The 144,179-nt window shown below is 42.8% G+C and overlaps 1 protein-coding gene across 2 annotated transcripts; it reads left to right on the top strand.

Annotated features, from left to right (window-relative positions):
* Window positions 1–37,231: 37,231 nt before the first annotated feature.
* MID1 (midline 1) lies at window positions 37,232–136,858 on the top strand. Of its 2 annotated transcripts, none has more exons than XM_008156588.3 (9): window positions 37,232–37,831; window positions 74,604–74,699; window positions 97,905–98,012; window positions 104,123–104,271; window positions 112,794–112,921; window positions 118,476–118,619; window positions 128,449–128,610; window positions 129,714–129,921; window positions 135,530–136,858. In XM_008156588.3, exons 1-9 carry the CDS (start codon window positions 37,286–37,288, stop codon window positions 135,876–135,878), a joined length of 1,890 nt encoding a protein of 629 aa, XP_008154810.1. In that variant the 5' UTR covers window positions 37,232–37,285; the 3' UTR covers window positions 135,879–136,858. The 2 variants fall into 2 exon arrangements, with proteins under 2 accessions (XP_008154810.1, XP_027988575.1); XM_028132774.2 differs by having other exon boundaries at window positions 37,232–37,945.
* Window positions 136,859–144,179: the final 7,321 nt, after the last annotated feature.

The following is a 144,179-nucleotide window of genomic DNA, read 5'->3' as shown; positions in this document are numbered from 1 at the left end:
ACTCTATGAATATTAGTTGAGGAAATGATAGAATGAGCGTGTGGCGGTGAAGGCTGCCCTGGTGGCATTGCTCAGACTCACAGGCGTCCCTGTGGACTATAAGAGAAACGCCGTGGGCTGTGCTTACCATTTGGAAAAACTCAAAGGAAATTGTACAGTCAGTACTTTTAGCAGGGGTTTTATTTGATTTATTTTCTAAATCCTCACCCAATGATATTTTTCTATTGATTTTTAGAAAGAGTGAAAGGGAGGGGGAGAGAGAGAGAGAGAGAGAGAGAGAAATACATCAATTGATTGCCTCCCACACGTGCCAGGGCCAGGGAGAGGTACGTGCCCTTGACCGGAATCGAACCCAAGACCCTTCAGTCCACAGGCCGATGCTCTATCCACTGAGCCAAACCGGCTAGGGCCAGTCATTACTTTTAAATGATTATTTTCATCAGATATTTCTAAACCTGGGGATTTGTGAAGTTAAACATGGAGAGTTTTTTTAAAAAAAATATTATCTTAAGTGAGAGAAGCCAGACATAAAGGGCCACGTATTGGATGATCTATGTATAAGAAATATCCAGAAAAAGCACACTAATAGAAACAGAAAGACGAGTAGTTGCCAGGATCTGGGAGGAGGGGAGAATGAGGAGCGGCTGCTAATGGGTGTGGCGTTTCTTTGGGGGTGATGAAAATGTTCTGGAACTAACTAGTGGTGATGGATGCGTAGCTCTGTGACCAGAGTGAAAACCACTAACTGCGCACTTTAAACGGGTGAGTTTGTGATCTGTGATTTATTCTAGCAAAGCCGTTTTGTCAAATGACAAGCACACTCCCAGCCTTTAAGGGGGGGGGGAGGGGCGCTCAGTGGTTAAAAGGTCAGGAACCACTTGCTCCTTTTATTGCAGATTAAAACGCTCCAATCCCAACTCTGAAGGGAGCAGGCAGGATGTTCCTGTGGCCGCGGAGAATGGAGGTGGGCCCCGTTGTTGGCCGCTTCCTCAGGCCCGGTAATTAGGGGAAAAGCGTGGAAACGGGGGTGTAACAAGCGCAGTGCGGGGAGCTAGGTGGTGAGCCTCCCAGGGTCCCTGGACAGCTTCATGCTCCCAGGGGGCCCAGTTTCAGGCTGTTTGCAAACAAGTGGTGAGCGAGTGGCGGGGACTGCCCCCAAAAAGGCCCTCTTGATGGACGCTGAGATTTGAATTCCGTGGACATTTCACATGCTGCAAAATAGTGCCCTTTTGATTTCTTTTTTCAGGCCTTAAAAATATAAAAACCATTTGTAGCGCGCAGGCCACACAAAACAGGAAGGGGCCGGGGTGTGCAGAGCCAGCTGCGGGCTAATGACTTAGAAAAAGGTACTCGACTAATCAGCAGGTTGTGGGGAAGCACGGGGAAGCCTTTAAACCAGTGGGCCACGTGAAGCAATAAATAATGCTCAATTTCTGTTTGAAGGCCAAGCCAGCGAGAGACTAAATTGCAACCGGCCAACTTTTTTCAGCAAATTATGAACAATCCGCTAATAAGATCCTTTTCTGAGGAGTATTGAGAGTGTAATAATGCTACCTTGTGTGGCTTGGAGATTTTTATTTTCAAGCCGGGGAAGCTGTGGAGATCTTGAACACAGGCCATTAAGCCGTCTGCCAAGGCCGTGCATTTAAGGCGCTGGGAATTGGTCATTGCCCCCGGCTGCTGAGTTTAACAGCAAAGTTATTCATTAAGTTCACTTTTTTTTTTTTAACTCCCAAACAATGCTTCTTTATGCTTTATCTGCATTTGATACGCTTCCAGAAAGATGATCTTGAATTTGGCTAATGAGTGCACACATTGTCATTTTAATGACAAGTAATTTAGGGACAGAAAACTCGGCAGTCAGTGCAGCTCGGGAGGCCGGATGGACGGAAAGGTCCCCGGAGCTCCGGTCCATGGAGGGGCAGTGGGCGTTGGATGCGCCTACAGGACGCAGCCCGGCTGGGTAACGAGCTGGAAATGCAAAAGAGAGAAAACCGTTGGAAATACGTTGGCCATTTTATGTGACCCTTTTTGGGGTTATTTTCCAATGTGAGCCCCCGTCAGGAACACAGAGGTCTGGTCTGTGCCCTGGAACCCCCAAACATCCCCCTTCCCTTGGTCATAGACATCTTTAGCTCTGTTAATTTGCAGAAAAACAAAACCTGTATTCACTAGGATCCTAAGAGAATCCGGGGGCAGGGGGGACCAGATGTGGAGCTCACCGGAGTTTTCAGCATAAACTTCACTCTCTAACTTATTTTGTAAAAATATTTTTATTGACTTTTAGAGACAAGGGAAGGGAAAGGGAGAGGAAAAAAATATAGAGACATCGATGTGAGGGCAGAACATCTATGGGCTGCCTCCTGCACGCCCCATACCCGGGACCAAGCCCGCAACCCGGGCATGTGCCCTGATCGGGAACACAACCAGCAAGCTCTCTGCGCTGGGGGCGACTGAGCCACACTGGCCAGGGCTGTCACTCATTTTTTGATACATAAATAAGTCAAGTGCCCACTGAGGCCACCATTCTTGGCAGACCGAGTAGATAGCCAAGAACTCTTAAATGTGGCCTCTGTCCCCGGGGGCCTAGAGGTCACTCTGGTTGTTGGCGGAACTTGTTTTCTTGGGGTTTCAGGACTGAAGTCCCCATTTCCTTGCTAGCCGAGGGCCACACTTTTCCCCAGGGGCCACCTCCACCTGCAAAGCAGCAACAGCACATCGAGTCTTTCGCACACAGAGGCTCTCTCTAAATGTCTCTGCTTTGGGCTACTATTTCCGACATTCTGCCTCCCACAGAGGGTGATGATTTTCACCTGCTGCCTCGCTCCTTTGTGAGCTGTGCCGCCTAGGGCAGTGGTCGGCAAACTCATGAGTCACCCACCAGAGCCAAATATCAACAGGACAACGATGGAAATTTCTTTGGAGAGCCAATGTTTTTAAACTTCAACCATATAGGTAGGTCCATTGTTATTAACTTAACTAGAGCCCTGGTGCACGCAATTCGTGCACTTGGGGGGTTCCCTCAGCCCGGCCTGTGCCCTCTCGCAGTCCAGGAGCCCTTGGGGGATGTGTGACTGACGGCTTAGGCCTGCTCTCCTGCCACGGAGGCAGGAGAGGCTCCCGCCATTGCCACTGCATTTGCCAGCTGTGAGTCTGGCTTCTGGCTGAGCGGAGCTCCCCCTGTAGGAGCGCACTGACCACCAGGGGGCAGCTCCTGAATTGAGCGTCTGCCCTCTGGTGGTCAGTGCACGTCATAGCAACCCGTCGTTCTGCCATTCGGTCGATTTACATATTAGCCTTTTATTATATAGGATTAGGGTACTCCTAAGCTGGCCTTTGCTCAAAACTCAAGGGGCCAAAGAGCCGCATGTGGCTCGCGAGCCGCGGTTTGCCGACCACTGGCCTGTGGTAACAATAGCTTCGTGCACAGTTAGTCCACTCTCTCCCGGAGTTAAAGGGCAGATGAGAAACCCGACGGTTTTGCCTTCCTCCTGGTACATGCTTCTCCCTGCAAAGAAATCTGTATCTTTGGGCATTCTCTCCTGTCTGTGGTCACCTGCTGGGTGTTGGTGCCAATACTGGAGGGCCCGTGGCCCATCAGTTCAGGGCAATTCCAGGTTCTTGGGAAGAGGCATTCTGGAGGCCCAGACAGCACAAGAGGGCGGCACAGAGCAAGAGCTGGTAAGGGTTGAAATGCAGACTCACAGGCCCTAGGCCTCTCGGAGGTGACCTGTTCACCTGTCTTCAAAGCATCTTCTCACCCAGCATACCTATGCCTCCTCACCCGGCCCCACCGAGCCTTCCGTAAGAACCTGGCAGATACAAGGAGTGCTGACCGTGGGCGGATCACACACAAAACCAGCTCGCTAAATATCTGCTTCATAGAACCTCCCTTTCTCCATCTCATAAACGGGCTGGAATCCATGCAGAGGTGACACCTGGGAAAATGTACCTTTTGAAGTCCAGCAATGTCAGCACCACTGGTAAAAAGTCCGATGCTGTGTCCCAGCCAGGTTGGCTCAGCGGATAGAGCGTCGGCCTGCAGACTGACCCGGCCCTGGTTAGGACCTGTGCAGGCGGCGACCAATGGATTTCCTATCGATGTTCCTCTGTCTTTCCCTCTCTCTTCCACTCGCTCTAAAAATCCATGAAAAAATCTCCTCAGGTGAGGGTTAATAAAACGAAAAAGCACCTGCCCTGACTGGTTTGGCTCAGTGGATAGAGCGTCAGCCTGCGGACTGAAGGGTCCCAGGTTCGATTCCGGTCGAGGGCATGCACCTTGGTTGCGGGCACATCCCCAGTGGGGGGCGTGCAGGAGGTAGCTGATCGATGTTTCTCTCTCATCGATGTGAGGGCAGAACATCTATGGGCCGCCTCCTGCACGCCCCATACCCGGGACCGAGCCCACAACCCGGGCTCTCTATCCCTCTCCCTTCCTCTCTGTAAAAAAAAAAAAAAGAAAGAAAAATCACCCAACATATTATGTTTATCTTCATTTATTTTGTTTTATTTTTATTTTATTATTATTATTTTTATTTTTATTTATTTTACTTTATTATTTTATTTTATATATATTTTTAAAATACATTTTATTGATTTTTTACAGAGAGAAAGGGAGAGGGATAGAGAGTTAGAAACATCGATGAGAGAGATACATTGACCAGCTGCCTCCCGCACATCCCCCACTGGGGACGTGCCCGCAACCAAGGTACATGCCCTTGACTGGAATCGAACCTGGGACCTTTCAGTCCGCAGACAGACGCTCTATCCACTGAGCCAAACCGGTTTCGGCTATATTATATTATATTATATTATATTATATTATTTTTTTTATTTTATTTATTTATTTTATTTTATTTATTTTATTATTTATTTATTTTTTATTTTATTTTATTTTATTATTTTATTTTATATTTTATTTTATTTTACTTTATTTTTGCAAGCACTATGCAAAAATCGGAGTTTGCGACTGCGGAAGAGGAACCCCATTATTCTGTTCCCCCCTGCACAGCGCTGTCTTGCCAGCTGAAGTGTGTGTTTGCGAACATACCCCCGGGAGGAGGAGGAATGGAGCCGGGAGCTCCACTGGGCCAGGCTTTCCTCCCTCGCTGACGCTGAGGCCGAGGGCTGACTGTCCTGGGATCCCGTGGAGAGAAAACAAGGCCACAGTCTAGTGAGCATGCGCACGGGGCTGCCGAGTGAGGTTAATAACCACACAGCCGGAGGCGACTACTAGGTGCCCCGTTAGCACGGTAGGCAGTGCGTCAGTATTGGGACCTGAAGGTCGTGAGTTCAATTCTCACACGGGGCGCGATACTTTTGTTCGCTCGCGATCCCTACGCCCGCTGGAAAGGAGCACTTGGTTTGCTCGTCTGTGCGCTGGGAGGCCTCGGGCATCCTCACGTTTCCATTTTGGGGCCACCCTTGTGTCCGCTGACCCTCGGCTCAGCCTGACCTCTCTGGAGGACTCGAGCCTCGGAGGTGTCACTGCCTCCCATCTCCCTGCTCTGTCCGGCGGCCCCCCCAGCTTCAGCCCGAAGGCTGGTGCATGATGATCAGGGGGGACGGGGGGGCGGGCCGGGACCCCGTGGAGCCTCTTGGGATGAGGCCCATCTCACCACCCCCCTGCTGTGGCGGCGGGGGGACGTGCAAAGCCCGGGGTCAGCGAGAAGTTCATGTCATATAGCCACCCCTACACCCCAGCCCCCTAAGCCTCTGGGTGCCTTCGTTCGCATCATGCCAGGGAAATTCTGTCCTGTCAACCGGATTAAATAGAGGCCAAGCTGAGTCCCCACTTCTGTCCGGTCAACTGTTAGGGCTCCTTCCAGTCGCATGAGTGTGCCTGCTCTCCTCTGGCTGCCTGTCCGCGCCAATGCACTCTGCAGTACCCGCCCCACCGGCACATCACCCACTGGGCTCGGCCCGCGCTTCTCCTTGCCGTGCGCACCACGTCAAGCTGCCAGTAGGGGGCGCTGCACCACACGTAGCAGCAATGGGCGTCTCAGCTCCCACGTGCTGTTGCACTCATCCTTGTTCTGTTTCATGGTTCATGCGTGGTGCTCTGCCCCAGCCCAATGACCACTTCACTGCAGTCCTCTCAACATGGGCCTGGCATGTGCCAGGTCTGGTGCCGGCAGCAGCGCCCTGACACGCTCTGAGCACCTTGTGCCTTCCCATGTTGGTTTGCCTGGGGCCCTCCTCGCATGGCCAGTGCTGGCCAGCGTGCACACCACCCCAACGCTCAGGGTCCTGATGCCCTGACTCGATGTGCTTTTACCCAACAGCCTCGGATTGCCTGCACCCCAGACACTTCTCTCCTGAGGCCTGGGGGCTGCGGGCCAGCGCTGGCATGGGCAACCCAGCAACCCCTCAGCTATCCGGTGGTCGGCAACCACTTCTGGAACTAGGTCTGAACCTGAGCCTGGGGGAGGAATGCGCCTCCCTCCCAAGTTTTTCTTTTCTGTACTTTCCCTCAGGCCTACACACCCTTTAGAATTTCATTACATCTTTAGTTACTCCCCTATCATAGTTCAGTAACTCTTTTAAAAATATACTGTCTTTTTTATTGTTGCTAGTATTGCAGATATCTCCCATTCTCCCCTCCCCCCTCCTCCCAGTCCCTACCCACCCTTCTAGGACCTTAGTACCCATGTCCATGGGCTGTGACTATCTATACTAATAAAAGGGTAATATGCAAATTGGTCACAACACCCTCACAGTAACAATTGAACAGCAGGCTGCGTGGGGTGACCAGGCCGGCAGGGGGGTTAGGGAGGGACAACCAAACGACTGACCAGCAGGCTGTGTGGGGTGACCAGGTCAGCAGGGGGGGCAGTGAGGGGTGACCAGGTTGACAGAGGGGGGCAGTTGAGGGTGACCAGGCTGGTGGGGGGGCAGTTGGGGGCGATCAGGCAGGCAGGCAGGCAGGTGAGCAGTTAGGAGCCAGCGGTTCCGGATTGTGAGAGGGATTGGGATCGGGCTGAAACCAGCAGTCGGACATCCCCCAAGGGGTCCCAGATTGGAGAGGGTCCAGGCTGGGCTGAGGGGACCTCCCCCTGCACCAATTTCGTGCACCGGGCCTCTAGTAAATATATAAGTTCTTTGGTTTATCTCTTCTCGTCCCCCCAACCCACCTGAAGGTATGTCAGTCAGTCTGTTCCATGCCTCCTGCTTTGGGTCTTATTTTGTTGGTCAATTCATTTTGTTCATTAGATTCCACAAATAAGTGAGATCATGGCATATTTGTCTTTCTCAGCTTGGCTTATTTCACTGAGCATAATATTTTCTAGGTCCATCCAGGCTATCCCAAAGGGTAAGAGATCCCTCTTTTTTTACAGCTGCATAGTATTCCATAGTGTAAATGTCTCACAGCTTTTTTATCCACTCATTTACTGATGGGCACTTGGGCTGTTTCCAAATCTTAGCTATTATAAATAATGCTGCTATGAACATAGGGGTGCATATATTCTTTCTGATTGGTGTTTTGGTTTTGAGGATATAGTCCCAGAAGTGGGATCATTGGGCCAAACAGAAGTTCCATGTTTAATTTTTTTTTTTTCCCTTTTCTTTTTTTTTTTTTTTTATTGATTAAGGTGTCACATGTTTGTCCTCATCCCCCCATTCCCATCCCACCCCTCTCCCCACGCATGCCCCAATCCCCTGTTGAACTTAACCGTTGGATAGGCTTATATGCATGCATACAGGTCCTTTGGTTGAACTCTCCCCCTCCCCCCACCCTCCCCCTACCCTCCCCTATCCTCCCTCTGAGGCCTGATAGTCCGATCGATGCCTCCTTGCTTCTGGTTCTGTTCTTGTTCCTCAGTCTATGTTGTTCATCATTTCCCCTAGATGAGCGAGATCATATGTCACTAGATATATACTAATAAGAACTGAATGTGAGACGAGCAATAATAGTTATGCTGACAGGCAAATGAATCAATCTGTAGCGAGCTTCCCCCTGGACCAACAGTTCTTTTGAGACCCAATTTCAATGTCCAGTAGTTCCTTATGTGTACATGTCAGCACTGACCCCTCAGCTCTGGATGGTGGACAAATGGTGGTAATGGAGGTCCGACTCCCTCTGGTTTGGTCTCGGCCGAACCCAGGGGCACGGCATCACCCGTACTAAGGGGCACGTGGCCTCACCCATACCCAAGGGGCTCGTGGTCTCACCCGGGCCTGGGACCCAGCCTCACCCGGATGGATCCAGGGGCGCACGGCCTCTCCCGGACCCAGGATCTGGCTTCACCCGTACCCAGGGACGCTTGGCCTCTCCCAGACCCAGGGGCACGTGGCCTCACCCGGGCTTAGTTGCACAAGGCCTCACCTGGTTCCAGGGACACATGGTCTCTCCCGGACCCAGGGACGCTTGGCCTCTCCCAGACCCAGGGCCACTTGGGCTCACCCGGGCCTAGGTGCACGAGGCCTCATCCGGATCCAGGGACGCATGGTCTCACCCGGACCCAGGGACGCTTAGCCTCTCCCAGACCCAGGGGCACGTGGCCTCACCCGGGCCTAGGTGCACGAGGCCTCATCCGGATCCAGGGACACATGGTCGCACCCGGACCCAGGGACGCTTGGCCTCTCCCAGACCCAGGGCCACTTGGGCTCACCCGGGCCTAGGTGTACGAGGCCTCACCCGGATCCAGGGACACATGGTCTCACCCGGACCCAGGGACGCTTGGCCTCTCCCAGACCCAGGGCCACTTGGGCTCACCCGGGCCTAGGTGCACGAGGCCTCATCCGGATCCAGGGTCACATGGTCTCACCCGGACCCAGGGACGCTTGGCCTCTCCCAGACCCAGGGGCACGTGGCCTTACCCGGGCCTAGGTGCACGAGGCCTCACCCGGATCCAGGGACACATGGTCTCACCCGGACCCAGGGACGCTTGGCCTCTCCCAGACCCAGGGCCACGTGGGCTCACCCGGGCCTAGGTGCACGAGGCCTCACCCGGATCCAGGGACGCTTGGCTTCTCCCAGACCCAGGGCCACTTGGGCTCACCCGGGCCTAGGTGCACGAGGCCTCACCCGGATCCTGGGACACATGGTCTCACCCCGACCCAGGGACGCTTGGCCTCTCCCAGACCCAGGGCCACTTGGGCTCACCCGGGCCTAGGTGCACGAGGCCTCTCCCGGATCCAGGGACACATGGTCTCACCCGGATCCAGGGACGCTTGGCCTCTCCCAGACCCAGGGCCACTTGGGCTCACCCGGGCCTAGGTGCATGAGGCCTCACCCGGATCCAGGGACACATGGTCTCACCCGGACCCAGAGACGCTTGGCCTCTCCCAGACCCAGGGCCACTTGGGCTCACCCGGGCCTAGGTGCACGAGGCCTCACCCGGATCCTGGGACACATGGTCTCACCCGGACCCAGGGACGCTTGGCCTCTCCCAGACCCAGGGCCACTTGGGCTCACCCGGGCCTAGGTGCACGAGGCCTCACCCGGATCCTGGGACACACGGTCTCACCCGGACCCAGGGACGCTTGGCCTCTCCCAGACCCAGGGGCACGTGGCCTCACCAGGGCCTAGGTGCACGAGGCCTCACCCGGATCCAGGGACACATGGTCTCACCCGGACCCAGGGACGCTTGGCCTCTTCCAGACCCAGGGCCACTTGGGCTCACCCGGGCCTAGGTGCACGAGGCCTCACCCGGATCCGGGGACACATGATCTCACCCGGACCCAGGGACGCTTGGCCTCTCCCAGACCCAGGGGCACGTGGCCTCACCCGGGCCTAGGTGCACGAGGCCTCCTCCGGCTCCAGGGACACATGGTCTCACCCGGACCCAGGGACGCTTGGCCTCTCCCAGACCCAGGGGCACGTGGCCTCACCTGGACCTAGGTGCACGAGGCCTCACCTGGATCCAGGGACACATGGTCTCTCCCGGACCCAGGGACGCTTGGCCTCTCAGACCCCGGGGCACGTGACCTCACCCATGCCTAGGCGCACGAGGCCTCACCCGGATCCAGGGACACACGGTCTCACCCGGACCCAGTGACGCCTGGCCTCCCCCAGACCCAGGGGCACGTGGCCTCACCCGGGCCTAGGCGCACGAGGCCTCACCCGGATCCAGGGACACACGGTCTCACCCGGACCCAGTGACGCCTGGCCTCCCCCAGACCCAGGGGCACGTGGCCTCACCCTGGCCTAGGCGCACGAGGCCTCACCCGGATCCAGGGACACACGGTCTCACCCGGACCCAGGGACGCCTGGCCTCCCCCAGACCCAGGGGCACGCGGCCCCACCCGGGCCCAGGTGCACGAGGCCCCACCCGGATCCAGGGACACATGGTCTCGCCCGGACCTAGGGGTGCGTGGCCTCTCTCAGACCCAGGGGCACGTGGCCTCACCTGGACCTAGGTGCACGAAGCCACCCGGACCCAGGGGCGCGTTACCTCTCTCAGACCCCTGGTCGCGTGGTCTCACCCGGATCCAGGGGCTCACGGCCTCACCCGTACTCGGGACCCAGCCTTACCCGGATCCAGGGGCCCACGGCCTCACCCGGACCCAGGGTTCAGATTCGCCCGGACCCAGGGGCACATGGCCTCACCCGAACCCGGAATCCAGCTTCACCTGGACCCAGGGGCGCGTGGCCTCACCCAAACCCAGGGGCGTGAGGCCTCACCTAGACCCAGAGGCGTGTGACCACATCTGAGCCCAGAGGCTCGCAGGCTCGCCTGGACTCGGGTCTCAGCGGGGTTTCGTCTTCTTGATCCCAATTCCTGTTGGTCAATTCCCTCTCAGCAATTCCTTCGGTCATTTTCTCAGAGCTCCAGGGCGGCTGCCGCAGAACTCGTTGGGTGGCGGGCTCGGCAAGGCTCCGGTGTGCCCGGTGCCCGGCGGTGGGCTGGTCCGGTGTCGCTGCGTCGGCCCTTGGGTCTGCAACGGTGGCCAGTCGCTGAGCGTGCGCACCTGGCCACTTCGGGGCATTGAGATTCTTGAAGGACTCGGAGGTCAGCAAGCACGGAGTCTCCCTCCCCATGTCTCCCAGGGGCTCGTCTGTCCGTGCTCGGCAGCGAGTGGAGCCGTCCCCTCAGCCGGAGACCGCCGGGGGAACTGCGCCGAGCACGTTCCAGGCCACCATTGTGTCGCCTGAGCCATAGTTCTTAAAGTGTGGACTTTGGGTCACCGGCATCAGCATCATCCTGCGTACCCCTCTCTTTTATTCTAGTTGTAGAGCATCTGCTCAGCCAGCCCCCCGGTCTTTCTGGCTGGTGTCTGCTCTGCTCTCCCGTCGTAGTCTCAATATTGTTGTGGTAGGCAACGATCAGGCTGCCGCCCTATGTCTCCATCTTGGTCCTCCTTTGTTCAGTTAAGTCTTGATTGTTGTTGGTGTCACTGGGAGGAATTGTCCTCCAGGCCAATTGGCCGTGAGGACCCTCTTTGTCTATATAGGAAGAGTTGCTGTGCAGGAGACATGTTTGTGGGCCGGGTCTTGATGCAGCAATGCCTTGGCGCTCACTGAGTCTGCCTCTAGAATGCCTCCCTTATGCAAGTGATTGAAATCTGGTGTCATCTCCCACCTACCACTAGATGCCCTCGTTTCTGGGTCTCCAATGTAGTGTGGGTCAGCCACTACCTGAGGCACTCAGCAGGAAAAAGCTTCTGCTCAGCTTGGCTGGGGCGGAGCTACAGGGTGGAGCCTACAACCTTGGCTTCCTGTCAGCCCCGCCCTATGAGGCTCCTGTGTCTGTGTCCCTCTGTATTCCTTGCAAACACCTCTGAGAGAAACGCGCCCTGGAGTTTCGCCCACTGCCAAACAGTCCAGTCCCTCCCCTAATGAATCTGGACTCCCAGATTCTCGCCTGGAACTGGGTTTCAGTGTAGTTGGAACTGGGTCTCAGCGCAGTCTGGCGTCCCTGTCTCCTTCCCAGCAGGGCCACCCAGTGGCGCAGGCAAAAGTCCGTCCTCTGCGCACCTTCCAGTGCGCGCGTCTGGAGCCGCCGCTTCTCTGTGCCTCCGCCACCACAGCCCAAATTCATTCCCCCAGCGTGCGCCTGGCTTCCCAGGGTTTCGCCCGGAACTGGGGTTCAGTGCAGTCGGAACTGGGGTTCAGCACGGTCCTGAGCTTATGTCTCCTTCCCGCTAGGGCAGTTCAGTGGCGCAGGCAACAGTCCGTCCTTTGCGCCCCTTCCCGTGCGCGCCTCTGGAGCTCTGCCTTCCCCCGCTCCTCTGTGCCTGCGCCCCACAGCCCAGATTCATTCCCCCAGCCTGCGCCTGGCTTCCCAGGGTTTCGCCCGGAACTGGCGCTCAGTGCAGTCGGAGCCGGCGCTTAGCGCACTCCGGAGCCTTTATCTCCTTCCTGCCAGTGAACGCCGGCCAGGTCATCAGCCGCCCCCTCCTCTCCGGTTCCATCCTCCCCGCAGGCGCGCGCGCTCGTGTCTCCGCCAGTTTCTCCATACCTCAGGCTTTTACGGCTCCCCCGATTGTCCCCGTGGCCTTCTCCTTCCCCCCAGCTGTGGGCATTTCAGTCCGCCAGCTCTCCTGTGGTTCTGGACGATGTCCGTTCTGACCTCTAGTTGTGCCTTTGAAATTGTTGTGCCCGGCTGCAGGTTAGGTGTTTCACCTATGCTGCCATCTTGGTTTCTCCTCCCATGTTTAATTTTTTGAGGAGACTCCATACTGTTCTCCACAGTGGCTGCCCCAGTCTGCATTCCCACCAGCAGTGCACGAGGGTTCCCTTCTCTGCACATCCTCGCCAGCCCTGTTGCATGTTGATTTTTTTTATGACAGCCATCCTTACAGCTGTGAGGTGATATCTCATTGTGGTTTTAATTTGCATTTCTCTGATGATTAGTGACTTTGAGCATTTTTTCATATGTCTATTGGCCATTTGTATGTCCTCTTCAGAGAAATGTCTATTCAGGTCTTCTGCCCATTTTTTAATTGGATTGTCTTCTTTTTGTTGAGCTGTATGAGTACTTTACATATTTTGGATATTAACCCCTTATCAGATGTACCATTGGCAAATATGTCCTCCCATACAGTGGGTTTCCTTTTCATTTTGATGGTGGTCTCTTCTGCTGTGCAGGTGGTTTTTGTTTTGTAGCCTCATTTATTTATTTTCTCCTTCGCCCTAGCAGATGTATCCATAAACATATTGCTACATGAGATGTCTGAGATTGTACTGCCTACGTTCTCCTCTAAGATTTTTATGGTTTCATGCCTTACATTTAAGTCTTTTATCCACCTTGCAGCATATTATATTTAAAGCAACTTGCAAAACAAAATGTAAAGTATGGCCCCATTTTTGTGGCTATGATGGACAGAAAAAATGACCACTGGAAACGTAAACCTACTGAAAGCTGCTTCTTGGTGGTTAGCTTCTTCTCCAGCCCTTTCCTTTGGGGGAATGTTACAAATGTGTAAGTATTCCAATTGTGTCAAGAAAAACACTACTAGAAAAGTTAACCCTTCTCTCCGTTGCCTTTAACGTTTAGGATTAATGGGCAGTGTAAACTCAGCCATTCGCGTGTAGCAAAAGGAGAAATATTTTGCATGGCCCATTCATGACTCCTGTAGATCTCCAGAGGGCTTCCTGCCTCCAAGTTTATTGTCGCATTCTTCTTAATTCTGCTTGGATGCATGTACATTATTTTCTGCAAAAAGTATACCACCTATTAAAGAGTGTTTCTTCTCTTCTAGTAAGGTTTTGGTGTCCCCAGAGCCCCCTTAGTCCTGTTTACTTTGGATATTTCAGGAGTTACTGTAGGATTTAACTGTGGTGAGTCGTTAAGCCCTCTTTTTAAATTCACAAACTGCCTCTAATCTTAGAAAAACGTCAGGTTACACTTTTGAGAGGCTTGGGAACTTGACATTTTGTAGCCCAGTTGGGGTGTAGGCTGCTTCCATTCTGAGCACCTTGTTCCAATTTATGTCAGAGGGAATTATATACAGGTCAGAGCTGAGAGCGGGTTATAATTAATGGGGTGGACAAGTGGATTTTTAGTGTTTCATAAAATAAAATGGAAATCACATGTGCATGGAACTGTTGTGTGTTTTAAAATATTTACATTTGTTCTAGTAAACATTAATTATAACTGATATATTTCTCCTGTGAACTTACTAACTGGGAGGTCACAAGTCATTGTTCACTGAATAGAAAGATCGGATGACAAGCTATATATATATATATATATATATATATATATATATATATATGTAATTTTTTTAAAAGAGTACTTGGGGAGATATTGGTGAGTGAACTTGTGGAAGTAATCCAGTCTTAGGTTTTCCTCTTAATTTTCTCTCACGTTTAAAGCACCCACTTGCCAATATGATCCAGATGTCAGTTCTTCTAAGGGAGATTGGGGAGTGCTTGGCTTGTGAAATTCCTGAATGGATCCTGGTGAACACGCATGACCAATGCTGAACTATTAGTCATTTTTTAAATTTAAGTTTAGAAGTAGTTGAAACACAACCAGAATCTACAGCGTCCACATTTTCTTTACATTCATACATCAGAAATTTCCAATTCCTTGCAGATGTAACAGCAACATGTTGCTGAGGAAAGAGATCTTTAAGAGTCAGAAAAACCCATATTCTAAACTGGATGGACTCTGCCATGTGCTAGGTGTGTGGCCCTGGGCAAGATGCCTGTAACTCTGAGCCTCAGTTTCCTCATCTGCAGAATGGGGAAAATGATACCTCCTTATTAGGATTTGGGTAAGAATTAGAGACAACTTAAAGTGCCTGACAAATTATAGGTACTAAAAAAAAATATCAGCTATAGGTATATGAAGGAATGGTCAAACAAGGGGAAATTCAAAGGAAACTTTATGTAAATTGCATTACATGTCAATCATTTGGGTGTTAGGTATGTTAATGCATTCTTTGTTTTTGCCCAGAAGTCTTCAACTCCCCTAAGTAAATATTGTTTCTATTAAGTTAATGATTTCTTTTGTAGATATTCTTTGTTTCATGCAGTGAAGAATCAATATAAGCACACTATCAAGACAGAATAGTTAACTAAGTGATGCATCATGAGACCTTTTTGCTCTTTTCTAAGGAAGCTATTTAAGCATTTTTTAAAAATTATTTATTGTTTAAAGTATTACATATAGTGTTAACATTTGTCTCCTTCCCGCCCCCCCCCCCACCCGCTGACCTCTCCCCGAATTAGCAGGTAACAATCTACACTACTTCCTAATTCTGCTTCTACAGATGAGCCAGAAGAGTGTTTGATGGTTCTAAATGGGATGGGGCCACTTGTCCAGATGCTTGACCAAAAATGTCATATCCACTTAATCAACCTGGAAATCACTCTAAAGAATACACCACTTTAGAGTATCCCCGCTTAGAGAGTCTCTGCAGAATTCTCCAAGGTTTTAGATCTATAGTATTCTCTGGGGGGGTGTCCCTTAAAAATGCCTATATTTTGGGTGTCACTACCCTTCTTTGGGGCAATACTTGGTGAAAGGATACTGAGAAAAGATAATATGAATAGACAAAAAAAAAGAATAAGAAACCACCCCATTGATTATGGGCAAGGTCTACACTGAGTTGTAGATTGAGATAGAAAATATCTACTCAGTACATATGTTCTCAATGCATTTGTGCCCAAGACATAATAGTTGATAAAATTAATATATAAATGGGTATGTTTATGCCTTATAATAAAGTCTTATTTTTAGGGTATAATAACTTTGCCATTTTCAAATGGTCATTTCCAGAAACACAAAGACTGCTACTGAGTTTGGCATCATTGATCTAGAAGAAAATATTCTGTAAGTCCATAAGTGAGATATGCCTTATCCCTTCAGCTTCATCCAGTCCTTTTTGGAAATCTTGATGAAAATCCTATGTGCCCAGTAGCTAGCAGAGTTCCTAGCCAATAATAGCATCTCAATATACGTTAGATTTTGTCTAGTACTGCTTTGAGGATGAGTGTATGACAACTCTCCTCACTCCCCACAGAAAAGGTGTGTGTGTGTGTGTGTGTGATAATGAGAGAGAGAGAGAGAGAGAGAGAGAGAGAGAGAGAGAGAGCGAGAGCAGGAGTCCCGGTCTTATTTTTTCACATAGAGTGCAATGCATTTGAATTTGGAAGTGATCTTAGCTGACATTTTCCAATCTTCCATCCAATGCAGGAATCCTTTCTCCAATAATCTTCACTGAAGGGCAGGAGGCCTGGTGTACGAACAGAGGCCTCTCTCTGTTGGGCAGTGATTTGACTCAGTACAGTGTTATGATTTCGTAGCTCAAGGTGATGCAGCATAAAGTTCTATGGGAAAGTGGAACATGGAGCCCAAGTGAGGGCTGGGCTGATTGCGGCCACATTGGGAAAGGGAGGATATCTGGGAGACAGTTTTGACTCATCATTATGTTCCACCATGAAACCTAAATAAATCCTAGCGCTTTTTTTTTCACAACATGAATTTTATCCATGGCTTTAGTCTTTTCTTTTTCTTCTGCTTTTTAAAAATATATGTTATTGATTTCAGAGAGGAAGGGAGAGATAGAAACATCAATGATGAGAGAGAATCATTGATTGGCTGCCTCCTGCACACCCCCCACTTGGGGGGGAGGGGGAGGCCCTTGGACCCTTCAGTCTACAGGCTGACACTCTAGCCACTGAGCCAAACCAGCCAGGGCACTTTTCAGTGAGTTTAAGTATATACATCAAAGGAATTTGCAAGTTCTTTAATAATTTGTGTTAATAAAATTGATTGGCAGCACTGTATTAAAATTATTAATTTTTTACACTTACTGAACATCAGGTAGAGGAGGAATTTTTGTCATTTTCCTTTAGTATGCAAACGTAACAAAAACCTCAGTTTACCTGAATTTTGCCAAAATAAACCTCTTTCTATTAACCAGTTTCCTATATTACACTTTCCCAAGAGATTTCTGAAGTACAAGGAAGAAGGTGATGTTATGGATTAATGTAAACATTTATACTCGTGGATACAAACATACATTCAACTCAATCTTTTCAATCTCCTCTATTTATGGTTAAAGGAAAAAAAAGATCTTTGTAATGAAGATCCCAAGGAGCAGTGAAATTTGAATTACCTAAGAACCTTTAAATTACATTCAATATGCGGTTTGTAGTTATGCAAGTAAAGTGGACCCAAGCATTTTAGAAACATTTCGACAAGGATTAAAAAAAAAAGTTTTCTATTTGGGGTTCAGTTAACCAGAAAATTAAATTAATCAGAACTCTTCCATTTCCAGAGAATTTCAATTAATTGTGATTTGACTGCACTTTTGGTGTGATCTTCCCATGCAGAAATGAATTTCATCTTCTGACGTGTTTCTTGGAAAGTACCTAGCGCAGTGAACACCTTGAATGAATAGGGCAATGTGGCTTTTTTGGTTTGGGCTTTTAAATATGACTGTATATCTATGTCTCTACATAGGAATACATTATGTACACTTGATAGAGAGAGCGCTCACTCACTGGCAGAAGTGTCACTGTTTAAAGAAAGGCGAGTAGTTAATGCTGTCACTATGTTTTGACTTCCAACTCCCTGTTTCAAGTACATCTCCCCCCCTCCCATTAACCCTGCCTTTAGAATTAAGGGTTTTTCTAGAAACAGGACAATGCTTTCTACTCTGTTTCTTAAAGTAGTGCACAGAAGGAGATGCATCGTGGTAAAAATAACTTATAAGTGAAATTATAGTGTTTTGCTAAAGATAACAAGGAAGTGAGGAGCAGAATCCCTCAAGTAGCCGAGAGGCCAGATGGTCCGTCTCTTTGTGTTTTTTTTTTTTTTTTTTAGTGTGGCCATTAAATGGGAAATTTTGCTTGATTAAGAAGACACTGGTCTTGATTTTCATTCAGCAGTTTTGAGGGTCTTTTAATGGATATCTATCTATATATAAACACACAGCACACAGTTTTCATTTAGCCAATTGATCATTTGTGCCATTGTAAGCGAGCTTGTGCTGATGAGAATGTGAAGTTTTAATAATAAAGAAGTAAGTGGGTTCCCAAGTCTCAACTCTGAAAGAACTTGGAATCCGCACCCTACCCTACAAACCCCGGTCATTACCATCTCCATCTTATTGTTGTAGCGTCTGTGTTTTGTTTTGTTTCCTTTTGATAGCCCAGAATGGAAGAAAGGCTGGGGACCACAGTGGCTAACTAGGGTTTTGTGAGATGGAGGCTAGACTCACAGGAGAAAATAGAGGTTTTGGAGTTCAACACTCCAGGGGGCTAATGTGCATAAAGGACCTGAGTTTAATCCTTGGAGCTGCCAGTCAGGATCAGGAGGAAGAAGCGTCCATGCAAAAGAATTGCTTCTGGATGCTGGGGCGTGGGGCGGGAAGGGGGATCAGAGCACCCCATTTGGACTGTGATGTTTTGGCAGTTGATGTTCCTGGTAGGTTGCCTGGCAGTGGCTCGGGCACAACAAAGCTCCCTTCTGGGAAGTCACCCGGCCATTGTCTGGCACCCTTTGCCCAGCGCCCCAGGAGAGAGCAATTTCCCAACCTGAGTTCTAAGGAAGAAAATGAATAGAGTTGTGAAACAGAATATTTGCATCCGTTTACAAGAGTCACTTGGAGGAATGTGTAATGGAAAGAATAGATTTAGACAACTGGCAGGGCAGAACTGTTTGGAACCTTGCCCTGAATCAGGTGTCTGTTGGTTTAAAGAGGGACAAGCTGAAGAAGCTATGTAACAAGGGATAACCCACCAATCTTGATCATAAAGTGATAAATCAGACATTAAGCTGTTTTTTTCCATGCATTGCTTTCTTATATAATTGTGATCCTTCCTCCAATTAACATTCATATTCATTATCAAAATAAATATATCTCTACTTTAATAAGAACGTTTAACCACCTTGAAATCTCACTGTACTTAAAGCTAGGTATTTTCATAAGTCAAGTTTTAACCCTAAATTGCATCTCAAGTCCAAACTGTTCATTTTCATCTTTACTTACATTCCAGAAGCTAGCTTCTTATATAATTTGATTCAATGAAAGAATAAAATGTACAAGATGAAATTAACACTTATTAGCTTAAAATGAAACTTATTTTAAGGCTCAAATAATCCCAAACAAACAAATAAGACACAAATCAAAACAACAAAAATGCTGAGTCAAATCAGAGCTCTTAATATTAATTTTAAAGCAATGTCTTGAAATCAATATTGACATTTTAATGCTTCCTGTTTTATAAATCATTTATAATTTTTCTCAAAAGATACAACAAGCAAACATATTTGGATAATGCAAGAAAATTGTCTCAGAGTTTAGCCTGCCCTGAGTGTATTTTTAAAAAGATGTTAGAAGCTTTCATGGAGTTTATGGGATTTGTTTTCATATAGATTACAAATATATATTTCACATATTTTTGCAGATGATCAATTCTCCATAGAAACATTTTGAATCGTGGGTTTTAGGCCAAGAAGTCTTTGAGTCGGGGATAACTTACTCTCTGAGAATTACTTGCTTTATAACCCCCTCTATGCTTGCCATGCCATCCTGTCCTAAGCTTTGCTTCATTGGGGAGTAGCTGGCACCCAGCACCCAGACTTCCCAAGCTCTTCTCTTGGCCTCTGCTGCAGCTGCCACAGCAGCTCTTTCTTCTCCCACAATTCTCTCCATTTCCCCTCTATCAGCCCCTTCTTTAAAAAATGGCTCTAAAAATCATGATTCGTCTACGACTGCACTTTTACCTAGCTAGTGAATGTATCTCTGTGGAGATACCTTTTGTTATTGTTGTCATTGTCATTAAGTCAACAACAGCTCTCTCAGGCAATGGGATCTTTTCGTTTTAATTCATCTTTGATCCTCCAGGCATGAAGCTCTGGCGGTACCTGTTCATTTCCCTCCCACACTGTTACCCCATTTCTTTCCTTCCTGAAATTTCTTCTCCTAAAGAGGCAAAAGCAAAACCAATGACTCTTGAAATGTCTCTCTTAATTTCCTTCACACCCTCCCCTGTACCCTTAATTGCATGTCCATGGTTACTTTCAACTTTAGGTTAACATCCTGCCATCAAACACTCAGACATTCAGGGAATTCTAAGTACCACAGTTCCTGTTTTCTTTTGTTTTTGTCCACCATGGCTTTTCTTTATCAAATTTCATTGCTACAGTAAATAAAGAACTCACTGCTTTCCAACAATTCATCACTTTGTCTTTTCATGTAAGAAATAGTAAAAGTTGGATTTTAATGTCCTTAGAAAGAAATCATTCCTTAAGCAAATCTGGAACTAAACATTTAAGAACTTGAAAAATCAATTACAACTCTTTGCCCAAATGCTGGAAAGTTTTATCCTGAAATCAACATGTTCTTTGCTTTGGTGGGGGAAGCCAAGAATCAAGAAAGCCTGCACAGATATGGGTAGAAATATCTTCTTAGCTAAAGTAGAACTAGAGTCACCCCTCTACCTTCTATCATGTCATCCTTTTTATTTATTTCATTTTATGGGTGGTTCTTTGAAATTATCATGTTTTCTCACCCATGTGCTGGTTTATTTTATGTTTCCCTCATTAAAACCTAAGCTAGTTCATTTTATGTTTTCCTCATTAAAACCAAAAGACCGGCCTTTGTTCTCATACACATCAGGGCATTGCTAGTGTCCAGAGCAGTGCCCGGCACACAGCAGGAAGCTGCTGAATGAAAGAATATCCAGAGAAATGACCTTCTCTATGGTTTTACTCTGAATAGTTCTGAAATAAAAGTAACGCTTAGTTAAAGAAAGGCAAGTTAACATATATATAGGATTTCTGATGTCACAAAGGTAACAAACCTAGCTCACTCTTCCAAACTCTTAAAAAATGAGTTTAGGTTGAAGTTGTGGACCAGATACAAGCTGATTTGGAACTAATAAGGAAGTTATTAAGGGCTCTGTTATTTGGGCAAAATCTCTGTGTGGGGCCTACCTGCTCTCTGCTCCTTTTCCTGGTTCATCAGCTCATCGGCTGATGGTAGAGGATGGTGGGGATGAGGAGCATGGAGTACTTTCTTGGGGCTTCTTTTACCTTTGTCTTCCATGGCTCAAGGGTAACTCAATGTCAGTAAACTGCCTCTACTGTAACTGCTAGAAAGCCCAGTGGTGATATGGTTTCCAGTGACTTCTATTGGCCAGATCTCCAGGAGGAGACAGGAGCCATCTATTGAGAAAGAATGTTCTTGGATCTCTTAAGTGCTGTACCTCTTGTAAGCTGAGGTGCTAATGAATGGCCTTTGTTCCGGACTATCTTTTCAGGGATGTTTGTATAGCGAACATCCTTGGAAGATGGAGATAGAGTGTTTCCATCCTGGGTAGAAGGCAGGTTTGTTTGTTGTGCATTAGAATAAACAGCGTCTCTCTCCAGGGCCAATGTCGGCAGGTTTGCTTGCAGTCAGTCCATCACAAAAGAGTTGGGTGTCCTACGATTGAGGTTGCTCAGCTCTGATGCAAACCCCCTGCATGCGCAGCACGCACCTGAGATGCTCTGTGGGACTTGGAGGCACTGATGTGAACTTGAAACACATGATGCTTGCTGCACCCTAACTAAGAGCGTCCTTGGTCTCTGATGCACGGGACTCGTGTGTCCTGCCAGCATCCATAAAACTGGTAGGCTAGTGAATAATTTGCAAGTAGGAAAAATCTCAAACCCTTCACTGTTTTCGATGGTCTTGCTTGCCCCACCCCTGCCCGGGTCCCTTACTTCCTACAAAATAAAACATTCTGGTAAAGAATTCATATGGGACTGGGAACAGGGAACTGAAACGTCAAGCTCACGGTGGTATCCAATGGTAATGAATAAAGGTATGTTAAAGCCTAGGAAACATGCGATTGCCAATGCGAAGACATTCAATAAAGAGTAATTCATGTTAATTACAGGAATGCTAGTTTGTTAATCATTTACTGTTCCTTCACATAAGACACTCCATGAACATTATTGAATAAATAAATGGATTTATGGCCTTCCTGTTTCCAAAAGTGGTTTGAAGAAGTTCCAATAAAAATTAAAGATAATTACTGTATTCAAAGAAGAGTGGGAAGAGGTGGTTTGGGACTAGAAGGGAAGAAGGGTGTGAGATATCCACGTTTGCCAGGCACTTAGTGTCAAACTTTGCCTCACTTAACTCTCAAAGGACCCTTTGAAATTGCTCGCCTTGTCACATTTTACAGATAAGGGAACTGTGCAGAGTATCTGTGAGTATAAGATATGCTGAGTAGCTGGCTCCTATCTGCCTTCGCTAGGAAATGGCAGAGCCAGGATTTGAACTCGGGTTTATCTGGTTTCAAGGTACATGTTTCTTTGCACAGCACCACACGGATGGTCTCACCCCAAAACTAGACCAATGCCAGTTGGGGCAATTGAGCTCAAGGCTTCACTCCAAGTTTTCTGACAGCACATCAAAGAGAAAGCTGGGTGAAATGCACCATCCAGCCCCAGCTGGTTTGGCTCAGTGGATAGAGCGTCAGCCTGTGGACTGGAGGGTCCCGGGTTTGATTCCTGGTCAAGAGCACATGCCTGGGTTGCGGGTTGATCCCCAGTGGGGATAGCAGGAGGCAACCAATCAATGATTCTTTCTCATCATTGATGTTTCTATCTCTCTCTGCCTTTCCCTTCCTCTCTGAAAGCAATAAATATATACATATTTTTTAAAATAAAAAAAGTGCACCATCTAAAAGAAGAAAGCCTCTCAGTTCATCTCTCATCTCACAAAGAAGGAAAGGATGGGAAAGAGAGAAAAGAATAGCAGCAGGCCATAGAGAAGAGGAAAAACCCTGCAATTTCAGATGCAATGCAAGAGAGAATATATTATTTACTTTTCTGAACCCCATTAGCTAGAGACTGCAGTCATAATAATAATCGTAATTCTTATCATGTGATAAGTCCAATAAACTACAGGAGCTCTGACAACCTTATTAAATGCCTGGTCAGACTAACAGCTGGAGCAGGATTTGCAAAGGAAGAAAAGTAGACGATACAAACCTGACCGGACAAACCCAGTCTGTTGTATTAATTAATGTTAGCTAATTAGTTGTGGTGATTGTTTCTCAAATCAGAACCCATCACACAGCTTCTCTGCGAATCTGGAGAGGTCTATTTTAAGGTTTGATTGAAAGTGTAAGTGAGAGTATGGAGATTTTTTTTCCTTCTTGTAAAAAGTTCAGTATCCTTAGTCATAGATACTAAGTTAGCTCAGTTATTTAATTAAAAAAACACACACACACAACAACACCCAGTATCTAGTTTAGATGGGGCAAAACAGAGATCTGGAAATTTCAAGAAGTGGATCCTGGGTTCAAAAGCGAGTGCCTTAATGTGATTTGAAAGCAGTTCTAATTTTATGATGCTTTAAGTCATGTGTGTATTTTCATGATCATCTATCTTACTGCCCCACACAAAGGTTTCTTGCTGCCTGGCAGACAAGTTCATCCATCAGTGTTTAAATCGGTTCCAAGTATTTTTGCTCGAATTTCTTCCAAGAAGCTCCTGCTTTTGTTCTGTCGGAACACGCAGTTCTGACTCTGTTCTTAATATCCTGTTTGGGTTTGTCCGCATGGTTGCGCTTTTCATTGCCATGTTCCCATCGTCCCCCTTCTCTCATGTGGCGCTTTACAATAACAGTTCAGAACAAAAGAGTCACTCCTCTTTCTGGTGCCTTAAAGAAAAGGCTTAACCCCCCCCCTCGTCCCCCCGCCACTGCAGTGCCTCAGCGATCATGGGAAATGTTTAAAGCATGTTCTTCATAATAGTTCACCAGGAGTGGTGAATAGATTACTTTTCTTGGTTTTCCACGATCGCAACGTAGCTTCAAGGTATTGGGAGCATGAGGTGTGTGTGTGTGTGACTAACTTAGAAGCCGAGAGGAAAAGTGATTTCCTTTGAGAAAAGGGACTATCATGTTTGAGAGAATGTTCCAGTCGGTTCAGACAATAGGACTCAGTGACTCTGTCACATTGTCATTACCTCAGTGCGTCATGGGACCGCATTGATTGTTCCTGTCATTGAACTTCAGCTTTCCAGTGTTCAGAGAACAACTGTGAAAAGCCACATGGGCCCACATCAGCAGCTATTTATTTTATTTTTTTAAAATGTATTTTATTGATTTTTTACAGAGAGGAAGGGAGAGGGATAGAGAGTTGGAAACATCGATGAGAGAGAAACATTAATCAGCTGCCTCCTGCACACCCCCCACTGGGGATGTGCCCGCAACCAAGGTACATGCCTTTGACCAGAATCGAACCTGGGACCCTTCAGTCCGCAGGCCGACGCTCTATCCACTGAGCAAAACCAGTCAGAGCAGCAGCTATTTATTGATGCATTTTTCTCCTGCTGGATAAGTGGGAAGGGGAGAGTGTGCACTTTCTCTTGCCTTCTAGAAAAATCTTTTATAAAATAAGTAAGAAATTTCCCCCAAGTGGCCAGTGTTTGTTTGTTTGTTTTTCCCGGGTAGAATCTACTTGTGGCAAAAACCTGGCTTAACTGTTCTGTCCTTCAGAGACGTCTTATGTTATTTGGCTCATAGCCATGCACCCCTTTTCCGATGCGAGTGGTGGGTTTTTGCTTTTTATTACAGAAATTATTTACAGGTTTCTGGTTTCGCACAGAGGAAGAAAAATGAATCTAATGCGGGAGTTCCGTGAAGAGTGCACTCTATCAAGTCCCAAAGGTGCTTTTGTATATGAACATGTGGGGGGGTGTACATACATACATGTGCATATTTACACATGGCACAAAAACGGGTTCCATTGTAGACACATGTAGGATTTTATGCAGGCGGGGAAATAGTCCTATGAGTGTATATAGAGCTGCCTATCAGACTTGCAAGACACTTGGAAAAGCATTCAGGGAGCAGTGTGGAAGAGCTTTTCGTCTGGGGGTGGCGTCATCGGAACCAGTGGCTCCCATTTCTGCCCCCACCAGGCTGGGGAGCCGCTCTCCAGGAGGCTCGCTGTAGACTGGTGTCAGGAGACCAGGCGTGACAGGTTCCAATGCTCTTCCTTCTCCTTCAAGTCTGCTGTCACTGCCTGAGAACCCGAGGCTTGCCTGACCCCCGGTACCGCATAGACCGGGGAGACATCAGTCACTTTCAATAGAGTATAAAATAGCTTCCATTTGCCTTGAAAACTGGATGCTTGATTTCTTTTTATATATATTATTGATTTTTTTACAGAGAGGAAGGGAGAGGGATAGAGAGTTAGAAACATCGATGAGAGAGAAACATCGATCAGCTGCCTTCTGCACACCCCCCTACTGGGGATGTGCCCACAACCAAGGCACATGCCCTTGACCGGAATCGAACCTGGGACCTTTCAGTCCGAAGGCCGACGCTCTATCCACTGAGCCAAACCGGTTAGGGCTGGATGCTGGATTTCTTAACACAAGCTGTAAAAGATATGAACTGCCTGAGCCCCTCTGACAGTGGAAAATTTCCTGTAAAGGCCGTCAGATTATGCTCCTTAGAAGATTATACAATTGGTTGTTTAGCATTTTCTTTTGTTTTTGAGGGGTGGAGTCAATGTTTGTTTCCTGATGTTTCAACTTGAGATGTTCAGACTAATTTTCTACTACGATGCCACATGTCTGAGAAATGGTGACATTTTAATGTTGTTTTAACCAAAGTGATGCTTTTAAATCTGTTGATTTTTTTTCTCATTTTTTTTATTAAGGTACTAGAGGCCTGGTGCATGAAATTCGTGCACGGAGGGGGGTTGTCCCTCAGCCCAGCCTGTACCCTCTCCAATCTGGGACCCCTCAAGGGATGTCCGACTGCCAGGGATCGGGCCTAAACGGGCAGTCGGACATCCCTCTCACAATCCAGGACTGCTGGCTCCCAACTGCTTGCCTGCCTGCCTTCCTGATTGCCCCTAACCGCTTCTGCCTGCCAGCCTGATCACCCCCTAACCACTCTGCTGCCAGCCTGGTCACCCCCAACTTCCCTCCTCTGCCAGCCTGGTTACCCCTAACTGCCCTCCCTTGTAGGCCTGGTCCCTCACAACTGCCCTCCCTTGCAGGCCGGGTGCCTCTCAACTGCCCTCTCCTGCTGGCCATCTTGTGGTGGCCATCCTGTGTCCACATGGGGGCAGGATCGTTGACCACATGGGGGCAGCTATATTGTGTGTTGCAGTGATGATCAATCTGCATATTATGCTTTTATTAGATAGGATAGAGGCCTGGTACAGGGGTGGGGGCCAGCTGGTTTGCCCTGAAGGGTGTCCCGGATCAGGTGGGGGTTCCCTTGGGGTGTGGGGCGGCCTAAGCGAGGGGCCTGTGGTGGTTTGCAGGCCGGCCACGCCCCCTGGCAACACAAGCAGAGGCCCTGGTATCTGGAATTTATTTTCCTTCTACAATTGAAACTTTGTAGACTGGAGCAGAGCCAAGCCTGGGGCTCCCTCCAAGGCAGGCAGCCATTTGTGTTGGGGTTATATTTGAAACTTTGTTGCCTTAAGCGGATGGGCCCGGCCAGGGTGTGTGGAAAGCTTTGCTTCCCCTGTTGCCGGCAGCTACCCTGGCCTGCTCTCTCAAGCTCCATTCTGCCGCCATTTGTTTGAATTTGTTTACCTTCTATAATTGAAACTTTGTAGCTTGAGTGGAGGCTTAGGACTGCAATGGCTGGCAGAAAGCTTGGCTTCCTTTGTTACCTAGGAAACCTTGCACTCTGTGGCTGTAGCCATCTTGGTTTGGGTTAATTTGCATACTCGCTCTGATTGGATGGTGGGCGTGTCTTGTGGGCATGGCTTGTGGGTGTGTCGGAGGTGTGGTCAATTTGCATATTTGTCTATTATTAGATAAGATTATATGTGTACATATCTTACCATTGCCCCCCCCCCAACCCACTCCCATACATGCCCTCACCCCCCAGAGTTTTGTGTCCATTGGTTATGCTTATATTCATGCATACAAGTCCTTCGGTTGATCTCTTATCTCCCCCACCTCTCCCTAACCTTCCCCCTGTAATTTGACAGTCTGATGCTTTACGGTCTCTGTATCTATCTTTTTGTTCAAGTTTATAATGTTCTTTATTATCCATAAATGAGTGAGATCATGTGGTATTTTTCTTTCATTGACTGGCTTATTTCACTCAGCATAATGTTCTCCAATTCCATCCAGGTTGCTGCAAATGCTGAGAATTCCTTCTTTTTTATGGCAGCATAGTATTCCATTGTGTAGATGTACCACAGTTTTCCGATCCAGTCATCTGCTGATGGGCACGTAGGCTGTTTCCAGATCTTAGCTATTGTGAATTGTGCTGCTATGAACATAGGGGTGCGTATATCCTTTCTTATTGGTGCTCCCAGTTTCTTAGGATATGTTCCTAGGAGTGGGATTACTGGGTCAATTAAAAGTTCTTTCAAATTCTGTTTGATCATGTAAGTGTGTCTCTCCCGTGGACAGTAGGACTTCTTCGGGAAGTCATCTGGATGTGAAATTGAGCAATCCTTTTGTTTATTGTTAAAAGACAGATGCCCTTGTGACTTGTACAGACTTAAGCCAAGAAAACAGAGGTTCGCATTCTGATGTCTAAACACGGAAAGCTTGCTTGGGGTTTACCGTGAGGTGTTGCAACGGCGTGAAAAGTAGGCGTTGCGATTTGCAAACTGTGCAACACGAGGAAGTAGCTCTTGCCTCCCGTTTGCTCTTTATCGAGAATGTTCCTTAGACACCTTTGGTGGAGTCCAGATGTCTGGTGTGGAAGTGGATGCGGACGGGTTTGCAGTCAGCGTGTTTGGCTTGGTTTTTGTCACTTTCCTGATGATTCACTTTAGTTGCGGTCTCTTGTCTTGCGTCGTGATAAGCAACATCCTTGAAGAACTGCCGAGCAGGAATTTTTTATTTTTATTTTTTTTGCTTTTAGGAAGACTATTTCCTCTTCTTTCTTTAGACAACCAATTGTTACAAGGTTACTTTCCATTCTCAATTCACTCTTTCCTTTATTCTGGAGACCGATATTTGGGACACTCATCGTAGATTTGCTGTGTGTATGTGTTTTGCATATGTATCACATGCATATGTACACACACGACATGCATGTACGCTATATGCGTGCATTATATATACATATATGTATGCAGAGGCAAAACTGGTGTGTTGTACACATAGGTACATATTTCATACACACACATTTTCAATTGTGTATCAGGATGGGACATTGCAGTTTAGATCGCTGTTTTTGGAGGAAAAATGGACTGCTTTATCATGTGTGTACAAAGATCATGCTTCCTGATGCAACATTCTTTTTTTTTTTTCGGCCAGAGGCGATCTTTTATTTTTAATTTTTATTTTTTGACATTTTTTATTAAGGTATTATATGTGTACATATCTTACCATTGCCCCCCCCCACTCCCATACATGCCCTTACCCCCCAGAGTTTTGCGTCCATTGCTTATGCTTATATGCATGCATACAAGTCCTTCGTTTGATTTCTAATCTCCCCCACCTCTCCCTAACTTTCCCCCTGTAATTTGAAAGTCTGTTTGATGCTTTACTGTTTCTGTATCTATCTTTTTGTTCCTGATGCAACATTCTTAAAAACTTCTTTCAGATACTGTATTTTAATTCAGAAGCTAGAACATGATAAGTGTATTAGAAAAAAACACCAAACCAGCATCCAGACGTGATGTGATCCTGTGCTCAGCGGGGCGCCGAAAGTGCCCCAATGCAGGGGAGGCGTGCCCCCGTCGCTGACCCCGGGAGCTGGCAGCACGGACAGCTGGCCCCCCGGGCTCCGCTGTGGGGCACCGACCCGCTGCTGGTCCCTGTGAGCAGCGGAGGTGTACGGATCCCGGCGCCAAGCTGTCATTTTTTGGGGGGAGACAAGACCGTGCGTATTGCCCTGACCTGAGCGGTCTTTTCATTTGGTTTCAGTTGAGAACACTCAGGGGGCGAGGACGTAGGGAAGCCACAGCGGGCTCCGTGGAAAAGGCGCTTGGGAAGCAAGAGGGAGTTTTGATTCTTCAACTCAGCAGCCCTGGCCGGGTGGGTGAGGTGGAGCTGGCCTTCCTGGAATTGTCGCGTCGATTTTCCTGTTGTGTTTCGCTGTTGACGCTCTCACAGACACACCGGACTGCTCCAGCGCTGCCTGCCACCCACCGTCTGGTCTCGGTGGCCCGTCTGTCATCTCGTGGGTCCCCGTCCTCTCTGCCTACGGCGATGTTTCTTCCAAAAGAACTAGGGTGCAGTCCACTGGTGGGTATTCAAGGCGATCTGTTGGTGAGAATCTGGAGAGATGCTAAAAGAACTTACTAAGGACCAATGTGCTGCTTCCTGTTTTTAACCGGCTTATCAGACTCTCGGTAGAAGAAATTGCATTTCTGCGACTGTTCCGGGGATTTTCTTCACTATGAAGACAGGGGGATCGGTCAGTTGTTCTGGAGGAGTCAGGATTGCTTTATTGCATTGTCATGGGTGTCTTTGCTTGTGTGCGTGTGTAAATGAACTCCAGATGTGTTTCAGCATCTGTTCAGTAAACTTGGGAGACTAGGTTTCAATGTAAATAACCAGGCAGTGTGACCCAGCTCCCAGTTCGCCTTAATTTTTATCATTAAAGCCTTCATGTCCCTAAAGACATCTGCCATGCTTTCAAATGATTCTTTGCGGGAATGTTCATTCATTATTAATCAGGTTGCATGGTTAAGAGAGTAGGTGATTATTTTAAAGAATGTCCTAGAGATCCAATTACTAAGAAATGAGCGTGTTACAGACAGACGTGGAAGTACAAAACAGGGTTTGTGAACTGTTAATTCAATTTGCGTGAATTCCACCAGGTGGATGTTTAGTGAAATTAAAAGCCTTCCCTGGCTCTCACTTCAGGTATCAGGGACAACATTTTAACTTGAACACTCCTTAGAATAAAGAGGAAATGACAAGTATCAAAATGATCTGTTGTCCTAATTAATTATTTTAAAACGAGACTAGTGCCTCGGTGCTGATCTGCTTGTCACTTTCCTTTTCCATCAGTCCCTCGGGTGCCCTAAAATTTGGCTGGCAGAAATTCTTAGTCATTCGTCACTGAGGAAGTGAACGAGTTTGAGTGTGTTGACAGTTGGAGGTTAACCACAGTGATATTTCAGAGGCATTACCTATAGGATCACTCCTGTTTTTCACCTGTTCCTACTCAGTGTATATTATTTATACTGTTGCTTTAAGAACCTCTGCATTTTTACTGCTCTCTGCTGTAATCGGGGGTGGAATATAGCCTATGTTGTGACATCAATTTCCAGTCTTTTAGAATGCCATTAAATTCAATTGGAGCTCCCTCTTCCCTCTTTCCTCCTCTTCACGGCCCTGTTTTATTGTGATTTACTGACTCACCTGTGTCTCAAATCAGCCAGGGTACTAATCAGTAAAGGAGCATTTGGGTAGTGTGTTTATTCTGTGGTTTTTATAACTCAAAGTTAAATCCTAAGCCATGACGGAGTATGGAGACATTGAGTGCTTATGTTATTTAAAAGACTCTATTTGTGGTGAATTCATCGTGGATGTAGCATCCAGTTTTTACTGAGTTTCGGTTAGACCATACTTTGTGATGAGAGATTATGTTGATCTGAGATGAGATCAAGTCCCTTCTGAGTTTAATCCCCGTTGCACACCCTGCCTCACACACTGAAGTTAATTTCCAGTGTTTCACGGTTCCGAAGTTGTGAGTCTGAAATGATGTTTCTGCTGATCTAAGATAAAGACATCATTCCACAGTCCTTAAAAAAAAATACTCCACCTATGGTCCTATAATAGGCATAATCTCATAGTGAAAATCCAGATGGCAGTGAGTCAACTAAATCTTAATTACCCATGAGAAGGAAGGGGATAGGAAATTGACTTGATTGTGTTTCTGAAATTTGGGGCTCATAAAGACTAAACTTATTCGTAGCGTTTCTGGTACTGTCTCTTTTTCATGACACTTTTAGGAGTCTCCCTTTCCCAACCATTTCTCTGTGGCTAGGTGTAGCATTGTGCAGTTTGGACAGCGTGTTTTTCACCTCAGTTAGATTCTGGTAAATTTAACATCAAGCTTAGTTTCCATCCCCCAGAGGGTGTTTGGAAAAAAACAGGAGGAAGTGCATTGGGAATCTTCCGGGCAGTGGCTAAGAGGCTCCTGGTATTAGCAATTGATCACAGGCCACCCGGTGCTGGTATCCAAGTTTATTCCGTGGTCTAGTGACTAATTAACTTCCATTTCCGAACTGTACAACGTGGGGGACTGAAAGTAAGATTATTGGTGGCCAGAATGCATGCTTTTTTTCATATACTCCAATTTAGAAAAATAATTATTTTAATAGATTTTTATTGATTTCAAAGGGGAAAGGAGAGAGAGAGAGAAACATCAATGATGAGAATCATTGATCTGCTGCCTCCTGCACGCCCCACACTGGGGATCAAGCCTGCAACCCAGGCATGTGCCCTGACCTGGGAATCGAACCGTGACCTCCTGGTTTATAGGTTGACAGTCAACCACTGAAGCCACTATCAGCCAGACAGAAAAATTATTCTTTTTCATGAGCTATGCAGACGTGACATAGAATACATGTAGGGAAGCATTGAGAAATGGGTATGCCTTATGATTAAAATAACAGTGCCTCCATTAGGACAAATTTGGAATGAAAAAGCTCATGGACATGCTGACAGTCGAGTATCTCCTTATTTTAGTAGGCGATTGTACTCATAGAATGCTCTTGGTATGGAGACTCCTAATTCTTCATCACTCCTTGAATATAGGGGCGAAATTGCCATGCTACTGGCATTTTTTAAAAAAAATATATTTTTATTGATTTTTTTACAGAGAGGAAGGGAGAGAGATAGAGAGTTAGAAACATCGATGAGAGAAACATCGATCAGCTGCCTCCTGCACAACCCCCACTGGGGATGTGCCTGCAACCAAGGTACATGCCCTTGACCGGAATCGAACCTGGGACCCTTCAGTCCACAGGCCGATGCTCTATCCACTGAGCCAAACCGGTTAGGGCAACTCCTGGCATTTTTAACCGGAAAGCCTGCTCATTGACTTTGGCCATGGGCTAAACCTTGCAACGCATGCCCACTTCACAGGGGTCCCAGGTGTTTCTTCAGGGTGAAGGTTATCTTCACTGTTTCATAGCAGAGATCAGTAGAGACTCCAAATGAGCTAGCAAGCAGGGTAGTGGCGAGGGTTGGGACAGCATAGGAAGGAGTTTAAATGTTTTCTCTGCATGACTTGCCAGGCCAATAGTTTTACTTCTTTCAAAACAGGAGGCAAAACCAGGGGGCTTGTAGGACAGACAGGTTTGGGACAGACGCTGGTGAATCCCGTGAGATGCACACTCTGAACTGAAGCACTCACAGGAAATGAAGCAAAGAACTGTCAATACTGAAGTGGGCTTCTGGAAAGAAATGGCACTGCGAGATACATGCCCGGGAGTCATTCTCAGAGAGGCAGAACGTGAAATGAGCGAACCACCTGGTTTTTGAAGGAAAGCTGGAAAGCACCTAGACTTTGATTAGCTGAAAGGAGAAGTCAGAAGTGGTGAGAGAGAGGACAACCAAAAAAAGCACAATTTCCCTGATGCGCAGCGTGAGAGAGGGAGAGAAAGAAGGGAGGGAGAGGTGTGAAAACATGTACGTTGTTGTTTTCATCCATTTATTAATTTTGCCTTTTAAAGAAGCGCTTTCCTCAGAAGTGTTTAATCTGTAAGAGTTTTCTGGAAAAGGTGTCTGGCATTCGGTGTGTCCCAGGATGCAGGGCTTACCTTAGGGATGTGATGAGAGTGAGTGCTGGAAGGAACTGAAGGGAACCTCTGTGGACACTCACCCAGGACACACAAGCTAATAGCCGAGCTGCAGGTCATTCTAGATCGTCTGATCACCCCTTCAGCTCTCTCCTTTCACTCACTATTCTGTGCCCTGCTCTAGACTACAAACCTTGGACAAGCAGAAGTGGGAGCTGTGAATTGTTGCCATTTCCAGTTTGCTGCAAGGGGTTCCCACGATTACCCACATCCTCCTCTGAATGAGGACCAATCAGCTCATTGAGAAAAATGTTGGTCTATAGAATTTCCTGACAATGATATGCAAGTGTGATTTCCTTCCATTGTAGTGACAGTTAAGAAGTCCTCTCTCTCTCTCTCTCTCTCTCTCTCTCTCTCTCTCTCTCTCTCTCCTCTCTCTCCCCCTCTCTCTCCCTCTCCCTTCCTCTCTCTCCCTTCCCCCCCCTCCCCCCTCACTCATTCACTCTTGGCTTGGAAATTAAATTACAGTAGTTCAGAAAAGAAAATATAACATTTCCTACAAAATCTACCCACACCCACCTCTGTTTTCTTGGTGAACCCATGTTCATCTTCTAAAACCCACTTCACATGTTGCCTCCTTCAGGAATCTCCCATTTTCTTCTCCCCCAGTCTCTGGCCTGTGCCTTCTGTGATGTTACCTAACAATTTGTTCATATTTCCGCTCCCCTAAGGTCACTGAGGCAGGGGCCAGGGGTTACTGCTCCCTGTCCCAGGACCAAGCACCTAGAGCAGTGATGGGCAACCTTCGGAGCTTGGTGTGTCAAACTGCGCCAAAAAACTGAGCATCACTCGGGTAGTGTGTCCCTTTGAGGAAAAAAAACATTATTTCGCAAATGTTTCATCCTCAGGAGCAGCAAATGTGTCATCAGAAATGGCTACGCGTATCAGTGCTGACACGCATGTCATAGGTTCGCCATCACTGACCTAGAGGGACTTCCATATTTTGTGAAAGAATGAATGGTATTTTCATTTCTCAAAAAAAAAATATTTTAAAGGAAACTGGAAAACAAACCATGCTAATTTCTTAAGGTGGAGGGTGGGGGATGAAATGTATGCTTACTGGTAACATGTTGTTGCGTAATTTAACAAAAATGACATGTGTGCCATGGTAAAATCTGAATAAAAGTAGAAAAGGATGGTATCCACTCTGATGGCAAATGAAAAATCCCCTTCTGTTTGGCAGCATACAGGCAAAAGATTCAGAAAATTGGCTGAACCTCACTTCGCATCTAGATATTTTGTCATCACTTAATACCTTTAACCGGCATGTACAGTGTAGACACTTGCACAGAGCACCATGCCAAGTGCTGCAGCAATAAAAGAACAAGATCCAGTTCGGAGCAGCTGTTAGTAAATGCTTCTTACATGAATTGCCCCATAGCAATCAACTCACATCATTTCCACTGATGTCAGGGTGAGGTCCCATTGCATATCACTTCCTGATAGCACTTGAAACTTGTGCGTTCTTGTCCAAGTCTTACTTCACCATGCTTGCCATTGTTACCCTCACGGCATTTTAGTCGTACCTCTCTGAGACTGATTTCCATTTCCATTTTGGCTGGCTGTACATGCCTCTATCTTCTAACACCTGGGCCACATCCAGCTTGCTACCTGCTTTTAGAAACACGATTTTACTGGACAGCCACAGTCATTCATTCACGTATTGCAGGTGACTCCTTTTGCATGCTCCAAGGGTAGTTGAGCAGTTGTAACGGGGACTGTGTGGCCTGCGATGCCAACAATATGGACTATCTTGCCCTTTATAGGAAAAGTGTGCTGCCCTCTCTTCTAATATATTGAGAGAGCCTTAAAGGAGGTGGGTTATGTTTTATTCTTTGGGTTTTAACCCTAACTTCAGTACATTTGTTAATTCAATCAATGAATTTTGGAGTCCTACTGTGTGCAAGGCATTGCTCCGGGCACTGGTGGGACATCCCTCAATGAGCAACGCAAGGCCTCCGCTCTCGGAGAGTTTCCATTCTGGTGGCGCAGCCGTGGGGAGAGATGGTGCAGTGAGCAAACTAACGCATATGTTAGTGGTCAGTGTTCTGGAGAAAAGCAAACAGATGGGGGCAGGCTTGCCACAAGCGGTGGGTGGGTGGCTGTGGTGGCAGCAGGGGGACTGCCTTTATGTGGGGTCACAGAGAAGGTGACATTGGGGCCGAGAGTCCTGTGCATTCCAAGACCTTGCGAGGGGGAGACAGGACGTGCTTGGCATGTTTCGGGAATCACGGGAGGCCATGTGCCCAGAGCAGAACAAGGGATAGAGGGGGAGGAAATGAGGTCACTGTCTGAGTCTGTGTTTTCTAGGACTGGTTTTCTTCTGCTCCTTTTCTCTCTGAGTGAGATGGGAAGCCCCTGGGCGGGGGGGGGGGGGGGGGGGAGGGAGAGAGACATCCCTTGTCATGTTTGAACAGGATTGCTGGCTTCTGAGTACAGGATAGGCTACGGAGGGAAGGCAAGAGTGAGAGAAGCCAGGAGACGTTTAGAAAGGCATTGTGATAATCCAGGTAAGAGGTGATGTTGGCTTGGCATGTGATCACGGAGGTGGGAGGCCGACGATGCCAGATCTGGCTTCTGGAGCCAGCTCGGGGCCTGGCATTCGGCAAATGGCCATGGAATAAAATGGCAGCATTTCCATTGGGGCCAGCAGTGGCATCGCCTCTAGGAGTTCTGGTGGTGCCACTCCGGGATGAAGCCCGGACCTACCTAAACCCCTGTGGCCATAGCTCTCCAGGCGGAAGCGATGCTCAGCCCTCTGTTGAGATCCATCCAGCGGTAGGTGTTCTTGTTTCACCTGAGAACAAAGCTGGCTGAAGGGGCTACATTTTTACCTTAATTTACATGCGTGTGATGGGAAGAGAGAAGAAATTAGAGTTTAATTCTATTTCCCATGATGAACCAAAATAGTGATTAGTAGGTAAAACCTTTCAATCTCTTCCAAGCCACCTGTAGGAAGAGCTGGCTGGGGCCGAGCAGGAGCCCTGGCTTCCCATGGCAGAAAGACAAGTGAGCGTGACTATTTCAACCCCATTTGTTCTCTCCTATGTCGTTAATTCATATTAGCGAACGGCTAAAGGGTGTTTTTTTTGTGTTTTTTTTTAAAAGATCCCAGGCTTCTGTGAAGCCAGCAGCTCTTTCCTTTTTAACAAGCTCAGCACATACTCTGCACTTTTAATGAGCAGTTAGCATTCGGGTGGAAGCAAGATGAGCATTAGTTTAATCAACGCGCCACATGGCAGTGCGGAGGGATGCGATTTCGGAAAAGGGCCAGGGTTTGGGAGAAATGGAGAGTTTTGTAAATAAACGGAGGTGCGAATACAGAAAGGCCGACCGGCGGCATCGCTGAGCATAGCTCTGGATGGGAAGCCGTCCCATACATCAGCCCGAGAGAGCCCCCCCGAGGGTGATTTGAACCTCGAGTCCACGGGTGAACCGCACTGCTCCCCCCACAGCCGGCAGCGGGCTGCCTCTGTAGCCTTGAAAGGGAGGAGGTTCAAAGAGGCTTGGTTCCCAGGCCTGCTAATGAGCAGGAGGCCTCTTCCCCTTAATGAACCGGGCTTATGTGGGCTCCCCGCCCCCGCCCCTCTATGCAGGGAAGGCAGCCGAGAGTTCACAAAAGCACCTTGATGGGCGTTTGTAGGCCGGGGGGGGGGGGGGGGGGGGGGCTGTGCACAGCCTGGGAGCCTCTTCTTTCTAAACTGTGATCATTACCACTGTTGTCACCAAATGAATATCGTAGCCACTAGAATCCTTGTTCTAATGAATCACTTGGTTATTAGTCGCTGGTAGCCAAGCTCACCTAAGACGGCCCCTAGATATTTTTCTCTGCCCCCCCACGTCCCATCGCCGGGATGAAACGACACAATTCCTCAGAAGAGGAACAAACACATGCCCCAAACGTCCCTCTCTCGCAGTTATCTTTGAGGAAGTCAGTGTTTTTTTCCCCTCAGGAATACAGTTCGAAAACTGACGTCTCAGATGGAAGCATTATTTCTGCTGACATCGTGCATTTGATTTCATACACATTTCAGGCCCATTCCCACAGTAAGTGCCTTTCTACTCCCTGCAGCGTCGTGTGGTAGTACAGAGGTCTTAAAAACACAGATATGTGAGCATGTGAGTTCACAAATCCAAAGTTATGAAAGACTATAGTTCATTAATTAATGTTTCTACATTTTAATTTTCACCGGAAGGTAACACTTGGCTGGGACGCAGTGAGATTATTGTGATGAGATACAAATTATGAAAATTACAGTTTCAATCACTTGCCAATTTGGAGTAAGACCTTTTAAAGAACAAAATTGCCCATCACTCCCCCCCCCCCCCAAGAAAAAAGTATATTGCTACTTTCAATGACTGAAACTTTGAGAAATGTTAGCTGGTTTGCTGGCTTTGGGTTTATCCCCTTCCTATTTCCCCAGTGAACAGAAAGTTCTTTAGCATGTACACAGATTTACCCTCCCAGGAGCTGTTTGGAGTTATTATGAGATGCATTCAAAGCTGACGGCCCCCCCATGGCTGACCCCCTCGCGCCTAATCAGACCTTCCGTTCTGTTTCCAGAGAGCTGATCAGCTTCCTTGGAATTTGCTGATGACCCAGGAGAGCTGTGCCTGAAGATGGAAACACTGGAGTCGGAGCTGACCTGCCCTATTTGTCTGGAGCTCTTTGAGGACCCTCTCCTGCTACCCTGCGCCCACAGCCTCTGCTTCAACTGCGCCCACCGCATCCTGGTGTCCCACTGCGCCACCAACGAGTCCGTGGAGTCCATCACCGCCTTCCAGTGCCCCACCTGCCGGCATGTCATCACGCTCAGCCCGCGAGGTCTAGACGGGCTGAAGCGGAACGTCACCCTGCAGAATATCATCGACAGGTTCCAGAAAGCATCGGTGAGCGGGCCCAACTCCCCCAGTGAGACCCGCCGAGAGCGGGCCTTCGACGCCAATGCCATGACCTCCGCTGAGAAAGTCCTCTGTCAGTTCTGTGACCAGGACCCTGCCCAGGATGCCGTGAAGACCTGTGTCACTTGCGAAGTGTCCTACTGTGATGAGTGCCTGAAAGCCACTCACCCGAACAAGAAGCCCTTCACAGGCCATCGGCTGATTGAGCCCATTCCGGACTCGCACATCCGGGGGCTGATGTGCCTGGAGCACGAGGAGGAGAAGGTGAATATGTACTGTGTGACCGATGACCAGTTAATCTGTGCCTTGTGTAAACTGGTTGGGCGGCACCGAGATCATCAGGTGGCAGCTTTGAGTGAGCGCTATGACAAATTGAAGGTTAGTCCGACCCGCCTTAAAGCCAACCCCTTTCTGCAGGCAAATGTGATAGAAATGGGAAGTGTCTTCCCTGCTAGCTCCGCGGCAGGTGGAGGCTTTTCCTTCGCCTTTGTTATTGGGTGTGTTTGAGCATGCTTGTTGGCAGCCGTGATGTTCCACACTCAGGGTATCTTGTCCAAGTTGGCTGCTGCTGGTGATGTTAGCTGTTGTCAAGGTGAGGGCGAATTCGAAAAATCTGGATCGTTTTCCATCCCTGCAGTTGAGAGAGAGAGAGAGACAGACAGACAGACAGAGAGACCGAGGGGGAGGGAGACAGAGAAAGATTGGAGCGAGATCAAGAAGGAATGGCAGATAAAATCTGGCTCCGGGCACTTGGGGGGCATTTATTTTCCTCACTCATCGGGGAAAACTAATTTCACTCGCATTGTACCTGTATCTAGTTACCGCACAAACAAAAGCCTAGAAGGAGGAATGCCTGCAGCAAATGTGGGATTTTAGGGGACATGTGACCTTCTATTCCTGGTGGAAACTAGAGCGCTCTGACCATCTCGGGTTTCCCGAAAGAATCCCTTTCCGTGCAGGCTTTAGACTCGGGGAGGTTACAGGCAAGACTATTGGAACTTTACTTTTACCATGAAATGATTCACTTCACTGCAGCTCGGGGAATGAGAATTAATATGACTATACGTCAAATTAAAAAATCTCTCTCTAAATATGGGTAGAATGCCCCAGGGAGGAAATAAGCCAAGTCTCCAGATGTCTGTTCAACTTCAGACGACGGGTGGGTGTAATTAGTGCAACCTCAGCCGAGAGAGAGTGTGCTCATAGAGTGAGATCCTGTGTTCACCGGCGAATTTTCGTTCACAAGACGTCAATTAAAAGGAAAGGAAGCCTAAATTAAGAGCTTTGAGTAAATATATGTTGAAGTCCTTCCTCTCGGGGAAAAACACACACCGTTTTGTTGAGCAAACAAAAAAGTGAATCACGTGATCAGAGGAGCATTACCCACTCCGAGCCCATGGTCACCTTTCACAAATGGTTCCTATCACTTCCGGGACCTCGCAGTTTACTTTGTGATGCTGGCCTAGCATGAACAGGCCACGTCTGTAATGTGGTCTGGTTATTTCTTGTTATGATGAGGGAAGTTGATAGGCTGAAGTGACTCCCCACCCCAAATGTCACTTGGGGAACGGAAGCATCACCTGGGCAGCGTGCCTCACTTCGAGTGTCCAGTGACGACCGGTGCAAATCCATCTTCAAACATGGAGGGCAAGTTAAGCCCAAGGATGTAGTGATATAGACAAGGGAAGACAGAGGTGACTAGTTTTCCAGGGCAGTGCATGGCAGCAGCCAGAAACACGACAACAGTTAATAACAGCCAAGGCGATGCACGTGTGAATGGTGCGTCTAAAGCCAACTCTTCAGATATGGACGTGGCTGGCAAATTTGAGAAACCAAGATGATCTCCCCCCAGCCCCCTATTTGATTGGGGACAAAATGTTTACGATGATAAGAAACGTCCCTTGGATTGGGTCAACGCTGCCTTTTAATGATCGTCTGTTAAAATGCCACGATGCTGTTCGCTAGTCGACAACTCCGGATTTGATATTTACACCTGGAAGCCAGGTTTTCCTCCTGTGAGCTGTCACAGAGGCGTTATTGATTATGTATATAACCTCTCCAAATTTATGAGGCGATACTGTCATGCTCTAGCTCTTTATGTGATGAAAATGAAACTCTTCCATTGTGAGCCCCGCACACTTGTCTAATCAAGCTGGTGGGCCAACGGTTGTTGATACTGTCACCCGGAGGGCCTGACAATTAACGATGTAGCATATATTATCTTCTAATTACAGAAATACATGCATATAAACAGCACCCAGTGCACCAACACACATTTCCAGCTGCTCAACAGAATATACTTATGAGCATTTATTTACAGCCATTTCACAAAATGAGCTTATAAGTATTTAAACAAATAACATGCTAACATAGCATGTTTGTTCTAAAACATGCCACTTACGTTAGAATAGAAGAATCATAAGCATATATGACATTTGGGTGCCTATGGTATTTTAGTTATCACATATGTATGAACACAAGTACTTCCTTGCTTTTGAAAAACCTCAGTACAATATAAACATCGACTTTTAAAAATCTTTATTGTTGAAAGTAACAGCATCCCAAAAAGCCCAAAACCAAGGAAGTGTATTTTTGTTCATTATTACTTCGATCTGGAAAAGTCAATGCGTCTGTAAGTGTTGTTTTCTGAGACTTGAGCATCTCATACAGAAATGGGTTTGTGATGATGTGAAGACACAAATATAATGTGGAGAAAGCCCTGGCTGGGTGGCTCAGTTGGTTGGAGCGTCATTCCATACGCCAAAAGGTTACAGGTTTGATTCCTGGTGAATTCACATACCTAGGTTTCGGGTTCGATCCACATAGTCGGGGTGTGTCTGGGGGAAAACTGATTGATGTCTCTCTCTCACATTGATGTTTCTCTCCTCTATCTCTCTCTTTCTAAAATAAATCAATTTTAAAAAGTCCTCTGGTGAGGATTTAAAAACAAAGAGAAAGTATAGAAAAATTAGAGGATGCTTTCATTGATTAGATGATAGATCTGCTTTACTGACTTCAGATATATAAGGATTTAGGTGTCCCCTGTTTGAAATTGTTTGTCTTTCTGTTAATAAAAGTCCATTATTTGGAGAGGGGAATTCTGCTATGATTATGAAGAATGATCATTTCTTGTAACAGCACTAAATTTTTGGGGACTTTTTACTCATATTAGGTCTCAGTATACATGTATTTATATACGGAATTGGCATACATTTTTGTACATTACAATTTTTATCTAGGCATAAAAGAAAAAAACATAAAAATTCCAACATGTAGCATTCATGCAAATAAAATCTTTCACATCGTCTGAAATAGCATCATGTCAGTAATCTAATGCTTTCAGAGACTGTGCACTGGAAAGCACTCATAAAGTACTGAAGCAAAGAGAAAGTTAAACCAGCATTTCCTGAGCTCTGTCCTAAGATTAAAAAGAGAAAAGTCTCCCTGCCAAATGAAAAAGCCTCTAAAATGGAGCATCTCATAAGGCGGGCCTTTTTCCATCATTTTCATTGCATTTTGAGAAGGCTGTCAGTCCTGCACACTTGGATTAAAACTTTGGTTTGTGAACCACATAACATATAAGAGAATTTAATATAATGCATTCCAGAGTTTTTAAGGAATTACAATGCAGTAATTCCTTTTCTTCTGTTCCAACATACCATGTTGGAGCTCTTGTCTCTTTTCTCTGGTTACACCTACAAAAATACACAAACTGAGAGATGTTGACCTTCCCATGCCCTTCAATTTCAGCATAGCCCCACTTCAAGGTCGATGATGCTGAAGTTCCAAACTCGTGTCTGGATACTCTGACTAGAGAAGTTGGCTGCGGGAGTGTGTTTGTATAATGCGTGCTTCCATGGGTCACCCCATTGGAATGTTGTAATCGTTTGATAGAGGTTCCAGAGAGAGCTCAGTTTTCCTGTGCAGCCCTTCTCACCTGGAGGTGAAGACTGGGGATTTCACTCGGGGGTTTCATTTACAGATCGGAAACTTCTATACTTTCGAAAGTCTTGTGCTTTATTTGCAATTGGGAAATTTATAAGTGGATACTGAGCTAGACATTTTTTTTTAGAGTTTTCCTCAGAATTCTGTAACTCGTTTCTTCTTTGAAAATAGCAGCAGGGATAGTGCAGGTTCCAGTGAAAGGTGTGTGTGTGTGGTGCAGGTAGTGGCCAGAAGCCAGGGATGCTGCTACCTCTTACAATGTGCAGGTTGGGTCTCCACCCCATAGAATTATCTGGCCCCATTTATCAATAGTGCCCAGACTGAGAAATTCTGGTCTGTGAGAAGAATTTAGTGTTTATCAGTGTATTAATTAGCCAGGGCTTCAATAACAAGGGCCACAAACTAGGTGGCCTAAATGACAGAAATGTATTGTCTCACAGTTCTGTAGGCCAGAAGTCCAAAATCAAGGTGTCAGCAGGGTTGATTCCTTCTGAGGACTGTAAGGGAAGGATGTGTTCCAGACTTTTCTCCATCGGTTGTAGGTGGCTGTCGTCTCCCGGTGTCTCATCACCTGGCATTCTCCTTGTGTGCTTGTCTTTGTGTCCGGATTTTTCCTTTTTATAAGGACACCAGTCATATTGGATTAAGGACCTACTCTACTCTAGAATGACCTCTTAATAACTAATTATATCTGCAGTGGACCTAATCCTAAATAAGGTCGCATTCTGAAGTATTAGGGGTTAGGACTTCAACAAGTGAATTTCGGGGGAGCCACAATTTAACCATAACAGTCACTTACTCCAGTGTGCACCCAGTTATCTAGTCAACGGAGCACATGTTATATCTCTTTCAAGGATTTAATCACCTCAAGTTAGGCAGAGACTTTTGGCTCACACTCTCATCACTCACGTAAGACTGAACACAAGGCCTTGTAGATAATTCTCAATAAATATTTGTCAGCTGCTTCATTAATCATCAACTGTTAACCCTACATGGAAGTTTAAATTAAATTCATAATGACATTGCAAATATTCATTCAGATATTTGACAAAGCATCTGTAAGATAATGTCTCAATAAGAGTGGAGCCAGACATTATATTTTATCCAATTGGATATGAACCAATATTTTGGTCTATGTTGGATTTTGTTGGCTTAAATTTAATGGTGTAAATTTGGATAAAGCTATCTCAAATAATTGTAGCATTCACATTTGTTTCATGCTGATATCTGATGGACACTTGATAGTCCCATTATACCTATTATTTCATTTATCCTCCCAACAACCATATCTGCATATAGGTTTTTTTGAGATCATGAAAAAGTTAATATCTATATATATATAAAAGCCTAAGCAACCATCTGACCATTCGACCATTCGCCCGGTGGCTATGACGCGCAGTGACCACCAGGGGGGCAGACACTCTGACCAGTAGAGGAGGGAGCCCGATTTCTCACGGAATCGGCCGTGGGTTAGGTTGCTGTTGGGGCACTATGGGCCCCGAATCGGCTTCACCCGCACCCCAGACCCAGAGAGGAGGGAGGAGGGAGCCGGTGGGCGTCCAGGTCCTGGGGGCTGGGCCTGCAGGAGGGGGTCTCGCAATCCGGGACTCCTTTGGGGATGTTGGAGAGCCGGTTTCGGCCCAATCCCCACAGGCCAGCCCAAGGGACCCCACCAGTGCACGAATCCATGCACTGGGCCTCTAGTATGCTTAATAAGTGAAGGCAATAGGAGCCAACACAGTTTCCCTCCGTCATGGAGCTTATAGTCTAGTACAGAAGTGCAATAGGTAAATATTTTCTCTGTTGGTGGTGGAGGTAGGCACACCATATTCAAACCAAGGACACCAACTCCAGACCCGACAGATGGAGAAAGGCTTCCCAGAAAAGGGACCAGTACACCTCCCATTCCCAAGCCTTTTATTAAGAAACGGTGTCGAATTACTCGATATCTATACATTCTCTGGTATTAGTCATTCTTTTTCACTTTTATCATATATTACATTCCTTCGTGTAATCCTATATATTTTTTTCAAACTAGTTCACAATAATTCCAGGTTAGATATTAATCTAAAATGTCGATAGATATACCTTAGTACGTTTCGCCACATGATGCCATTGGAATGTCAAACTTTGTCATATGTCTCCTAAAGTGTTTTGGTTTATATGGGGTCTCCCCAATTCTAACTGGCCCCTTCACAGTGCAGTTCTGCTTGTGCTCATTTCACAGGAACCATTCTTTTATCTGCACTAGATGTTTTTGAAAGTTCCCATATGATGAAAATATTGTTTCCGGCCCGGCCAGATGGCTGAGCGTCAAACTATGAACCAGGAGATCATGGTTCGAGTCCAGATCAGGTCACATGGCCGGGTTGCGGGCTCGATCCCCAGTAGGGGGCGTCCAGGAGGCAGCTGATCAATGATTCTCATGATTGATGTTTCTATCTCTCCCTCTCCCTTCCTCTCTGAAAACAAGAAAAATATATTTTTTAAAAGGGAAGAAAATATTGTTTCCAAATATTCGTAAAATACGTTAAACCTATATTTTAAGTTTCTTACTTTGGTACAAAATTATTTATGATATACAGAGTAAAAAAAAAACATCTCCAGGGATATGTTTTTTACAGGAAGCTCAAGACCACATCCTTCCTCTCTCCTTCTCACCTGTCTTCCCTCTCACGAGCCCTCTCTCCCCTCCTTCACCACAGGAGAGGAATATATTATTGTCTGATGATTTATTATTATTGGAATCATTTTTTATAAGCTCAGAGACTTCTGGAGAAATGCACAGACAAGTACAGAAGGTACCTTTTAGTCATGTGGATGTGGAAACCAATGTAATTCTTGAGCATGTTGCTTATAGTTCCTGTGCTGCGATATACTCTTCTGTAAAATACGGCCAATAACGTACTTACTTGCATAGAAACTTGGGAGAACGAAAGAAAATATTTCATGTGTACCCTCAGCATTGGGCCTGTCACAGGGGAAGCCTGCAATATGCGTTAGAACATTACCATCTATGTTAGCAACCAGCGGGTATAGTGTGATGGTTAAGATGTGGACTTTGGAGGGAGACCACCTGCCAATTATTTTTTTAACCACTGCTTGTATTATTTGAGTGTGAGATAAGGATTCGTGTTGTTGCTTTAATGTGTTTTGTAGTCTTGTTTCCAAAGCACCTGGCAAAGGCCAGAGGCACAACAAGGAATAAACACTTGTTGATGGACATGCAGAATTGATGGGTTAGGAGTGTTTCGGGATTCAGAGGAAGGAAAGATGATTCTGGTTTTGAGTAGACAAGAAACCTTGCTTCAGGGTGGTGGGGTTCAGCTGCCATGACAGATCGGTGGATTATGCATCAAAGAAGAGTGAGGCATTCTTTAGGAGTGAGGCCAGCAGAGACCTGTTGGCAGGAATCTGCAAGACGGTTTAGGGATTCTAGACAATGCTGGCTAGAGCTCAGGGTGCTGATGGAGGGGCCAGGAGAGAGAATGTTAGAAGAGTCACGCTGGGAGAAGATTTTGAAAGTCTTTGAATGCCAGGTTAAGGGTTTGGGGCATTTGTCCTCTTCTCTAATAGGGTGGCACTGAAATAACTTGGTTTTTGAGAGGGGCTGATGTATATATTCTGAAGGTCAGATGCAGATATAGGAAAGATTAGGATTTCTGCACACACAGAAGAAATAGGATGGGGAAAAGACATTCACATTTCTCGAGGTTTTGTGTTCTCGTTTTTAATTGGCAAAGTGAAGTAGTGTCATAGGTCAAAACCCACCCCACTGTCCGCAGAAACATGCAAGGGTGTGCGATTCAATGTCTTGTCCATGAAGACGAAAAAGAGATAGGAGGTGTCATTGCTGATTGGCCCCTCGCCCCAGGCATACATGCAATTCTGCCCCTGCTTCCCTAGTGCAGCGACACGCTGGTGACGGAGTGTGCTATTCTTTCTGGCTTTTTGATTCACTATAAGGAGGATGCTGTTCCACCCTCCGGATGCCTTCTACACACTTAAGTAACATTTCGAGCCAGAAACAACCTTGGAGCTCATGTTGTTTCATCCCTGTTCTGCAGATGAGGAAATTGAGGCTGAGAGTGGTAAAAAGGAGCTCCCAAAATCAATAGTGAGATGACTTTGGACTAGGACTAGAACACAGTTCCTCTGCTGCCCAGTTTGTTCTGTGTCTCTTTGGCTACTTCCTATTGCAACCAACTGTGCCAGCTCGGACACCATTGCCTTTTGAGCGATCCAGTCATTTCTGATGCTGCTTTTGAGGTTTTGAGACTAAATCCAGTGATTTTATGTGATTTTAAACACACACCTGGCTTGGCTCTAAGCCACCATCGTGGCTATAGGATTATGCCTTCAGAGCCACCAAAAAAACAAGAAATGCCTTATATCCCATGCTGATGTTTTCTATAGTTGAGCCAGTGTAGAGATCTCATGCCAGGATCTAAAGACATATACACTGAGTGGCCAGATTATTATGATCTCTGAGCACATAATAACCTGGCCACTCAGTGTATATATATTGGAGGCCCGGTGCATGAATTCATGCATGGGTGGGTCCGGCCAGCCTGGCAAGGGGGAGGGGACATAGGCGGTTGGCCGGCCTGCCTGCTGGTTGAACTCCTGGTCGAGGGGACAATTTGCATATTAGCCTTTTATTCTGTAGGATATACACTGAGTGGCCAGATCATTATGCGTTCAGAGATCATCATCTGGCCACTCAGTGTAGATAGACTCAGATGCCCTTCGGGACACCACAGAGGAAAGGAGATGCTCATATGAAAACAAATGAATTGTAATTGCAGCTTCAATGTGCTCACTACTTTCCTTCCTACGGTATTTTCCCCCAGAACGTCTTAATATACACATAACTTTTAATTTCATTTAAATATGTAAAGTGAGTAAGCACAGGTGAGGAGTATCTGTGCATGGTATTTGAACTTAAGTTGAAAAATTTTGAAAGAACACACTTTATTTTGCCCAGTTACAAAGTTAAAGCTAGTACAACTTGCTGAAATTACATTAACTAAATATTCTCTTTTTTAGGGCTGAGATATTCAAAAGTCTTTCATCCTAGGTCATTGACAAAGCATAAATTAGGTTATCCTTTGAAAGAATGGTACATTTTTCTACACTGGCTAGGTAAATAATAAAGAGGATATGAGGGGCCTGAGAAAGTGGATGTGGCTCAAGATTTGATTTACTTCAGTATGTGACATAACCATTCTGGAAAAATCTGATAAGACTGCATTTACAAAATCCAATTCAAACTTATTCAATTTATGTTTTTGACTTTTGGGTATAATACGTAAGTTATTTCAATGCCCATTAGGATAGCTTTTAAGCGGACAGAGGAAAAGACATTTTATATTTCTCATCAAAAAGGAAAATGCTTGTAAAGTGTCCAGTATGGTGATTGGCACATAGAAAGTGTTCCGTGAACACAGGGTGTTATTATATCTGGGCATTTACTGTTACAGTAAAGACTTCATTTGTATGATCCAATCATGAATATCCTGACAGTATCATAGAATACTCACTGGTGATGTGGTCAATTGGTGTTCGTGACTGACGTGGGAAACTTTGAACAACCCTCAGGGGAATTATAATTGGGTGGAAACTTTGATTTGCCCTTCTTTCTTAACCAAGCTAAGTAGTAAAATGGGCTTTTAAGAAGCCGTGAGTGGTGGACTAAAGAAATGGCTTTAAAAACAAGCACCATTTTGAAGTTCATGGAGGATGAGCTAGTCTCTTGTGTTCTTGGTTTATGTGATGGAATCAATGCCATAGGTGTTGATGGAGGAGAGAGAAGCTGGCATTTGGGTTTATGCCCTGACTGTCACATTCAGACACATAGACAGGTGTGACAAATATAGGTGACATTATGCACAGGCAGACTGGACTAATCACAAGCTCAGTTGGTCAGCTTTTTTTTTTTTTAATGTAGATCCCCTTTGGTGTATGAGTGAAGAATGGTCCAAGCTGGCCTTGGGCTGTGTGTTAGCAGCTGTCTTCTGCAGAACAGGAAGAAGGAAAGGAGGGGGTTCAGGATTGGTTAGGACTAGGGGAGGAGGAAAGCTCTTAAGTGAAAGAGCTTGCAGAAGGAGCAGGTGTCCAGCGCCCCCCACCCCCCATTGTAGTGGCCTGGGGTGTTTTGTTCTCCATTCTCTTTTCTTCTATCTCCTTTACTATTTATTGAGGGAGAAATCAGGAAAATAATGGTTTTTATTCACATTGAAATAGACTAGGTTCTCATTACCGAAACAATAAGGAAAGCATGAAAGCTTCTATCCCCTTTGTGCCTTTATAAATCAATAATTCCCCCCCCCCCATCTGCCTTATCAAGCCCTCCTTAACAAAAAAGAGGAAAGAACCCTTATTTATTTCCCCAAGGAATATTTGTGTGTAGCTAATGAGATAAGCCCTGGGTGAACTCTGGGAATGCAGAAATGAATAACAAAGATAAGTCATTGCTTCCATGGTCTAGACATAATTATAACTTGTGACCAGAAAAACGGGCTCTGAAAGAAGTTCGTGGAACACAATCCATGAGATAGTTTTAAATATGAATAACAGTAAAAATTGCTGACTTAGGTGTAAATCGCCTCATTCCCAAAGCTGAAGTGAAAACTGATTTCAATGAAAAGCAGCGTTCAGAGAGGACACACAGTGGCATTCACCTGTGCATTCCTTGGGAGTGGCAGGTAAGGGAGAGTAGGAGGGCTCCCATCCATGGTAAAATCTGGGCCAGACCCTTTCTTACTGAAGGTCCACTGTTCCTGGGCTGGACTGTTCCCTCTCCTCAGTGCTTTCATCGGAGGTCTCTGTTTCCTTCCTGAACAGGGCTAATAAGTCAGGTAAATATCCAGGCTCAGAAGCAATCTATGGCATTTCCACTCTGAAAGGACCCATGTCCAGGAAGATGTTGTGAGCGGCAACTGGAGGAAGTGCCATTGTGTTGCCAAGCCAGCCGGTGGGCGTGCTTTATCTGTTAAGGAATTTTTACAAACTTAGGTGTTAGGATGAATATCCTGGCCTGATAAGAGAGGTTTATTTCCTCCTCCTTTGACCTTTGACATGGCTGTCCAGAGCTCAGTTGCTCTGAGTTGGGTGTCATCAGATTGAAGGCTCAGAGGAGTGAAGTGAGCAGGCTTTCAGACTTACGCTTGCTGTGACCTGTAGCTTCTGGAAGATGTAGGAGGCATAGGGAACTCGTACAAACGCCACCAGAGAAGCTTGGAGGGAGATGCTTTTCTTGCCCCTGGATTGCTGAATCAAGGTCTAGATCAGTGGTCGGCAAACTGCGGCTCAGAGCCACATGCGGCTCTTTGGCCCCTTGAGTGTGGCTCTTCCACAAAACACCACGGCCTGGGTGAGTCTATTTTGAAAAAGTGGCGTTAGAAGAAGTTTAAGTTTGAAAAATTTGGCTCTCAAAAGAAATGTCAATCGTTGTCCTGTTGATATTGGGCTCTGTTGACTAATGAGTTTGCCGACCACTGGTCTAGATGGTCCCAGCAAACAATGGTCTTACCCATTAATAATGTTCAACTCATTAAGTGGAATGGTTCCAGTTTCTCTTTTATTCTGGAAATTCATCTGGGAACATTTTAGGCAAGGTTATCATGCTGCTCCATACTTCTAGAAGAAAGTCTTACAGGCCAGGGCTGGTGGTAGTAAAGGGAGGAGGAGTTATCTTTCAAGATGCCGCTTTAAGTTGTTTTGAGGTGTGGTTCAGGGGTATTTGTGGATTCAACACCAAGAACCAGCTATTACCAAGAGTAATAACTAGCATTTGTAAATCTCCAGATTGACAGTTTGCAAAGCACTTTCAAGTATTATTTGATCCTTGGAACAACCATGTATCTCCTGCAAAAATATGAGAATGATAATACCTGCTCATTAGGGATCTTGGGAGGATTAAATGAGATAATATATAGGTCCAAGTGTCTAGCCCAACATCTAGTGGGTGGGAGAAGCGCAGCAAATAGGAACCTCTTAACCAAGCAGAACATGAGGCCACAGGAAATTAAGTAGCTTAACTATGGTTAGAGACATTGAAGCTTGGGAGCTCAGACCCAGGGACCCCATCATGCCCCTAACTAAGCATCACCTATGATTAAGGTAGAAGGAACTGTGATGCAAACGTGCCACACTTCAAGAAATTAGCAAGAAGTAAAAAGAGCTCGGATGATGGAGAGACAAAATAATTTCTGATTAGCTTTTGACACAAGAGCTCCCTGGACTGAGCGAATACGTTTCCTTTGAAGTGGTGATTATGATCGAAGATAAACTGTTTTCGGTTCTAATACAAACAAAGAAGTAAAAATACAAAGCTGAAGTAGGGGAATCCATGTGGAATAATTTTTATTTACTTATAGTAATGCTAAATGAAGGAATGAAGGAATCTCTGATGATCCCTAAAGTTATTTCATCACTTGAACTGTGATTATTTATTTGCCCGGGTTAAAAATGAACATTTAGAGTCTTGGTCTATGAGTTTAACATTTCAAATCTCTTAAGAGACCTAAATGAGTTCTTATTCATATTCAGTTATTTTTTGGCAAAGCATGGATGCAAATGAAAATGGTCACCACGTGTTAGTCAATAACAAAGCTTTTGGGTCTGTTATCCACCCTTCTTTCTAGGATTGCTTACCAGTGAGAATTGTAAGTTTAAATGAGTTTATTTACTTATTTTAATCAAATTTATTGGGGTGACGTTGGTGGACATGATCATCTAGGTTTCAGGTGTAGCTTCTATGTTACAAGATAAATGAGTTTCTTAGACCAGAATGTCTCAAACATAAATGCAGGCAGGAGCCACTCAGGGGTCTTGTTAAAATGCAGTTTCTGATTCAGCAGTTCTGCAGTGGGTTTGGAATCTGATTTCAACTTGCACTCTGGCCTTGCCATTTTAGAGTTGTGTGAATTCAGGTGGAGGGAAAAACAAAACCAGCTTCTCTAAGCCCCATTTCCTCATGGGTATAACAGAGGTAATACTTTAGGATCCATCCCTGTGATGCTTGACTCTTGGGAAGCCCTGGACAAAAGAGAGTGGGTCTTCTCCCCATTACTGTTTTATTCCCTGAGGGCTTCCATCTCTTCCCCTCTTTATTCCAAATTTGAAGCCTTTTCTGCAATTATAAAGACAATATAGATTCTTCTAAGAAGTCCGACAATCCAAAGTTTATATAAATAAAAGTGAATAACCTCCCTTCTCAATCCTTCCATCCCTCCCTCTTTTAACTCCAGACTGTTCTTCAGTGCATGGGACAATGCTCCAACTAACTGAGCCACACTGGCCAGGACCAGATTGTTCTTAAAAGGACCAACTCTCGACTCATTGAAGCTACCCTGGCATAGCTTTCCATAACATTCTCTAATCTCAGACATTCCATATCATTTTTACCATTCCTTTATCATTCCATTCCATATTATTTTATAGACATTCTTTGGGCACAAGCCTTCCTGCCCCAATCATTTGTCCATTTCTCAAGCCCAGAGAGTGTATTTTATAGTTCTTTTGTATCTGATTACTCATTTTCAGTGATTGGAACATTTTTTTAAACCACAAGGTATTTTATCAGCAGTAAATACTTGTTGAAACAAATGAAACAGCTCATAATAATTTAATCAGATTATAGTCTCTTATGTCAGTAGAATTTGTCCATCAGATAAAAAAAGAAAAACCATAGCCCACCAGCCATTCTCTGGAATTTTGAATACATAAGCAAGCAAACTGTTGCCTTTCAAGTCTCTGCATTCATTTTTGAGTCTACACATTGCTCCCCACTGATTACAAAAAAAGACCATTTGACTTTTTAAAAAATTTAGTTCAGGCAGGGATGGTGAAATATTTGCCATTCACAAGAGGTAGAACAAAATACTGTATACATATACATACACACTGTATACATATACTGTATACATATACATATACATGATCCCCGCCCCCGCATGCACACTTTTTGTGTATATAGTTTGTTCCCTGTGTTTCAGTGAAGTTATCTTTAATTCCATTTTGAGGCAGGATGATGAGAACTCATGAAGACCTTAGAGCAGTGGTTCTCAACCTTCCTAATGCCGCGGCCCTTTAATACAGTTCCTCATGTGGTGGTGACCCCCAACCATAAAATTATTTTTGTTGCTACTTCATAACTGTCATTTTGCCACTGTTATGAATCGTAATGTAAATATCTGTGTTTTCCGAGGGTCTTAGGCGACCCCTGACAGCGGTTCTCAACCTGTGGGTCGCAACTCCTTTCACAAAGGTCACCTAAGACCATCAGAAAACACAGATATTTACATTATGATTCATAACAGTAGCAAAATGACAGTTAGGAAGTAGCAACGAAAATAGTTTTATGATTGGGGGTCACCACAACATGAGGAACTGTATTAAAGGGTCGCAGCATTAGGAAAGTTGAGAACCACTGCCTTAGAGTCAACTTAGCAATACAGCATTGCCTTGTTATCACAAGCTGCGGGTCAAGAGGGCTGATACTGGCATCTAGTGAGTGAGTCAAGGCCAGGGACGCTGCAAGCATCCTAAAGGCACAGCCCATCCTCCGTGGCAGAAAATCCTTTTGCCTTACATGTCAGTGGTACCAAGGCTGACACACCCTGAACTGAACCAAAGCATTTTTGCCGGCAGCGCAAAGGGAAATGCTCGACTTCACTCTTCGGCATTGCCTTGTTTGTGTGACCTCCAGACCAAATCCATTTGGAGAGGTAGAAAGCCCAGCCTTTGCAGGATCCCCCTCCCGCCATCTGTGGCTGCCTTGAGTGGCAGGCTGGCAGCCACCCCAAGGCTCTGTGCCTGGCAGGCTTCTTCCCCGCCCTCCCCCCCTCCAGGCGCCTGGCCTGTCTTGAGCAGCCTGGGCCCGCACATGCCATCCTTCGGGCTGTTTCAGCAATATTCAAACCTCCAAAGGCTTATTAAATATTCTTTAATCCTTTCCCAAAACATGATTTAGGTACAGTTGATGCTATCAGCTATCCCCAGATTTCCTAGTTATTGCCGCTCATGTTCAGGTCTACCTTGCAGGTGTAGCTGTCTGTATCAGACAGCCTGAGGCTTTCTACCGAGTGGGAAGTCTGCAGAGAACAGGCTGGCCGCTGAGATGTTCGCCCAAATGGCTTAGATTTGATGTATAATGGGTATAATTGTGATATATTCAAAGTGAATCATTTCCATAGATCAAAAGTTCCTCATTAAGTCTCTTAGTCTGTTTTAAATCTGTCTTCCAAAGGAACTGTTTATGTTTACATAGCTCTGCAACGTCATCTGTGCAAAACTGTAGATTCTAAACTCCTGAAGTTGAAGACTTGGAATGGCATAAATCAAATGTGAGTCTTCAATGCTGAGGCCAGAGTGCTTTAGGCCTGATTTCCGTGTTTGTTTCTGCAAGCAGATACTGTGTATTTCACAAGAGGTTCATGTTGTGAAAGCCCTGAGCTGGAAGGACCTCTGTCATTGTCTAGTCCAGTGGTTCTCGCCCTGCCTGCACATAGATCACCTTGAGCAGGGGCCGGGCCCAGTGGAACAACATCCTCTGGGGTGCCGAAGCTCAGGCCCTGGGATTTCCCCAAAACTCCCCAAGTGATTCCGGTCTTCAAACTTGGTTGAAAACTTGAATCTTACCCAACCTCTCAATTACAAACGGGGAAACTGAGACCTAGATGAATTCATAAAGGCAAGAGCTAACAAACGTTGTACAAGAGCCATGTACTACTAAAAATTGTTGACTTGCTCTAGCCGGTTTGGCTCAGTGGATAGAGCATCAGCCTGAGGACCAAAGGGTCCCAGGTTGGATTCCGGTCAAGAGCATGTATCTCGGTTGCAGTCTCCTCCTCCCCGGCCAGGGCCCTGGTTGGGGCGCGTGCAGGAGGCAACCAATCATTGTGTTTCTCTCACATCGATCTTTCTCTCTGTCTTTCCCTCTCTCTTCCGCTCTCTCTAAAAATCAATGGGAAAATATCCTTGGGCGATTGTCGGCTTTGCAGGCCCTAAGGTTTCTGCTGGAACTGTTCAGGTCTGCCCTGGCATTAAAGCAGCCGTAGACAATACATAAACAAATGGACGTGGCTGTGTGCCAATGAAATGATCAAAACAGGTGGCTGGCTGATTCGGCCCACGGACCATAGTTTGCCAATCCCTGGTTGAGGCCTCACAGTTTATTAGTGGCAACCCATATGCTTAGATCACAAATTACCAACCTTTAGTGACTGCTCTGCTTAATTCAGTCTTCCTGTTCCAGGCAGTGTCTGTAACATATGCAGTTTGGGTAGAAGTTAAATAAATACCTGTATGTACGTTAAGACAAGTATCTTAGTCTGGACAATTTTCATTATCTTTGTTCTTATGAGAGGTTGTCATTTTGCAGACAGTTTATCAAATTTAAGGTAATGATCATCACAATGTCTCCATTCTAAAGATATAAACCAATCCATAGTATTTCTGCCCCAGAGATTTTTCAGCTGGCAAATCAGAAACTACGATAATGTGATCAGAATACCAAAGCAAGAAGGGGAAAAAAATCCATTCTGCTAAGGAAACCGGGACCTGATTTTCTTTTGATGCAGTGAAGAAATCAATTGTAAATCTCTAGTTCTTCGTCATTATGCTGATGACCGAGGAGGGGATATTTTGAATAAGTCTGAGCAAATTTGAATAACGCTATATCTGACAGCTAAAGATGCCTCCTAGGAGTCCTTGGAAGTGACCATGGGGTAAGAACAACATTCTAGACATGAAGCCATCACAATGAATGTGGAGAGCTGTATTTGGCTCTTATTAACTATTTGTATAACCCTTCCTCCAAAACTCAATCACAAAAAAAAAAAAAAAATACGTTTATTGGAAGGTCAAAAAGCCATTGAATCTAGTAATTTTCCTTGGAGATTGATTTATCTGTATTCGGTAGTTATCTATATTTTTCAGAGAAGGTGATTTCATCTCTTCCCTGTTGTGCCTATAAACAATACATTTGATAAAAGTGCTTCCTCTTCTGAAAAAAAAAATTATGGTCATATTTACAAGGATAAAATTGCGTTGTCAATGCTCTCTCAGAATGGAGAGACACTAGAGATGGTGAAACAAAATTAATTTGTCTCCCAAAAGAAGTGTCTTTTATTCATCCCTGGGATCCCCCACTTTATGCTGCCCCCCATGATGCCCCCCCTTCCTGCAGCCATCATTGAACTGGGTTTACTGAAGGGACATTGGAGAATGACATTATAAGCAATGACGTTATAGAGAGAGACATCACAGATAATAGCAGCATAGAGGGGGACCTGCTAGAGGGGACACAGGAGATTAAAGTAGTCTAATACTCCATCTGACCACATAAATACTAGTGATTATACTTTATAAGGCCTACCCATACTAATTATAACATGCATAATACCAATAGGTCATTTTCATCATTTTTGCTTATATCATATTCTCCCCCCCCTCCGCCCCCTTGCCTATTTCTATGACATTCGTGGTCATTGACTTACAAGTTTTAGAAGATACTGGAAACTGGTTGAGATGCACGGTTTCTCTGAGGCCTTGTGCAGTAACCCTCGTGGCATTTAGTTTTCCTGAATCATATTTGGTTAGAGGCAATTTACAGCCCCTAAGATTTTTTTGGGGGGCATTTTTCAACATCTTTTGTTTTTTTTAATTCTTTATTTTAAAATAATTCTTTATTGTTGAAAGTATTACATATGTTCCCTCTTTTCCCCCATTGACCTCCTCTAGCCTACCCCTCCCCCACCCCAGGCCTTCAACACCCTATTGTCTGTGTCCATGGGTTATGCATATATGCATACAAGGTCTTTGGTTGATTACCTCCCACCCACCACCCTCCCCACCTTCCCTCTGAGATTCCACACTCTGTTCTCACAGATCTCAGTTTCAGTTTTGTCTCTGCCTCAGATAGTTGCTTTTGAGAAGTCTTCTGAACATCTCTAAACCCGAGTTTCCAAATTATAAAACTGGTCCTAATAACTGCCTCTCATGGTTCATGTGAGGAATACATGGATCGTGCTTCTAAAGGGTTGAGTAGAATATCTAGTACTCCAGAAACCCTCAACAAACAGTGATAAGTTATTATCTTTAGTGCTGTGATTATTATTCTGCTCTTTGACGAAAGGTGGCCTCGGCTGTAGCCTGGGGCTTCATTACAGATGTGTGTGAGGTTAGGAGAAACGCAAGAGGAGGGACACACTGGAGGATGAATTTATCCCCCCATGAATGTGAGGACAGCTATATCTAAGTTTGCTTCCTCCACTTTGCTTACTCCACCCTAGTAAAACTTGACTGCTGCCTTGATCTTTGATTCTTGAGGCTCATGGGAAGAGTCATTTTTCCAGTGCTGTTGAGAGTTATATAGCCCTAAGTGATTTTAGGAAATAACAGTTTTCCAAAGGAGTGTTCTAGAAGATGAGTGATATGAGTTAATACCAAACGTTTTTTTTTTTTTCTGACAAGGGAGTGGTAGGCGATAAAAGATCTGCTAAAGGTTGAACTGATCTTTATCCAGGTAAGTTCTGCCAGTGAGGTTGTCTTTGTAGGATGGACAATAGACATAGAAAATGTTGTAAAAAATTGGTTTATATCACCCTATTACTGAAAAAACAGCTATAAACAAGACAGAGCAAGGTCATTAAATGCCACCAAACCCTTGAATGATGATTTCTAAATTGCTCAAATTCTAATAATTTTCATTAAAGAAAAGAAAAGCATTTCAGAACATGTGTTTTTTTTTTTTTCCCAAAATTTGAGGCAATTATTCTTCATTTCACTGTTGCTCAATATGGGTTTGTTTGGGGGGTCGCTTAAAAATTTTTCCTAAGTGATAAATTCCATGCAATAAAAGACAGCAAGCAGTGCGTGTAATGCCAGAACATTTCAGGCATGTCCCAAAGGTCATGGCAGGACAGAGGACACAACTTCATGGGCGTGGTTATTTATCTTATAGTCTTAAGCTACCATGGGAAGTCCCTGTAGGACATACTATTCTGTGGGAGTTCCATTGAAAATACATTGTCAATATTCAGTATTTTTTTAAAAATTCTGGATATCTAAACCATAAACTTATTCCAGTATTTATTTATTTACTCCAGCAGCCAATTCTGCCAAACAGAACTAAAGAAGAAAATAAAATAAAGAAAAACTAAATAGGAGAATCACTGACTACTATATACCAGCAAACAAAAGTTTTTTTTAAAAAATCAACCAAACAAAACAAAGTCAGCATTGTTTGAGTGCAATAAACTGGCATTATTTCGGGTTTTTCCTTATTTCTCCTCTCCTCCCCTCCCCTCCTCCTTCATCCAGAAATGATCATCTTGTCCCATTTGGAAGATGTTTACCAGGGCCCTTTCCCCCTTTTCCTTTGTGGCCTGAATATTGGTGTGACTTTCATCCCTTTGGCAGGCTAAAGGATCAGTGGATGCCCTGACGGAAAATAGGAGCCCTTCTATGGTTGTGGACTGAGCAAAGAGTGAAGAACAAGATTTTATCTTCTTTCAGTCATGTAAGACACAAGACCCAGGCTCCCAAAAGTACCTTCAGAGTTTGTCAGCTGGTATCATGATAGCCTACTACATGTTGAAAGTCTCATTCATCTGGGCTCAAGATACCACCTTTCTTAAAGAAAGAGGGGCCGAATCTTTCCATAATATTCTCTACCTTGGCTTACACTTATACCCAGATATTTTTCTTGTTAAAATCCTGAAGTAAGTCAAGGTGTGCATATGTACTGATCTAATACTCATCTTTAAAAGGGTAGCCTGTATTTCACAAAGTCGAGTTTATAATTACGTTGAATTTTTACTATTTAGGACAGCACCATTTTCACCTGTTCTGAGCTAGTCCATTATCCTTTCCTTACAAATTTGGATTCAAACCTTCATCAGGGTAAACAGATCTCCCAATAATTGATAGCGATCTAAATAAGAATTAACCCATAATAGTTTGGGAGAAAACGGTGGTAATCAGAGATAATGATAGGGAATACTATATATATTTCTACCCCTAAGTTAGATTCAGTCCTATTATTGTTTATGAAACTCTAAAGTAGGTCAGTGGCCTAGAATTGGTTTTATTTCGAGTGAGTTGAACATTAAAATGAAACAATATTTCCCTTCTTCTGAAAAGTCTTCTAGTAAGGATTTCAATTCATGGTAGCAAAGCATTTTTTGAATTAAAGTCTTTTAATTAAGTCCTGGCAAGCAGTCCCAAGCATGTCTCTTCCCAGAAGAGTTTCTTCTCTGTGGTGCAGTTAGTGTTGACTGAGGTTTCAAATCCTCTATGTTCTAACCAGTGTCACTTAGATGAAGAATATTCCTTATTTCCTTTTCTCCCTTAAGTGTAATCTTGCAAATTCCAACCAACCATTCCTTTGAAGCACTGACTCTCTTTGGCATCTGTTTGTAAAACCAGTACAATATGTTGTACTCTAGAGATGTTACAAGGGAGCAAACCAAATGAATGAAAGTAATTGACATCCTAGAGAACAATGCCATAAGAATCAAGACATGCATCTACTCCAGAAGTCAGATGGTATGGGGGAAACAGGCTTTGGAATCAAATGGAACTGTGCTTGGAGGCCATGCCCCAGCATTCACCAGCTGTGTGAACTTGGGAAAGTGAGCTTGAGTATGTTTCTCCATCAGTAAAGATTAGGGTAAGAACACATTCCTTATAGCATTATTAAGAGGGTGAGAGATAAACTATGCAAAATTCTTGGCATGTAGTATTATGTTCACTAAAAGGGAGCTGCTATGACTATTACTGCTATTGAGGTACTTCTATTATGCTGCTATTATGGCTGCTACTACTAGTAGTATACTACTACTATTTTTGTTACTACCATGATCCCTATTGTGTGAGGAGGGCTGTGTACAAAATGAATCGCCTTCTCCAGTTCTAAACAAATGAGTTGTTACCGCATCCTAGCTCACCTTTCCAGCTGGGGTAGGAGAATGACCAAATACTTTCAAATCAGATAAACTCAAGAGTAACTCATGGAGAACTTAGGACCAATGATGATTTGAGAACGCATGCATGCTCCCAATGTTGAGTTTGTGTGGCTGTGAAAATGAATATTGTCAAAGATGTTGAGTTTATCTTATGGTCAATATTTGATCTGTCTACGCTGACAAGTACTTAACACACTTCAAAATAGATTAGAAGTATGCAGGCTCTGCTGTGTGGGTAGGATGGTGAACATTTATATACCAGTGAGTGTGTCATATGGGGAAAATTTTTATGTTTGGTACATGGTAGTCGAACTGAGACTTCCACTTAATGAAATGGAATTGAATTGCACTACAAATTCTTTTTTTTAATATGAAAGAAAAGTAAACTCAGATGTGATTATGATGGTATGTGACATGGTTGGAGTAGCTTTGAAATGTTTTGAAGTAGAACAGAATGGAGTACTTCAGTACTCCCACCACCAATGTCCATGTATATTCTAATGCCATTCAAACATTTGTTGACACTACTTAATGTTCAGATAGGGAGACATTAAGATTAGCACACAGATACCTTTATAATTAAGGAGGTTACTATTCAGTAGACCTGGCTGCTATATTTAATCTATGGTCATTTTAAAATTTTTAATTCTCATTAAAAACTCATAATAGTTGAAGGAAATAAAATTTTTAGAGCAGCAAATGTTCAAATTCAATCCTTTTATTCTTCACCTTTTTGTTTAGACACTATTTCTGATGTTATTCACCACATTAATTAATTCTTAAGTTCCCACCCCAGCCCTCATCATGACTTTTTCATTTCTTACAACTGGCAGACATTGGTAAATAATGAGCTACAAGATATTTAAAGGTCTCGAGCATTTATTCCAATAGCACAAAGTACCCTATGGAGACATTGCATATACTAGTAGCAATGACCAAATGTTTCTTTTATTTTTATAATTGTTTTGGAAAACCATATGATTGCCAAAGACAGCATACACATGGTCAATTTGGATTCATCCCAGCCTTTAAAAAAATCTGCAAAACACATTAATGGTTGTAATGTATACAGTTGAGGTTTTTTTAAACATGCCTTCCAGCTGTACATTTGTAATGTTTAATTTAGGTGAAAATTCTATGAAGGATTTAATTTATATGATTCAGAAGTTTGTTAACTATTTTAAATGGGCATTGAGTTTTGCCAAATTCCATTCTATGTCATAAGAACATTGTCCACACTAGGTTCTATTAGTGGTGATAAAACTCCCCTGATAAATTTGACTCTTAAGCCGAGTGGTAAAATGGTGCCTGGAAATAAATGAGCCACAGTCCAGGGGAGTCTATTTAGGCTTGGAAAATCTAGTGGAAATACCTAACTTTGGAGGGTTTCAAAAGTACCGTATTTTCCGGCGTATAAGACAACTGGGCGTATAAGATGACCCCCAACTTTTCCAGTTAAAATATAGAATTTTTCTACCTGAAGTCCTCTAACTATAAGAAGAGGCAGGGAGAGTCTCAGTATACGTTACTAAGGAACATGGGCACTGGTTGATTTAATGTTCACCAAATTGACTATTTGGGTGGGGTTCTCATTACCCACACCATATATTCAGCTTGGATGGAATCATCTAAGTTGGGATAATAGACCTTCATGATCTATGACTCCAATGATGGGATACTGGTCTCAGATGATCAAGGACAAACTGATTCTCATACTCTAAAGCAGTGGTCGGCAAACTCATTAGTCCACAGAGCCAAATATCAACAGTACAACGATTGAAATTTATTTTGAGAGCCACATTTTTTAAACTTAACCTTCTTCTAACGCCACTTCTTCAAAATAGACTCGCCCAGGCCGTGGTATTTTGTGGAAGAGCCACACTCAAGGGGCCAAAGAGCCGCATGTGGCTCGTGAGCCGCAGTTTGCTGACCATGGCTCTAAAGCAATGAATCAGGCTCTGTAACTGAGCTAGTTTATCTCTGAATCTCTTTGGATGAACTGCAGATCATTCTGCAGATGACGGTTAGAACCATTTGTGTAGAATACTAACAGCCCAGGACCAGATTAAGGTCATGGGCAAAACTCTTTGGACTGATTTCATAAGTACGTGGTGCTATGAAGAATTTGGAAATTTTCCAGATCTTGGAACCTTCCAAAGGCCCTCTAATAGGGCCTACTCTCTAAAGTTCTTTAAGCAGAATCTAGAGGTCTGCCTCTTACCTGAGCTTCCATTCCCATCTACTAAAGCACATGCACAGCGGTGGGGAACAGAAGCCCAGTCACCCTATCTGTCATCTATCTGATAGGGGTGTGGTAGAGCCACTTCTAGTGTTGTGGTGTCCAATAACTGCTGGCCCTGATTTCTTCTGTAAAGTCTCAGGAACTAAACAGGCATTAGGATTCATGTAAATGGATCTGGATTTCACAAGGAGCCAGGAACCCACCTACCCACTCTCTTTTAGCCTCCGTCTGACCCCAGGGGCTGGCTATAGCCAGAATCAAACTCTTTGGCATATCATCTTCGAGTGGGCTGGTAAGGGGCTCCCTTTTCCAGACCTAAGATCTTGTCTAAGACTACTCTTTGGAAACTAGAGACCCAAGAGCAGGAGTATCAAGTTCTCCAGCAATACCAATCCATCTTGACAAAACAAAACATATCTTTCTGATTGGTACACCTCCAAGCTGGTCCACATATATATTGTGAAATAATTATATTAACCTCTCTCAGGGCACATTGAAAACCTTTGTGTCCTGAGCACCAAAGATGCTATTTTTTATTAAACCAACATGGAGGTCCCCTTAGATACATGTGTTTTGTTTTTTAAATATATTTTTATTGATTTCAGAGAGGAAGGGAGAAGGAGAGAGAGAGAGATAGAAACATCAATGAGAGAGAATCATTGATCGGCTGCTTTCTGGATGCCCCCCCCCCCCTATTGGGGATCGAGCCTGCAACCTGCCCATGTGCCCTTGACCAGAATCAAACCTGGGACACTTCAGTCTGAAGGCGGACACTCTATCCACTGAGCCAAACCAGCTAGGGCAGATGCATGTTTTTTATTTTTAAAAAATTCAATTGGTTATTGGGGAAAACTATAGCTATAAAGTAGTGTTAATTTTCAATAAACTGGTTAAATATTGAAATTCAGGAAACTATTCAAGTTTAATCATGAAGAGAAAGTTAAGTATGTGGCTCAGTTTCTTTAGTTATCATTATGTAAAATGGAATAGCATTGCAAAGAAAAATCAAATAAAAGAATAGAAATCATAGTGCTAACATGTGGTTGAAGAAGTATTGGAGGTCACAGGTAGTGTAAATTCTCTGATTATTACCAGACAGAGAAAAGCTTTATTTTAGAGAGATGGATCATTATTTAGTCATCTGTCTGATCTAGAGCCAGTAACACGATCTAATGATTTCATTCCTGGATTATTTTTAATATATAGAATTAGAGATATATGGGGAGCATTTGCTATTTTAATAGTACAGTTTCCTCCTAAATTGCTTTTGTTAAGTAAAATAATGTTGCATTGGAAGAGAGTGTGTATTTTCTTAGTAATGCTTCACAATTCCTTGTCTTACAATTCAATAAATCATCTTACACCTGTCAGCACCTATGATCTAAGTTTATTACCCGATCCAGTGAGTAGTAGATAGCTCCTTGGCTAGAGAGCAATTTCTGAAACTAATTTAATCAAAGTGTTTTTATAGTATAGTGAACTCTGGCTTGATGTTTCAAATATGTATTGACGTCTTCAGAAAAGTGTGATTTAATCCCATCCAATTTTGAAATAGAATTAAGATTAAGCTTTATGTGATTTCTATTATAGCCAGAAAATCTTTAGTTGCATTAATATTATTCACGTGCTCTTTTATTGAGCAAGCATTTATTCGTACCTCTATTTGTACAGCTAGCCGTCTGCTAGATTCTGAGATGCTGTAGGGCAGCGGTCGGCAAACTCATTAGTCAACAGAGCGGCAAACCATGGCTGTAGGGGAATTTAAAAAATTCTGGGTTGCCTGGCCAGTGTGGCTCAATGGTTGAGCATCGACCTATGAACCAGGAGGTCACAGTTCGATTCCCAGTCAGGGCACATGTCTGGGTTGCGGGCTTGATCCCCAATAGGGACTGTGTAGGAGGCAGCCAATTGATTATTCTCTTTCATCATTGATGTTTCTCTCTCTCTCTCCCTCTCCCTTCCTCTCTGAAGTCAATAAAAAATATTTTTAAAAATATTCTAGGTTGGTTGAAAGATACAATGGAGGATTCTGAAGGAGCAACTGACATGGCAGTTATTGACTGACAAGGAATCCAGTGTAACTGAAGTTGAATGTTCATTTTTCAGGGTAGTGATAATTACAGCTAGCTTCTACTGAACAAATTCTAGATGTACTGTCATTTTGAGGACTTGGAATGCCAACTCGGGCGTTTGAACATGATGCTTTAAGAATGAATAGCTTTTAGACTTTTGAGAATAAGTTGTTATAGTTATACAAGCTTGCTGGGAGTTAATTTGGTGGCCACCCATGGACCCAATTGGCTGGGGAAAAAATAGAGGAATGAAAACCAGCAATTCATGGAAGAAGATGGTTAGAGTGATAACCTAGGGAAGAAAGGGAAGGCTGAAGCCAACGGGTCTTTTAATGAACAAACAAACAACCTTAGAGAGTGATTAAGGTAGAAGGCACAAAAAAGACGTCAGAGTCTAAGATTGCGTTGCGGTTCTAACCTGGACAGTGGTAGTACCCTTTGTGAAGATTAGAAAGTGGGAAGAAATATCAAAGGGGCAGATGATGCAGTTTAAATAAAGTTGAGTTTAAAATAAAAGGGAAGCATCAAAGCTAAACGTTTAGCTTTTTTTTTTTAGATGTGGGAATGAGAAACAAAGTTTAGGTCAGAGTTGAGATCTGAGGTGGAAATTCGAATATTATCAGGACAGAGGAGAAAGTTGAAGCTGTAAAAGAATTCATGTTTGCTGAGGGAATATGTATCTATGAGGTCACTATTTTGTCATAATTGTTTGGAGATGGAAAGAACATGTTCTGGTGAATAACTCACTTGTAGTCAAAATTACTCAGTGCTGAAGTCTGCCTTTAATTATAGTAAATGTGTTTGATTCGAAAATGTATTTGTTAGCTATATAAGTAATAGTTCATTCAAATAAAAGTAACACATTGGAGAAAGACAGTGGTTAATGGAAGGCCACTACAGGATTTCCCATCACCCTTTAATTGCTGAGCTGTCTCTGATGTCATGTTAGCATTCTGCCTCTCTGAAGTGTCCTATCACAGTGGTCAACCCAGGTCACAGATATATGAAAATCAAATGACAAAAGTCACACTAAAAAGTCCTGAGAGTAACGTGTAACAGTTTTGCTTTCAGCTCGATACATTTTGTGTCAGGCCAAATCTTAAAGAGGTACACTGACTCCAACTAGTCGGGGGCGGGGGGGGGGGCATTACTTTTTCATCATAAACAGATGAGTGTGGGTCCTCTGCTGGCTGGCTGCCCTCTCCCCCTTTCAACACCACTTACATTTTTTTTTAAAAAAACTGCATTTATAAATAATTGAGAATACACCAGGGCAACCTCACCCAGACTTTGTTTTCTGGAACATTCTGAACATCTGAGTTCTATCTGTGCTTTTATTAGAAAAAGCAATTCAGAATTGCCAATGATAATGAGGTAAAAAGCATGGTTGGCGGAGGTGCACATCTATTCCCAAACCTCCCCTCTGCCGAGACATTGGGTCACATCCTCCCACCTCCCCAGGTCTCCAGTGCTGCCTGTTTCCCACCATGTCTTGGCCAGCATTCTCTTCCATTGTGCTTCCCGTTCCTCAGCAGAGACTGAAGGAGCTAGGGAGAGGCCCAAGAATAGGGCCTGATGACAAAGACTGAGTAGTTGGACCAAAGGTGTCCATGAGAAAGGGAAGATGCCAAGAGCAGTACAGGGATCACTTACCAGCCTCCCCAGCTTCTCCTCTCTTTAAACATTGTAATCCCGCCCCCCCCCCCCGCCCCCCGAAGAATGTTCCAACATTCCAATAAGTGGTTCTCAAACTTGAGCGCTCAGGAGAATTGCCTGGAGGACTTACTAAATTACAGGTTGCTGGGCCCCGCCTCTACAGTTTCTGATTCAGCATGTCTGGGGTGGGGCCCAAGAATTTGCCTTTCCAACCAGCTCCCCAGGAGGTTGCTGCTGCTGGCCACGCTCCATTTTGAGAACTGGTCTCCACTCTGGACTCTACGGCAGGACCGGAGGAGACGTTCTAAGTCCTAATTGTTCAAACTGGCAGGTCTCCTCCCTGCTCTCTGAATAGTGGATAGTTTTCTCTTACTGGGTTAAAACCAAATGGCTTAAGTTTTGTGTGTGTTTTTTCTAAGCCACATTTATTCTTCGGCTTCCTCTTTCGCAAAACATGGTACGTGTAAACTGAAATGTATTCCAGGGAAATGAGACTTAGTTCATTTCCGTAATACGTTGCCCCTTAATTTGTCTTTAATCATATATACACAAACCAACTCGGAAATTGCTTAATAATTTTTGGTACAGCACCGCCAATTAGATAATTACCTCTCCAGATTTTTATTTTTATTTTTGCCAGCAGACAGGTGGCCATCCATCACAGAAACAATGCTATGGACAAAGTGGAAGGAATGAGATGTTATTGCTGTGGTTTCCATCATTGCAAATCTTTGCATTTTACCTTTTAGAGTACAGGGGAGTTTCTACTTTTCGGGGCAGTTGTATTGCCTGAGTTGACTTTTTATGTTATTGTTTAAAGTATTACAAATAGTAGCACATATGTCTCCTTCCCCCCCCTCCCATTGGCCTTCCCCCGGCCTTCCCTACCCCCCAGCACATGCCCTCACTCCACTGAGTTGACTTTTAAAAGAATCTGTGTAGGCAGCGAATCTATTCTTTTGTCATCAGAGTTCTTAAAATTTTCCCCTAAATCTTTGATTTACTGTGTAAAAAAATCTTGTTGAATTGTAAACATCTGTTACATTTCTGGGGAATAATTATTGTTAAAATCAATAAACCAAATTTGTATGAGACTAATACTATTGCAGAGGATAAATTGAGGGGACCATTCAGGAGTTCTTTTTAGACATTGGGAATACTTGAATGATATAACAAAGCATTCCCCTATATTTAACAAAAAACAACAACCCTCTGAATTGCTTAACGCTAATAATCAATATTCCTTGCTAAGCACTCTTTTGTAAAGTTCCTGAGATTTCCTATCATAAATTCATAAAAATTCACCCTTCTAGCTACTTCTACATATAATTTTATTCCTGTACTTATCATGTACATACACTACATTACAAAAGTATTCCTTTTATTCCATATAAATCTTAAAGTGTAACACTAGTAAATTGAATAAATTACTAATTTTTGTTCACTTACCACAGATCCAATGACTTAGCAACCTGATTCCTCCATTTTGAGCGGTAGTTCTTGTACTTGGCTGCACATTAGAATCTTCTGAGGAATTTGAAAGATCCCAATCCATGGACCTCACCCCAGTCTAAGTAATTCAGACTCTGGCGGGAAGTGGGTGTGGACCAACATGGTTGCTCCGGTGATCTCAGTGTGCAGTCCCGTGTGGGAACCACTCACCTGGACGGTCATCATTTGCTTTCTTCTTTCCATAACGTCGTGTTTCTTTAATTTCAACTTAATCCAAATTACCTTGATTGGACAAAGGCAGTGTCAGTGCTACTAAATGAGAAGGAAATGGCTGAATAAAGCTGGTTAAGTCAGGGACAAAGGATGCAATGAATTCAAGGAATTTGAGATTCAAACATTTAAAACCCAAAGAAGACTCTGTCTTTGATGGTTACTCAGGGCTGAAATATGATGGCATGCCTTCATATTCATCTTTGGTTCTCTAGGCTGTCCCAAACGGGAATTTTCCTACAATAGCATTGATTTTGTAAATTCTTAACAGACCAAACCCACTTGGGATGGAATAGAATCTTACTCTATTTTTTGAGTCAAAGAGTATAACCTTCCGTGGCTTTAATACTTTTTGCACCACCCAGATGGGGATATGAACTTTCTGAGCAATAAGAATCTTCCCTGGGAACGCCACAAATTCCAGAGCAAAGCTGACAATGTGTTCAATTTTAATAATCATTTTACCAGCTGGTACAAAAATGTTATATTCCTCTAAAACCGAAAAATTTGAGGAGATGAATATTGCTATAGAAACAGAGCAAATCATAGTTACCTATGCAAAATTGTTAGATCAAAGACTCAATTATAATTAGTTTAAAATGTATTCGGTACATTCACTTCACCTAACATGAAGTATCTGCAGAGTGTTAAAGTGCTGACTTAGAAAAAAAAATTTGATCTTCCCACAGTGTCTTAAAAACAAAAAATGTATTTCCATTCATCGAAGGCTAAGCATCCACCATGAGACATTCAAATCTGGTAAAAATGTTTGATGGTATCAATTAAAACCCTATTTAAGTAGAAAGGCCAGGACATGTTCTTTAATGAGTATCTGGCAATGTCATCATCTACTTAAGACAGAGGAAGGGGGATACGATCAAAATCATTCAATCTCTGAGTGATGGAGGAAGTAAAGCTTGAAGTGACATATACAAACAATGTGTATGACATCCATCAATATCAGGGGATTTTATAGACATTAATTATCTAGTGTTCTAAGCCCCCCTTTGAGGTGTATTTTATAATTAAGAACAAAGGAAAATAAAATTGATGGAAACAGCAATCAATGAGTAATTCCACATTTTGTGCACTTATAAACCCAACACTTTATACTTATTCGCAGAATGGAAAGAACTAACTAATCCTTGCACGGTGCCTTCTTTACTCACTCTTGCGATAGCAACCGTCATCCAACTCAAGAGCCTTTCTTACTCGTTCCCAGTCTGAATCTTCTGCTTTCCTGAACACATGCTGACAGAGGAATTTATTCAGACTTTATATTTTTCCCACGATTAATGCTATTTTTTTCTTTTACAAGTTAAAACTTACTGTGATAGCCAACAAAAAGAGATAAAAAAGGATATTCTTTTGAATTTTGAGTTACCTGAATGATTGAAATTTTAGGCATATTCCCGAACTGTCATAGCATGGGTTGAAAATATTAAGTGAGTTGAGTTAAATTAAAATTTTTAAAGGGTTTGGACCAACCAAGAAAATATTCTGTACTAATTAATAAAAAGTGTTTGGATTATTTTTCATGGACCTTATTATTTTTTCAAGGTGACGTCACTTTTATGGGAAGGGCCGGTACTCAACTCTTGTCATTGCAGCTCAGAAGCAGCAGCTGACAGCCCATAAACACATGGGAGTGTCTGTGTTCCCATGAAGCTTTATGGACACAGAAATTCGCATTGCAGATACCTTACATGTGTCACAAAATTTTATCCTTCTTTGGATTAAAAAAATCATATAAAAATGTAAAAAAAAATGTTCTTAACTGGCTAGCCAGACAAAAACAGGCAGGTGGGCAGGATTTGGCCTGCGGGCTGTAGTTTGCAGGCCCCTGGTTTAGGAAATTAAAATTCTTTCATTTGAGAAAAGATAAATTTCTATTAGTCTGTTTTCCAGTATTTTTATAATCCTTTCACCATCTAATTGTAGACTGACAAATATTCTCTTGAGTCGGCCCCGTGAATATACTGGTGCAGGCCCGAGTGCTGTGCTGAGCAGGGTTCCAGAACCCCGAACAGGGGCGAATGAGCAGAAAGGCAACTGGAGAGCTGCCACTTAGTCCCACCTACGCTCTTCCACCTACGCTCTAATCTCAGCAAATGCTTCCTCTATATTCAATTGATAGAAGTTCGAGTCATTTTCTCTGAAACGTTCATCTACAGGCATGAACTTGGTAGTGGATATCATTATTTTTAAGTTAGATATCTTCAAAGCATCTTAGGAGTTCAGCTTCCTTTACTCAGTATCGATTCTCAAAACTAACAAATGTGTCTATTGGCCGGTTGCTCGCTCTCTTATTATAAGCAGAAATAGGGCTGCGGGTGGGGAGTGAACAGAAAAGGCCATTCACATCTCTAACACCTGTAAGTCAGTCATTGTCATTGGAGCTGCTACAATTATAAATAAATGGACATTACTAAGATTTTATTTATCTTCCTTAAAATTTGAAAGCTCTTCTAAACCATAAACGGTATTTAAAAATTATTCTCTGTGTATTATTGACTACCAGATTAGAATAATAAACACTAAACTTCTGATGATAGAACTTATAATCCTATGGAGCTGAGTCTGTGGAGTTAATATAGAAATATCAAATAAAACCTGACAAGGTAAATATGCGATCACATATCAAAATGGCTTTAAATTGTAGTCCATGGAACACTAGACTTAAATTTGTATGCAGATTGGGTTTTTATTATGTTTTGAAGTTCCCTGGGCGACCTATCTTGCTAGGGCATTTGGAAATGTTAAGTATCATAACCAATGAAAAAAGGCATTAAGAAATAAAACCGACATAAATCAAACGTATTTGTGGTCTGTTATGAGTTGAACCTGAAGATAGCCTTAAACTCCCGCAATGTAATTAAAACATCTTAAGAGTTTAGTTACATATAAAGAATTTCTGCTTTTATGCAGGTGGCATGTGTTAATACGGGTGTGTTTTCATATTAAGGGTTGTGATTCAAGTTTCTTAGGAGGAAATATATGGCTTATGGCACTCAACGTGTTCATATCCTGATTGTGCTGGAGCGGTGGTGTTGGGTGTCAGGCTACAAACACAGTTCCTGAATGTCGCTATGAATATGATGGAATGAAACAAGCCAGATCTGTGTTTGCCTTGAAAGGTATCCAGACTTAATATTATACTTTAAAGACATTCTGAAGCATTGACTTCGGAATAAGGGCAAACATTCTTTAAGGCCTGGACAAACCCGAAAGGAATTACTGAAATCTCCTGTTTCAGGCATACATTTTAATAGTAGTGCTCCATGACAAGTCATTAATTCCCTGCAACCCGACTCTTAGGTACAGGTCCCCAACGGCTAAAATTAGGGGTATTTTTGTCTGCTTACCTTACTGTTTGATTGGGTATCAGTGTATGTAGAAGTACAAAGCTCATCTGTTAACTTCGATTTACTATTCTCGGCTGGTGTCCACATCCATGCCTACAGGCTCGTATTGAGACTGGCCCTCCCACGGATTGTTAAATTATCAACTCAGATCAACTTTAAAGGAGGTTGAGTATGAAACTGCATTAGAAGTGTAGGCATTAAGAACAAACATTATAGGACAAATTAATTATCCTTTCTGTGTAAAGTACTGGTATACTGGAGAACGTCATTCTTAAGAAACACATGTTTTACAACTTTGTCTTTCACAAATTTGACCTTTACCCAGTCTTTTGCTCAATAGTAAGAAATCAAATCTGCCTCCTTGCACCTTTACGTTTAGAAGGATGATCTTGAATTATTTATATTCCTCTTCTTTAATGATGGTTGTGGGAGGGGCATGTTGAATTCCATCAAATAGCTACCCACTTATAAAAGCCTTATCCAGCTAACAAATAGCCTTAGCACATTCTGTTCCTTCGCAGAGTAAGACTTCTGTGTGTGTGTGGGGAAACAATGAATTAGTAAATTAAGGCTAGGAGCAATGTGACTTTGGTTCTAGATAGAGTTTGGATCAATGACCATTGCTAGACTATCTAGTTATATAAACCCCTGTTTATAAAAATCTGTTCAACAGTATGACATTTGCCTTCCCAGCAATCTTGTGGTCTGAAGGAGTTACATAGTATTTAGAATGCTTCTAAACCATCAAGCCCCTCTTCGTGGGTTCAGACTCAATGAGAAAAGCCCGCACGGGTAGAAGGCACTATTGTAACAATCGATAGTAGTTGTTAAATGAACTAACTAGTTAGTTGATTTACTACCTTAGATCTCAGGAGGGTTGTCCAATGAATCTTCAGTTCCCCATGCTAACTGTTCCAACAATGAATATTTGAGGATTTATAGTGGGAAGGGACTAAGCGGTGATAGGTATACAGCAGGTACTGAATACATACTATGGTTTTGTTATGCCCTCTCCTTGGTAGCAGGATTATTTTCTGCTCTCACTCGCCACCTGTTTTTGTAAATAAAGTTGTATTGGAACACAGCCCTGCCAATCATTTACATCTTGCCTATGGCTGCTTTCTTACTAAAACAGCAGGAGAATCCAGTAGTTGTGATAGTGAGCAAATGGTCAACAAAGCCTGAAATATTTACTACCTGGCCCTTTACAGAGAAAGTTTGCTGAGCCCCGTTCTAGACTCTAACGCTGTGCTGTCCAGGGATGTAGCCATTAGCTTCAGGCAGCAGTTGAGTGTTTGAGATGTGGCTGATGGAACTGAGGCGTGTTATATGAGGAAAACACACATAAGACTTGGTAAAAAGAAAGAAAAGGGAATTATTGATCACATGTCGAAATAATACTTTGGATATTGAGTTGGGTAAAATATATTATTAAAATTAATTTTACCTGTTCCTTTTTATATTTTTTAACACGACTATTAGAAAATTGAAAACGTGACTTGCATTTATAGCTCACATCATAGTTCTAGTGATCGTTCTGGTTTAGAGTCTATAAAAAAAGGTAGAAAGAGGGAAGGTGAGGAAAGAAAACAATCTGTTATATTTGCAAATAACTTTCAAAAGCAATAGAATCTTCTATTAATTTGGCTATTACTTCTCATAAGAAGTAATACTTTAAAATAATGGATTAGGTTGTCTTATTGACAAGGGTTTAGTTGAGTTCTCTGAGAAGGAGACCCTGACTCAGAATTCAAATTGGGAGGTGACCTGGGCAGCATCTGTCAGGGAGACGGGAAGGAAAGAAGGCATGTTCATGAACAGGTTGTTGCTGTGGGCACCTGGGCTCCTCCCAGTGGAGCTCTCTGGGAGATTTGACATAACAGGACTCAAAGCAGTCCCTTCTGGCAAGTGAGGAACCTCGGATGTTCATCCACCAACTGCCAGTAGTTGCTGGTTGAGGGCTGCTCCTAGGAGCATCAGCCTCCCTTTATTCCCTCTCCAGCATCCCCGCCTGCCCTGCCTGGGGCCAGAGAAAGCCCTAGAGCTGAAAGGAACAGTTGTTTGCTGCCAAGAGTCACCAGCCAGCTTGAGATCAGCGACTGCCTAAAGCAGTGGTCGGCAAACTCATTAGTCAACAGAGCCAAATATCAACAGTACAACGATTGAAATTTCTTTTGAGAGCCACATTTTTTAAACTTCAACTTCTTCTAACGCCACTTCTTCAAAATAGACCTGCCCAGGCTGTGGTGTTTTGTGGAAGAGCCACACTCAAGGGACCAAAGAGCCACATGTGGCTCACGAGCCGCAGTTTGCCGACTACTGGCCTAAGGCATCAGGTTGGGCCCTATAGAGTCTGATACTGATACCAAACTGAATGTTTTATCCATGTTGAAATCCATGATTTCAACAAACATTTGTATAGTCCCGTGGTGTATGTATTCATTTTCTCTGATCTTCACAATAGCACAGATAGGTAGGTTTATCATTATTCATACATTATGGATGGGAAAACTCAGCCCAAGAGTCATTTGTCCAGGATAATTCAGCTGGGATGGTAACTCCAGTCTCCTCACTCCACATGGGTGGTCACGCATGCCTGACTCCTTAGATTTCCTACCAAGCTCAGCTCCGTGTGAGGAGATGTAAATATAGTGATGTTCTCAAAGTGAGAACAGGAAACTCAAACCATTAGGGGGCGGGGACTCTGTAGAACTCCTTAGATATCCATAGGGAAATAGATACTTATATCCACTTAGTCCCAAGACTCTTATGCCAAAATGTATTATCTCTCTTTTGCCAAAGCACAGTCCAAATCAAGAGGTTATAGGACCTGCTGACCACCACACAGGATGTTAGTGATACAGCTAAATTCTAGAAAACTCCACAGAAGTCCCTATAGTGGAAGCTTCTGGATGCATGGTTCATTGAGGACTGGATTTTGTTCCTTTCCCATTACCCAGGCTCTCTTCAAAAGTGTTGTCAGTCCCTTTGGTATTTCTCGGAAACAGTCTCCCTCCCAGCTTCATTTCCCTTTATTATACTTCTGACTGACTCGGTAATTCTTTGCGGACTTCAGTAACACTTGTACTATTTAAATTTGAATAACCCCCAAGGATCTAGATAGGTCAATATGTTTAAACCACAGGCTTTCGTCTATATATTCGTTGATTAAAAACAGATTTTATACATGATGTATACTTCATCAAGGGAGGGGGAAGCAGGCAGATGTTTGTAAAACCGAAATGTGTTAGACTATATTTATTTGGCTCTCTTGCTGACTAGCTTTAGAAAAGTCATACCTATGACAATTGAACTGTAAACCGTTAGATGGTGTGTTTCCCTAGAAATTTCCTGCTCTGAAGGGTCAGCCAAAAAGAAAAGTAAAATGATTCCCGAAGATTGACATACCAAAAGAAGTTGACAAATATACCATAAAGCAGTCATATTTAAACAAAGGACATTGAATAATGGAATGCCTCAAAATTATGCTCTAGTCTCTAACCATAAAGTGACTAATGGTTGTAATTCATTTAATCCAAACAGTAGGAAAACATTGGCTTTTGTTGTTGTTATTAGTATTTGAAAGCCAGGTTTTGTGTCGTGTGTTTTGTGTGTGTTTTTTTATGCAAACATGAAATCATTAAGTTGCACCTAAATTACTGTGTCTGGTTCATTCCCCAATTTTTTAATATCTCATCCTTTAACTGAGAAACAATCATTTTTTCCTCCCTTAAAATATTTATATTTGAGATGCTTTGAGTGTTTCAAAGCCAAAATTAAAGATTTTGTATTGGTCTTCCTGTCCAGGTGAAATATGCACAAAACCTTCCTCTGAATTCTGAACATATGAAAATTATAGATAAAATACTTTAAATGGATTTTAAAGAATAATAACCAAGCTTAAACATAAGTGGAAAGTCTCTAAAAACCAGAAGGGAAAGGAAATGCAAAGTGGTGAAGGGAGGTTGGAGCTGGGCTGCTCAAAAGAAGTAGAGATAAGCTGGGGCAGCAAGGACCTGAGGGGACACATGGTGCAGTGTATCCTGCACATGGCAGGTGCCACCCTGCACTCCTGGAGGCCACTCTAGGCCCAAAGGCTAACTTCCACCCTCTCTGGAATTAGAGCCAGCAGAATTCTCATGGAAGGAAGGTGAGGCACTGAGTCAAACCAGCATCGGTGCCTCTATGGAACATAGGTGTCTCCTGAGAGTGCCCCCTCTGGGAAAACAACCTTAAACCCCAATAACAGAGTGGGCATCTCGCCTGGTTGGGCTATGTCAATCCCCAAACCACAACACAGGGAACAAAATTCACATCAGATGAGCTGTCAGACAAAAATTGCAAGACACAAGATAAAATCAGATTCATGGCAAATGTATGCAAACACAGGAAAATAGGAATTGCCTGTTCTCAAAAGAGCTTAAGAATAAGTATGTTTAGTTCTCTTGAAATTATGGAGGGACTTGCTTCCTGGGAACATGAACATAAGGTAGTTCAATAAGAAGATGTGATAAAGAACCTACTGGAAATGAAAAATGTGGTCATTGAAATTTCAACAATTGTTGTTGTTTTTTAACAATTGTTAATAGGATAAACACTAGATTAATAAGCATACCTTGTCCAGCTGATGTGGCTCAGTTGGCTGGAGCATTGTCCCATACACCAAAAAGGTTGCGGGTTCAATCGAATAGTAGTTGATTTGATGTGGGGATATATTCTTTATATTATTTCCATTTCTGATTCAGATAAAGGAATAGAAATTCAATGATCTCCTTTCTTCCTAGTTCACAACCTAGAAGTAACCTAAACTAATCATTCAGTTAATCATGCCTCAGTTAATGCAAGAAACAGGAACCAAAAGAATGAAATTTGACCATCTTTTAAGGGTTCTTTTAAATGCACCTTTTCACAATCCAGTTTGAATCTATAAACCCTTGAAACTGCATAGATCTCATTGAGGTTTCTGAAAAAAATGTACCAGTTTTCCCTAGTATGAGTGTTGTATAGTAAAATATTAAAAGTATGCAGAATAATATTCTTCCTCTCTTTTTTGAACAGCAAAACTTAGAGAGTAACCTCACCAACCTTATTAAGAGGAACACGGAACTGGAGACGCTTTTGGCTAAACTCATTCAAACCTGTCAACACGTTGAGGTGAGTAGCTCTGTGTAGTGTGCTCCATGTGAAAATTGCTGGGCCACGATTTTTATCCCCTCACCCTTTATATTTTTAAAACTGGAATCTTCTTAAAATTAGATTTTTTTTTGCAGGAGCTAAATATATAAGATGGGTGAAATTGGAAGGAACTAGAACCTCAGAGACGCACTTCCCCCATCAACTAACTGCTTTGTCCTGCCCCCCACTCCTATCACAGCATTCCCTGATCCATCTTTATTTTATTTAGCATTACTAATATTGTAGATTTTAATCAACCTTACAAAGAACAGCCAAGAAAAAGCACTATTTAAAAGGCATTGTATTGGCTGCTGTAACAAATTACCACAAACTTGGATGGCGTAAAAAAAAAAAAAAAAAATACAGACAGTCTGGAGGCCAGAAGTCTCAAATCAAGGAGTTGGCGTGGCTGTGCCAGCTCCCTCTGAAGGCCCTAGGGGAGGATCCTTCCTGCCTCTTCCCACCTCCTAATGTTCTTGTGGCTGCAGCAGTCTAATCTCTACTTCTTTCATCAAATGACCTTCACCTTGGGTGCCTCTGTGTCTAAATATCCTTTTTACAAGGACACCAGTCACTGGATGAGGGGCCACCCTACTCCAGTATGAACTCATTTTAACTTGACTACATTTGCAAAGACCCTGTTTCCAAATCTATATACATAAAAGCCCAAGCAGCCGTTCGACCGGCAGCTATGATGTGCACTGACCACCAGGGGCCAGACTCTCAATGCACAGGCATGGAAACATGGAACAGACTGATGAATCTCAGAGGGAAAGGGGGCCCCTCGGCCTGGCCTATAGGGACTGGGCCGAAACTGGCAGTCCAACATCCCCCAAGGAGTCCCGGATGGCAAGAGGGTGTGGGCCAGGCCAAGGGACCCCACTGGTGCACAAATTCATGCACCGGGCCTCTAGTAAGGTCATAGTCACAGATACCAGGGGTTATGCCTTGGGCATATCTTCTGGGGGAACACAATTCAGAACACTACAGGTATGTATTAAATGCGTGTTGGTGGTCAGATATGTTTCTGTGAAATTGACCACAATTGCAGTGTGTTGGGATTAAGTAAGTGTGTGTAGGCAGCAGTGACATCAAGGCAAGTTGCAGAACCCAGATCTTTTAAAAAATATATTTTGATTGATTTCAGAGAGGAAGGGGAGGGAGAGAGAGATAGAAATATCAATGATGAGAGAGAATCGTTGATTGGCTGCCTCCTGCACGCCTCCTACTGGGGATTGAGTTCTCAACCCGGGCATGTGACCCTGACCAGGAATCAAACCCAGGACCCTTCAATCTGCAGGCCGATGCTCTATCCACTGAGCCAAACTGCCTAGGCTCAGATCTTTCTGACCCTCTGCTTAGATGGATTCGCTTTTGGCAATAATCTCTCCAGGGAACAATTTGAGCCTGGTTGATTAAACAACATTGTAAATAATAGTGAACAAGTATAATGCTTTCGTTATTGTAGAAGAAAGTGAATATGTATTATAGGAATAAATGGATGAACAAAATGGAGTGACCCTGGTGCTATATTTTATTTTTATGACGTGATGTCATTTGATGTTTAGGACAGTAAGAAAGAATTATTTCTCTTCAGTTAAAAAAAAAATTACCCGTGTTTTATGGGGAAATTTTACAAATGCTTTATGGTTTGGGTGATTATTTCAATTTTAGCTAGTTTCATTACTTCTTAAAGCACTAGTGTCTGGTTTCCATTATGGCCTGTAGTCATTTCAGAACAACTGTCTTGCTCCTAATGTAATATTAGTGTGGCTTGAATTTACAAAATGCTATTCATCCTAACATGTAAAATTACATTCTACAATGTTCAATGATTTCAAGTGATAGATGTGTCATTCAAGAAATTTACAAGCAGATTTCATTTTTATTTCAAAAGATTAGAGATTTAGTTGAGATATAGGCTTTTAAAATGAAGCTATTACTAAATTGATTGTAGCGGACTTGCAGATGGACACATATAAGCTATTTGAAGTTATTCTAGACAAGGAGTAAAGAATACTTATTCCTTTCACTATTGTTGTTTCTGTATACATCCTTTGGAATAGAAAGAAAATTTTTGTGGGTGAGAAAATTTGGTATTTGGGAAATTTATTCTAGATAATAGTGAAAGAAAGTTAATTATGAGTAGAAATAGTATGGTACTAGCAGTGTCTATTTTGACACGTTTTCTTAGTCATACTTATTAATACTTTCAAAGTCTAATTTTCAAAAAATTAAGCATCTAATTGTCATCTATAGCAAAACCTCCATATAACGGACTAATTTGGGGGAGGGAGTGTCCGTTAAAGCCAAAGCCCATTATATAATAAAGTAGGTTTTCCGAATGCATATGTTAAAGATTGACAAATTAGTTAGTTTACCTGTTTTTACTTAAGTAGACACGTTTGTGTAATTAAAATTAAGTATGTATAAACAGTCCAATTTTACAGAAAAGTTTTCTATATGTATTACTGTAATTTTAAGTTTATACTGAATAGGTGTAGTAGGTGCATGCATTCACCAGTCACCTGGAGTAAAGAAATGCACAGGCTGGCGCGTGGCTCAGTGCACTGGGGACATCGGCCAACGGGTTAAAACTGCTGCAGAAAGCCAGGCCAGGCGACCACAGAATCAATTACTGCGCGCAATGCAGTGTGAGCACGTGCTGATCGCTCCCTGATTTAAATATGTAGACTACGATTTATTTATGACACAATATTTATTTATGTCAGTGAAATGTATGTCAGTGAAGTTCTCCCCGCATATGGCCTATTCACTGAAATTTGTCTAAAATCACAGTGAGTTCATAGCAAAAAAAACAACCTGTTAATTTAATTATAAGCAAATCTTGGTGAAAAGCTTTTTAACATTCACAGGGTGTTCGTTTTCACATGTGACATACATTCCAGACATTTTGTCAGTTCAACCAGAAGTCCGTAAAATTGAGAGTTTACTGTAGTAATCCAATGAGTCCACACTGAAGACGGGGGCCGGGGGAGATAGTGCACAATCTAAGCCTACCTTCAAGGGATATCTTGGTGCAAAACGCTCACACGTTCAAGGGAAAACGTCACAACACTAGTAAAATCCAAAACAGTAGTGGAATTAGTTAGGCACGGGCATGATGGTCTTTTAAATCAGCTCAGTGGAAAAGAATTTCAGAGTTCACATCCTATGTTCCTAGACTGTATTTCTTCCTTTTCCTCTTCCTGATGGTGTCCTTGTGTTTGAGTCTGAGCACTCCTCTGGAAAATAATCCCCATGCCAGCTGGAGCTTAAAAACTCAAAGCTCAGAGGCAACTCTCAATTGTTGTAAATGAAATCAATGAGTTCCCACAGAATCCTGAGGAAATGCCTCATCCTTATAAGTCCACACCTCCTTCCTGAGATTCACTCTGCTTTTCTTTAGAATGAAAAGAGTTTGAAGGTCTCCCCCATCCCCATTGTTTTCATAACTTGTTTTTAAAATCAGGGTAAGCAAATGAAATGTTTGGGGTTTTTTTAGCAGTTATTTATTTTTTAAAAAATATATTTTTTAATTGATTTTTTACAGGGAGGAAGGGAGAGGAATAGAGAGTTAGAAACATCAATGAGAGAGAAACATTGATCAGCTGCCTCTTGCACACCCCCTACTGGGGATGTGCCATAACCAAGGTACATGTCCTTGAACGGAATCGAACCTGGGACCCTTGAGTCCGCAGGCCAACGCTCCATCCACTGAGCCAAACTGGTTAGGGCATGAAATGTTTTTTTTTTATAGTAAGTACCAAATCTTTTAAAAACTAGATATGAAGGGTATGAAGGCCAAGGCAGTTTAGGACTCAGGAGGTAGAGGCATTGAATGAGCAGTATCAGCTAGACTCCCAAGAAATGCTTGTGTGTACATCGGTGGTTGGAATTCTAAAACCTAGTGGGTTTTTAGTCACTGGGTTTTGTTTTCTTCAGGAGAGAAATACAGTAGAAAATTCCAGTGGGATGAGTTTGAAGTCAGTTATATATGGGATGTAGGACAAACCTATGGGAAGTGATCAAAATTTGGGTCAGCTGTAGAACTTAGCATTTCTAGGTTAAATTTGGACTTGTGCTCTTCATCATCTCATCCTTTTAAAAATCAGAGGACCTAATTTATTCGCTAAGCAAATACTTAGAATCACTGATGGGTACCAAATTCTTCACACATTCTGAGGATCAAGTTCTTTCATAGGGAATACATCACCTGAGCACACAATCAATGTTCGTTTTGGGAATTACCCGTGACCATTGACTGAATCCACAGTGAGATAATAAGGAAAAGCTACAGAAGGGTGACTAATTGTCACAGCGGTTTGGAGAAGATAAAGGCTCAGCTGACCTCACTATCCTTTCTTGGACTCAAACTAGAAGGCCGTCCTCTAAGCCAGCATCCCATCGAAGTCCTGGCATTAGCCCCTTTGGCTTATTTTGCCTTGTTTGTAATAACTTTTTTAAAAGTTCCTTTTGGTATTATTTTTCACACTAAGTTTTGAAACTATTTTTTCTTTTATTTTAATAGAAAGATTGCTCTCTTACTGGCTTTCTCTGAGTTTTTTCAATGTTAGGTGACATGTGGAGTGACAAAGTTCTGGTAGGTAAGGGGAAGAGGGTTATGTGTTATGGTACCGTATTTTCCAGCATATAAGAGGAAAATCTTATACGCCCAGTCGTCTTATACGCCGGAAAGTACGGTACCTTGTAATAAATGGTGACAATTGATTTGGAAAATCAGATAGGGTCTCTAGAAAACTTTTCAGTCATTCACCAAGCCCTAAATACATTCAATTGTAAACTTTGAAATAAGTGGGGGGGGGGGAAATTGCTGGGAAGATGAACTTTCAAGTTTAAATTAATTTTGTTGTGCAGTTTTATGTCAAAGCACTCTCTCTTTCTCTATGGAAACCTTGGCAATTGCTTCATCTACAGCCATTGGATTCAGACCGCACCTGAACACCACACATGATTTTTGTGTATTGTGGACAGATGTCTGATCTTGGATGGTGTGTATCCTGCTAGGGGCCAACTTGAATGTCCAAAGTTATAATCCATTTCACTAGCAGATAAGGGTTAGATTCCTACCCCATCTGAGCCCTCATGAGAAAGCTCTCAAGGTATAACTTGAGCCAGATTCTGGGCCTCATTAAACCACATGAGGTAACCCACAGTCATCCATGGCTGTTCCTGTAAACAGCTCTGGGACGATGATAATGTGACAGTGCAGATACAATGGCATTTGGAAACTAGATTATGATGAGGCACTGTAGTGAAGGCTGATCTCCCAAGTTCAAGTCTTAGGATTCCCATGACAAAGGAGAAAAGGAACTCTCAACTGCACAGAAATTCATTGTCTCTGGAGAAAGTGCATGTTTTGACTCCTACATGTCTATAAGGGTTACGTATCCAGTTTACTCAAAATTTGCTAAAATTGACAACTCCTGAAGCAAATTTAGCTTTGCTCAGTAGAGATGAAATTTACTGTTGATTAAAATAATCTGTAGCACATATTTCAATGTCTCTCCTTAGATTCAATGCTCTTGTCTTTAAAAACTTGATTTATAAAGGAAGTTGGGTCCTGTTACCTTCTGAGTTATATTCATGAGAAATAATGAGAAGACATCAGTAGAAAGTCTTCTAGTATTTTGGAATAAGAGATTAATCTTGAGTGAATGAATGAATGAATGAATGGCTTCGTTAGTTTAGTCTTACTTTCAGAATGACATTTCCAAATTTCAGCTTTGAAACTCTTTTCAAAAACATGATCCAACCTTTCACTACCTGCTAATCTGTCCATTTGGATGGAATGACTCTTGTGTCATATTCAGAATTCTACTAGGTGGCTCAGATTGGAGTATGATCACATGTATGTGCCTCTGAAGAAAGTACCTCTGACATATTTGCATTTAGTAATGCAGATTTCCAAAGCTATGGATGTGAAACAATAGGCCTTAATTGGGGGCCCAGTGGATGAGCAGTAGGAATGAAGAGAGAAGACATGGTTTTAGTGATGTATTTTAATGTGTGTGTTTTTTTACATATTATAGGAATTCTTTATCACATCTCCCCTACACTATTCCATACACAGCTGCCTTGCCTTGAAATATTTTGAGATGCTTGTCTAGAGCAGCAGGAGTGATATTTCTGGCACAATATCAAGAATAATAAGAACAGGTTGTGACAAATTTAAGAAATGGCCATTGTAGAACTAACTCAGCTTTCACATGAGGTATGGGTAGTTGGTTGGATTCAGGTAAGAGAGTCAGAGGTGTGAGAGGAATGATGCCAGGTGAGAAGGTGATTGTCGGACAGAAGATTGGGTCCCATTATTGCTCCTATGCATGCTATTCAGAGACAAGCATAATCCCAACCAGGCATCATTTTGTTATTGCACAACTTCTGTAGTTTCTGGTTCTCAATATCTAGTTTAAATTCTCTTTCTTAATAAATGAATATAAAGTTGCTTTTTATGATAATCAAGCTGAAAGTACCTTTGTCACAGATTCTGAGAGAAATGGGACACATTGTCTTTTACCTTCATTCGATTAGCTTCTATTTTTAATTGCTAAATGCTATAGTGAAAACTGAAGATCTTTGTTCTAATTTTGAAATTCCCCAGCAAAATAATTGAGTCATGCATATAAAATGTTGGTTAACAAGAGCATAATTGTAGCACTGGTTACTTTTGTTTGAAACAGAAAGATGAAATGTTAAATTCAGCTATTTCAAAAGCCTGAGGCTACCACTGAATGAATGCAAAGGGATTTCAGTGAGGAGCAGCACAAATAAAGATTTTTACAACCAAGTGAGGTAACTTCCCAACCTAGGAATTTATGATAGAGCTTTTAACAATGTTTTCAAAAGTATTTTCACTAGATATAGCAAGTTCATACATATGAGGTGCTGAAAACTATCATCGTAGCCTAATTCTCTAACCAGGCAAGCTCTATACCGGGCTGTGATAAAGTTCAAGGAAGCCATAGGTTGGGAAGATGCTTCTTTGCCCACCCTTGCAGGTGTCAGGAGATGATGACTATTTCGAGTGGCTTCAGGTCCACAATAAGGTATAGTCTGTAGTGTATTGATAGGAAAAGTAGTATGACTTATGCAAATGTACACAAAAACAATAATGACCAATGTCCCATCACTTCCTGATTTAATTATCCCAATAGCCTTTTGAGGTGGATGGCATTCAAATGACCAGAAGAATGTGACTTGAAGCAAGACACAAGAATTGGCCAGTAAATAAATGGGTTGAATCCAATCAAGTAGTAAAACAACTGGAGTGGTTACTGAATGTCAGCTACTCAAACCAGGTGATAGAGTTTAAAGAGATGATTAATAAGTTAGATTCCTAGGGGAATTCTCATGGCAAGAAACAATCCCATGTGCTGGGGAAGAGCAAATGCTGTCCAACCCACCTTAACAGGGGCCCCATGAGAATGTTACTGTGGTACCAGTAGAACCTTGTGAATTACTCTCAAATCTTTGGCCATTAATCCTTGACCTGGTAACCTCAATTTCTTTGAGATGACCAGTTTGCTTCCTTTAGGAAATAAAGCTCTTTTGTTCTTCATCCCCCAAGAGGTTTGAGAATTTTGTATAAAGATGGAGACTTAAATAATATCCATAGAATCAATATTTTGTGTAACAATTTAGGACTAAAACATACGTTTGTATTTTAAGGGTTTGTAGCATTTAAGAGAATATGACATATTACAGAAATTTGACAGGTTAGCTTTGAGATTCCAATCTGAAACATGTAATTTATTTTAGACCTGCGATTTTAAGTTGTAAGCATAAAACAGTTTGTTTCAAACCAAAATTGTAATGTTCAAGAGAGCTTGAGTTTCACTGCATTTGTAAGTTTAATTTATTAGATTCCTAAGAGCTACTTAAGGATTTGGGGAGGTTTACCTTGTTAGGATTTTATTTTTACCCCATTAGGCATTTAAAGTGCTTATAAACTAAATTGAATGTGTTACATTTATAAATGCAATTTAAAATGTTACAGGAATTTGGTGATAAAAATCTGAATAATGATTTTTATTTAGATTGAGTGAGAATTTACTGGAAGAGGGGCTCAAGTGTACTTTCTGGGGTGATAGAAATATTTTTTACCTCATCCATAGTCGTGTGCTGTGTGCTAAATGCAGGAGATACTAGGAAAAGAAAGCTACCATCCTGCTTCCCAAGGAGTCCAGCCAATTAGGAGAGGGAATAGACATGCACTTAGAGACCATGAGAATTTCTGCCCAAGGACTGTATCTATATCAACAAATCACCACGTAGTTTTCCTTAAGCTTTTAAGTTCAAGTTATGAATCTCATTATTCTACTCATAAACCCAAGGAATTTTATAAAGCCAAGAATAATCACTCTCAAGAGTCCTTAAATCAATGTTTGATTAACCCAAGTTGAACAGATTCCACTCCATTAAACAATCAATTCCAACTGTAAATCAGATGATTAAGTGCCCATATAGATTTTTTTAAATTGAGGTAAAATTTACATACAGGTCCTCGAGTGGCACTTTACCCATTGTTGGCACTCAACAATTCCATAGGATTGCTTTGTGTATTGTCACTGGGACCCCAGTAACAGCCTCCTCATTCATGGAGAAATCAGAGCATCCTTATTTCCTCTCACTGTCATTCCTGAGCTACTAAAACTATTGCAAAGAGCTCTGAAAACCAGTAGCTTTAGCCACCTACACTTTAAGCAGAGAAAGAAGTAAAACTTGACACTGAGAAGCAGGGGCTACATCGACAGCTTAGTTCGCTGCCAGGATCATAATAAGCACTGAATGAAAATGTGTGGTGGTTCCCAGTGTGATTAACAGGGTTTGCAAGGGTAGAGTGTTGGCTTGTTTCTTTTGGTGCAAAATGTTTCTTCATTTAGCATGTTATCTGGAAACTAGTGGCCTAGTGCACAGATTTGTGCACATTGAAAGGAAATTAATTAGAAGAAACATTTTAATATTGCTATTCGCCTTTTCTCTATAATAGAAGTGTCAACCAAATTCACGATCGACAATGACAGATCAAAACACAGGCGTGCGTTTGGCACCAGTGAGAGCTTTATATGTATCAGGCATGTGCGAGTCAACTTAGCCTTTTATATATATGGAATAAACTTGCTTAATAAGACCTGCTTTCTGATTTAGCAAAACTTTTTCTAGCTCAGTGAAGCACCCCAACTTCTCTTTCAGGTAATTGTCAGCAACACAGCAGTAAATATCAACACAAAGCAGATTATTATTGTAGATCACGCAGGGAGAACGAAGGGTAAAATATTTAACTGCAGCAGTGTTTGACTATATTCTGTGCAGTGAGAAAACCTGAAGTCATTTTCATGGCCCACCATTTCTTACTTCTTTTCAGTTGGGTCAAGTTTTTAAACTTTCTAAATCTCCGTTTTCCGGCTGATGAAAAGACAATAAGATTCCACTGAATCTCCTATATACCTACTCCAGGATTTCTTTGAGGATCAGATGAGATGAGGCACAGGAAAATGCTTCACAGACATTTGGTTAGAGTGTAAAATGTTTGCACCTGGCTATAAAGCAAGTCGTGTTCCTAGACTGAAGAAACTCCAAGGAGGCTAGTTGCTAGAGAGAGGAAGCCAGGTGTTGCTACATGACATCATTACCCGGCGGCCACAGCGACCATTTTCAGACTGGGCTGGGCTGGGCTGTGGGCCATATTTTGCACTATGGGGTCTCAGCAGCATTGGCTGCGATTTGGTGGGCTGTTGCTCTGGGGTGGTGGCAGAGCCTTTGTCCCCCTTGGGGGAAGCTGAGTGTTGTTTTGTGGGCGCCAGGTCTGCGGTGCTGTTTCTCTGTAAATGGCCAGTGCGTGTCACGGCAGCTCCTGTGTTGAGCGTCTGCCCCCTGGTGGTCAGTGCATGTCATAGTGACCAGTCAGATGGTCAGAGGGACCCTTAGCATATTAGCCTTTTACATATATAGATCCTGAGGCCACAGGGACGAGATCCTACAGAAAGGTGTGTTTTTTTTCATATCTCTGACATGGCTTCGAGCTCATCTTAATGAGAGAATGGCTGCCTGGGGAAACAGTGCCAACAGATGCCCAGAGAACACGCTAACCTGGAGTCCGGCTCTGGCTACTCAAACAAAGGATTGCTTTAATTTTTGCAGAAGAAAGTATTTTTTCCTTCTGTTTTTCATGAAATGGCCTTAAAGAATTCCTCTTGTTTGTGGTCTCCAAAAAAATGAGAACTATGCCCATGAGGCCGGCTTTTAAAGGTTCTATTAAACAACAAGAAGGCTTTGTTCTTGGTGAGAAAATTAAAGCAAGCAGTGTTTCCATTACCTGGCAGGATGCTGTCTCCGCCATCCTTATCCTGATAGTCAGAAAAGGAGCATTCTGTTTCCCAGGTAGGAAGGTGAGAAGGCAACATCGGTCAGGTTTGTATAGAGAAATATAGTTGACCTTTCAGATAACGGAGTAATCCCTAACTCAAGTTTTTTAAAATTCAATTTTACTTGCAGAAACTGTACTTATGGAAGCTTCAAACAGTAAAGCCATGGTTTTAGAAAGACAGTAATTTCACCGTGAGTTAAAATAATGGAAAAGTGTGGGGCATCTGGATAAGCAAATGTACATATTTTAGTCTGACTTACTAGATTTCGTGTGCTTTTTTCCCAGGCAACTTTGCCTGCCATTGCTCAAATTGAGTCCCATTCATGGTCAGTTGCAAATGAACGCCTGTAGGTAGACTGTGGCCCCAAAATCAGGAATGTCCAAGGTGAGGATAGAAAGCACTGTTCAATGAAAACTCTGTTCAGCGCCGCAATTAGGCCTAAGTCGTTGGAGCTTTAGAACAGTGATTTTCAACCAGTGTGCCTCAGGAATTTTTAACACATCCAGTACCTGGCTAGTTAGTCAGGGACACTGCCTTCTTTTCTTTTAGATTGTCAGGTAAAAAAATGACAACAGCCAACACAACAATAGCCATCTGGTGTGAATGAACCAAAATTATACCTATTTTTTTTTTGTCACATCAATAAAAAATTTATTTTTTGGAGTGCTGCAGACTTTTAGTAATGAGTTCTTGTGCCATGAGATTGAAAATCGCTGTTCTAGAAGGAGCTGGGCGAATGGGATCCCTGTGCCCTCTGACATCCGTGAGAGCCCTTCTTAGGAAGCGACCAGATTGTAGTGTCTGACATGGAAGCACCCCTGTCTGTAGCTGTCAGCGCCAGGCCCATGTCCTCTTGCCTGAGCGCTTCCAGCTGCAAACCCCTAAAACTTGGCCTGGGGGCTTTTTGCCCATCCACTGCCAGCAGCCTTCAAGCAGCCACTGATGGAGGATATTAGCTAAGTACCACTCTTCCCCCCCCTCCCCCCATCAGCTGGAGTGTTGTGCACTGTGTCCCAAAGCCACCCACTGGGATTCATTTCCGATTGCCCATAGTGGTCTTGGGAAGGCACACATCACTGGCTTCATACCTTTCCTTATCTCACTCCTCCACCCCCTACTGGTATGTCCTGGCAACAACTTGTGCTTCCAGCCCAGTTCCATGCCTTGCTTGGAGAACAGAATCCGACCGCCTCCTCTAAAATGGGGTGATAGCACAAATCCCCTTTCCCAGCGTAACCATAGCTCACGTTTCATTTCCCTAAACTCTCCTCTCTTTCACTGTATTGGAATCAATGTGAATATTAAACACCAGGCAACACAGATATTTAAGAATCAGTCTACCAGCTCTGCTGGTACCCTAGCGTGACACCCAGGCAAGATGCTTCATAGATCTCACCTGTGGATGCACCAGAAAGACAGAAACAGAGCTTCAGATTTTCCAGTTGTACTTCCAAGTGCGAGCTTTACTGGTGATTTCCTCCACTCTATTTCCCTCACTGTAAAGCGTAGCAAAGAGCGGGATCCAGTCCTCACTCTTCACACGTTTGCAGGGGAGCAGATGGCCTCTATACTGGAGTAACTCAAGCCTGAATAGGAGCCCAACTTTGTATTTTTCCAGCACATCGCTATTCAGGAATCATGGCAAACAACTAGAAAGAATGCCACTTAACGAGAAATGGCATGTGAGATTGAAATGAGTAATGGAAGGTCGTGGGATAGACGCTTCCTCTTTCCATTGGAAATGACTTCCCTTCCCTGAAACTCATCACCTCCATCCTCCCCGGCACTCATTTAACCATCCTCGCCTGTAAGTTTTTGTGTCCTTTTTTTTTTTTTTTTTTAAGTTTTGACCACAATGTCTAAAGGCTAAATATAAAAATATATTTGTTGAAAATTACTTGGAAGTCTCACTTTTCAGAAACTTGATGACAAAGACTTCATAGAGCCAACTGCCCATGACAGCTGCTTAATTTTTATTTTCTGTGTGCCCAACCCCAACGGAAGGGTGTGAAGCATTTGTTTTATAAAGTGTGTAATTAACAAGAGAAAGGAAGGGAGGGATTTATTGTTTTTGAATGAATTATGAGCAACACCTTCCATTCTGCTGCTTCTCTGAAACTGCGTTGAACAGTTACCATTAAACACACACACACACACACACACACACACACACGCACACACAGTCTGTGGCATTAATGACAAGAGTGCAAGCTTGAAGAGTGTTGAGTGTACTCAGAAAAACGCCCAGGGAAGAGCAGCATTTATTACAACTGACAGAAGTGAGCAGGACATCACGGAGAAAGGAAAAAACCATACTGCAAGTGTATTTTCATCTTCAAATAGAAATCCTCTGAATGCAGTAGTTGCAACTGTTCATGCCTTGAAGGAAGAAAACTAATGTTCATCAAGCACCTACTATGTGCCAGACAGCCTACAGATATTTTCATGGAAAGGATGCAAATGAGGAACATTCTCACAGAAATTCAACACATTTTTTCTACCTGCAGCTTTGGGGCTACAAAGTCCATAATCTTTTCCTCTATGCTAGAGGTTGGTAAACGATGTCCCTAGAGCCAAATGTGACTTGTCACCTCTTTTTATAAAGAAAGTTTTATTGGAACAGCCACCGACAATATGTAATCAAATGGGCGTGGCTGTTCCAATGGTCAACAAAGTTAAATATTTGCTATCTAGCCCTTTACAGCAGTTTCCCAACTCCTGTTCTTCATCATGGATACTTTTCTCTGTTCTTCCCCTCTCCCCAATTGCACCAAGAAGGAGCTTTTAAGGATTGTATTTGGGATTTGAAAGTGACTCCCTAAATTCTGGAGTTAGTCCTCCTGTTATACCTTCCAAACCATTATTTTGATGAAAGCTGTAGATGGAAGTTTTGATTCTTGCTAGAAAGTCTCCAAGTAATCAACACAGGCTGACTGGTCCTAGAACCTACCATGTTGCTTGTACATGGACATTCCAAATAAACAGAGTTCGTTAGCGATAGTGATCGTTAGCATTTATTGAGTAATTACCACGTGCCAAGCATTTTTCAATGGCGTTTCATTTACTAATCCCTTTAGTTCTCACCACCTACCCGAGGGTTTCTCTACCTCAGCACGTGTGACATTTGGGTTACACTGGCTGGATAATTCTCTGGTGTGGTGGGCTGTCCTGAGCATCGTCGGATGTTTGGCAGCATCTCCGGCTTCTACCGACTAGATGCCAGGAGCACACCCTTCGCTCCCCTCTGCTCTACCCCCATTTGTGACAACTGAAAATGTCTCCAGCCATTGCAGATATCCCCTGGGGGGACACCTGGTCTACCAGGTAACAGTTGGTATTTTCTTCATTAGGCAGATGAGGAACGTGAGAAATGAGTAGTTTAGGCAAATGCCCAAGGACTTACAACAGGACGTAAGGAAAACCTGGCATTCAAGCTAAGGAAGACTTCTTAAGGACCCTGAGTCCTGAGCTACTGCCTTCTCTGGCCCTGTTCACACTAAATTATTTCACCTTGTTGGACGATTTTGTTTTACTGAAAAGTTAACATCAACAGCAGCTTGGATGGGCATGTTGTATGTGCTACTCCCAGGAGAGAAATTTCTCGTGTGAAGCTTCAACGTTATAGGCATCAGCGGTGGCATTCTGGTTGGACAATTGTATTGTCTTGTTATAGTTGTGTTTTGTTTCTAAGAAGACTTCTATTGCCCAGTTCACCACAGTGTGTTGCCATTTTCAATAGCATCTCGCTCCCTATCCAACATCCAAGCTCCATAATCTTGGAAACCTCAAGAAAAGAGGATTTATCATGAGGTTCCTGGGAACTATTTTTTGTTCTCATCACAGAAATATAGCAAAGCCCTCTGGATAGTTCATCAATATGTAAAGTTTCCACCACATCACCCTGATAAAGCCTAGAGGGTATGTAGCTTCTTTCCGTGCCCCCACTACCGCTGCTTCCCCCCAAAAGCATTTGATGAAGGGATTCCGTTTTTGTTCTTCTGAAAAGTCTTTCTTGGACTTCAAAAGTTTTAGTCAAAAATTCCCAATATTAAATTCACATATGAAATATTTTAAAATATTGTTCTCTACGTTGGCTTCTTCTCCAAAGACAGGGACCCTGGGAACTTGCCCATTCTTCTCACTCTCATCTACTTGAGCTGGGTCCACAAATATTTGACTTTGGTGTGAGGGAGTTTCAGGGTGAAGATTACATATAAACATATTAGATGAATTACAGTAATACAGTCTGCTCTTACTCAGTTCTGCTTGGCTCAGTTTTATATACAAACTCAAGTATTAGAGTCCCTTTCATTGTTCCTTCTGGCAGCTCTGTCTCACTTCTGCCCCAGGGTCTGGAATGTTCATCTCAGCTGCCTTTGGCAATAAAACCCGACGCACCCTCAGATCCTCATATTTCTCTTTGCACCTGGTCAGGGTCCACGGCAGGGCATAGAGCCCACTTAAATACAGGGTTTCCCTGTCCTCTCACCTTCCTGGCCAAACGTTTAGCTTACATGCAGCTCATTTGTATTTCAGTTGCTCCAGCCCTGGGCAGAGTGGAGTGAAGTCCCCCAGTGTTTGTCTTTTTGAGCGTGATGTTATTGTTATGGACATATATAACAATATGAAATAAGAGTGTTATTGGGATGTAACAACACCAACCCCTTTATATTTGTATGCAGACAGAAAATTACATATTCTTATCAATAGAGAAAAGTGCTATTGAATTGAAACAATAACATCAACAGATAAAATATTTCCAAAGATGGTATCTGTTGATGTTATTGTTTGCTATATTTGTACCTTTCGCAAGGTCACCTTAATTTGAACCATGGTCCAGCATTGCTTTTGCCATGAGGACTGATTTTAGGCAGATTTGTAAAGTAAACATTTGTCTTTCAACACCGCCCCCCGCCCCGCCCCATTGTTGGTAGTGATCTCAAGGACAGCAAGGTTTGGATTCTTACACCAGAGGGGTTGCAGTTTGATGGTACAATTTCTATGGGCCGGTGTGGTAGGGACTCTCCTGGGCTGCGTGGCTAACGGAGCACCATTCTCCAGGAAGTGAAAGTGAATGGTGGCTGGAATTATGCAATGCCAGCGCCCTTCTTTTCTCACTCTGAAATACCATTTCCTTTCTCCAACACATGGGGATTATCTTCTCCAAGCTCACTTCAGTGTTTGCATCTGTGTATGAATAGGAAGTGATCTATCAAGTCAGCATATCCTTTTCACAAGAGGAATTAAAAGGTTTTGTTCTGAAAATCTAGAGATGGCTAACTTAAATGAGTTAATGGGGATTTTTAAAATGCATATGAATCAGCTCACCTTCCCTGTGTGAAGTAGCCAGATCTTTTCCCCGTTGATGTTTCATTCCTTTTAAGAGTTCTATAGAATATTTCCAAAGATGTTAAGGCCACACATGTCTGAAATCTAATGATGTTTATCCTCTGCACTGCACATCTCCTTTTGCAGTAAAATACAAGTCAAATGAAAAGAGCAAGTTTTTCGAAATACTTAGAAACTGTTTACAGACTAAAGAACATTTCACAGACACGTAGTCCAATTTCTAGTGTGTGTGTATGTAATTAAATCCCTTTAATGTTTATACATGTATGACAAGAACAAAATAATAAATGGTCTGCCTCACCCCACCCCTTCTGTGAAATACTGTAATACTATTATACCGGAAAACTTAGCAATGGGACTCTTTACTAGGCATCGCTAACCAACTGCTCTGGAGAAAATAGCTAACCTGTTTATGTTATCATTAATTAATCTGAGGAATGAGCACGTGCAACTGCATTTCTAGAAAAAGCAGATAAGCTGTGCACCCAGTGGCAACTTACATGGGACTGCAACTGATTATTGGTATCTGATACGAGCGTTAATGAGGCTGAGTGGCCCTCAGGGCTAGGAGAGTCAGACATGAGTGTTGACCTTCTATGCTCACTTCATTGTTCAGCTTTCTGATTTCTCTTTTATTAGGGCTGAAACCGGGTCAGAACGTGATAGTCTGTCAAAGAGAAGCAGCAAAATTACCATAGGAATAGGAGGCAGGGGTTAGGGCTAACAGAAGACGCTGTTCTTCTGTTTCTCTCTTACATAATTTCCCTTCCTGTTCTACCCTTCCTGCCCCCAAATACTTAGAATGATTATGGACACACTAGATCAGCGGTCGCCAACCTTTCGGACCTCATGGACCACCGGTTGGCAACCGCTGCACTAGATAGTAGGCAAATACAAACTATTCTCATTATTCACGGTACTTATGTTCTATAAAGTAGCCAGGAGCATTGGTTAACACTGAACCATTGCCCTTAAGGGAAATACACACACACACACACACACACACACACACACACACACACACACACACACCTCTCACAGATTATAATCCTAAATCCTAAAAACAAGTCATCCTGCATGTGAAAAGGCCACACGTATTGACTTGGGGTGGTGAGTGCACAATGCACTATGGCGCTGTTATATTCTAGACTTGTACACCTGAAACCTGTATGGTTTTATTAACCAATGTCACCCAAAGAAATTCAAGAAAGAAAAGCAGAGTCACGACTGCCTGCAGACAAACACCCTTTCCACGTCTTTTGGCTGGTTCCTTTTCATCTCCCGGCAGACTGGTCAGAGAATGTTTTTCTACCAATAAAAAGGACCCTACTCTCAGCCATGTTCATTAACGGAGTATGTTACCCTCTTTAATTTCCTTTATACATGTCATGATTTGAAACTTTTATTTATTTATTGAGTTGTTCAGCCTGTTCCTTTACGCTTATATGTAAACTCTGTGATAATGAGAACGTTGTCTGTCTTGGACCTCACTGCATGCCCAGTACTTGGAATGCTGTCTGATAGACTGTGAGAACCCAGTTGCTGGTATTAGAATGGATAGATGAAAGAATCAATAGTGTGTGTAGCTCTTTAAAAGTGAAAGCCACAAGTGTTTCCTCAGAGTAGTCATGACTTGAGCTTGCTTGATATCAGCTATGGCTCTTGCAGCCTCAATAAAGGTATTAGGGTGATACCTTTTAACAGATATCATAATAACTCCTGAAAGGAGAAATAAATTCTGAAAGAATTGAGATGGGCTATAACAGCAGAAGAATTAATTTAGGGCATTTTGTAAAGAGATGAAGTTAGTACTAAGGATTAGAAGACAATGATGGGGATTTAATGATACATTTCCAGATGAGAAAGGAAGCTGTAACTCCAGATGTGGAGAAGCATGCTGCGCACATGGCTGAGGCCCAAACGGGATGTGGTGAAAGTGACTGAGTATAATTGAATGGGGAAACAGCTCAATTTTAAGCTATATTTTGTCCAATGATGTCAAGGGCTCTGAAGGATAAGGGCCCATTTCCACTGTGGTCCAGAGGTGGTATACAATAGTCACCCACCTACTACTGGCCATCACTCCTAATTATCTCCACTCTTGGCTTTAGATTAGGGACCTGGGAGACTTAAGACACAGAGGTGGTAGAATAGGCCTATAAAAGTAGGTTTTGGAGTCGTTTCTTCATCCTTAGATTGGCCCTACTCAGTGCACTTCTGTCAGCCTTAATGATTTCTGAATCAAAAGATGCAAATCAGAAATGAAAGCTAAAATCATAACCAGGGACTTCCAGCTTCCAAACCAAACTGGGAAACTAGAAACACCTGAATACACTGCAAGTAACCAATAAACCCTGCCGTATTTTAATTAATATATAGCTCATTTAAGAAATAAAGTTCAATCATTTAAAGTGACATGAAACAGCAAAACTATGGAAAGCTGCTTTGCAGTAGAAGAATTTGAGAAATATAGGATAGCATTCAACTTATTTTATTGTACCTTTTGGAATATAAGAATGCTAGAGTTAGAGAATTTGGAAGCTTCATCAAAGTAGAAGAAGAGATTCAACTTTCCTGGTTTCAAAGGAGAGTTTAACGCCATATTCCTTGAAAGATCTAAGGAATATTGTTGGCCAAAAATTAGCAGATCATGTTTCTAAATTTCTGGGAATTTATAATTTGGGGCAGTGGTGGTTGTGGTATGAGCTTTCTCAAAACATATTTGGCTCAACAAAGTAGATCTCAGTCCATGTTGTTTTGTAGAACAAACCTATCCATTGTAAACATTGAATAGTCAGAATTTGGCTTAAGTTGAACCCATGTTGAAATGGCAACTGGGACCGTTTTCCTCCATAGAGTAACCCAAATCCCAGTGATTTGGAGAGTGAAATGGTTCCCAAACCAAATCGTAGTTTATTAACAAAACTACTTATCAGTGCAGATAATACTACCTCAGATTTGTCCATGGCTTCATAATGTTAGTATTTCCTCACATATTATTTCATGTATTTATCACAATAATCCCACATGGTTGAAAGAGTAGATATTATTCACCTCATTTTATAAAATAGGAAACTTAGAAGTGGAGATACTCCTTTCCTAATATTATCATCTGAGTAGAGCTAGTATTCCACACATTCCATGGCACCTACTCTAGGATTACTAGTGGGGTCTCATCAGGTTTAGTAAAAACCAGAATATCTTTAAACACAGAATATATCAGCAACAACATCAAAACCTGAGGACCTCACAATACAGTCAATTGATTTTTGACAGAAGTACTAAGACACTTCACTGGAGGAAAGAACAGTCTTTTCAATAAATAGTGCTTAGACTCCTGGATATTCATAAGTAAAAGAATAAAATTGGACCCCTACTTTGCATCACATATAAAACTTAACTCAAAATGAATCATAGACCTAAATGTAAGAGATAAACATTAAGAGAACAGGCATACATCTTCATGACCTTGGATTAGGTTTCTTATCTATGAAACTAAAAGCACAAATGACAGCCCAGTTGGTGTGGCTCAGTGGTTGTATGTCGACCCATGAACCAAGAGGTCACTGGTTCAATTCCCAGTCGGGGCACATGCCTGGGTTGCAGGCTTGATCCACAGTAGGGGGCATGCAGGAGGCTTCTGATCCATGATGTTTCTCTCTTATTGATGTTTCTAGATCTCTTTCCCTCTCCCTTCCTCTCTCTCTAAAAGTCATTTAGAAAACATATTTTAAAAAGCACAAGTGACAATAGAAAAATAGGTAAGATGGACTTAATCAAGATAAAAACTTTTGTGCTTCAAAGGACACCAACAAGAAAATAAAAAGTCAAACCACAGAATGGGAGAAAATATTTGCAAATTACATACCTGGTAAGGAACTTGATGAATATATAAAGAAATCATATAGTTCAATAATTAGAAGACAAATGACCCAATTAAAGAGCAAAGGATCTGATAGTCATATTTCCAAATCAGATGTACAAATGGCCAATAAACACAAGATACTCAACATTATTAGCTATCAGGAAAATGCAAATCAGAACCACAATGAGATACCACTCCATACCCACTAGGATAAATTTAAAAAGACAATAGCAAGTGTTGACAAGGATATGGAGAAATTGGAAGCCTCATATATTCTTGTTGGAATATAATATGATGCAGCCACTTTGGAAAACAGTTTGGCAGTTCCTCAAGCTAAACATAGAGTTGACATGTGACCCAGTAATCCCACTCCTATACTCAAGAAGAATATATACATACTAGAGGCCTGATGCATGAAATTCATGCAAGAGTAGGCCTTCCTTCCCCCAGCTGCAACTTATGTTTCTCACATATAATTTCCCTTCCCGTTCTACCCTTCCTGCCCCCAAATACTTAGAATGATTGTGGACACACTAGATCAGCGGTTGCCAACCTTTTGGACCTCACGGACCACCAGTGGTCCGCGGACCACCAGTTGGCAACTGCTGCACTAGATAGTAGGTATCTACTATGCTATGCACTAGATAGCAGTTTCCCTCTGGCACCCAGGACCTGGGCTTCCCTCGCAGCCCCGGCTTTGTCCAGAAGGTCGTTCGGAAGGATGTCTGGTCTAATTAGCATATTATGCTTTTATTATTATAGATGTGCACAGAAAAAATTTATACATGAATGTTCATAGCAATTGTATTTATAGTAACAACAAAAAAAGAAAAATCCAAAAGTCCACATAATAAAGCATGGATAACCAAAATATGGTATAGCTCTAAAATGTAATATTATTCGACATCCTATATAATAAAGAGGTAATATGCAAATTGACCGTCACTACAACACACAAGATGGTCGCCCCCATGTGGTCAAAGATGGCCACCACAAGATGGCTGGCAGGGGAGGGCAGTTGGGAGGGTCCAGGCCTGCAAGGGAGGGCAGTTGGGGGCAATCAGGCCTACAGAGGAGGGCAGTTAGGGGTGACCAGGCCTGCAGGGGAGGGCAGTTGGGGGTGACCAGGCCTGCAGAGGAGGGCAGTTAGGGGGAATCGGTCCAGCAGGGGAGCAGTTAGGAATTGTACAGGCTGGCAGGGGAGTGGTTAGGAGTTGATCAGGCTGGCAGGCAGAATCGGTTAAGAGCAATCCAGCAGTCCTGGATTGTGAGCCTAAACGGGCAGTTGGACATCCCTCGAGGGGTCCCAGATTGGAGCGGGTGCAGGCTGGGCTGAGGGACACACACACACACACACACACACACGGGCCTCTAGTAAAAAATGAAGAATTGACACATGCTACAACATAAAAGAATTTTGAAAACATGATGCTAAGTGAATAAGCCAGACATAAAACATCATGTATTATTTTATTCCATTTACATGAAATGTCCAGAACAGGCAAATCCATAAAGAGATAAAATGTAGATTAGTGTTTCTGTAAGCCTGAAGGGAGGTGGGTAGTGAGAATGTGGAGTTTTTGCTAATGGTTATGGGATTTCTTTGGGGAATGTTGAAAATGTTCTAAAACTCTATTGTGATGATGGTTGTACAACTCTGAATATACTAAAAACCACAAAAACTATACACTTTATAAATTGATGAATTTTATGGAATGTGGAATATATGTCAATAAGGCTATAAAAGAAAGTCAACATCCTATCCTCCTCCCCCTGCCAAAAAATCCTTAGGACATAATTTTGTGTCTACACAATCCTAGAAATCTAATAAATCTAATACCTGCATATTGAGTGCTTGCAGTATATCATGATAGCTACTTACTTAATTGCATTTTACCTTGTCTCTTCTTGAAAGATCATTTTCACTACCCATTCATTCAATAGATAGTTTTTAATGCCTATTCTGTGCTAGATATGGCTCTGGGTGCTTGAGATAGATGCCTCATTGAATCCAGATCCCTTCCCTTACCGAGCTTGCATCCTTTCCTATTAGATTTACCTTGCTCAAATACAACTTAGTTCTCAGGGCTCATTTTTACTTTTCAAGTGTAGGGTGCTACTTCCCACAAATTCTCGGCTGTAGTCACTTATTAATTTGAGTTTGAGGTCAAAAGGGAAGACTAGAAATTTCTTTGAGAATAGGGGAGTTTGAAGAGACCATAAAATGATGACAGAAAAGTAATAAGTAAGGGAAATTGAGCACAATGATTAACTTTTTTGAAATACTAGCCTGAGTTCCACTTTCCGTACTTGTCCATCAGTGCATTTTTTATTTTTTTTATTTTGTTAATAATCATTCAGCAAGCATATCTATGTGCTAATCTGACAGAGGACATGGTCTGGTGGTTTGCTGCGAATGAGCAGTGACCATCTTGAGTAGTCTCTCTACTGTGTCTTATAATGATCAGGAATAAAAGTGAAGGAATCCTCGCCTCTGGAAACAGGACATGATTTCTATGAACAGCCACCAATGGATTTGTATCCTGAACTCCTGACCCTACTTCCAGTTTATCTCATTCATAGAGAATGAAATTACTTCAGTTAAATAAAGTATCCCAAATCAAAAGGGCTTAATGGCTGGGCCAGGTCTCCTTCTGAGATATGCTAGAGTAATCAATGCTATTGCCGTTCTTTGTAACACTGCAGCTTCTCCTGCACTGTGTTAAAATCATAAAACACACGCATGCTATCTCCATTTCCCACAGCTGTGGTTTCTTGGTCTCGGTGAATAAGCATTTTGGAATTGTCATGAGATGGAGGAAATAGCATGTGCGGAGTATTTCCCAAGCCCAGTTGCCAAGAATGAGCTAATCCTAACCCTCCCTGCATACAATGAGTCTTCAAAACTTCAAATACAAGCCATTCTATAATGATCTACCTTTCCAGGAGAATGACATGCTTTCATTGAAGAACCTTGGTCTTTCAGAAGTGTAACAGAAGTAAAATTTAAAATTATGTCATAAGATTAATAAAATATTTAGCTATCCTGGTTTTTAAAAAAATGTATAGTGATTAAATACAAAGTTGATATCTGTGCATAAGAGAAAAGTTAAATGAATGTGATTTAACCTTGCTACCTTGCTTTTGGAAAATTTGTCCAAAAAACATTGATAGTAATCTGTCCTCCATAAATGACTAATATTCATTTTTTAAGCTTACTTTTGGTTGACAGGCTAAAATTGTACTTCCATTCAAAATATAAAAGCAGGCATTGCAAATATATTTCAAGTGTCAATTTCTAACTAAATGGTAATAGCTATGTACATGTTGTGTTAAGAGATTTTGAGGCTGAGTCTGGCTTAGGAGAAAGACTGCTATCATCGGATAATAATTTTTTCCAGGAATGCAAGATGGGGAGTGAACATGTAGGTCCTTAAGTTTGTCTTCCCTGCACATTAGAAGAGTTAAAATTTAAATATCTTTTCAGCAATTACCAAAAACATACTAGTCTCCATTAAAAAGAGCATTTACTTAAAAACAAAGGCCAAATTAATGCTTACCATTTTATCCATCCTGTAGGTCAATGCATCACGTCAAGAAGCCAAATTGATGGAGGAGTGTGATCTTCTTATTGAGATCATTCAGCAAAGAAGACAAATTATTGGAACCAAGATCAAAGAAGGGAAGGTATGATTTCTAGGGCAGAAGATTTCATATTCTCTAGCTGGAGAAAATATACTTCCATGCACTTAAGTAGCTTAAGAAATATAGAGTATCTCCTTGTTCTATATTTTCTATAATCTCCTTGTTAGTCTTTAAGACCTAGTTCAAAGGCCCTCATTTGGCCATTTTTTTCTCCTCCCCTTTCTTTGCATTACCATGGTCTCCTGTGCACACCCAACTACAGGAGGCAGCATGAAGCTCTGGTCTATTATAGCCACTGTTTCCCACCTCTCTTCTCTGTGAGAAGGTGAGTTCCCTAGAGGAAAAGTTCATTTCATAAGTATTGCTATGTCCTAGCAATGAACACAGTATTAAATAAATGTTTAAATGAAGCAGACTTTATACCAGTACGTATGTAAACACTAGAAGTGCTTCCTCATGTCCTTGAGGGAATTTAGGTATGTATGATTTCATGGTGGCAAAACTCCTATAGTTTCACTATATCAGATCCCCCTTTGTGGATATGTTGACAATACTTCTTTCTAATGTTTGTATATTTAGTTTTTTTGTGCTTTTTAATCTTTATTGTTTGCATATTTAAATTACCTGTGGTTATACAGTAACCTATATTCAAAAAGCATTTTACACATTTATATATATTCTTTATGACCACTTTCTTATTTATTCAAAATTCATTCAGAAACTGTTGGTAACTTTAAAGTCATCACTTTTTTAAAAATTACTTATAGTATTTGATATACTTATGATCCGTTTTATTTTACTCATTTCTCTGCCACCCTCAAAAGACAATGTTGTAAATATTTAAGATAGAAACATTCATTCAAGATACAACAGATTCATGAATTCCTTTTATTATTGCTCATAATACGTTAATAAAATATGTATAATTAAATCAAATTAGTAAGTATTAAGTAGTACACAGAGATTACAATAGCTAATGTTATGTTCTGTTTTCTACAGAATTTTAAAGGTACTTCTAACATTATATAATGTTTAGATTACTTTTCCTATACAGATTGAAAAATACTTATACGTATACATTGTGATGGTGATCAGAAAAGTTGAAGTCAAATCAAAGCAAGTAGTTGTTGAAGCTGTTACAGTGAATTAACAAATTAATATGCAGTTGTTCTCTGGCCAAAGACGGACTCAGCTGTGTTGAGAAGCTTCCTTTCCCCACATACAAATTGTACAACTTAGAAGAGCGCCGTGTGTCAGGCCAGAATCCTTACAGGGTACATTTCCTCTTCCGTCATCACGCACCCCATGTCTATGTCTCTTAATACCTGACGTCTTCCAGGTTCTCAGACACGTGACTCCTGAAATGCAGCTGTAATTAATTATTCATCTGCATATGGAAGGCAATTGGTTGCCTTTACCTAGTCGTGTGCAGGGACCAGCTCTCAATGCTTGTATTCATTTCTTATTGCTGCTGTAACAGATTACCATCAACTTGATGGCTTAAAACAACACAGATTTATTATCTGTTCTTCTGGAGATCAGAAGTTCAAAATCAGTTTCATTGGGCTCTAGGGCAGAATCCATTTCTTGCTTTTCCTGCTTTTAGAGTCCATGCACATTCCCTGGCTCATGGCTTCTTCATCACATCATTCTGACCTTTGCTTCCATCCTCAAGTCTCTTTCTCTGCCACTGACTCTCCTGGTTCTTTTATAAGGACCCTTATAATTCCATTGGAATCACCCAGATAATCCACTAATATGATCAGAATATTGAGATTTGGTAAAGCTGGTACTGTGTACAGGAAAGTTGATCATATTACTTTTTAAACTGTCTTGACAGTTATCACTTTTGAAAAAGTGCGGATTTGCTCATGGACATTATCTCAGAAGGAAATATTAGAAAGCAAATGTTACCTGGAAAAGATCAGTGCCTGGTTCCGCTTTCTCTTGAGTTACTTGGCACATGACCAAGGACTAGTTGAACCCAAACCCCAGAATTCACAGTGACTGAGTCCCTGGCCAGGGCATGTGGTATCAGTTATGTTTTGAAGAAAAGAAATGGGCTCCAACACCCTGGAACTCTGAGGGGCTGGCAGAGAGGGTGAGTATGGATTTGGTGCCCAGTGAGGATGCCCAGGGCGGTGGCTGGACAGTCTGAGGACACTGAATCTAGAGAAGGGACAATGGGGTCCTCGGACCAGCACTTGGAATTGGGTAGCCGGAGATAGAACTGGCGGAATCGCGGAGACCACAGAGGTGAATTTCATCTCCTTCGTGAGTGCCTCCATCATCTCTGGTGCCAATCTCAAAGCCATTAGACCTGGTAGGAACAAGCACACCACAAATCCTCGCACCAGGGAGGTTGCCAAGCTGGCGATGTTGTTGCACATTAGTACATACTGGTCATTCCTGCTCTTATAACATTGTGCATTCTTTGAAATTAATAGCTTGACAGCCTTTATACTTAGATGAACTGTATGAGAGTCTCGAGCCATGAGACACCCTGGGAAAGAATTGTCTTTATTTCTTCAGTAATAGGGGATACATTTCATATCAACACATGAAAAGCTGACGGAAAATTCCAGATTAAGCAAAATATGCATTTTATGTTCACACACAGATCTAAGATAGAAGGTCGCGACCCAAGAGAAAAAGGGTCCTTCTCTTCACTGCTTTTATGTACTCTAAATCTCCAAAATGTAAAATGATTAACTTGGACTAAATGCTCAGGCTTTTCTGAAGCCTTACAGAAATGCTGAGTACGGACTTCATTGTCGGTTCAAATGCTTGTGTCAATTGAGGATCCATTATTTGGCCATAGCAATATTGGAATAGGAATCCTACACACATATATAAGCATTTAAAATACATTTAAAGAAAAATAAAGGACTGCTTTTAAAAGCATACTTAAGGTAATAATAAACAACCAATAAAATGACATAAATAGGTCTATGTCCCCACTAAAAGGACATTCCAACAGACAGAATATTTCCATGATGAGTATGGAATGAATGCCAAAAATTTCACTGTGGCAGTCACACTGCCCCAAGGACACAAGAAGAGTGCCAACTCGGAAAAGTGTCCCCTGCAGCAGTGACACATACATACAGAGAATCTTATGCATCAGTATCCAGTTATTTCTTTTAAAAATTTTCACCCTGGCCAGGATGGCTCAGTTGGTTGGGTGTCATCCCTTGCACCAATAGGTTGCCGGTTCAATTCCCAGTCAGGGCACATGCCTGGGTTGCAGGTTCAATCCCCAGTAGAGGGCATGCAGGAGGCAGCTGATCAATATTTCTCTCTCACATCAATGTCTCTCTCTCTCTCTCCCTCTCCCTTCCACTCTCTCTAAAAACCAATAAAATTTTTTTTTTTACAAAATCATATTTCGTTTTGTCAGATTTTTCAAATAATACATTAAAAAGTGTTTTATAATGAAGAAATTCGTATTTTTGCTAAATGCTCATTGTCTGCTTCTGAAGTGCTGTACCGTGTAGGATAGGGTTTCACAGAGTGTGGTGCAAATCGGTGCCTCCTGATCGGAATCATTGAAGTCGGCAAACTTTTTTTGTAAAGGTTCAAGCCAGAGTATAACTATTTTAGGCTTTGCCATATGGTCTCCGTTGCAACAGCTCACCTCTGCCCAAAGTTGTAGTGTGCAGTCAGCCATAGATGATTCATAAATGAATGAATGTGGCAGAGTGCCAATAAAAGTTTACTTATACAAATAGGGTTCGTGCTGGATATGTCCCACAGACCATAGTTTGTGAATACCCAACTTAGAGCAATGGTTTTCTCTTTCCTTTTTTAAAATGAAACCTATAGTAAGAAATACATGTGACATCAAGTTCAGCACAGACACGCAATAACAAAAAAGGTTGTCTAAGACATAACTTGCCCTTTCTACCAGAAATGCACTCTGCTACTTTTTTCTCCTCCCCTCTCCTCTTCTATTTAGTTTTTGTTTAAATGCTAGTCCTGAGCATACTAATGATTTCTCACCTACAGTTCCAAAAGCATTCATTGCTTGTTAAAATGCTGATTCCTGCTGCTCTGCCAATTACAGCTCCTTACCTAGGATATTGGAAAGTGACTGCAAACAACTCATTTTCCCTTTAAAAAAATCCCCAGCTGATTCTTGTGCGCACTGGGTTTGAGAAGTTCCAATCTGGTCTATTGGATGGAATTGTACACTGAACTAAAATTAAAATTATGCCAACAATTGTTTTCTGTAAAACATTCCCATATTTTCAAAGGAGGCTCTCATTTTGGCTTGCTTCAACTTCTGCATGACTTAAGGCTTCTTTTCTTTTCCACGTATGTCACTTTTAATTTCCGGTATCATGACTGGAGAAAAGAAAGAAGAAAATGGAGTTCAAGCATTGTTACATGTGTGAACTGTGTGGCCACTAATAGGCATGCCAAACGGATAAGTGATTGACATGAAGTTATTCTAAGGGAATATTTTGACTTTATTTTTTCTTTTGTTAGAATTGTATTAAACATCTTCAATTCTGCCATATAATTGAAAGCATTCTTTATGTCGTATAATTAAATATTCCATGTACTTGCTTTATTCTAGGGACTTGAAGTCATTTTTCCTTCCTCTGCCATTTTCTTATGGACATGTTCTCATATCTTGAACTGGACTCTGCCTTTCTTAGCTTTACCTCTGGATATGTTAGAAGCTCAATTCTACTTGGTGTAAAATAAGTGTTCTTGCATTCAACTAATGAACACAGTTAATCTACTGCAGGTGGCCACTATAATTATAATGAGTGAAGTCTTTTACCAGACTTCAGATCACATATTGTTTGCCCCAAAGTTTTGACACTTCTTTCTTTAAATCTTTACTTTCAAGCACTTTTCTCACTCTGGCCTGAACTCATGTGGCTGCTGCCTCTCAATTCAGCTTTCATTTCCTCTGTTTTCTGTAGTACGACGGAGCTGGAATTGGACGTTCCTCTGAGGCCTCCAGCTCTGACATCTCCTTCCTTCCTTTTCTTCGATTAGACTTGCACGGGGATGATAATGATGACTTGGAGAAAGAAGGAATTTCTTGGAGTTAGCAGGAATTCTGGAGGGAGCCTGAGCCAGCCTTGTCTGGAAGACAGATGAACTGGCCTCCTCCCTACCCTTTCACCCAGGGCTGTTTTCCATTCCGGAATGATCATAAAGCCAGCCAAGACCTGTCCCAGGCTGGGTGGATGGGGGCACTAGGCACATGGCAATTCCAATTAGCAGTCTAATTTTAGCTTGGCTTCTGGCCAGGGGGCTTCATCTCGCAGCACATTTCCAACGCCAGAGCCAACGGTCAAGTGGGTTACCGTGGACTTATCTTGGCCTGCCCCAGAGGTTACGGCCAATTACGTTTGAGGGTCCTTTTCAAGTAAGACAGAATCAGGGCTTGGAACGGAGGCTGGAACCAAGCATGCGTTTTTATCCCGACTGGGAAATGCTTATCAAAATAGTTCTTAGTTATCAAGTGAGCACAAAGTGCCTGGAAATGACGTTCCCAGGGAGGGGAAATGGCCCAGCTGTGCTGTTTTTGGCTGTCTCTCATCTGCCCAACAGGAAAAATATTAATCAATGGAAAAAATGCTCGCTTTCTGTTCATGTAACACGTGAGTGTTAGATAGTGTGGGGAAAGAGGAGTACCTAATGTTTTTAGATCACAGTTTTATAACAGGGGTGGCAAAGAACTTCTTACAAAATGGCTTTTCCTTAAGTCACACATTTGTGCCTACAGAGATGTTTGATTTTCTTGATGGCAAAGCTGAAAACGAAGACACGGTTCCAGCATTCTCTGCGATCTTACAGTAATTGTGTGTAGTGGTCAAGGGGAGAGGCCCGGTGACCCTCTGGAGCTTACCACTGAGCCACACCTTTCCCCCATCAACAGGGAAGCAATTCGCAAGTCAGTGTTTCTTCATCAAACACATTAGCAACACTTCTCCAAGGAGATAAAGACTATCTAAGAGCAGAGTCCCCTACCAGATTGCCATACTTCCCTATCTCCCTGAGCCTACTTTTGGAACTTGGGTTGAAGGATGACTTACATACAACAAAATCCGCGCATCAGAAGGGCGCAGCCCGACGCACTTGCACGACATGAGGACACTCGTGTAACGCTCTCCGTGCTTCTGTTCAAGGTGATGAGGCTTCGCAAGCTGGCTCAGCAGATTGCAAACTGCAAGCAGTGCATTGAGCGGTCGGCATCCCTCATCTCCCAAGCGGAACACTCGCTGAAGGAGAATGATCATGCGCGGTTCCTACAGACTGCTAAGAATATCACTGAGAGGTGAGTGCGGGGGGCTGCTGGGAAGTTAGCTGCTGAGCTTCTGTGTCTCGGGGGTGATTGGTTGGCCTTGCCCTTGCCTTGCTTTTGTTTTCATTTTCAAGGCTGACTACAAGCAGAATAGACGCTTTGAGTTGCTTTGTTCCCACTGAAGATGCTTCCCTTTGACATGTCAGGACTTTTCAGTAGCAGCCTGGAGTTCAGGGCCTTTGAAACCAGAGCCCACCAGTTAGAAAGAATCAAATCTGCCTGCTTTTGGAGGGGGGAGCTTATGACGGCACACAAACAGCATGCCTTGTGACTCTCAGACCTGATCTTATCACGCACTTGATAGTAAAGGATCAGGAAGGAGGCCAAAACATAAAAGGGAATCTTTTCTTCCATTTCAAGGCTCATCTACTGAAGAAAAATGGGCCAGGTGTTGCTCTCTGTTCGGCCTGTTTTGTTTGGTTGAGAAGTTTCACCTCCTGAAAAGGTCAAGGCCAACTCCCAAGGGAGAGAAAGGACCAAACTGTCAACCTCATACCTTCCACTTTTAAAATACACTTGATTCCAGGATAGGAAACGTACAAGTGGTATCATGCGAACGTTTAGTTGGGCAGTAACTCTGGCGTGGTCAGTGCTCCTCACTGCGCGTACTGGATCCGCATAAACATTACTGCCCCTCACTGATGCCGACACCCATAGGAATCCCAGTGGAGGCAGAGAAAAGCACCTGACACCACCTTAGTGACATCTCCATAATCAGTGCAGGTGGCCTTGACTCTTTATTTTTTTATTTTTTTTTATTTTCTTTTCTTTTTTTTTTTATTGAGGTATTATATGTGTACATATCTTACCATTACCCTCCCCACCCCACACCCATTCATGCCCCCACCCCCCAGAGTTTTGCGTCCATTTTTATGCTTATATGCATGCATACAAGTCCTTCTTTTGATTTCATAACTCCCCCACCTCTCCCTAACTTTCCCCCTGTAGTTTGAAAGTCTGTTTGATGCTTTACTGTCTCTGTATCTATCTTTTTGTTCATCACTTTATAATGTTCTTTACTATCCCTAAATGAGTGAGATCATGTGGTATTTTTCTTTCATTGACTGGCTTATTTCACTTAGCATGATGTTCTCCAATTCCATCCAGGTTGCTGCAAATGATGAGAATTCCTTCTTTTTTATGGCAGCATAGTATTCCATTGTGTAGATGTACCATAGTTTTCTGATCCAGTCATCTGCTGATGGGCACCTAGGCTGTTTCCAAATCTTAGCTATTGTAAATTGTGCTGCTATGAACATAGGGGTGCATATATCCTTTCTGATTGGTGTTTCTAGTTTCTTCGGATATATTCCCAGGAGTGGGATTACTGGGTCAAATGGGAGTTCCATTTTCAGTTTTTTGAGGAAACTCCATGCTGTTCTCCACAGTGGCTGCACCAGTCTGCATTCCCACCAGCAGTGCACGAGGGTTCCTTTTTCTCCACATCCTCGCCAGCACTTGTCGTTTGTTGATTTGTTGATGATAGCCATTCTGACAGGTGTGAGATGGTACCTCATTGTTGTTTTGATTTGCATCTCTCGGATAATTAGTGACTTTGAACATGTTTTCATGTGTCTCTTGGCCTTCCTTCTGTCTTCTTTTGAAATGATTCTATTTAGGTCTGATCTCCAACATCTACAGGCAGCTTATGTAACTTAATAAAAGGAAGATAAATGATCCAATAAAAAAATGGGCCTTGACTCTTTATTCATTCTAATTCTCACGGCCAACCGCCCCTTACACAAAACAATCAAATCCTATTGCTAGAAGTCGCCAAACAGCTCCAACAGTTCCGTCATGCTGGTCTTTCTCCCCGAGCAGGAGGCTGCAAACTTTTTCTCTAAAGGACCAGAGAGTAAATACTTTGAGCTATGCTGATTACAAGGCCTCAGTCACAACTACTTACTTAACTCTGCCGCTGCAGCTCTACACCAGCCTGTCTAGATAGTATGGACATGAATGGACGTGGCTGGGTTCCAGGAAACCATTTAAAAACAACAACAGGCTAGATTCGGCCCACGGGCTGTACTTTGCCAACCCCTTGCCCAGGGGAAAAAATATACCATCTTAGGACTTGAATTTTTTCAAGGAAAGAGAAAGAAAACTAACATTTGTTAAGTGCCTGCTTGTGTTGGACACTTTGCTAATTCTCCAAATATCACATAAAGGTAGGCATGGATATTTTCATTTTCACCATTCTTTCAGTGAGAGTAATGTACAGTATTTTACAAGTTTGGTCTAGTATACAACCGACTTCATTGTGTTATTTCTTAAATATCCTTCTACGACTGGCTGGATAGTTAACTCTTCCAAAGTATGTGGATAAGAGCTGATTGCCATCCCTTTTATATCCTTAAAATGACCTCCTTCCTTCTCTAAGAGAATCCAGTTCTTTCCTCATGACTCCCAAGTTCCAAGTGTTTCATTGTGTTTGTTTTTCTCATCTGAACTATATCCGATTGCTTCATATTCATCTGAAAATTAAAAACTGCAAACAGCCCTAGTACTCATGTACCCAGGACACTCTACTAGACAGTGAGTACACTTAATCATGCTTTCCAACTGGGATCCAAGAGTACCTTTCTCCAGCTATAAATCCTGAGATGTCCAGATGAAATGGCTATTGTGAGCTGCCTTTCTCATCAATCCCTAAAAATTAGATGAAGTATAATGAAAAAAAGTCTCACATAGCGAGGGGAGAGAATAATGACCCCATAATAGTGGCGATAGAACATTCTGAAAGAAGACCTGCATTTGAAGGTACAACACAAGCACATGCATGCCCACATGTGATCTCCTTCACATATAGCAGGTCATATGTGGTTCCATTCAGCTCTACCTACATCAATCCCCACTCATTAAGAATGGAAATATGGCTGATTTCTTTTTCTACAAATGGGTTGTATATTATATTCTCAAGCCACACTAATGTACAGTTCTTGGTGTGATTGTGAACTTTTATAAAATTTTGTTAAATAAGCAAAACTATTCACTAAATCCAGGCGTAAGGAAGTTGGCCTACTGCTTATGAGAAGTCTAAACCACCATCAAGTTAGAATACATAGTGCCTGTAAACACGTGCCAGGAGTCTTTGTCCCTCTGTTGCTGCATCCCCCCTCTCTCTATCTCTATTTGTCAATCCTCTTGATCGATTCCTGAGCCTTTCTCTTTTTCCAGCAACTGAAATGCAGTAAAAGGGCACTGGGCTTAGACTAGGAGTTGAGAAACCTGGGTTCAAATCCCAGCATTGCCACTTCATCACTGATTCTTTGGGTTTATTCATGAGTTATTTCTACTTAGGAAATTGGGCTCATAATAGCTATCTCTATCAGTAGCTGTGATAACATTGATGAAGACTCCTAAGTAATAACAAACCTTAAGCATCATATATGTTCCAAATGTTTATTGGGTTTATGTTTTCATGTTTCAGTATGTCAGTACGACCCTTCCATGCATGTCTTTACTTCAGTGTAGCTCTCTGTTTAACTGTCTCTGTTCTTCAACACTTAAGTTCTTCTCTAGGACACAACTTCTTGATTCTCTGCCTTGTATTGTGTCTGCCTTGGGCTTTAGCATCTATATACTTCTAAATCATCTTTATTTTTCTTTTGAAAGGTAGAAAGCCCAGAACAAACTTTTAATGCTGCAGGCCTCCCTAAAGTTAAACTTAGATGCAATTTTTCTTCATTGTTAAATCACTAAAACTAGATTCTCCTACAAGCTGAATCAAACTGTGGAAGTTTTTCAATTCAGAAACATCAAAAAGAGAGGGAGGGGGCCTCAAGCTTTACATTGTAGGCGATGCATGTGCTTTGGAATCAAGTGCCTGGCGCTGTGCTATTGCTTAGTAGAGCTTATGGTTAATATTGGGCTACTCCTTAGCACTTGTGAGCACTTCTGCTTGTAAGTTCCCGGTGGGCGGGACCTGTACCCATCCTGTTTTCACCACTGTGGCCCTAGCACATAGCAAACTGCCTGACATGAATACATGAGTGAACAAATCTATCAAATAAGACCGATTACTCCTACCTAACATGGTCGTTGGAGCGATACAATGAAATAATCAATGTAACCCAGCTCCTGTCACAAGATGTCCATGCAACAAATGCTCATTCTCTTCCTTCCCACTCACTCTGTGGATGCCAGTGGATTGTGTCACATACCATATTCTCAAGCTACACTGATATATAGGTCTTTGGTATGATTGTATATGTATCATGATAAAATTACATTAAAATTGCCCTAACTGGTTTGGCTCAGTGGATAGAGCGTCAGCCTGCGGACTCAAGGGTCCCAGGTTCGATTCCAGTCAAGGACATGTACCTTGGTTGCGGGCACATCCCCAGTAGGGGGTGTGCAGGAGGCAGCTGACCAATGTTTCTCTCTCATCGATGTTTCTAACTCTCTATCCCTCTCCCTTCCTCTCTGTAAAAAAAAAAAAAAAAATTACATTAAATAAGCAAAAACTCTTCACTAAATCCAAGCAAAGAAAAGTTGATCTACTGCTTATAAGAAATCTGAAATTAAAACTTCTATTCATCTGGCCAGAGTGTCTCAGTTGGTTGAGCGTCATCCTGTGCACCAAAAGGTTGCTGGTTCCATTTCCAGTCAGGGCACATACCTGGGTTTCAAGTTCAATCCTCTCTCTCTCTCTCTCTCTCTCTCTCTCTCTCTCTCTCTCTCTCCCTCCCTCCCTCCCCCTCCCCCTCTCCCTCCTTCCCTCTCCCTCTCCCTCTCCCTTTCCCTCTCCTCCTCTTCTCTCTCTCCCTCTCCTTCTCCCCTTCTCTTTCTCTCCCCCTCTCTAAGCGTGTCCTCGGGTGAGGATTAAAAATAAATAAATAAAAAGCCACTCTTAGTAGTAAATTCTCTGCTTCAAGAGTATGGTAAAAAGAAAGTTCCCTCTGAACAGTATCCATTTTTTCAGAGTTCTTAGGAGGGTCTCAGACCCCACAAGGTGACCTTTGTCCCGCACCAGCACAGGCATTCCAAGATCCATCAGACGTTCCCAGAATACCAAGCCAAGAACTCCGGTTGTCAGCTCTGGGGAGGTGTACTTGATTATAAGAATCAGAGCACATCTGATGAATATTTTTTTGTTTTGTTTTGTTTTTGAAATCCTCACCCGAGAATATTTTTCCACTGATTTTTAGGGAGAGTGGAAGAGAGAGGGAAAGACAGAGAGAAACATCGATGTGAGAGAGACACATCGATTGGTTGCCTTCTGCACACTCCCTGACCAGGGCCCAGGCCAGGGAGGAGCCTGCAACTAAGGTACATGCCCTTGACCGGAATCGAACCTGGGACCCTTCGGTCTGCAGGCCGACGCTCTATCCACTGAGCCACACCAGCTAGGGCTGATGAATGGATTTTGAAGTGCGTTCTGCAGGGTGTTAATTGGCATTAAAACAACACCAAGGTCGAGGCGCCAAATGCATTTGGGAAATCCTGAGCTGCCCAAAGTAGGCCATGTTCGGTCTCTGTGGGACCTCATCAGGTTTTACCATGGTAATGTGCCTTGTGGACTGCCCGCCTGAGAGAGGCACAGTTAAGCGCCATTGGCAGGCGTTGGGCACGGAGGTGGCGATATTAGGCAGGAAGGGTAGAGCATCTCCCCCTGGCACTGGCTGTTTGGCAGCAACCTGTGAGCAGTGTAGCTCTAGACATAGCCACCTTCTGGAAAAGTAGGCCCATGTGGCTACTAGCAACTGAGTGTCGTGGAGATTAAGGGCATCAGAGTAGACAGAAACAGGGAGGAATGTGCAGCCCACCCCCCCCCCTATTAAGTATCAAGCTGTGACACCATGCCCTCATTTGCCTCGATATGTTAAAAGCTTAATGCACATACCCACAAGCATGCACACACATGTGCACTCACGTACGTGCGCGCACACGCACACACACACACACACACACAGAGTCATGAGTGTAAAAGGGAGGGATTGAGAAAGCGGCATACACGGATGGCCCAGGTGGATTTTGGCAACTTATCTGAAAGGCCAGAAGATGGGCAACAAGGATTTGGGGGATAAAAACACAGCCTAAAATGTTGAATTTGGCAGGTCTCCCCTTGGCTGTCACTCCAATTAAGAATTTGAAATTGTAGCCAAAGATAAATATCTTTCCTTCCATAAAAAAAAATGTGTTGGTGTTAAAAGCTGCAGTAATCTCCAAAGAGTCTTGCTGTCAGTCTTTGCCTCCCAGGCTTAGGAACTTCCAGTCTTTCCATTCCCATTCCCCAAAGTCCCCCCCATCAAAATGGCAGGCATTTTCAACAGTGTCCCTTGACCAAAGCATGTTTTATTTCATTGCTTGTGGCCCATAGAACCAGCAGAAACTTGGGAATGAAGTCTATTTTGGATGAGCCTAAACAGAGGCTTCTGCCCCTGGACAGAAACACTGCCAACGCAAGCTTATCTGTTGAGAGCAATTAAGATCCTCTAATCTGTTGGGCACAAGATCTGTGTTACGTGTGTATGGCAGGGAAATGCAATAGAAAATTAGGCTCTTGTTTCATAAGAATTCATTGCAAATCTCCCCACTGGACACCATGAAGCAGACAGGTTTCACGTGGAAATTCCTATTTGAGTAGTTCAGTGGGCACTACAGCCTTTCTTTGTCTTAATGTTATTTTTCAGTTCGAGTTTACATTCAGTATTACGTTGTATTAGTTTCAGATGTAGAGCATTTCTTTTTTCCCCCCAAATATGTTTTTATTGATTTCAGAGAGGAAGGGGGAGAGAGGAGAGAGAGAGATCAGTGATGAGAGAGAATCATTGATTGGCCGCCTCCTGTACACCCCACTGGGGATTGAGCCTGCAACCAGGCATGTGACCTTGGCCAGAATCAAACCCGGGACCCTTCAGTCTGCAGGCCGTCGCTCTATCCACTGAGCAAACCAGCTAGGGCCAGAGCGTTTCTTTTAACTTCTCTACATTGTCGCAAATTCTTTGGGCTCTTCGGTACATGGCATACTTTAAGGGCTTAGTAAGTATTTGTTGAACAACACTAGGATCTCTCTGAGTTTTAAGGAGTTTTTGTGTTTATGGGTCATAAGGAAAGCATTTTTAAAAAATTATTTTTATTGACTTTTTTTAGAGAGGGGGAGAGAGAGAGAAACATACATGTGAGAGCACAACATTGGCTGCCCCCTGCTTGCCTCCTACTAGAAATCGAACCAGCAATCCTACTGTGCACGGACCCGCACCCAACCGAGCCACAACAGCCAGGGCGGAAAGCATTTTTCGAATACAGTTTGACCATCTCCCTTTATTCATTAGTTTAAATTAGCAGTTATTAGTCACAGTAAGTAGTCCAATTCCCTCGGGTGCAATATTTAGCAAACAAAATGACAGCTCTGTTATTCGCTGCTTCTTGGAAAAAGGGTCAGGTGGTGAGTGTAGGTTCTCCACGCTCATTCATGCACTTATAGCTCTTCCTTCAGATCCCAACGTCATGCTGACCGTTTTCCCTCTACTTCTCTCCCACTACAGCACTGAAAACGCGCCGGGGCATTTCGAGCATTTCACAGGTGTAAATTGTTTTTATTGCGGTGAAATTCACATAACGGAATTAACCATTTTAACAGATACAATCCAATGGCATCTAGTACACTCACAGTGTTCTACAATTACTACCTCTTACCAAGTTCCAAAACATTTTCATCACCCCATACCCATGAGCAGTCACTCCACGTTGCTGCCTTGCCCCGGCCCCTGGCAACCACCAGCCTACTTTTTCTCTCTCTGGGCTTGCCAGTTGTGAACATTGATACCTACCTATACCTTGCTGTAGGGTTTATACATGAGAAGTCTCACTAGCAACCCTAAGTGAAGAGGAGAAACAGGGCATCCATTGAGGGGATCTGGGAGAAAGCTCATGAATATTTTCCATGCCATCTGCTGGGAATATGGCGCAAGAAAATGAATACAAGGAGAATGAAAACGAGCCAGACAAAAACTCCTTTTTTAATGTTTATTTTAGAGAGAGGCTAGTAATTGATTAAACTAATCCAATATCTGGAAACATTCTTTTTTCATCTTGACTTTGCCTTTTCTGCAGTTTGAAATTTTGGAGACTCCTCTTTGAAGTGGAGCAGGGTCGAGTCTGAAAGGAACAAACAGTTTCCCAGACAGATGTGTGAAGAAATGCCTGCAGCTATGTGCTTCTCGCTGGGGTTAGATGTGATGGGGCCAGGCTGTTAAATACACAGCAACATGAAATATGAATATGCTTTCTCCTCCATGGGGAATTTTCCCCCCTCAGTAGTAAAGAGGAATGGAGAAGCCATTTCCAGTTCCTTTGCCTTTTCTTTAAACTCGAGTTCATTTGTATTGTGTCTCTGTATTATGCTGGTTCCACAAATCATTTTAAGGCTCACATGTAAAAATAGCACTATTTTTAAGTTATATTTCTTTTCTGTGGTTTTTAAAAATCTTATGTAGGTATAGCGGAAGCCATCTTAACATTTCTAAAAAGTTGTTTTGTTTATATTGCAGAGTCTCCATGGCAACTGCATCTTCCCAGGTTCTAATTCCTGAAATCAACCTTAATGACACATTTGACACCTTTGCCTTAGATTTTTCCCGAGAGAAGAAATTGCTAGAATGTCTGGATTACCTTACAGGTATTGTATTTGTGGGTTGTTGTTGTTGTTGTTGTTGTTTTATATTGTGTATATTCAGTGATACCACACTTTGCCACCAGGTCAAATCCCTAAAAACCAGGGATGTAGGCTTCTGATTTAGGAATGGAGTCTAATAATCCCAGAAACAATTTCTGGCACTCTTTTTTTTTTTCCCAATGAAAATGACATAGTCCAAGATTAATTGAGGATACAGGAAAAAAGAAAATCTCCGACATTAAAAGCATACTTACCCCATTCCCCTCACTCTTAGAGCATGGGTAAGGCAAATAATAGCCTTGTTGCCCATCAAAGGGATTCGTAGGGAAACGTGGCTATTGTCCATTTCATGGCAGCAGGGCACCTGTCTCTTCTGGAGGAAAAAAATGATAGCTAACTTGGATAGCTAACATCACCCTGCCCCAGCTCTTTGTATTCACAACCCTGTCTCATCTTTGTAACATCAAATGGGGGTGGTCGAGCATTATAACCCCCATTTTGCAAACGATGGAGGTCATCCATCTTGCTGGAGGTCAGATAGCTAGGGAATAGCAGACGCAGGTTTTGGCTTGGGTCTGCTCAGACTCCAAAGCCCTCTGCTCTTTCTGGGTAAAGACTAAATTTCATCTTGGCAAAGGTCACCATGACCAACATTCCCCAAATCACGGTTGGATTCCTCATGCCGTGTTTCAATCCTGTGCTGTCTGATAAGCATGATATTGGGAAGTCAAGCTTAAAAACACCAAAGCAACAACAAGAAAACAAAACCTCGGGCTACCCCTATTCCTAGCCACGCTCCCACATTTTTATTTGCTGTTAACCTCGAAAGTGGGAGCTGAAAACACTCGCTGGGAGAATGAGGACTGTTTAGATGACCTTGTTTGTGTTAGCCGAAGCCACCCGGCCTGTGGCTGCAGGAAGGCTCCGTGGATCCAGTGAAGCCAGATGTGCACTGAGCTCAGGCTGTGCAGCCCCCTGGGGACCACCTCCCTGACTCGGCGCAGCAGCAGCATCTCCGCTCTAATGCCATGTGTGCCTGTTTATGGGAGAGCGGAGCAGGAGAGAGGAAGCAGTGTGTGGTGTTTGTTTTTACAGTCTGCATAGAAAGCAAGGGGTTCTATATTCAAGGAGCATTGTGCCCGGAGGATCAGGTTTTTCTTTGCAAGGACCTGAGGTGCTGCTTTTAGGCTTTCTGCATTTACAAGGGAGGCAAGTCATCCCACAAACTTGGTCTCTTATGTCATTCTTCTTTCAAACCATACCACTCCTATTAAGGAAAGAAATCAACTCACAAAGCATTTGCCAGAAAGAGCCAAACTCGGTTTCAAGTATTTATGAATACAATGCTGTCCCTTTTTAACCTTTTATCTCTGAGATGTATCTAAACTAACACTATTTTCTAGCACTTAATGTGATAATAAAAACATCTGTACTTTCCAATATGGTAGTTGCTAGCCACATGGGGCTGTGGAAAACTTGAAATGTGGATAGTGAGTTTTCACTTTTATTTAATATTATTAAATTTAATTGAAATTTAAGAGCCACGTGCAGTTTGTGGCTAACGCATTAGTCCAGGTCCAGTTAAAAATTCTCCTTTGTTTTTTATAGCATTTAGCAATGAGTGGAGTTGCAACAACAGAAAATCCCATTAACAGGCACTAGAGCCATCAAAGAGCGTTCATATCATGGAGCAGGAGAGCAGAGGCATGTGCTCTAAGGCTGGGCAGAGTTCAGTGATGACCTCGGACTCCACACTTTCTCTTTTTCTGCTCTGCCACCTTCATTGTGCTGCTTTTGGCCCCATGATCTCAACATGAGGACTCCACCTCCAAGTATTATGCTCAAGTTACAGGCAAAGAGAGAGGGGCAGAGGGGAAATGATGACAAAAACTCCTGTCAGCCAAGAGTGTCTTTGTTTATCAGGAGAACAGAAAGTTTGCTCAGAAGACCCATCTAGCAAATTCCAGCTTGTGTCTTGTGGGCCAGACCCATGTTGCGAGGTCATGTCCAAAGGCAGAAAAGACTGAAAAAAAAATGTCTGGCTGAGCACATGGTCATTCTGCACAAAATCAGTGTTTTGTTGACAAGAGTATGTCCTCCCCATTCCCCAATAATTGTTTAATAGTATTTCAATGCTGTCTGCCCATTCTAATCTCTATACGAATGCCAAAGTACTGATTAAAGGGGAAATTGTGAAAGTAGTTTGCACTGACTAGTAACATGCACATCATATATCATCCCGATGGCTGTTTATGCCAAACTAAAGACCATATGGGGTACCTGCTATTATGCCTTCTTAGCTGTCAGCCTCAAATACAAATTTGGCCCATTTCTAGACATAACATCAATTCTGGCCATAACACATGATGCTTGGTTGATATTGCCAAGTCCAAATAGTTTATCAGACATTTGTAAGCAGGAAATGAAGTGTTTCTGGAGTATTAGCCCACCATTCCTTGTGTCCTGTTTATGATAGAGGCAAGAAAATTCCAGTTCTGGTACCCATGCCATGAATATTGAAATTGGCAGCATGCTCCTGTTCTCATTTACAGTAAATTGGGTATTGACTTTTCAGGACATAGCCATTGGGTGTCTAATCAAAACAGGGTTAGCCTGCCTGACTGTAAAAACAAGATTTTTTTTCCCCCTAGACATGCCTCTAAGTGTTATGTCAAGTTAATAACCCAGAGAGGGGACATTTCCTCCCTGACGGCAGCTACTGCCATGTGTCTCACAGCTACTTGCCTATTTTGGACATAAGTTTTCTTTACATTTAATCCTCTATTGCAATGCAGAAGGAACCAAATCTTTCCACAATGGTTGATGGAGAAATAATTTGATGAACTATTTAGATTGTGGGAAAATAAGTATTTTCCACTGATCCATGCAGGCTGACCCCACAATAACAGGGACCACAGACAGTAAGCATGCTTTCTGATGCAGCTGGGTCTCCCCATAGATGCATCTCCTGAATGCTGTCCCTGAGTCATCCACATCCAAGTCACAGCACATGACACTAGATCTTGCATGTGGCTACTTCAGGAGACGAATGCATTAATACATATTCCAGAAAGAATGCTGTAAGAGCTCTGTAGAACCCTCTTATCTGAATGGACAACTTGATGCACTGTCTGCCACATGTAGGTATTCAATGACAAATAGACAAAGCTGGGTAAATGGACTTTATACAGCAGACAGAAAAGTCACTTGTTTCCTATACTTGTCCCAGATGTGTCTTCAGGTGGCAAAGTCAAGAATACTAAAATAATCAGAGCTTTAAATTTATCCTTTTTATAAACTTTTCCCCCTTTTTTGTTTGGTTGGGACTCGTGAATCCCCATCAAAGTTTAGAGCATAAAAGGACTCTGCAGCAGTGTAAACAAAGTTTGCTACTAACCTGTAGAATGCAGTTATGTTTCTCCTTTTGAAGCTAGGTTCTTTTTTTAATTTAAAATTTTCTTGAATTTGTTGGGGTGGCATTGGTTAATAAAACCATACAGGTTTCAAGTGTACAACTCAATAAAACATCTGCACACTGCATTGTGTGCTGACTACCCAAAGCCAAGTCCTTTTACATCTCTATCCCCTCTGCCCACTTCCACCTGTCCCCGCCCCCTTTCTCTCTGGCAATCACTACCCTGTTGTCTGTGTCTATGTGTCAGATATGTATTTTTTAATCTCTTCACCTTTTTCCACCCACCACCCTTCCCCTCTGACAGAAGTCTGTCTGAAGTTAAGTTCTGGTGTACAGAGAGTGGAAATAAAGGCCTGGACTGATTCTCTAAACCAGGGGTCAACAAACTTTGACTGCAAAGGGCCAGATGGCAAATATTTCAGGCTGTACAGGACATATGGTTACAACTACTCAACCCTGCTGTTGCATAAAACCAGCCATAGACAATACATAAATTAATGAGCCTGGCTATGTTCCAATAAAACTTTATTTACAAAACAGGCAGTGGGCCAGATTTGGCCCAAAGCCATCATTTGCCAACCCCTGATGTCAAATATTATTGCCCATGCAAAGCACTCACTGCCTAGTCTTTTTCTAGTTCTTGCCCACAAACTCTTCTCATAAAACCAGTTTCTGAAATCCATCCAGTAGAAGTCAACTTAAAATCATTATTTTGGTAGGATTTAGACTTCTCTGCTGCAGAATGTGTTTAAGACATAAAACAGCAGCCTTCTCCAGTGATAAAGTTAACCAAATGCCAAAGAATCATGTTTTCCTTGGGGAAGGAAAATGTACTTCTTAGATATGATGGATTGCTAATCTTGTTCTTAATTTGAAAGATCACCTATAAGTGAGAAGAAAATAGGGCCACATTAATACATTTTTTATAAGGCATTAAAACATCTAGTGGAAGAAAATTTCAAACAATTATTTGGCTTACCTGTTATGGAATAACAAACTCCAGTATTTTTCCATTTGGATACAATTTTAAATATAAAAATGTATTATGCAATTGTACACTCGAAACCTATATAATTTTATTAACCAACTAGAGGCCTGGTACACAGATTCATGCACCGGTGGGGTCTCTCAGCCTAGACTGCGGGGAATTGTGCCAAAACCGGCAGTCCAACATCCCCCAAGGGATCCTGGAGTGTGAGAGGGCACTCTGCAAAGTTGCTGTCGCTCAGCAGCTCCTGCATTGAGCATCTGCCCCCTGATGGTCATTGCATGTCATAGCTACCGGCCGGTCGGCCAATTGGTCAGTCACTTAGGCTTTTATATATATAGATGTTACCCCAATACATTCAATAAAAATTAAAAATAATATACTAATAATAGTGGAGTTAGTAAATACCCTTTCCACACTAGACATAATATTTACTTTTTAAAAAAATTTTAAGTTGATTGGGGTGACATAATATTTACTTTTGAACTGAGTTTAATCTACTTTATCAAGTTAGGGAATTCTTTCATTTAGGTTTTATTACAATTTTTAAAAAATATGTGGCATTACGTAGCTCAGAAGTTGGCAAACTTTGGCTCACAGGCCAAATCTGGTCCTCACTTGTGTATTTTTTTTGTTTCTTTCCTTTCTTTTTTTTCTCAGTTGTTTTGTAAATGATGTTTGACTGGAACATATCCATGTCCATTTGAGTACAAATTGTCTGGCTGCTTTCATGATGCTAAGGCAGAGTTAAGTTGTTGCAACAGAGCCCACAAAGCTTAAAATATTTACCGTCTAACCCTTTACCAAAAAAGTTTACCATCCCTTTAATATAGATGAAATATCCAAAGTTTATCTTCTTTACTTTTTGTTTAATACGTTTCCCTTCATGATGAGAGAGTAGTGTTTGTTTAACCTCTAAACATGTTTTCGGGATAAATAGAGATAAGTCCATGCTGGCAGGTTGAAGTCATACTACCCATTGAAAATCACACTGATAACAGACCAACCAAATGTTGTTTGCGTTGGTGTCGCCATCTCTAGAATAGTAGTCCTGAGGGACCTATGTAGAAAGGCCTGCTTTGACTGTCCAACATCTCTGAAATGTATCCCAGAGTTGGACGCTTCTCCATTGATGAACATTCTTGATCCCACAGCTCCCAACCCTCCCACAATTAGGGAGGAGCTCTGCACGGCTTCCTATGACACCATCACTGTCCACTGGACCTCCGATGATGAATTCAGTGTGGTTTCCTATGAGCTCCAGTACACCATATTCACCGGACAAGCCAACGTTGTCAGTGAGTATCACACGCCCTAGTGACTTCTCTGTCTGGTAACTGTTTTCTGATAAATTCTATTTCTGAATTTAAACATCAAGGGAAGATAAGATAAGAAAGAACGCACAATATGTATTGGCTTGTTTTTTCTAACCAAGAAAATGATAGTAATAACTTGTACTATACTAGTAAAAATAACTGGCCAAATAGCGATGAAAATTTATGATCTCCAGCAAACTATACGGATGAATCTTATAAACATATTGCTAAGAGAAAGAAGTGGGAAACGAAAGAATATACAGTATGCAGTATGATTCTATTTATACATCCATAGCTTAAAAATAAACTATTTTGTTTAGAGATGCATACACAGGTGTAAAAACTATAAATGTCAGGATGATGGCTACCTTTGGGATGGGAGGGGAGTGGCACCATTGGGAAGAAATATATGGGGATCATGGGGTTAACAGCACTTTCTGGCTGTATTCTGGTTATTTCATGGTTATATCATACATTTAATTTCATGTACTTTTCTGAGTGTTATTTCACAATTTTTAAAAAAGTATTTAATAAAATGAATAGCCAAAGAACACCAGGTACCTGATCCCATTCGGAGAACAGGGCCATCATTTGAAATGTCGGTAATTGGCCCCCCACCTGGGAAGAATTTCAGACCTTACTTGAGACACAGAGAGGCTCCTCTCTCACTAGGGCCCATGAGCTATTTTATATCAGGGATAATTCAATGATCTCACATAGCAGTAGCTGGCCAGAGAGATGATAATAGAGGAAACACTCCTCCCCACCCACAGAGTTATTTAAATTGACTTGAGTAAATGGCAAAGGACCAGAAGAATTGACTTTTGAGGGGAGCAAGTTTGAAACTTCTTTAGCAAATAAAAATAGAAATATGTCAAAGTAGAATAAAATAGAAGTAACTTTTCAACAAAGAAATGTTTTGAATAAATCCACATCAACTTAATGTGCTCTTATTGTATAAACCTATTCTCTCTTAACTACACTGTTCTTTCCTAGCACAAGTAAATCTGAGGCATGTGATGCTTAAAATAGAAATTTGATTTAGGGTTAGTTGAAAGAGAGATGCCGAAAGACCCCGCTTCTAAATGACTAAAGTACCGTATTTTCCAGCGTATAAGACGACTTTTGAACCCAGGAAAATCTTCTCAAAAGTCGGGGGTCGTCTTATACGCCGGGTGTCATCTTATAGGGCGGGTATATTCCAAACTCTATATTTTAACTGGAAAAGTTGGGGGTCGTCTTATACGCCCAGTCGTCTTATACGCCGGAAAATACGGTATAAATGACCCATACCAACAAATGGTTCCCCCTGTCTTCCTCATATCCCCCTTTTCCAGCTTTCTCTCCTCAATCCTCTGCCCTTCCACTCCCTAATTGGCCTGCCTTGGAAGCTTTTGTGAAAATCTTACCAGAGATTGTATCAAACCTTCATTTAAAAAAGATGAAATTCGAAAGATGGTCAGAAATTCCAAGACAATCAGAAAAGGACAGCATGAAGGTCTGAGAAGAGCAGATAGAAAATGGAGGGGCCCTAGTTGGTTTTGCTCAGTGGATAGAGCATCAGCCTGTGGACTGAAGGGTCCTGGGTTTGATTCTGGTCAAGGGCACATACCTCGGTTGTAGCCTCCTGGCCCTGGTCCTGGGCATGCCGGAGGAAACCAATTGTATCTCTCACATCGGTGTTTCTCTCTGTCTCTCCCTCTCCTTTCCACTCTCTCTAAAAATCAATGGAAAAAATATCCTCATGTGAGGATTTAAAAAAAGAATAAAGAAAATGGAGGGATGATTGGTTGCAAAAAGTGAACTGGGATCAATAAGCATTGTGTCAAAAAAACAAAGAAGGTTCTCTGAAAGTACACATAGGATTGATAGAAGCAGCATTTGTTGATGAGGGAATAATATAACCAGAAAAAGAAACATTTGGAGTCATGTTATACCTAAAGGATGCTTCTTAGCCCACTAAGTAATGTTATAGTTCTCTGAATTTGTTTTTGCTTGATCCAGGAAAAATTACATCAGTTTTCTATTGCTGTGTAAGAAATTTTCCAAAACTTAGCAGTTTAAAATAACACCCATTTATTATTTCAGTTTCCATGGGTCAGGATTCTGGGCACAGTTTAACAGGGTCCATAAAGCTGAAAGCAAGCTATTGGCTGGGCCGCATTGTCATCTGGAGGTCCAATTAAAGAAGAATTCACTTCCTAGCTCCCTCAGGTTGCTGTCAGAATTTATTTCATTATTGTTGTGGAATTTATGGAAGTTTGCTTCTTCAAAGCCGAGAGAAAGGGTGGGGGGAGAGAGAGAGCAAGAGCTTTGCTACTCAACTATCTCACCTCTAAACCCTTCTTTAAAGAGCTTGATTGATTAGCTTAGACCTGCCCTGAACATTCTCCCTTTTGATTAACTCAGAGTCAACTGATTACATTTGCAATCTCCTTTCACCTTTGTCATATAATGTAATATTACTGGAATGATAGATAAGACATTTGTCCTTTGCCATATCTGTTGATTAGAAGCAGATCATAGGTCATGCCTACCCTCAAGGGGAGAGGATTATACAAAGTCATGAATAGTATGGAGTGGGAGTTATGGAGGCCACACAAGGGCATGTCCACCATAGGTGGTTATGTCTCTTCTGAAATTTCTTGGATCAAATTACCATGGGCATTTATACAGTACATATAGCCTTGGCCAGGACTGACGGGCCTTGTATCAGTTGGCTTTTGCTGAATAGCCAAAACCACAGAACCTAAATAGAGTAGAACAATTAATGTTTATTGCTTGTGCATCTGGAATCAGCTTGGGGCAGCTAAGAGGTCCTGCTATTCTTGGTTAGGCTCCCTCGCATGTCAGGCTGGTAATTGGAGCAACTCAACTGCTACACAGCTCTCTTCTGCAATTGAGTTCACACATGTTCTCCTGGTGACTGCAGAGGTGAAGGGGTAAGGGCAGGCCCAATTGCACACATGTTTTTCAAGCCCCTGTCTTTGACGTGCCATTGTCCAAGCAAGTCCCATGGATGAGCCCAAACGAAAGGAATATATCTATTGCTTGAAACTAGGTTTTTCTTAGGTGGCGAAATGTGACTAACTTGACCTCCATGCTGTTGGCATGGAAAATAATACCAAACAAGTCATATAAATGGAATAGGTGAGAAAGGGCTGTGCATACAGAAATCCAACAACAGCAACATTACTGAGCATAACCAACTCAGAGCTTTATGCTGGGTGATTCTAGATAAGGTGTTTGATCCCCGGAAACCAGTTACCACAAGAAAATCAATGCAAATGGCTTAATGCAGATTAGGGACCTGCCTTATTTAACCACAGTGCAGAAAGGCCCATTCTCCCAGGTCAGATGGAAAACAGTGCTCATCTAACTGGGGTGCTCTCATCAGCTTGTTGGTATCGGAACTTGTTCATCTCTTTAATGCACATTAAGCCAATGTAGTGATGTCTTGATGACAACAGGATCAAACTGCAAAAAAAAAAAAAAAAAAAAAAGAATTTAAGTAAAAGGATAACTGAGAATCAAGCATTTTCAGAATACTTTCCTCTTTTTTTTTAAAATTTCTTTATTGATTAAGGTGTTACATATGTGACCTTATCTTCCGCATTGCCCCTCCCCAACCCCCACTCATGCCTTCACCCCCCTGTTGTCTGTGTCCATTGGTTAGGCTTATATGCATGCACACAAGTCCTTTGGTTGATCTCTCCCCCTTACCACTTTCTTCTTTAATACTCTACATATTTGTAGAGACTGAGGGAGACCTGGATGTGAATTCCAACTTTGGACCTCACTAGCTCTATAATTTGGGGCAAATGATTTAACATCCTCTGAATGTTTTCTCATCTGTAAGAAGAGGTAATGTTTAACCTCACATGGTTGAGATAACAAAAGTAAAGGCCTTAGCTCTATGTTTGCCACAATGGTATCACGTAGATATTCCAAGTTATTATTCCTACAAAAATACAGACTATATTCATCCATTATTGCATTTTAAAGGCTAATATTTCTATGATATGATAAAGGTCAATAATGTAATTTGCCAGGATTATCTACATGATAGCATTTTACATGATCTTCATGTGAAAGGTCTTCCTTGAATGTTGTTTTCCCATCTGCCCTATCATTTGGAGGAATATCCTTTGCAGATCTTATATAGAATGGCAAGATGTAATGTTGAACATCTGCTCCTTATGCCACTAGGAAATTTTATACTGTCTCTAGTTCATGACTCCTTCGCTTGTCAGAATAAATTCTAGTTAATCCCCAACTGACTTTAATGAAGGATAATTATATGATATCTATGGGGCTTTTTAATCTTATAAAAAGATCCCCACTAATCAAATTCATACATTCAAATGCAAAATTAATGACATGACTAATTTCTTACTTTTCATTTTTATTAACACTCATGATTACAAGTGTTAATGAATTTATTAACAAATAGATATGTATTTTTACAGTGTTGTCCATGTTGTTTATCTAAAACTACTTTGAATGCATCATTTAAAATCTGAAATTAGTGCCTTTTACCAGCAGCCTATTTTTATTATTAGCAAAAGTCAAGAGATTTTCGATTCTTCAATATTTTATGGCAAGTTAGTTATCTGTCTTTAATTTATTTTAGTCATTTTGAAAACAGTCATGAAAGTTATTAAACATATACTATTTTTATAGAGATAGAGGAAAAGAATGTTCACTGCTGTCCAGTCTGTTAGACAAAGGATGTTAGAAGCTAGTGTGTGGCCTCTCTGAAGGGTGTACATATTGCATAATGTCTTATATATAATGTTTCATGGCAAGATGACAGTGCTATACAAGGCTATGAAATCCCCAGTGTAAGTACAATCTTGTAATGAGCAGCATTATGGACATACTTCTGACCCATTGTGAATGACAAAAAATGTACCAAGTTGACAAACTCAATTACATTTTATTATGGTTTAATGATCTTCCAAGTCCCATTGTTTTAATACTTCAAGTGGAATTGGAAAAGGTGACTATTGGAATAGCCTGAAAGATGATTGAAAGTGAATTTGGAGAAAAGTGACGTTTCAGTCAGGATGGTTAGTGGGTGTTTCATAAAGAGATGAATAAAACCTGGTCAATAGACCTGACACAGTGGGGTATCGAGGCAGCGAAGTCTGGCGCTTGGCACCATGTGCAGGAAGTTAAGTGGTGCTGGCGCAAGACCAATGCTAGCAACGCAATAATGGTGCACTCCAAGACATCCCACTTATTCCATCCCCCAAATGAAAGTGGTCAATGTTGCTTTCTTGGCATTTTTAATCAACTTCTCAATTATTACCTTGGCAATAGTAATAACATAAAAGTAAACCTAAACAGTAATAGTTGTTAGTGTTCATGAAACTACATGGTCCCAGCGTAAAGCTATGCAGTGAAATGTTACTACTTCATAAACATTTTGTTCTTTTAATATTCAAGGGGAAAAAAAATCAGTGACCTCTTCAAAGTAATGAGGATAGTCAGGGTCCCTTTTTTGGTTGGGAAAAGGTTTGTGCAACATTCCATCTTTTTTGTTGGGTTAAGACTTTGGATTGTAGGCCAAGTTGCAATTTGCAGCATTTCCAGACATCTGCTTTACGATGTTGCTGAAAGCTGTCTCCTACCACATTAAACCCAGCTTTGGGTTGTACAGCGATGTCAAGTTTATTGAAACATTTTTACATTTGCTTTCTTTGACCACAAGAGTCATTTTGCTGTAACATATGCAATTAAACAGAAACAGTGTAAATGCAGTGACATTGATAGGATTCCCCTTGATTGTCCTGAATGCTGTTATTGTTTTCATTTGGGCCTGAGTGCTATTGACAAAGGTTTAGGAATATGAGTGGATAATCCTAGGCAATAGAAAAGCTCGTTGCTTTATCTTATTGCTATTGTAATATTATTATTAAATATCGAAAGTGAGTTACAGGTTTCTTGGGGCCCAGAGCTCATTGTTCAAAATGACCCTTCTTTGCTTGGATCAAAATCTACTATTTGGCTGTGGCGCTATCCAGAAGTATTGAGTTTATTACAGCTATGTTGGAGGAAAAGGTAAGGTGAGAAGTTAGCAAAAGTGATATGTGGTAAGGAAAGTCTCATGTTACTAAACTATCTGTGGATGTTTTCCTGGGTCTTACACAAGTAAAAATTTTTGGGAAAACACAGAGCTAAGAGTTGGGGGACTACTAGGGGGTAGGGGTAAGGGGTGGATGATGTCTTAGCTGCCCTGCTCTCTCTCCAAACATGAACACACACACACAACCTCTTCTCTGAACCGCACATTCTTTCCTTGCTTCACACTGGCTTTGTAAATCTGGTAGACCTCCTGGTGAAAATGTTCCCAGTGGAAATGCAAAGAGGTGATAGAAGGTTCACAAAGTCAATTACAAAGTGCGTCTGAAAAGATGGTTCACCCAAGCTGCAACTCACGTGAGGGGAATTGTCACAATTGACAAAATACTTTTGTGTTCTTCGCAACTATGAGACCACCGGAGCAATGTTTAACTCAAACGTTGGAGAAAGTATTTAGTAGCACTTAAAGACAGACTTCACGGGGTGTGAATACCTTGAAATGCAATGTAAATATTTGGGGGTTGGTATGGATATGCTTGCGTGAATTTCTACCAAAATGTTGTATTAGATACTCAAAGAGGTGAGACCAAAGAAAGATTAAGGGACTGCTTCTTGAGAGTATGGTAAGGTATAAGTGGCCTCAAGATCAAAAGAACGAACCCTTTGACCTACAAACCCACTGAAAGGAAAGGATGGAGAGGTGAGTTCAGAGCCCTCAGGAAGTGGAGGGGCCAGGCCCTCTACCAAAAACTGGTGAAGGAAATTCACCAGAATCCGGAAACTTCATGACAGCCCAGTCACCAGGGAGCTGGGAAAAGGTTCTGTTTAGAGTGGAGATTGATGGGTAGACAGGGGAAAGAGGAGAGTTGGACCCAATACCAAAGAGATGTTTTCGGCATCAGCCAGCTGCAAAACCAAATGGGCTTCCTTTTTCCTGCGTGTTCTTCCAAGCATCATAAATTCTCAGCCGGCTCCCCACCCCACATCCTGCAGAATGCAGCCAGAGCCACAGCCCCTCTCTACTCTGAAACCAGTCATTCTAGAGATGCAGCTGGTCAGAATCCCTGTGGATGCTTTTCTAATCCCACACTGGACCCTGAGCTGCCCATTGGTGCCGCTGTTGCAGGGTGCTCTTAGGGACATATCTTGTGGAATTGGTTAACTGTGGCCACACTAATGCTGCATCACAAACAACCCCGGGGATCACTGTCTTAGCTCCCCTGACAGAAGTTAGCTTGGATTGGCCAGTCTCTGCCGGCTTCCCTCCTGCATTGGCTGGGCAATAGAGCTGTTCCTGTGTCTCATCCTGTCTGGATGAGCAGACCCTGGGGAATGTTCTCCCCATGGCAATGGCAGAGGCACAGGAGGGCAAACAGAAGCTCTCAAGGCCTTGTTTGCCTACTCTTACAGCTGGCACCTTGACATTTCAGCCTCATCCTATTGGTTAAAGCAAGTCACGTGGCCATCCAAAGTCATGTGATAAGGGAATATAGCCTGTCTCTTTAGAGCAAGCATGTCAAACTCAATGGCTAACATGGGCCAAATAAGGTTTAAGTTTATGTGGGCCACAAAAAATAAGCTTTAATTTTTATAGAAATGTAGGTTTATTTCAATAGAGACATGCTGAGTACAAAGGGCTGAAATAAAGGAGTAATCATTAACATAAAATAGAACATTTTAATAAAAATTAATATTTTTTCTTGAACATTAACTTACCAGACATTGAATAACTGCACAAATAAATAAGCATGATGTAAATAAACATATTTTTCTTGTTCTCCAAAAGCAAAATATTTCCTGTTGTGCACACCAAACAAGTCAGTCTAAGACTAATGACATGGCCATCGGCTGCTAAAATATTCGCTGCTAGTATTAGTGGAGAGAAATGGTGCACCTGCACGTAAGGCGCGTAAGGGAAATGAATGCAACACGATGATAGTAATCAGTCATTAGCGAACACTGTAGTTTGTTATTAATAACTAGAGGCCTGGTGCATGAGATTCCTGTACTGGGTTGGGGGGGAGATCCTTCAGCCTGGCCTGCACCCTCTCGCAGTCCGGGACCCCTCAGGGGATGTCCGCCTGCTGGCTTAGGCCCAATCCCCCCAGGGACCGGGCCTAAGACGGCAGGCAGACATCCTTCTCACAGTCTGCGGCTCTCGCAGTCTGGGACCCCTCGCTCCTTACCGCCTGTCTGCAGGGGAGGTGGAAGAGGCTCCCGCCACTGCCGCTGTGCTCACCAGCTGTGAGCCCAGCTTTTGCCCCCACCACCCCGCGTGAGCTCACTGACCACCAGGGGGCAGCTCCTGCGTTGAGTGTCTGCTCCCTGGTGGTCAGTGCATGTCATAGCAACCGGTCGTTCTGCCGTTTGATCGATTTGCATATTATGCTTTCATTATATAGGATTATGTATAACAGGATATTGTAAAAATTAAGTTATGAAATTTGTATTAAAATGTTTCTTGCATACCGTTATATTGGCTGGGCCACAAAAATAGTCATTGTGGGCTGCCAGTTTGACATTCTTGCTTTAGAGGAACCAACTGCCAAGTCACTTAGGTGTGGGTCCTGGGTGGGGTGATGAATTAGAGATAAAAATGCAATCTACTACATCAACAGAAATAAAGTCAACTTCTCATACAGCAATGGGGTCTCTTCTCACCTTCTGTGAGTCTCAGAATTGATGAGATGTAAATATTTAATGGTCATAATAAAAATGGGGGCGAGGGTGGGAGGAGGAATCAGTGGCGACCCACAGCACATAATCCATGCTTAACGTCCTAGACAGAACCATCTTTGCTGCTCCTATTTATATTGAACAGAATTTGCAATAGAATAACTTTAAGTGGTTTTCCCATTTAGAGAACACAATAAGAATATACACTTAGTGGCCAGATTATTATGATGTCTGAACACATAATAATCTGGCCACTCAGTGTATATCCTATATAATAAAAGGCTAATATGCAAATTGTCCCCTCGACCAGGAGTTTGACTAGCAGGCAGGCCGGCCAACTGCCCATGTCCCTTCCCCCTGGCCAGGCTGGCTGGACCCCACCAATGCACGAATTCATGCACTGGGCCTCTAATATATATATAAACACTGAGTGGCCAGATTATTATGCGTTCAGAGATCATAATAATCTGGCCACTCAGTGTATAATAACTAGAGGCCCAGTGCACGAAATTTGTGCACTGGGGGGGGGGGGGGGATGTCCCTCAGCCCAGCCTGCACCCTCTCCAATCTGGGATCCCTCTCACAATCTGGGACTGCTGGCTCCCAACCACTCGCCTGCCTGCCAGCCTAATCACCCCCTAACCACTCCCCTGCCAGCCCGGTCGTCCCCAACTGCCCTCCCCTGCCAGCCTGATTGCCTCCAACTGCCCTCCCATGCTGGCCTGGTCACCCCCAACTGCCCTCCCCTGCTGGCCTGGTCATCCCCAACTACCCTCCCCGGCCGGCCATCTTGTGGTGGCCATATTTGACCACATGGGGATGGCTATCTTGTGCGAGGGTGTGAGGGTCAATTTGCATATCACCTCTTTATTATATAGGATAAATATAGGTTGACTTACTAGAGGCAAGACACTGAGCACTCAAGTATATTGTTATCTCCCTAAGAAGTGACAAAGCACGGCATTTATGGGTCAAGTAACCTAAAATTATGCAAACGCTGCCCTGTGCTTGCACCAAAGAACTGCTCCACATCTGGTTGACTTTGCAGGTCTGTGTAACTCAGCCGATAGCTGGATGATCGTGCCCAACATCAAGCAGAACCACTATACTGTGCACGGTCTGCAGAGCGGCACCAAGTACATCTTCATCGTCAAGGCCATCAACCAGGCGGGCAGCCGCAGCAGCGAGCCCGGGAAGTTGAAGACAAACAGTAAGTGCCATGAGATCTGCAGAGATGTCGTCTCTCCCTTCTCTGTCCCCCTTTCTTTCCTTTTCATCTGTCTCGGGCATCACTCACAGTCTCAGAAGCAAGTAGAGAGCCAGCGGAGACTAGTGCATTTTGCATCAGACACCTCTGGGTTCGAAAACTGACTCATACTCTTAAGGGCTGTGAGGCCATTAATCTCTCTGTGCTTCAGACTTTCCATTTTTAAAATAAATAATCCTGGAGGGCTTCTTGTGAGAATTGGGGCATACATGTAGATATATTTAAGTCTGAGACACAGTTAGGGCTCTGACACAGTACATGACAGATGATATTGTTCTCTCTAACAGATTAGCAAATTAATCTTTCTTCAGGAACTTTTTATTTACTTCAGATACCTGCCTAGGTCTGTGGCTCTCAAGAATGATTCTGCTTCACTCTCCAGGTGGGGCATTTAGGAATGCCTGGAGACATTTTTGGTTGTCACAACTGAGGTGGATGCTACCTACTGGCATCTAGTAGTTTGAGGCCAGGGATGATAGGAAACATCCCACAATGCACAGGACAGCCCCGCAACAAAGAATGATCTGGTTTATACACATGTCTCATAATCCTGTCGTCTCTCTCTGTGTGTCTCTACTCACATGTGTTTTGTTTTATCCTCTTTTTTCTTTACATCTTTTTGATCTAGAAATATTATGTTATATGACATGGTATTTCTTTACGTAAGACCTCCCAAGAGAAAGCAAATTGGAGTCTGTCAGTATGGTGCCATGTTAGAGGATTGCCAGCAGCCAGCGAACAGGAGCAATAACTATTTTTCAGGGGGACCCTCGTTTAACCCATATCCTTGACGTCAGTAGTCAAATGACGTTATTTGACTCCTGATATTTGTGTTTAAGACACATGCTCTTAACCATGAAGCTAATTTCTCCTCTCACTCTTTCCACTGACAAATGTTTTTAGAGATTAAGTAGGAAAAATATGAATAAATACATACACTGAGGTTAATTCTGTGGAATATATCTTTGAGACATGTCATGACGGTGATTTTAGTAAATAAACCGTCCTTTTCCTCTTCCTCTTTTTGTTTTGTAAATTGTTTCTAGGCCAACCATTTAAACTGGACCCCAAATCTGCACATCGAAAGCTGAAGGTGTCTCATGATAACTTGACAGTAGAACGTGATGAGTCATCATCCAAAAAGAGTCACACACCCGAACGCTTCACCAGCCAAGGGAGCTACGGCGTAGCTGGGAACGTGTTCATTGACAGTGGCCGGCACTATTGGGAAGTGGTCATAAGTGGAAGCACGTGGTAAGCAATTATATCTATTGTCTCCAATTATAAAAAGGCACATTTCACTCTCTACTTTGTCAGAGCATCAACCCATAGCAGGGTCCATCTTGAAGAATTATATGCAGAAAACCTTGATCAGTCAGCTGTTGCTAGTCATGCTACATAACAAACATGCCAAAACTCAGTGGCTTCAAACAACCATCATTTATTATTGCTCATTAACGCCCACATCTGTGGGTCAGTTGAGCAAGGCTAATCTCAGCTGGGCTTTGCTTTAAGCTGTAGATTGGATTTAGGGCTGTTCTATGTGTCTCTTCATCCTCTTTGGATGTGTGGGCTACCCAGGCCGTGGTCTTCTCCAGGAGCCCAAGAGTACAAGCCCAACGATGCGAGCTCACTTCAAGCCTTTGCTTGCATCATGTCCACTAACTTCTCATTGGCTAGTCCAGTGGTCGGCAAACTGTGGCTCGCAAGCCACATGCAGCTCTTTGGCCCCTTGAGTGTGGCTCTTCCACAAAATACCACTGCCTGGGCGAGTCTATTTTGAAGAAGTGGCGTTAGAAGAAGTTTAAGTTTAAAAAATTTGGCTCTCAAAAGAAATGTCAGTCGTTGTACTGTTGATATTTGGCTCTGCTGACTAATGAATTTGCTGACCACTGGGCTAGTCACATGGCCAAGGCCAAAGCCAATGGTGCAGGAAGTATATTCCTCCCGTGGAGGAGAGAAGAGGGAGTGAATATTCCCCAAGCAATCATCTAATCTATTCAGCCAATAAGAAAAATAACTTGTTTCAAGTCTATCCATTTTTTATTATTGGCAAGAATGGCAGCTAAGATGATAGAGTCCTCATCCCTGGGGAGAGCTAGTATGCTAACACGGCTCTTTCATGCCTTAAAACATGGGTCAGCAGACTACAGCTGTTTTTGTAAATAAAGGTTTATGGGAACAGAGTCACGCCCATTCTTTTCCATCTTGTCTATAGCTGCCTTTGAGCCACACAGCAGAATTGAGCAGTTACGACAGGATACTATGGTCCACAAAGCTGAAATATTAACTCTCTGGCCCTTTATGGAAAAAGTTTGCCAGTACCTACTGTAAAACATTACTCTTCATTCTTTGAAAAAAACGAATTTCTATTGTCTTGTATACTGTGTGAATTTAGACTGGGCTAGTTGGTGCAAATGTCGGAGAGCTAAAGGCTGTGGGGAAGTGGTTATCATAGGCTGGGAATCTCTTCACAAGGTCTGGTAGATCCAGCCTCGGAACTTTAGCCTAGAAGGTCAGGGTGCAGTCTACGTAGGAACTAGTTTACCTTACCAAGTTAACCTCACAAAGCTGACTGTGCCTATTCCAGAGCCACAAACTTCACGCCTTACTCTGGCCAGTTGTCTCACGAATACCTGTTGGCTGTTGTACAAAAAGGGAGCCATTTTATTTTTATTTCACCAGCTCTCATCTAGCACAACTAAGTGCCAGGCACTCACCTTAGCATTTTACAGATGTTGACTCATTTATTCTAACACCCCTACAAAGGGAGGTGATACTAGCAGGTTTTACAGAGGGGGTGACTGAAGCACGTGCCCAAGGGTCACAAAGCTCATAGATAGCAGAGTTAGGAAGTCTGCAGTCAGCATGCAAGCTCTTAACCAAGGGTCTGCAAACATTGCCTGTAAAGGGCTGGAGAGCCAATATTTCTGGTTTTGCAGACCAGGTGATTTTTGTCACAATTACTCAACTCTACTTGTAGCAGAGAAGCAGCCATAGACCATATGTCCACAAGTGGGTGTGGCTGTGCACCAATAAAACTTCGCTTATGAAAAGAAGCAGATGGCCAGATTTGGCCTGTGAGTTGTAGTTTGCTGATCCCTGCTCTTAACCAACATGTTCTATTTTCGAAACATTATCATGACTCTTTAGGGCTTACAGTGGAGTGCTTCATGAGTAGTAGCTTAATCCTTGCTTTAGAAAAGGCTGAAAAGTGCACAACCTGATAATGATGAGTATTATAACAGTGCCGTTTTGAGATAAAGATGCTACAACATTTATTATAAAGAAGTTTTCAATTCACATTTATGCAAAGAATACATTGTGCCTAAGTGCCTTATAGCATTAGCACAAGTCAACTGACATCTAAGTGAAATCACAAGGTTGGGTGTCATTTCTCCCAACGCTGGTACCTACATTGGCTAACCAAGTAGACTTTCTTCTGTTGTGAGCATCACAATTCTCTTTGCCCAGAACCTTTTCCTGTCCCAACATCCTGCTGGAGGATGGGAAACGAATCCTTCCGCCCCCACTCAGCTCTGGTCCAGGCTGGCATTTACAGTTTTTAGCTACACTGGAGCAAGATAAAAGCCCAAAGGAAAATACGATGAATTTTTGCAGGTGCAAAAGAGCAAACGTTACTACTTAATTAATGTGCTATATTAATCTGGGATGGAAACCAGTGTCTAAATAATTACAAGCTCATTAATAATTATTTATGATAAATTATACCTGATCATTATGATCTCATGCCCATTGATGAATGGTACGGGAAATTCCACCAGACCACTTCAGTTATATAAACATAGATCAGCATTACCTTGAAAACACCCTCCAGATGTCAAAACCAACTCATGAGGGGGAGGAAATTTAAAATTAATTGCCACACTTTGGATTTTTGCAAACATGATTATGTCAATTTTCAGAAAAATTCTCGTGTAGAACATGGTTGAACATTTCCTGGGAGGTTTTAGTGAGCAAAGGGTGACCCTTACAATCAAATTCCTGTGACGCCTTGATTTGCAACAGCTAATGACACATATTTTCTCATGAAATATAGTCTTGACTTTACATTAACATGCATGTTGTGATCCATGCAATGGGGCATGTTAACATTGCTCTGAGAAACATAATTTTTATACATTTTTAATTCTCCGAGTCTCACTGTGTAACTTAATGGAACATTACCTTCTGCCTGCTCCTTTCAAGTTCAGTAGAAATATGTGCATAGGTTTTCAGATTAATGATAATATAATGGTATTTGCCTTTGCTTAATGGACTGTACACATAGTTATTTTCTTACTCTCTGATGCTGTTCATGTGCACTTGGTTTTGATGAAATGGTGTTAAGTAAACATGGGTTCACAGAAGTCAAGGGGAAGAGGGCGAGATCCTGAATTTTGCGGCTAATTTTAACCTCTGTTCTTCCCCATTTGCTGAATGAAGTCAGTCATATCTGCAGCAGCTACTTCATAGGGGGTTCCGTTAAGGTTCAAATGGGAAATAGACGTCAGAGTTCTTTAATAAGAAATAAAAATGGCGTGCCGCAACAAGGAAATAATACAGACATATGTCTGTTTTGTGATGCAAATATAGCTTCCAAATTATCTGAAAAAAATGGCAAGGGTGTCTACCAGCGCATAGAGGCCCTCTATGAGGAAAACACACACAACTGCAAGACAAAAATATTTTCCAAGTGTTTCAGTGAGGGTTCAACAGAAAAGCAGAACTCACCTTAGGTTCTCCACACGGAGGAAGGGGGCTGGAGGGTTACCTGGAGCCCGGCCAGGGCTGGAAGCACAAGTCAGGGAGCCTGCTGTGCCCATCGATGAAGTCTTGACATGCTAGGGGTGCTAGACGGCTCCCCACGGCCCAGATGCAAGTGTGCCCGAGCTCACCCAGAAGCCTCTGGAAGCCTTGCCTCTGTCTGGAAAAGAGCGTTTCCCCCCACCCCCCACTCTTAGGACTTCTGGATCTTGTGCCAGGGACTTGCCATGGCAGACCCTGATCCAGACTCCTGCTGGAAAGAAGATTCTGGAAAAGGTAGCCCCAGGATCCTCCCTATGATGTAGGGCGGGATATATGAAAGGGAAGAGGAGGCTGAAGTAAGGGTAAACAGGTTGGCACACTGAGATTAATGGATTATCAATTCCATTTCTTTTAAATCAATGATGGTGTGTTGTAGTCTGTTTTAAACATGCTACTCTTAAAGTGATTGTATTTTAAACCCAACATGTGATTTTTAAAAGAGTGTTATTTTATCAAAGACCGATGAAGTTTTTCTCTGCATTGGGTATGGTACCTTATGTCAACATCTAGTTAGACTAGTTTCTGCTATAACATATTAAAAGTTGAACTGAATCATTCACTCTTTTTTTAAATGTTTTTATTGATTTTTTAATTTTTTTTAGAGAGAGAGGGAGAGAGAAAGAAACATTGATTAGTTGCTTCCTGCACATACCCAAACCAAGGATCAAACCTGCAACCTGGGCATGTACCTTGACCAGGAATCGATCCAGCAACCTTTTGGTGCATGGGACAAAGTTCCAACCAACTGAGCCACACTGGCCAGGGCTGAATCATTCACTCTTTATTAGAAGGATGGGTTTCACCTGTCTTCATAGCTGAACTACTACAAATATTACGGAGTCATACCTTCTTGGGGTAAAAGGAGATTAAGGAGCTTAGAAGATTGTCAAAAGAATTATTAACATTGTTTTGAGCAGTGAGAGAACATTTAGAATAACCAGGATATCCTCTGCTCAGACATTCACAATTTTTAAGTGTAGTCGGAAATATAAGCAGAAGGGCTCTTGGCAGTGATGAATTCCACAGTTTCTGGTGAAGGAAAGCATTAGCGAACGTTGTTTAAGTTTGTGGCCTTTTGAGTCATCCGAGGTTTAAATTCTGAATCTGTTATTTATTAACTAGAGGCCCAATGCACGAAATTCGTGCAAGGGCCTTGGCCCCAGCCCCCTCTGCCACCTCTGCCGCGGGCCCCGCCTGCTGCAGCTTTGTCCGGAAGGACGTTTGATCTAATTAGCTTATTATGCTTTTACTAGAGGCCTGGTGCACGAAAATTCATGCACTGGGGGGGGGGTTGTCCCTCAGCCTGGCCTGTGCCCTCTCCCCCCCCCCCCCCCCCCCCGTCCCATCGCTGCCACTCCCTCTACAGGGCGCCTTGGCTGGCCTGGCACCGGCCCCGCCCCCCGCTGACTGGTCATTCAGCCGTTCAGTCAATTTGCATATTACGCTTTTATTATATAGGATTATTGTAGACTAGAGGCCCGTTGCACGATATTCGTGCAAGAATAGGCCCCTGGCTTCACTCCCAGCCGCCCCGAGCAAGCAAGTCCTCGCTTCTGTCTGGAGCACCACTCCAGTAGCTCCCTCCACTGCCCCTCTTCCCCTCATAGCTGGCTTCACACCACTCTGCACCTGCATATGCAAATTAACCTCCATCTTTGTTGGGTTAATTTGCATATTCACTCTGATTGGCTGTGGGCATAGCGGAGTGATGATTAATTTGCATGTTTCTCTTTTATTAGGTAAGATGTGTCATTGGGCAAAAATAATAAAGTAACAGTTACGGAATGTTCCAGGCCAGGCTTTGTGTCCAGGATTTTGCATGTATTCTTGCCTTGACTCCTCCAAACAACCCTCAGAGATGAAGACTGTCATTGTCCCTGCTTTATAGATGAAAAAAGTGAGGCTGAATGGTAACAAGGAACTGATCCCCATAAGTGCAAACCATTCTCCCTGCTTGCCTTCTGCAAAATGCTCTTGAAGTTGTGGGAAATGACAGGCATGGCACCAGCTGACAAATTCAGTGTTCATTGCTTTTGCGGTCTTGTTCCTACAGGTATGCCATTGGCCTTGCGTACAAATCAGCCCCGAAGCACGAGTGGATTGGGAAGAACTCGGCTTCCTGGGCACTGTGCCGCTGCCACAATAACTGGGTGGTGAGACACAACAGCAAGGAAATCCCCATTGAGCCATCCCCTCACCTCCGGCGCGTGGGCATCCTGCTGGACTATGATAATGGCTCCGTCGCTTTCTACGATGCTTTGAACTCCGTCCACCTCTACACCTTCGACATCACATTCTCGCAGCCTGTGTGCCCCACCTTCACCGTGTGGAACAAGTGTCTGACCATTATAACTGGGCTTCCCATCCCAGACCACCTGGACTGCACCGAGCAGCTGCCATGAGCACCTGGCCACGTGGAGGTGCTTTCTGGGCAATAGGAAGGCTTGTGGCCACCATTTAGGGGGCAGAGAAAGCACAGGCTTCCAGAGTGTGGTTAAGTCTCGCCAAAAAGCATCCAGAAATCAGCTAAGATAGGTTTCAAAACGGGCTATTTCCAGCCCCCCCTCCTTACTGTATTTTGTATTAAGTACAGTCTTTAAGAAGTACAGTCTTTAATACGTTCTTCAAATTTTCTTTTGTATTTACAGGAAAATTTATAGATTATTTATAAAAGAAACATAACCGGGATTCCAACTCTTTTAGGAATTATTTGGTTTTGCACATTAAGAGGCCCGTACATTTATCAGCTCTTTACAACCTTTATTGCATCACAGTCTATAACTGTACATAACAGAATATGCAACTACTTTAAAAAGAAAACATAGTTTTGAACCTAGTAGGGAAGTAAATGGGATTTCTTTGGTTTATCTTGAGGTGTTTTAACTGTGATGGTGGAAGCTTTTATTAGGTCAACTACAATGGAGAGCAAAAGAGAGAATGGGAAGATCTTGGAATCTGCCACGGCTAAATCTTTAGTTGCCTTCTGATGGCTGGTGGGATAATGATGGAAAGATTCTGAAGCCTTCGGCCATAGTTTACCCTGCTCGTCCCAGGATTAAGGATTCTGGGAGAACGTTAAGAATGATACTGCAATTGAAAATAGTCACTTGGAATCCTACTGATTATTCAGAAATTCAAGCTGATTCGTGTTTTATCGGAAGGAAGTAGGATTCTATTTCATGATATCAATCTATTTCATTCTTTCTTTTAATCATTTCTTTAGGCCTCTGAGATTTCTTCACTACATTTCATAGCTGTCCTATCCTTCCCCACCCCCAAATCATTTTCCTTTTGTCACTGGAGCTGAGGAAATAAACAGTTTCTATCACAAATGGCAGCACCACTGTGCGTTGATTTTTCTCTCTAGGACAGTGGTCGGCAAACTGCGGCTCTTTGGCCCCTTGGGTTTTTAGCAAAGGCCAGCTTAGGAGGACCCTAATTAAGTTAATAACAATGTACCTACCTATATAGTTTAAGTTTTAAAAATGGGCTCTCAAAAGAAATTTCAATCGTTGTACTGTTGATATTTGGCTCTGTTGGCTAATGAGTTTGCCAACCACTGCTCTAGGAGATCGACACGTGGCCCCACTTGCCACTACCATGTCCAAATATAAGTCATCCCCCAAACGCTATTTATGAGTTGCTAATGACAAGGGACGTTGCATAAAGTACTATTTGCTAGTCTACGTGCCTCAAACGTTACTGTAAACGGACCTTTATTAAACACATCTTGAAAGTTGTAGAAGTCCCTCTGTATATTCTAGTATAGTTTACCATAGAGTTGTAAGACCAAAAAAAAAATCACATCTGCTATTCCCACACTGGAACCTTCAATAGCATCTGCTAAGGCGGGGCTCTTGGCATGCTGATCTGACACCTTGGAATGGTCCATGAAGTAAGTTCCAGTCCTTGGACCTGGAATTTGGCAATGGTTCTTCCTTGGCAAAAGCATGACACCTATAAATCATTTCATTTGCTGAAATATTGATCCGGGCTCCTGGGTTGGCCATTTTGCCTGAACAGACTGGCGGATTTAGGCTTTGTCTGTAGTGATTTTGTTTTTAACCAAATCAACCAACTGTTCCCCTGCACCCCATTCACAGACCCGCTGTTTCAGCATCACATGATGTGAGTTCGAGTCTGGACTTCATGGTGGCTTCCCGGGGCCTCTGTCCTCTTCACTGGCAGATGCTCTGCTTTTTCTTAACAGATAGAGTCTATATATTTACTATATTATTTATACCCAGATGAATATTTTGATAGCTACTTAGGACAATTTCACATCTAAAAGATGGACACCTCAATGGGAAAAAAAATCATTCTCTGGAAACTCAATAGGATTTTTTTTATACTATAAAACAATGTGTGTGTGCTTTCCCGGAATAAACTGAAAGTGTTGTCTTAGTAATTTTTACATACTGTTTCTAGTAGTTGGATAACATATTTTAATGCACTTTGTACATTAACAGGTTTTAAATAAAAGGGTCTAAAAACTCATGGTCTCCAGGTACCAATAAATGCTACAGTTTGCCTTATGATGCTAATGTAAAGCATTTACCAGAAGGACAATATTCCCATGCACATAATGTGTTTCAATATAAAGCAGCTACTACTCAGATTTTCACTGCAAGCTGTTTAGGGGATGTTTTGACTATTTTTATAAGGACAAGGAATTATGCTATAATTTTGTTCTGGAAGTCTGTTTGCTAACTTAAAAACATTGTGGGTAGTAGCAGTTACTATGTCCATGTTGTCATATTTACAAGAAAATATGTATATGGGGAAAGGCCACATTGTTTACTTTCATGGCTGTCATGATGTAGAAAAGATTTCCGTGTGGATTTTTTTTTTTTGAAAGTCTGAAAAATATATGCTATATACACTTGCCGCAGTACAATTCTTTAAATGGATTGGGGTCACGGTGTTTGTCTTTGAGGGCCTTCCTTCAGAAGAAGCATCGTAATTAAGGGAAGACAGAGATGGCCAGGCCAATGAAATGAAAACAACAACATTGATGCCCTGCCAGCCGAGGCTCCTTCATCCGACATCATGCTCATGTGAACAGTGCTGTTGCCATCCTGAGATTCTCACTGCTTGTTGAACAAAAGCCCGCGTTTTCATTTTACCCTGAGCCTCACAAACCACGACACAGCCAGTCCTCATTAAAAACAACAACACACAACAACAACACTCGGAAACGTGGATACAAATGAAGAAACCCGGATCCAATGTCCAAATGGCTGGCCATATAATGCAAGTAGGAATCCCAACGGATTGGAATGAGAAAGGGCCTGGATGAAGATTTTCTTTCCAGCTTTGAAAGAAAATGACTGCAAAAACTGACTGCAAGTATTAAGGATGGTTTCTGCTGGAGAAGAGGGAAAGGGCAGATGATAAACAGGCATTTGATTATGGTACTGGTGTATTGACCCTAAGCGTCCTGCGGAACCGAACTAGCGCCCTCCAGTGAACGTGACATTCCATTCTGGCTCCAGGCACGTATGCATTGATTGCAGAGACACACATGTATGCTCATTTCCATGAGCTTTTGGTGTTGGGAAGTTGATCTATCTGGCCTACCCTTATAAAATGTTGAAAAGAATATAAAGACAAGAATGGGGGAGGGAAGTTGTGTTCAAAAGAGTGCTTTTCACAAGGAGACGATTTGTCAATGTCTGGAGTCATTTTCGGTTGTTGGAACTTGGGAGGGGTGCTACCGGCATCCAATGAGCAGAGGCCAGGGATGCTCCTCAACATGCTACCATGCACAGCACAGCCCCCACCACAAAGAACTGCCTGGCCCAAAATATGAGGAGTGCCGCGCATGAGAAACTCTTGTTCTTTGGGGATTTGTTAGAGCAAAACTCACAAATATTTTCTACTTGTCCTGTCATTGATTCAATGCCTGGTATATCAAAAAGAGAAGAAAGGGACACACCAAAATCTTCACTGCAGTGGTGCCTTCCCTTGCAAAATTATTTACAAAATCCTCACAAAACCTGAGATCTGAAAAGCAGTCCAAGCTAGTGTACGTGAGAGTCCACTGATTAGTGGACTAAAGAGCTGGTGGCGATTTGCTGAGTTTGTAAGTGGAAAGTCAGCTCTCTAGCCTGCTCCTTTCACCTGGACAAATTCAGTCCCTGGTACTAGAGTCCCACTGCCAAGCCCTCACTCGGCCCAGACTATTCTCACCGTTGCTGTTGTTTTCTGGTTCCAAATAAAGTCATTTTGTGGTTCTAAGGTCCTCTGTCTCTGCCTGTCTCTGTTGCCTTGTCTTCATTTTGTGTTTTCACAGCCACGATTTCCACAAATACTTATCCAACTTCTGCTGTTCTTTCTGTACTACTTTGCAACATATAATTGGTTTTTCTTTATTCTCGAAATTTGCTCACGTCTACCATCCCACCTCCCTTCAGTCAAAAAGACTCAAAACAGCACCCAGGGATTTAAAAAAACACACACACACAATAAAAGAGAACCTATATGGGAATTGAGCCCTGGAACAAGAATAGCTTGCTTTTGAATCATAGGTGGAATGGAGTGGCGGGGGAGACAAGGGTGATTTGAGCAGAGGAGTGAGGGTCGGTACAGTGTGGTCTGGAACGATCCCAGCAGTTGGTCCATAAATCTCTCCTCAGCCCCATCCTCTGGCTCACAGGACTTGACTCGCTCTCTCATTAGAGATGCAGGCCCTTTTGATCTAAGTCAGTGCTGTGCGGTGTGGTCATGGGTCTGCGGCATTAGCACCACCTGGGAGCTTGCTGGAAACACCAGTTCTGCAGCCCAACCCCAGATCTACTCATCAGAACCTTAGGGGAGGCGGGGGGCAGAACCCAGCAAGGTGAGCTCTAACAAGCCCTCCAGGGGATTCTGATACTAGCAAAATTTTGAGAAGCGCTGCTCTGGAGGGTTTTATTCAGTCTCGTGTCCCATATAAAAATGCACTTAGATCCTGAAATGTGTTTTCAAGGTAATGTGCTGTAGAAGCAGCCTGATGTAATGCAGTGATGCTTAACTGCCTGAGCATTAAAACCACTTTTTTTTTTTTTTTTTACAAATGCTGAGTCCTAGATCCCATCCTGAAAGGTTGGGGAGAAAGCCTAGAGTGTGGCCTAGCACCCTGTACTGTTTTGGAGAAGTGATTCTAAAGAGCCACCAGGATTGGCAGCCAATGCTATAGTCACAGGGCTCACCACCTTTTCTATAAAGGCCAGGCTGTAAGTATTTTAGGGTTTGAAGGCCATGCTATCTCTGTGGCAACTACTCAACTCTCCAACTGTAGAGCGAAAGCCACCATAGAGGGAATATAAATGAATGGGCGAGGCTGTGTCCCAATGAAACTTTACAAACAGGCATGGAGCTGCATTTGGCTCATGCTGTGCTTCACCAACTCCTGTTGCAGCAGGTACAACACTGGACTGGCAGCACGAAGCCCTCAGCACATGCTCTAACTTTCTCCTCACCCACCGACCACTCGGCCATGTCCCCTCATAGCCTCAGTGAGCTCTCAAGTCCTTTCCAACTTTGAACCATATCAATTCTGAAATCACAGAACTCATGTAGAATTAGCGTACTTAAGACAGGGCCACTAAGGGTTATTAGATGATTCTTTCATTCAGCAGAGTAGGGTGTGCCAGTTCTAAGGATTAGCTTTGCCACCTTCAGTATTTTGACTTGAATCAGCCCTCCTCAGAAGTGACAGGTGTATAAAATATATTCCCTTTACTAAGAGTTTTGAAGTACATTTAATTTGAACTTTGAAACTGAACAGACACTGCTATAATGAATCACCTTTCAAGTCAACTTGGAGGGCATGCTATACACTCCAGAGAGTAGCCTACCCTCTTTTTAAAATAATTTTTAAAAATATGTTGAAGAACGTAGTTGCTTGTGATTATAGTAGGAGCATAAAAAAGGAGACACGTGGAACTTGCCAAACCCTTTTCCCATGAGTACCATTCTTACTGCGGGATTCACAATCAAGAATGTAGTTGTCCTGTCTTAATACGTGCGATTCATGAAAGGAATTCAGGTTATAAAGTATGATCAAATAGGTAGTATAGTAATTAACAAGTAAATACATCCTGACTGAAAGCCAGTCTCCAATTAAGGAGAGACACAGAAAATAATGAACATTGATTCTTTTGCATGGTCGACTTATTCCCAAAGCTCAATTTTTTTATGTTCATTCAAAGCTGTTCAGTTTCAGCCAAATATTTCAGATAATAAAGCATATCTCACCCCTCCCCTAAACTTATTCTCCCTTCAGCATCTGCCCTCTCTCACCTCTTTTCTGTCACGTCTCTCAGAAGGTTGTTCAGATGTTCTGCTTCTGTTTCCTCAGATCCCATTAAACCTCCATACCTTCCCACACTCCATCAGGCATTCTGTGTCTTTGCTCAAACTGCTCACTGATGTGAAAAGTAGTGTCTGCATTAGTACATATTCCCACTGATGTTCGGCCTCATCTTGACATACAGCAGCTTTGGGGATGTTGACCACTTCAGTTTTTTCCTAATCTCTTCTTAGGCAATGCCATCTCCTCCTCCACCATTTTGTGCAGTTGCCACCAAATTTAAATATCTACATCTAATTTCTCTGCTGAGATCAGCCCCATATACTGACCTCTAGGATGCCTAAAGGGCACCTCAGATTTGACATGTCCAAAACTGCACTAATGATCTCTCCCTAGAACCTTGCCCTATCCAACCAGTTTTACGAACCAAAAACCAGAAATTCATGTCTCATGTCTTCCTCGCCCTCCATGCCCATTGATCACCAAGTCCTGTTGATTTTCATTGTTTTTATTATTGATTTAGAGAGAGAGGGAGAGAGAAACATCAATGTGAAAGGGTCACATCAATCGACTGCTCTTGCACACCCCGCACTAGGGATTGAGTCTGAAACCTGGGTATGTGCCCTGACCAGGAATCAAACTGGTGGCTTCTCAGTGCATGAGACAATGCTCTTTAACTGGTTTACACCTCTCCACATCTACACACGACCTCCAAGTTCAAAGTTTCACACCTCTGCCTCCACAGCTGACATAACCAGCTAACTGAAGTTGAACTTATATAGTTGTCACTTGCTGGCTCAGCTCATCCCACATGACACACAATCCAGGTGCCAATAAAATGAGCTCTAGGATATCACTGTCAATTTGGCCTTGGAGAAGATCCCCTCTGACTTTGATGCCCCACCTCCTTGATAGTTGCACCCAATTTCCCAGAAACAGACTCCCTGTTCTTCAAGACAGTATCACAGAGTCCCAGCCTCCTTTCTCATTTTTTCTCTGTAGCTGGATTCTGTCCTTGAACTCCGTCCGACATGATCTTCAGCATATACTGTGAACTTCATAGGCAGCGGCAGCCCTCCACTTGGAATTTTACCCAATGCCTATGTTTCCAGCTTGCTCAACTTGACCTTAAGTCATCAACTGGGTTTGCTGCCATGCTTCTTTGTGTGGGTTGATTGCTCTGTTTCCTTCATTATTTCAGAGCTGTTCCCATATTCCCAGCTCTGTTGACTTGCAGCCCCTTTAAACAGACTGGTCACACCCACATTTCACAAAGATACAGTGACTCAAGAACAACTCCAGGCTCATCAATCCTATACTATTTTTAACCAAGAAACTCACTTTAAACAATAAAGATATTATCAAGTTCCAAAATGGTGGCAGAGTAAGTGGGAGCTACACTGACATGTTCCCAGGACCAAACTGGAATTATAACCAAAATATAGAAAAACTATCCTGAATAATCAACTGAAGACTAGCTGGAGAGAACCCTGATACCCAAGGACAGAAAGTGGAGACCACATAGAGACTGATAGGAAGTGCAGAGGCATGAAAGGGCTGGCCAGGCTCCCACAGAGAGCAGCTGAAGTTCCAGAGGGATATCACAGCTGTGGGGGGGGGGGGTTCCCACTGAGAACTCTAGAGTCTAAATCCAAGCTGGGCTCCCTAGCCCAGAGCACCAGAACTGAGAAAGGTGGCCACATAACATCAGGATGTGAAAAGCAGCAGAATTGTCTGCCAGGGAGAGATGGCTAGAAATGCAGGCACTCTCTTAAAGGGCCAATGCATAAAATTTTGGGTACAGCCACTCACCTTGGGCTTTGGCAGAGAAATGAGGGCAAATTGAACCAGAGCTGTGTGAGCAGAATCCAGGGTTGGAATTTTTGGGGTTAGAGATCAGAAGGCAGCCACTCTGATTTCCTGTGCTGAGTCATTCTCACATACTGCAGAGGACAACTTTCTCCAGCAGACCTTTACCATTCAGGCCTGGGGGCGGGGGGTGGGGGTGGGAAGGAAGCAATTGTCCTACCCTGTTAGAAAACCTCTAGTCCCACCCTGTGGTTGATAGCCTGAAGCTAATCAAGACTGAATAATAGACTGTAGGCAGAGGTGGATCTCTGGAGGCTTTGAGTCTTTGCCTGATCTTCTGGGCCTGGGGCTAGGAAAAGCAGACCTTGGTGCACAGCTTGTTCCTTCCCAAGGGTACGCAGCCCCAGCAGACAAAGCCATAAACTGTGAATTGCTGATAGCTCCAAACAGGGTACTCAGAGCCAGTCACAAATAGAGTCTGACATTGTCCTGCACCAGAGATGAGGAGTCATAGCAGATCTACCTAATACATAGACACAAAGCCAAACAGGCATCCAAAATGGGTAGACAAAAATACAAGCCCCAAAAGAAAAAACAA

This window comes from Eptesicus fuscus, chromosome 1 (genome assembly GCF_027574615.1).
Source record: "Eptesicus fuscus isolate TK198812 chromosome 1, DD_ASM_mEF_20220401, whole genome shotgun sequence".
In the NCBI taxonomy this organism is placed as follows: Eukaryota; Metazoa; Chordata; class Mammalia; order Chiroptera; family Vespertilionidae; genus Eptesicus; species Eptesicus fuscus.
The sequence above is the reverse complement of the archived record's forward strand: the minus strand, read 5'-3'. Positions and strand labels throughout refer to the sequence as shown.

Coding starts and splice junctions, on each gene's coding strand:
- MID1 (XM_028132774.2), top strand. CDS start 37,286: ATGGAAACACTGGAGTCGGAGCTGACCTGCCCTATTTGTCTGGAGCTC. Junction 128,611..129,713: donor CGGGAAGTTGAAGACAAACA/GTAAGTGCCATG, acceptor AATTGTTTCTAG/GCCAACCATTTAAACTGGAC. Junction 129,922..135,529: donor GTCATAAGTGGAAGCACGTG/GTAAGCAATTAT, acceptor TTGTTCCTACAG/GTATGCCATTGGCCTTGCGT.